The 143,105-nt window shown below is 50.5% G+C and overlaps 2 protein-coding genes, 3 non-coding genes and 1 pseudogene across 5 annotated transcripts; 3 read left to right on the top strand and 3 right to left on the bottom strand.

The window, feature by feature from the left end:
- Positions 1 to 561: 561 nt before the first annotated feature.
- TRNAG-UCC lies at positions 562 to 633 on the bottom strand. Its single transcript has one exon. It is a non-coding gene; the product is annotated as a tRNA-Gly (tRNA).
- Positions 634 to 5,904: 5,271 nt separating this feature from the next.
- LOC120381643 (zinc finger protein 345-like) lies at positions 5,905 to 6,873 on the bottom strand (the record flags this gene model as incomplete). The annotated part of the gene is made up of 1 exon (XM_039499791.1): positions 5,905 to 6,873. A coding segment is annotated over one exon (969 nt), but the record flags the coding sequence as incomplete, so codon positions are not given.
- Positions 6,874 to 32,944: 26,071 nt separating this feature from the next.
- LOC120381552 lies at positions 32,945 to 132,841 on the bottom strand (annotated as a pseudogene).
- Positions 71,733 to 80,146, top strand: LOC120381641 (zinc finger protein 345-like; the record flags this gene model as incomplete). The annotated part of the gene is made up of 3 exons (XM_039499790.1): positions 71,733 to 71,856; positions 78,996 to 79,536; positions 79,621 to 80,146. Coding segments are annotated over 3 exons (1,191 nt in total), but the record flags the coding sequence as incomplete, so codon positions are not given.
- Positions 85,428 to 85,499, top strand: TRNAG-UCC. Its single transcript has one exon. It is a non-coding gene; the product is annotated as a tRNA-Gly (tRNA).
- TRNAT-AGU lies at positions 91,333 to 91,407 on the top strand. Its single transcript has one exon. It is a non-coding gene; the product is annotated as a tRNA-Thr (tRNA).
- Positions 132,842 to 143,105: the final 10,264 nt, after the last annotated feature.

Below are 143,105 nucleotides of genomic sequence, written 5' to 3'. Positions count from 1 at the left end.
CCATTGGCTACAGTTCCTGGCCAATGGGAGCTGCAGAGTTGGTGCTCGGGGCAGGGGCAGCACGTGGAGACACTCCCCCCACCCCAGGGGATGCTGGGACATGCCAGCCACTTCTGGGAGCGGCACGGAGGGGCGGAGGCACATCTCTGCAAACCCGTTGTGGGGGGAGGGGAGCAGAGGGCCTCCATGTGCTGCCTGGGGTAGGGGCAGTGCACAGAGCTGCCTCCCCTCCCGGGTCTATTCCAGGAGTGGGTGGGTGGGGTCTTTTGGCCTGCAAGGTGCAGCAGGTCAGACTAGATGATCACACTGGTCCCTTCTGACCTTAAAGGCTCTGAGTCTAAAAGGGAGAGGGAAGTAAAGGAATTTAAAAAAAAAATAAACCAAGCATTGTAATACCAGGATGACTCCAACTGCTCATTATATAGTCCCACCCCTTTCTTCCTCCACTGGGTGTTTAATGACCTGTTGGGATTTGGGACACTGATTCTCTTATTCCATTGATAAACTGATACAACATGACTGAAATTAAACCAACTCCCAGTGGAGGAATCATCATATCATTGCATTGGCTGGGAATTGAACCCAGGTCAACTGCTTGGAAAGCAACTATGCTCACCACTATACCACCAATGCATCTGGGGAAGCTCTCTGATTTTTCACACTTGGTGATTGGTCACCTTACTTCTCAGCATGAGGCAAATGTCTCTGTGGTCTCTGCCATTCATCGTGGGGAGTTTCCCCACTGATAACAGTTCTTGCTGGGTTGGGGATGGGAGACAGAAGAGGCGTTTATTCTGTTTCATTCCTCTCCATTTTCTGTTCCTCCCCTTCCCTTCCAGGGTCCTCCCTTCCATTTCAGACTGTGCAGTGACACCCTCCCCGCGCCCAGGACTCTCGAGCCTCTGGAGCAGCACGATCCCATGAGATCCTCAGTGACCAAGGGTCTTTTCCAACTTCCAGGAGACCCAGCTTGAATCTAAAGGAAGCTCTGTTCCTTCCTGGGGATCCTCTCTCCCTTCATGGAGATCAAGAGCATGAAGCCTCTCTGCCTTGCCTCCTGGGTCTGAATTAATGTCCCATTTCCCACTATGTGCTCGAAAGAAACAAATGTTTCTAACCCAGGTGAGTGGAGTTAATTCAGCTGGAATCCTTCACCCACATTCCTTAGGAGATACAGACTCTCTGTGACACAGACTGACTGGGGTTCATCTCTGCATGTCCCCAATGGGGAAGGAAAGACACTGAGGGCGAAGGAAGAAGATGGACAGAAGGAGTCAAATGGGGCTAGACCAGAATAGGACATTTTCTGCCTGTTAAAATGTACTAGACTCTAATTGCTTAAAACAAAACAAAACCCCACCAGCTTCTGTTTGAACCATCAGCTTTTCACAGAGCAGCCGAAGTGGTGAAGCACAGACACACATAACCACCTACAGCCCAAGTTTGTCTAAGAAGCACCTATAGTGGCTCATGCAGGGGGAAATATAGCTGTGGGTGTGAGTTCAGGCCTCACCCAGAGTGTTGGTTTTCATTAGCCACGGAGCTTCCCCCACTTTCTTTGCCCAATTCACATGGAAAGTGCCATAGGAGGGTGATGAGAGTAAATTCTAAACTCTGAAATGTGGAGGTTGGCCCAGAGATTGGAATAAGGGGTTTGAAGAGAAAAAGCTCTAAGAGTATAAAACCAGATAGTCTCCAGGGGCAGGTTCGGTACAACACCTCAACAGGGAGCCATTCGGGGGAGGGGGTTTCACTTCCTCTGTTCAATGTCCTGAGAGGTATTTGAAGATGAAGATAACACCATGGCTAACAGGTGACTAGCACGTCCTGGGTTAAAGAAAGGGACCTGGGTTACTAGTCTGAAGATTTGCGTTACCGTCACTGTCTGACCCCCCTTCAGTGCGGAGCAGGTGTGTGCGTTGCTGGGTGGAACGCACAGACTCCTGGAGAGCAGGGGCAGCTGTTTCCATGGCAGAGAGCCTGGCACTTAGGAGACTTTCTACACTTGCTGTTTTGAAGCAATTCAGTAAAATAACAGTGGAGCTACAATGTCTGGTCCAAAATTTCAGCTGCCCCTGGTGCAAAAACGCTATTTTAGGATCTACATCGGAGGCTCCCGGCACTAGGACACCTGACCAGAGAGCTCAGTGGGGGCGTAACAGCTGCTGACTCTGAGGGTCCCGGGCTAAATCCACTTGCAGGGGGAAGTGTTTTGATTTATTTGATGGATAATGAGCACCAGCTACCAGGGGAGAAGCCCTGAGAGTCGCTGCCACTCCAGCTGCTGCTAGGGCAGGGGGGAGCCCCAGGGGGCCAGCTGCTGCTCTGGCCACCCCAGAAGTGCTGCCAGAGGCCACCAAGCTGTGGCTGCTCCTGCTGCCCTCGGGACCACTGGTCAAGTGGTCCCCAGGGCCAGCCGCATTGGCCGCTGCTTGGGCGGTCCCTGGAGCCAGTTGATTGAGTGGCCCTGGAGTCAGCCACTGTGCCCACTGCAGAAGTCACGGAGGTTGCAGGAAATCACAGAATCCGTCACTTCCACCACCTCCGTGATAGACACGGAGACAAACCCCTCCCTGCTGTGACTGCAGTTCCTGGAAGGAAAGAGAAGAACAGAAAGTGACGAGAGAAGGAAAGAGAGAGACTCCCTGTCACCTCTCTCCCCTGCTCCCTCCCCCCTTGTATTCTGTAACCCCATCTCACTGGGTTCCCGGTGCTGGTGCCATGGGGGTGACACTAGAGTTCTGGGGATTTGGGGGGAGGGGAAGGGGGCTCTTCACTTCTCAGCATTTCACACAAATTTGTCTTTGGGCTAAAATTTCTCCTGTTAGGCCTCTGTCAGAGCTGTACCCCACCCTGTTTGCGGGGGGGGGGGGAGAGGGGAGATGTAAATTGCAGAGCAGGCAGAGAAGTCGCCCATAAAGGGTCATATTGATCTGGTGACTGGTTCTGACCGGGGTCACACGTCCTCTGACACAGGCTCATGTGCAGAACATGGGAGCTCTGGCTTGTCCTAAATGCTGTAGAGTGTGAGTTCCTGGAAAGGGCAGGGGAGAGGGAGCAAGAGGAGAAAGGCAGAGACATTGGAGACGAGGAATTGGGGGGAGAAGAAGGAGAGAACAGAGAGACAGTAAATGATTGAAGCAGAACAGGTGTCCCAACTCCATCTTGCTCATCATAGGTGTTCAGAGAGACAGGTAGTTGTGGGTTTTCCAGTGTCAAGTATGAACTTTGATTCTAACAATGTGCGTTGAAATATCAAGGGGATCTCCACATACCTGATCTCTTCCCCTCTCCCCTTTTTTAGTATTAATTTTTATTTTGACGTGTTTGGCTTAACCGTGATCGTCTCTTTCCCCGCCTGTATTGCAATTTGGGGTTTATGTTTATTTTGCCTCCCTTTTGTTCATGTCATTATAATTATAACAGCAAAGGAATCTGCAGGAGCAAAAACTGACTCAAAACTTCATTTCCCCATCATGCCGGAACATCCTACAAACAGCTCACGCAGCTAGAATCATAACACGCAAGGCCAGGGGAGGGGAGATGCAGGTTTCCAAGTGTTCTGTCTTTCTCAGATGATACATTCCAGCCCCTTGTGTGCCTCCATCCTGTATGACCTGCTGGACTTTAACACATTTATTGTTTCATTCTATAGATGATGTGATTGTAACACAATGTGATTGAAATTAAACCACTTCCAGATGAGGAAACAACAGAAGAGAAAAGCCATTATTGCATTGACTGGGAATCAAACCCAGATGAATTACTTAGAAGACACCTCTGCACACCACTAAACCACCAATGCATCTGGCAGGAGTAGCTTTCCTGCAGGTTCTGTGCGCTGGCAAAGGGGGTGACACATGACTATGGAGTTAATGAACAGGGTGGATGGGCTGGAAGCTGCCTGACAGCTGGGGGCAGAGTTACCATCCCAGAGTGACTGAAAGGGGGCAATGGTGAAAACAGATCTCACTGGGAGCTGGCCCCACACCCGCCCCACCCCAGGAGAGGGGAACTGAAGCTCAACTTCAATCACAGAAAAATCTTCCCTGAGAAGGAAGGGGACAGCTTGTTTTAAAGACCAGGTTTGTGTTTGTTCCTGCTACATACGGAGGGGCTGGGTAGTGCTGATTCCAGCCCCCAGACTCTGGGAGCATAAGGAACAAATTCAGGCTGCCAGGGACCTGCAGGAGGGAGATGATCTTTTGACAGTGACGGACGCCTCATCCTAAAGGCCTTTATCTGCCCCCTTCCAGTGACTGTTTGGCACAGAAATGCAGCCCCCACTCCTGGGTCTCTCCTGGGGAAATAATGTTTCTGTGCAAAACACCAAAGCTTTTAACAGAAAGGAAGAAAAGGAAATGGCCACATGATGGGACTAGGACATAAGGAATGAAACACAAGATCTTTCTCCATGTGCATTGACTTTTAACCTTGTTTGTGGTGGTGGTGTATCCATGTTGGTCCCAGGGGTCCTCTGGGGTGCCGGGCATTGGCCACTTTCGGGAGAGTGGGCTAGATGAACTGGTCTGACTCAGTGTGGCTGTTCTTATGTTCTAACTGCTGGTTATGGAAGAGACGAACTTCCAGGCTACACAGAACTGAAGAAGTGTGTGGGGTTAGCTCCACAGCTTGTCTCTTTCACCAACAGAGGTTGGTCCTCTGCAAGCTCTTGCCCTCACCACCTTGTCTCTCTTGGACTCTGAAAAGTGCTTTCCCTCCACTCCCTTTGGAGAGAAGTTAAGTTTCTCTTTGGGCAACTATCAGGCTGAAGCAATTGTATTGACTGTGACACTAGAATTGAAGATTTAATATTATAAATAAATGAGTCTAAACCTGAGGTTCTGGTTTTCACATTGGTTTTTCTAACTCAGTTCCCAATGCTCTTCTAGAAAGGCCTCCAGGACGCCTGCCCAGCCCAGCAAAAGTGGCCAGGAGAAAGCCCACACTGCTGCTCTTTCAGGTACTTGAAGGCTGCTATCAAATCCCCCCTCACTCCGTCAGTCTCCAGTCTGTGGCAGTGCATAGGATTCTTCCGTCCTAAGAGCAGGACTCTGCACTTCTCCTTGTTGAACCTCCTCAGATTTCTTTTGGCCCAATCCTCCAATTTGTCTAGGTCATTCTGGACCCAAACCCTGTCCTCCAGCGCTTGGATTCTTTACATGCTTTCACAGAGCAAAGAGCACATGTTCCATGATTTCATAGGGCAGAGTTTTGTGCTATCGGGAGCTTTCCCTGTGTGAATTTGACAGGTGGATCAACATAGAGACACATTGTGACCCTTCTCAGGGTGCTGAGGACTGTGAGTCTCCTTGTTGCCACCTGCCACAAGGAAGAGGGAGTTTTACATTTGGCAGCTGGATGTTAGTGACCAAACTCACCAGCTTGCTGGAACTCAAGGACCCTCCTCTGAGCTACAGCAGCCACCTTAACCCTTGAGTTCCTTCAATGTGTCCCCCTCTGGGGTCCAGCCCGGATCACCAGATACTTGGTGAAATCCCAGATCCTCTCTTCCCCAAGTATCCCAGGTTACTAGTTTTACTGTGGGCCATTGCTACTGTATCTCACACAGCACCTGAGTACAGTTATCGAACAAGCAAAAAATTTATTTAACAACGGATAGAGATTTAAACAAACAAACGTGAGTGATGGAAACCAACTGTTACCAACTAAACAAAGGCAGAAAATGATAGAATAGAAAGGCCAGCACAAAAAACAGAGAGGAACAATAAGATACTAAAAGGACAATGGTTGGAACTCTCCATTTCTCTCAGTCTTTGGATTGATGGGTACTAGAGCTGTAGCAACAGTTGAGGAACCAGGGTAAATTAAATCTAAGGTTTGAGCTGCTAGTGAAGCATTTCCCACACCCACTGCATTCATAGGGCCTCTCTCCTCGTGGATTGTTTGATGCCTAATAAGGTGCGAACTGCGATTGAAGGTTTTCCCGCACTCAGTGCATTCATAGGGCCTGTCCCCTGTGTGGATTCTCTGATGTCTAGAAAGGACTGATCTTTGAGTGAAGCTTTTCCCACACTCACGGCATTCAAAGGGCCTCTCCCCCGTGTGGATTCTCTGATGTTGAGAAAGGTTTGAGCTGCTAGTGAAGCATTTCCCACACTCACGGCATTCAAAGGTCCTCTCCCCTGTGTGGTTTCTCTGATGTTGAGAAAGGTCTGATCTGCTAGTGAAGTGTTTCCCACACTCACTGCATTCAAAGTGCCTCTCCCCTGTGTGGATTCTCTGATGTTGAGAAAGGTTTGAGCTGCTAGTGAAGCGTTTCCTACACTCACGGCATTCAAAGGGCCTTTCCCCTGTGTGGATTCTCTGATGAACAGAAAGGGCCGAGCTGCTAGTGAAGCATTTCCGACACTCACGGCATTCATAGGGCTTCTCTCCTCTGTGGATTGTTTGATGCCTAATAAGGTGTGAAATGCGATTGAAGGTTTTCCTACACTCACGGCATTCATAGGGCCTTTCCCCTGTGTGGATTCTCTGATGTTTAGAAAGGTCTGAGCTGCTAGTGAAGCTTTTCCCACACTCACTGCATTCAAAGGGCCTCTCCCCTGTGTGGATTCTCTGATGTTGAGAAAGGTTTGAGCTGCTAGTGAAGCGTTTCCCACACTCACGGCATTCAAAGGGCCTCTCCCCTGTGTGGATTCTCTGATGTTGAGAAAGGTTTGAGCTGCTAGTGAAGCATTTCCCACACTCACGGCATTCATAGGGCCTCTCTCCTCTGTGGATTGTTTGATGACTAATAAGGTGCGAACTGCGATTGAAGGTTTTCCCACACTCACGGCATTCATAGGGCCTGTCCCCTGTGTGGATTCTCTGATGTACAGAAAGGGCTGAGCTGTGAGAGAAGGTTTTTCCACACTCCCTGCATGTATTTTTTCTCTTTCGCCTGAGGATATCCTGCTGTGTTGTGGTTTCCATGAGGACCTTCTGAGTTCCCCAACAGGAAATAAATTTATCCACTTTCTTCCCTGGCTGGTTTCCTTGATCTGTTTCTGGTCTGTGCTGAATCTCCCAGGATTTTCCCTGCTCATGACTCCTGGATACATTCCTTTTCGATCTTTGAGATAATGCTCTCTTTTTACCCACTGGCTCAACATTTTCAGGCTGAGAACTCTGCTCCTCTTTCTCACATGCCATTGCATCACCTGCTGTGATAGAGACAGAAACCTCAAACAGGGATGGAAAGGGGAAGACCAAACAAAAACAAGTGCTGAAGACAGGTCAAATAAAAATCAGGAGCTGAACTACCCCAAACTCTTCCCCCAAGTAGGAGAGAGGAGGGGGATGAATTCAGCCTTCACATCCCATCCAAATACGCAGGGGGAAGGGAGGAATCTACTGCCTGGTGTCTGCTAGGAGCTATAGGAAGCCATGAGCTATATTTACCCTGAGGATATGACCCCTGCAAGGGACAATAATGAACTGAGAGACCTCCCCAAGAGCTTTGTAGGGCATCCCAGATGTTTCCTTCAGGCACTTACAGATTCTGAGGTGGTTTAATGTTTCCTCACCTGTGCAGGAAGATCTCAGGATCTCTCTTTCCTCTGAACCCTGGAGGTCTGGGACCCATGGCTCTTCCCCCTGTTCCAGCTGGGAGATCACATCAAGTTGGAAAACTAGAAACCCTGCTCAGATGAAAGAATACAAAGGAGTTCAGTTGATTTCATAAGACTTGGTCATAAAAAAACAAACATTCTATTAATTTAACTTCAGTGCCTAGTGTGACCTGGTGGGCCAGGGGCAGTTCTCACTGAAAATGCCAAAGTTAGGGCAGGCTGAAAAAGGGAGAGCAGATGCTCCCAGAACTGCTGGTTAACACTGAAGTTAAACTCACTGACCAGTCACCAACTGGGTTATCGAAAAGCTGAAAAAAGAAATCACACAGCCCCCTTTATTGCATCCCAGTTCTCTGACTCCTAATCAGCAGCGAGGTCCAGTACAGTGAGAGGTTATTTAAAAACTCTGCTCACATAAACAAAGTGTTCCTCTGACCCCAAAGGCTCAGCCACATCACCAGGTCAGTATAGGTTTGGATATTACCCAAAATTCCATCCTTCCAGACAATCCTTTAGCATCTAAACTAAAGGTTTAAAGGAAAGAAAGACAGAAAGAAGTTATATGGGAACGCAGTCAGATACATTCCAAAATGGATATATCAGGTTCTTAGCAGTATTGGTGAGTTGCTGGCTTGAAAGTCCGTCTGGAACACATCCATAGCTTGGATGGGTCATTCAGTCCTTTGTTCCAGGGTTCAGTTTGTAGAGAAGTTGCTCCAGATGTAGAAAGGGGGATTGAAGACAAATGGAGATGATGCAGATGCCCTTTATATTCCTTTTGCCATGTGGCCTGTACTTCCTGTGTCCCAAACACAAGCTTCACAGCACGTGGCATGGAAAAGCCTTGGAGTTCTCATTACACAGGCATACCCCAGCATGTCTTGCTGACTCAATAGGTGTATCCTCTTGGTCCTTTCCATGGGCTCATTGTACAGATGATGACCCTGAATGGGCCATCAAACAGGCTAGGCAGTGTTGATGCCAATATGTCTGGGGGTGTCACCCAGAAACACTGCACAAGTCTGGAAATACAGATATACCCTACATATCTATAACTCACAATACAAAGGTGATACAAACGTAGAAACAAAATTACCATACTTGGCAAATCATAACATTTTCACTGACACTTGGCATGGCATATTTAGCACGATTCATTGCAAATTTATCAGATTATATTATTATTTTTATTATTAATACCAAAGTGTCTCACAATTCCATACAGTGTCACACTTGGTAAACCAGTGAATTCCCAGGACCAGTTCCCCAGGTCCTTGAAGATGCCGAACACTATGCTTATGAGGGATTGAAATACCCACATATCTGCTGGGAACACACACACAGACACTGTGTCAGTCTACACCCCTATGTTCACTCTTCTAGAAAATTATGATCAATTTTGTACGCAGTATGGCTTGTGAGGTATCATTTCAAAACACATAACCTACTGAATATTATCCTCCTGTTAAAATGTGTAGTAACACTGTATGTAAAGTTATGAGATTTTACAGTATGATATTACTGAAAAAGTCAAAATTCTGAGGAACACCTACAGAGCAGTTCCTCAGAGACAGCAAGGCAAACAGCTGATCAAACAGCCATTCTCCTGCAGGGGGAAGGTGTGAAGACATTTACATTCCATTGCAATCCAGAGCAGTGAGGAGTTGTGTCATCTGTAATCCTGGGTGAGATTCAGTGTTCTGCTGCTGGGGCTCCCCTGTCTGGATATCCCCAGCCAGCATTCAAGGCCGCACCGAGTGTCTGTGTGATAAGTCACCCTGGACCAGCAGCTCTGACTCCAGCCACCTGCTTGTTACATACCAAGCCCATTCTGGTTTGGGTAGAGAAGGCTCAGGGTTTGAGAGAAGGCCAGGGGTAGGAAGCTTCTATTCATTATGCTGGACCTAACCCCCAGTTTTACTTGAGTAAAGAGGAGATATTTGGCACTGTGTGATACTGCTCCTGTGCTCTCTTCCCAAAGTGTTCTGCAGCTTGGGAGGGTCTCTGGTAGTGTGTGTGTGTCACTGGCATATTGGGGTGATGCTAAAACAGGACAGAGTAGAGGTGGCATTGTGGGGATGGCATGAACCGTCACTCTTCATTTCCCCTTCCAAGAACAGAGGGAACAGGAATCCTTACCCAGCGAGGTCACATTCTCATAGTTCTGCTGCATGACATCCCAGTAGAGGGCTCTCTGAGCGGGGTCCAGCAGAGCCCCCTCTTCCCTGGTGAAATACACAGCCACTTCCTTGAAGGTCACCCTCTCCTGAAAGAGCAAGAGTCCAACACTCAGTACCTGCTGCCTCACTCACAACCCCACTATTCACGGAACAGCAGCACCAGGGAAATGGAAGCTCCGGGAGGCCCATGTTAACAGAGTCCCACCCCACCTTGCCTAGAGCAGCCAGGAGGCATCAGAGGGTAGAAAGAGAGAACCTTTGTGTCTCCCAGCGGACAGACGGAGGCAGGATCTTCACATTTATCACATAGCTACTAGCCAGAGCTTGATATAGGAGATGGGGCTGTCTCTGGACCCTACTGGTGTCGCCATGGTAGGAATCCCAACGCTCTCCAAATTAAATATATGGAAGAAAGGGGAAGTCAATAGTAAAGAATAGAAGTTAGAAGGTCAGATTTGTAGAAAACTGGTAAAGAAAGCTATCAGAAATCAATGACCAATGAATGACAATAAGAAGGAAGATTTTAAAAGTATATTAAGTGCAAACTTAATCCTAACAATGGTACTTTACTAATAGAAATGGCAGAATTATCAAAAATAATGCAGAAGAGGTAAAAGTCCTCAATAAATATTTCTCTCCTGGATTTGGAGAAAAACAGACGATGTACTCGTATCATAAGATGTTGATGGCGACACTCTTTCCATTCCAACAAGAAGTCATGAGGACATTAAACAGCAGCTATTAAAGTCAGACACGTTTAAATCAGCGGGTCCAGATAACTTGTATCCAAGACTTTCTAAAAGACCTGAAGTCTGACATCTATACTCATCAAGAGAATGGAGCAGCCAATACTGGATTTCATTCATTAATAAAGAATCAAAGAAGGGTAATATGATTAGTGCCCACTAACAAAGGTTTAGAGAAAATAGAGCCTATCAAACTAACGGGATATCCTTATTGGAGGAGATCAAAAGTTGTAATTTACCTAAACTTCTGTAAGGGATATGACTTGATCAGCACAATATTTTTACTAAAAAACTAGAATGATACAAAATAAACACGGCATACATTAAATAGATTAAAAACGGTGATAGTAAATGGGGAACCGGGTTTTCTTTCTAGCAGATTCCCGCAGGGATTGGTTCTTGGCCCTGTGCTATTTAACATTCTTATCCATGAGCTAGAAGAGAGTATAAAAGCATCACTGATAAAGTTTGCAGTTGCCACAACGATTGGGGTTAGTGGTAACTAATGAAGTGCCAGTAGATTCGCTCCAGCACTGGGAGTCTGGGAAGTTGTCCCAGCCCTGGCTGGAGGGTTATTTCCTGTTCCACAAAGAGGGTAAGTTCCATTCCCAACTCCTGTGCCTTGAAATTAGGCCCTATCTGACACTACACCCCCATATTCATCATAGTGGTACGGTTATAATATGATTAGGACATAATTATGATGTATTTTGTACAAGATGCATCATGTGTGGTGTCACTGGAAAAGTTATGATTTGCTGAATATGATTATCCTATTTGTGTGCACATATCACGTTCGTATCTGAAGTTATGGGTATTGACTCTGTATCTGTATTTCAAATGTGCTTACTCTGGGTAACACCCACAACGAGCCTTTCAGGTACAACAATGAAGAAGCCAGACAGTCCTGATAGCTCATCAACAAAGACAATGGACCGTGGAAGAGCTTAGCCTTCCTCTGAATGTTTCAGCCAGCCTATTAGTCATGGATACTATGGCGCAGCAGGGCCTGTGACCAGACCACATGACACTAAACTCCATTTTAGTACCTGTATTTTTCCACAAACTGGACTGGGAACTGAGTTTGGAACAAAGGGGTCACGCCATATGGAAAAGCTACATAAGGTGGGGTGTGACGTTATCTCTTGGTCTCATTCCCCACACAAGAGAACTCCTGGAAACACCTGAGAAAAAAAAACTGAAGTGGGGGAAGTGCTGCTCCCAGGATAAAGGGATTTCTAGCTTGCGTATGGAAACTTGGTGGACTGCTTGTACCATCAGTCAGGGTGAGAAACTGCTAATTCAAATTCTATCCAGCTAGTATGTTAGGCTTAGTTTGAGTTTTGGTTATTTGCTAAATAATCTGCTTTGATCTGTTTGTTATCACTTATAATCACTTAATCTGTCTTTCTGCAGCTAATAAACTTGTTTTATGCTTTATCTTAACCAGCGTATTTTGAGTGAAGTGTCTGGGGAAAATCTCAGCTTGGTTAGCACAAGCTCGCTGTGCACATCTGTCCCAGATCGAGGGAAGGGGAACTATATTAATGAGCTGACATTAGAGGATCCTGTGCACTATAAGATGGTATAATTCTGAATTTATACTACAGCAAGTGTGCAAGGTTGGGGAGCTGGGAAATTGGCTGTTGTCTCTATCTGTCCTTGAGTGGCTTAGGTAAAGCACTCAGGTAGCTTAGTTGGGTGTATGGCGCCACCTGCTGTCTTGTTGGGTGATAACAGGCCCTGGAGAGACTGGCTGAATCTCCAGCAAAGCAGTGTGAGAAGGGCCAGCCCAGCTTGAGGGTTAGAGGGCACAGCAGTTCCCAGAAGCCCCCCAGACTGCACCCCGGGGTGACAACCCATCACACCCTAAACTGCACTAGTGTCAGCAGGTTTGTCACATCCTGTCCCCTCCCTTTCTCCGCCCGAGATATTTCCTGCCTCCCACCACCTCTAGCAATTCTCACCTTCTTATGCATTTACTGCTCCTCTCCCTCCAAGCAGAACCCACCACCAGCTCCCTGAGAATCCCGTACCTGAGCCAGCTCCACTGCAGCCATTTCCTTCCCCCAGGGAGGACGGGATGCTCTGGAGCAAACCATGGATGTTATTCTGTAGCCTGCTGGGGTGAAAAGGGCAAGGTGTAAGAATTCAGACGGGGCTTTTGTCCATTCCACAAGCTGATTCCCCCCAGGTTTTCCCCTGCTAATGGACATTCTAGGTTCTGCCACACTGTGAAACACAGAGTGACCTTATCCCAGTACAGGCCTAGCCCCCTCCCACCAGAGTGTAACCCTCTGAGACATGATGAAACCCTCCCAGCAGCAGAGTCTCTCTCTTACACTTATCAAGTTTGTGGACAATACCAAGCTGGGAGGGGTTGTAAGTGCTTTGGAGGATTGGATTAAAATTCAAAATGATCTGGACAAACTGGAGAAATGAGCTGAAGGAAAGAGTTTCAGTAGGGACAAGTGCAAAGTACTTTGCTTTGGAAGGAACAATCAGACACCAGAGAAGAGCAGAATCCAAAGAGTCACTTTGGGGGATTCTCTGTCATTGTTCCCAAGGCAGCTGTCTCAGGTTTACAAAGTTGTTTGATGTTCCGGCCTTTATACAGTCTCTCCTGGGAGTGCCCCTTTCATGGGCTGGGCCTAGTTTTAGTTTTCGGTAGTTAACAATCTTGGTTTATTGTTTATCTAACCAGGGTGTTTGGATTAAAGTGTGTTGGAAACTCCATTTGGGATAACAAGCTGGTGCATGCCATTTTCCACTGATGAAATGACAGACTTCATATGAGCTTGCGTTGTTCAGTAGCGTGCTGGACAGTGCAAGATGCACATTTCTGGGGGAAAGTTGGGCACTTGAGAATTTGCTGGTTTTCTCCTGAGGTGTAATTCATGAGTGGCTGTCTAGCAGCACTCAATACTGTGTAGCTGGGAGTGAGTTACATGCTGGAGACTGTGTGTTAATTGGCCAAGAGGGGCTGTTCTCGCGGGAAAACAGCGGAAAAGGCACCCCAGGTTGGAGAACTGAGGGGACACAGCTATTTAACAGTCCAGATTGTACTCTAGGTAATGTCACAGACCCTCATTATGACAGAGCCTCTTACAACACAGAGAAAGTAAATCCATGTCCCAGAAATCGAAGACTCCAGACAGAGGGCAACTGTCCCTGGCACTGCTTCTTGCTGACAGAGAGGTTCAGAGACAGCGAGAGAGTCCTGGGGAAGCTGGGAACAGGAAGCATGGGCTGGTGGGGTTCAGTGGAGAAAGGGAACAGGAAGGGCAGGGATATCACTGAATGCAGGATCTCAGCAGTACTGGATGACAGGATAGCACATAGTGCAGCCCAGTGGAAAACATAATCCCAACTATACATACAAAATGATGGTGTCTAAATTAGCTGTTTCCACTCAAGAGAGAGATCTTGGAGTCACTGTGGATTGTTCTCTGAAAACATCCACTCAATGTGCAGCAGCAGTGAAAAAAAGCGAGCGATGTTGGAAATAATTAAGAAAGGGATAGATACGACAGAATATATCATATATCATAATTGTAAAAACAGCAAATGAATCCATGATACACCCACATCTTGAATACTGCATGAAGATGTTGTTGCCCCATCTCAAAAAAAAGATATATTGGAATTGGAAAAGGTTCAGAAAAGGGCAACAAAAATGATTAGGGGTATGGAACAGTTATGCCAGACCTAACCCCCAGTTTCACTTGAGCAAACAGGAGCTATTTGACACTGTGCGATACGGCTCCTGTGCTCTGTTCCCAAAGTGTTCTGCAGCAGGGGAGGGTCTCTGGTAGTGTGCGTGTGTCACTGGCATATTGGGGTGATGCTGAAACAGGACAGAGTAGAGGTGGCATTGTGGGGCTGGCGTGAACCTTATCTCTTCATTTCCCCTTCCAAGAACCGAGGGGACAGGAACCCTTACCCAGCGAGGTCACAGTCTCATAGTTCTCCTGCATGACATCCCAGTAGAGGGCTCTCTGAGTGGGGTCCAGCAGAGCCCACTCTTCCCTGGTGAAATGCACAGCCACCTCCTCGAAGGTCACCGGCCGCTGAAAGAGCAAGAGTCCAACACTCAGGACCTCTTTCCCCATTCACAGCCCCATTATTTGTGGCAGAGAGGAGCCAATCAAATGGAAGCTCTGGGTGGATCGCAGTCAACAGAGTCCCACCCCCACCCTGCTCAGCGTATCCAGCAAATACCAGGGTGAGGGGACGAAGAGAGAGCCCCTTGTCTCTCCCAGCAGATCCATCACACACCTACTAGCCACCAACTGATACAGGAGATGGAGCCCCTAGCAGGGTTCAGGGAGAGCTCCCTGGTAGGAAGCCGAACAACCTCCTCATTGTGAGGAGCAGGATATGAAGGGAGAGGCAGCTCCAATGAGCCTGACTCATGGGTGCCCCCTTCATATCTCACAGCCGCTGGTTAGTGAGGTCAGGCTCCAGCACTAGGAGTCTGGTCAGTTTGACTAGCCCCATGTAGGTGGGCTATTTTCTTTCTTCACAAATTAGGGCATTTCCACCTCCCAACCTCCTGGGTTATTAAATAACTCCCAGCAGGTTTGCCACACCCTGGCCTCCTCCTTTCCCCACGCTGTGAATTTCCTGCCCTGCACCAACCTCCAAACCAGACTGTGCAAACCTTCCCATCTCCGGTGTATTTGCTCTCCTCTCCAACAGGAACCCACCAGCAACCCCCCGATAATCTCTACCTGAGTTGGCTCCACTGCAGCCATTTCTCTTCCCTGTCCCACGCCAGGCTGGGATGAGCTGGAGCAAGACATGGACGTCATTCTGCAGCCTGTCTGGGGGAGAAGGGCAGTTGTGGGCATCTCAGAACAGGTTTTAGTTCATTTAGCATCAGAATTCCCCCAGACCCTTTCCCTGCAGACAGACACCCTAGATTCTGCCATGCTGGGAAATGCTCAATCTGTTTATTACAATGTCGATCTGGCCCCTCCTGCCAGGCTAAGCCCAGACACATTTTTAACCTCCCTTCTCCTCCCCTCACCCCATAACAAAGTCTCTGAACACAAGGCTAGAAAAGAGCAGAACCAAAGGAGTCACTGAGGGGGATTCCCTCAGACACTGACCCCGCGACAGCCACACCCCAGCAGGGGGAATATGGAGTCAGGAACTGGCTTTTCCTCTGTCTGATCCTTGTTTTATTCACTGGAAAATGGTTCTGCCCAGGGACGCAGCAATACATGTGTCTGGGTGGAAATCTCTCCCCCCTCATTTCTCCCACTGCCCCTTTCAGTCTCTCCTTCCCCTGTCCTCTCTCCCTGCCCCTCTGGCTGGGAAGGTCCCATTCCTGGGGGCTTTGCTCTCCCAGGGCTGGATTTTCTCCTGGCAATTGCTACTGGGAGGAGAAATGAGGAGGGGCTGTTTGTGCAGAGTCATTTCATGCCAGTCCCCAGCACTTTCCCTGAGGTCTTTCAGTTACCTGGAGACTCTGGCTCAGAATTTAGTATTAACAGGGCCCAGGGCTGCCCTAGGGGCTAGGACCAGCTGGAGAAAGTCATCCCCTGGGCCAGGCAGAGAAGCAGCTTTAATTCAGGTCATTTCCCAGCACAGAACCCCGCTGGGGGAGCAGCAGCTGCTAAGCCTGGTCTCCCAGATCACAATGGAGGCTGCAACGTCTCACCCAGGAAGCTGAACCCCAGTATCCTGAGCAGAGAGGGTCAGAGCGTCTGAGCAGCTTCCTCCTTTAGCTCTCTGGGGAGAGCAGCTAATGAGAGCCCCTCCTCACAGGGAGAATTGCTGATCTCATTTGCCCCACTGGCCATCCGAGTCACTCCTTGTCTTTCCATACAGTGACTCTGGATTAACAATGGTCTCAATGAAACCAGAGTTCAGAAAGACTGAGTCCAGAATGCGGTGGAAGAGACCACCCCCTGAAACCTCAAATCTCCAGAACCCACCAACCTAACTAGGGTACCCCCTGCCCCGCCACCCAGAGGCCTCCCCACCACAATCCCCTTCAGCTGCTATCTCCCACACAGCCCCACCCCAACCAGCAACACTGTTACCTCACAGTGCCTGAGAAGTGGATAGCAAGTGACCACCGCCCCCTGCTGGCCAGTCACACAGGCAGAGGGAGCCCTGGGGGATGCTTCTTTAACAGGAGAATGGAAAACCTGGAGGGACAAAATAGGTAAGAAATGTCCATGGCCTGTCACTAGCAAATAATGGCCACCATGGATCCACCCCAGAGGTGGCTGCATCTTAGCACTGCGGGAAGCAACCCCACACAGAGGCCATTTGCCATGGGGTTTAGGATACTTCCGGACCCACACTGCACTCAGAGTGACCTCCTCATCCCGTGCCAGCTGGAGAAAAGAAAAGGGTCCAGCCAACTCTCCCGTTACCAGCTGGGAACCACTGATCCCCAAACAGGGGGAGGCCTCTGGCTTTGATGGGTATTAAATATGTGGCTGGTCTCTTTCATCAGCAAACATTTTAACAGAGGTAAAGGAGGGAACAAATGATTCGCAAAGGAGACGGGAAAGATGAACTCTGGGCAATTTAACCCCCTGCGACCTCCAGGATGGAGAAGAACTCAGGGCAACAGGTTCCCTCAAAGGAAGAAGTTGCTGGGATTTAGAAACACAGGGAACAGCCTCAAACCCCAGAGGATTTTTAACTGACATTTGATAATGACATAGAAAGAGGCAAAACCTGAGCTTTGAGAGCAACGTTCAGAAATGAAAGAGAAAGGGTGGAAATCTGAGAGATTTTGGATCCATTTTGCAAATTATAGAGAGGAAAGTGGAAAATCAGAGGGATTTTATATCAGTTGTTGATAGGAGGTAAAATCTGAGTGTTTCACATCAATATTTGATAAATGAATAAAGAGGAAATGGGCAACATTTGCAAACATTTTATATCCAGGTTCAAGAATCTGAGAAAAGGTGTAAATCTGAGATTTTCTTGGTATTTTATAATTAGAGAGGCAGGGGAAATCTCAGGGCATATTCAATTAGAAACAGACAACTAGAGAGAAGTGGGGCAAATGTTTAGGGTATTTTATATGAACCTTTGAGATTTGCACAGAAAATGTGTCACAAACTGCGTATTTGATAACATGAGAGAAAAACACCAAGATCTGAGGGGATTTTATATTGCTGTTAACGAACTAGTGGAAAAGGGGAACTGTTGGACTGGATTTTATATGACTGTCCAATACATAAACACAAAGTGATGGTTGCCCCCACCCCCACCATTCCCATGGGCAGCAGGGAGCCCTTTGAGGAGCTGATTAAAAGGGAGGGGGAGGGGGAGCTGAAAGGTCCCTGGATAAAGGAAGGGGGCAGCAGTGGGGGATGGGCGGGTGACTGGCAACTGATCGTTAGGGGTAACTGTGTTGGTAGTTAGGGGGCAACAACTGGGATTGGGAAACGGGGTCTGGGCAGTCCCCACGGGGGACACGTGCACCTCCCTTCCAGTGATGAGCTGCTAAAATCTTAACAACCGGTTCCCTATAAAAAGTTCTGATTTAAGGGATGTGCCACAGTATGGATTTTTTGTACCAATAGGGTTACCATACGTCCGTATTTTCCCGGGAGGAATTTTTAAAATTTACCACCCAGACAGCGATTTAAGAACCTAAAAGCCTGACATCTCTGGGAAAATACAGATGTATGTTAACCCGACCTACAGTTCTTTTTTACAAAGATGGGCCTGAACTAGAACTGAGCTCCATTTCACAGGTGTGGGTCCCCGCCACTCCCTGGGGTGTGCTAGGGTGACCAGATGTCCCAACTTTATTGGGACAGTCTCAATTTTGGGGTCTTTTTCTTATCTAGGATCCTATTACCCCTCACCCTCTGTCCTGATTTTTCACACTCGCTGTCTGGTCACCCTCGGGTGTGCCCATGTGTGGGTCCCAGCTGCTCCCTGCCCCCCTCATTGAAGCAGGTGTGCAGGGTTAGTGCCCTGGGAACTGCAGGGCACCAGTGGCCATGGGGCTGGCTGCAGACAGGGGCGTGGGGCAGGGCTAGCTGGAGGCAGGGAGTGTGACACGGGCTGGCTGCAACAGGAGCTGGCTGTGGGCAGGTGGTGCAGACAGGCTGTGGCGGGGAAAGGGGCTGTGTCAGGGGGTGGCCGGGGCGGTGGGCAGGGACTGTGGCAGGAGGCAAGGGGGGTGGCAGGGGCTGTGGCAGGATGGATGGCAGGGGCTGGCTCTGGCCAGGGGGTGCAGACAGGGGCTGGCTGGAGGCGGGGGGCGGCAGAGGCTGCGGGTGGGGAGGGTGGCAGGGGCAGCTGTGGGCAGGAGGAGCGGAGGTGCAGACACTGACACAGGGGAGCAGCTGGGAGCAGGAGGTGGCTGTAGGCAGGGGCTGCGGGCGGGGTGCAATGAGGGGTGGCAGGGCAGGGGTGCAGACAGGGACTGGCTGGGAGCAGGGGTGAAGACAGGGGCTGGGGCAGGGAGGGTGGCGGGTAGGGGTGCAGACGAGCTGGGGGCAGGGCAGGGGTGCAGACAGGGGCTGGGGTGCAATGGGGTGGCGGGGCAGGGGTGCAGACAGGGGCTGGCTGTGGGCCGGGGTGGCAGGGCAGGGGTGCAGACAGGGGCAAGCAGGGGCGCAGACAGGGGCTGACTGCAGGCAGGGGTGCAATGGGGAGTGGCAAGGCAGGGGCAGGGGTGCAGACAGGGGCTGGGGGCAGGGAGGGTGGCAGGGCAGGGGTGCAATGGGGGTGGCAGGGCAGGGGTGCAGACAGGGGCTGGGGGCAGGGCAGGGGTGCAGAAGGGGCTGGCTGCAGGCAGGGGTGCAATGGGGGCAGGACAGGGGTGCAATGGGGGCAGGGCAGGGGTGCAGACAGGGGCTGGGGGCAGGGCAGGGGTGCAATGGGGGCAGGGCAGAGGGTGCGGGCAGGGGCTGGGGCAGGGCTGGGGTGCAATGGGGGCAGGGCAGGGGTGCTGGCAGGGGCTGGGGGCAGGGCAGGGGTGCAATGGGGTGGCAGGGCAGGGGTGCAATGGGGGTGGCAGGGCAGGGGTGCAGACAGGGGCTGGGGCAGGGCAGGGGTGCAATGGGGGTGGCAGGGCAGGGGTGCAGACAGGGGCTGGGGCAGGGGTGCAATGGGGGTGGCAGGGCAGGGGTGCAGACGGGGCTGGGGGCAGGGCAGGGGATGCAATGGGGGCAGGGGTGCAGACAGGGGCTGGGGGCAGGGGTGCAATGGGGGCAGGGCAGGGCAGGGGTGCAGACAGGGGCTGGGGTGGGGGCAGGGGTGCAATGAGGGGCAGGGCAGGGGTTGCAGACGGGGCTGGGGGCAGGGCAGGGGTGCAATGGGGGTGGCAGGGCAGGGGTGCAATGGGGTGGCAGGGCAGGGGTGCAATGGGGGTGGCAGGGCAGGGGTGCAGACGGGGCTGGGGGCAGGGCAGGGGTGCAATGGGGGCAGGGCAGGGGTGCAGACAGGGGCTGGGGCAGGGCAGGGGTGCAATGGGGGTGGCAGGGCAGGGGTGCAGACAGGGGCTGGGGGCAGGGGTGCAATGGGGGCAGGGCAGGGGTGCAATGGGGGTGGCAGGCAGGGGTGCAATGGGGTGGCAGGGCAGGGGTGCAATGGGGCAGGGCAGGGGTGCAGACAGGGGCTGGGGCAGGGCAGGGGTGCAATGGGGGTGGCAGGGCAGGGGATGCACTGGGGTGGCAGGGCAGGGGGTGCAGACAGGGGCTGGGGAGGGTGACAGGGGCTGGCTGCGGCGGGGGGCTGCAGGCGGGGGGCTCTGGGCGGGGGAGGGGCGCAGACACTCACACGGGGGGTGGGGCTGGGAGCAGCAGGAGGCAGCCGGGCACCCACCAGGCAGCAGCAGGAGCCCCAGGGCCAGAGCTCCAAAGAGCAGGAGCAGCAGCAGGGCCAGGGGGCAGCTCACGTGGCTCCCGCAGCGCCGCGCCCCCCGGCGGCCGGGAGGAGGAATTGCACCTTCCCAGCCAGAGCCCATCCAAGCGACCCGGCTCCAGCTCCCCCTGCCCCCTGCCCTGCCCTGGCAGAGACCCGGCACCTCCTAGAATATCAGGGCTGGAAGGGACCTCAGGAGGTGTCTAGCCCAACCCCCTGCTCAAAGCAGGGCCAATCCCCAACTAAATCCCCAAATGGCCCCCTCAAGGAGTCAGCTCCCAGCCCTGGGTTTAGCAGGCCAGTGCTCCAACCACTGAGCCATCCCACCCCCACCCCAGGGGCAGCCATGTGCTGGGGAATGACTCAGGGCAACAATTTCCCACCTAAACAAGGACAAATCGCTGCACATAAAACGGGTGGGAAAATGCCCCTCACGAGAGAAGATTTTAAACTGATGTTTGAGACTCATGGGGAGAACGGGGGAAATCGGGGGGGATGGGAGAGCTGATCATTGGAGGGGATGGGGGGAATCGCCCCAGATTTTACAGCCCGTGTGAGACACTGAGAGAGAAAAGGGGCAGAACTGGAGAGAATTTGTATCGGGGGCGAGAGGCAAGTGGCACAAACAGGGACAGGATCCAATTAACCCCCCTTCCCCCTTCGCCCGCCCGGGAATTTCCGGGCTGCACAGAGACAGTTCAACCCCCCCCCCGCGTCCCACTGACCTTCCCCCCCCTACAACTCCAGCTTCTCCTCCTGCCTGACACCCCCATCCCCACACCACAGGGATCCCCGCCAGGCCCCAGTCTCTGCCCCCCAAATCCCACTGGGGCTGAGGCAGCTCTGAGGCTTCTCCCAGGTTCCCCGGGGCAGAGTCACTTTCCTGCCCAGCCCCAGTGCCCCCCCCCGGGGTCTCTCACTCCCCGGGGGCTCCGTGGGAGGCTGGACACCAGGGATGCAGGACGGCAGGAATGGGGGTGACAGGCCTCCTGCTCCTCAGTCTCACGGCGGGACCCAGGGGGCTCGTCGCTCTCCGGCTCGGGAGCACTGGGAAGACCCGACCGTGGAGGGGCCGTCGCTGGGGGGGGGCGGCCCCGCGCAGGCGCTGAGCACGTCCTTATATCACTTCTGTGGCGGGAAAAGTGCTGAGGAGATGGAACGCTGAGGGCTGGTTTTGGTGGGAAAAACCGGTTTGGACTGGTTTGAGCCTGTGCCCTGATGGTAAACAAGTCCCCTCTCAGAGATGGAGTCCAGGGGTCAATAGTTCATATGCTCCAGATTGGATCTTATTTTAAAGCCAGTGATTTACCTCATAAACATCTTATTAACCAACTAATTGAACCTATTGAACAGTTCATACTACTCACACCTAACAATGAGATACAAAAAAAGAACACAGACAAACCTTGTCAGTAACGGCTAATGTCCTAACTGGGAAGCACATGAGCTTGCTGCAGAGCTGCTGCTCAGGGACGGGAACCTCCTGCCACCCCAGCCTCCAAAATCACTCAGGCTGCACTTTCTGCACAACTAGGTGCTGGCTGAGGGGGGCGTGGGATTTGGTGGCCTCTGCTGCAGGTGATGGGAATCGCAGGTATTTAAAGCCATGGCCTAGAGGAGGGAAGTGCCTAACTCCAGAGTCTGCAGCTGCCTAGGGCCAGGGCTGAGGTTTTAGAGTCCCTAGTGCAGCTGTTGCAAGGTTCAAGTAGGCTCAGCCCTGGCATTGCCACCCCTCCTGCGGCTAGTAGCTGCAGCTGGCTAAGGCTGGCCTCTGGGAACTGGCCCCATGGCTGTAGCCAGAGAAGCTGCAGGTGGCTCTATGACTACTGGGGCCATTAAGCTAGAGCAGCTAAAGACACTGGAGTTCACCTCAAGGAACAGAGGTCACCAGTAGGACAGGAATGTCAGGGGGAGCAGGGAAAGAGGGAGCAGGTCAGGCTGTCAGAGGGAGCTTCCAGCTGGTTGGGAGCATGTCCAAAGTGGAAAGGAAACAAGTATGGGGAGAGGTGGTGGTGACCAGGTAGCAGACTAGCATGTAGATGGGAGCAGAGGGAGAGAGGCTGGTGGCTTCAGATTCCCAACGGCTAAGTCCTGACTTTGGGGAGATGGTGTTTGCAGGTGGCTGGCTCACATGGCAGGATGGGGGCTGAGGGGGGGATCTGTCAGAACTGATCAGGTGTCTGCTGGCTTTAGAACTCTGAGCTGAGACTAGGATCACATGCGGTGACTGGTGACGTGGGGGGTACTGGAGACATGGCTAGAGAAGGTCTGAATGAGGAAGGAGATAAATTTGTGGGAGTTTCCTTGATCACTATGAAAGTTCTGCTCACTGTGGACACTGGTAAACCCACATGGGTGTACAGCTCAATAAAGAAAACCTGGGGGCTGAGGGAGCTGTGTAGGGCAATGCATATAGTCACGGAGAGGTGTGTGATCAAAATGAAAAATGTCTCTGAGGTTCAGTAGCTGGTATGCTAAGGCACCAATGGCACTGCCCCTCCAGGCCCACACTCAGAGCCCACAGTGACTATATAGGGGCCTACAAATATGTTTGGTGCTGAGGCCCACAAAGGTTAATCTGGCCCTGACTGCCTGAGCACTATTTCAGCCCCACATTTTTGGATGGATCTCCCACAGTGGGAGCTGCAGAGCACTCCCGCCACACCCACCCACCCATCCACCCCTGGTGTTGGGAGGAACAGGAGAAAGGACAAAAGAAGCAAGAGACAAAGAGAAAGGAGGGAGGGAGGGAGGAAAAGGTGAAACAAAAAGGACAAACCCTAATGTCTCCAGTGATTCTGAGGGACAAAATCCCAGGTGCACAATAAAATTCTGCTTCCTTAAGCTCATGTTTTCCATGCCTAGAATTCAACTGTCACCACATGGATCAGACTGAACAGGTTTCAAACCTCCAGGAGGCTCTTACCTTCTAAACAGGGACGGCTGTTTTCTAGTAAAATCACTACAAGGGAAGGAGAAAACTTGGAAGAGGTTCCTCCTGGTGCTCACGTCCGTGAACCCGAATACTCTCTCAGTCCTCAAAGAGAGACCTGGAGAAGGAGACTTGCTGAAGCAAAGCCACAGGGGTCTCTGAGGTTTCCCTGGCCCCTCGCCCCTGTCCTGCCTGGCTGATGTCAGCATCTCTCTGTGAGGTCACCACCTCCCCACCACCTCTGACCAATAGTCTGAGGTCCTGCCAAAGGCCTTTGTGATGTCACTGCCACACCCCTCCCTTGCTGTGCCAATGTCCTGCCCCTGGCCAGGCACTTTGCAGGTTTGAGCTACTCCCTGTGGATCACCCCACTCAAGGAGCGTTCGTTCTAGGCAGCAAGCCGGCTAGACAGGGAAACATCAGATGCTGCTCCCAAAGCTACACTCAGATTTTCAGAAATTAGTCGACTTTACAGCCAGAAGAGACCATTAGAGCATCTAATTTGACCCCCTGCATGTCACAGGCCTCCTGTAGGACACAATAGCTACTTTTGGGGCAAACACATTCCAGAAAGGCATCTAGTCTTCATTAAATGACATCAAGAGATGGAGAATCCAACACTTTCCTTGGTAGCTTGTTCCTGTGGTGAATCATCCTCGCTGTTGAATATTTTTGCCTTAGTTGTAATATGAATTTGTCTCTTTTCACCTTCCAGCCACGGGGTCTTGTTATGCCTTTCTCTGCTAGATTAAAGAGCCCTTAATAGCCAATATTTTCTCTCCTGAAGGCACTTCAACACTTCAATGAAGTCACCTTTCAACCTTCTTTTGATAAGCTAAACAGGTTGAGCTCTTTCAATAGCTCACTAGAAGACATTTTTCTCCAGCCCTCAGGACATTTGGTGGCTCTTTGCTGCCCCAGCTCCAGTTTCACAACATGTTTTTCAACTGAGGACACCAAAACTGGAGGCAGTATTCCAGTATCAGTCTCACTGATGCCGTGTCACCTCCTGTGACGTTATTGACATAATCTGTAACTGTATAGATCACCGTTGCGACCGCTGTTCTATATTTGAAGCCAATATTGTAGAAAGGTTGTCGTGTAAGGGGTTTATGGAGAGGTTCTGATTGGCTGATTATAATGATGCCATCTCTAGATGTGTATCATTTTTGTAGTTGATGTTATAAGTATTGGCTCTGTTCTGTCATTATTTCAAACTTGTGCTCTGCTTCCGGGGAACACCCCAGACAAGTTGGTGTCAGTTCTGCCTAGCCTGCTTGATGGCCCATTAAGGACCATCAGCTACACAATCGACCCACTGAGAGAAGGCAGATACCTTGTGACTCAGCAAGGTATGCAGGGACCTGCCTATGGAGAGAACGCTAAGGTTTTTCTATGCCACGTGCTGGATAGAGTGTCCTTGGGACAAAGAAAGCAAAGACCACATGGCAAGAGACTATAAAAGGCTGATACCTCATCTCCATCTTGTCTTCAATCCTGCTTCATACCTCTGGAGGGACTTTGCTACAAACTGAAGCTCTAGACAAAGGACTGAATGGCCCATCCCAGCGGGGGATGTACTCCAAAGACTTGATTTGAACCTGCAGTTTATTCCATCATTGCTACAAGCCTGAACCAAGAACTTTCCCATTACTGTATGTGAACGGTTAAAATCCATATGCATTTTATATAACAACCTGGTCTATGGATTGTGCCAGCTCTTTTCCAGACCCGAAGTCCAGACTATGGTCTAGCCCACTATGACTCTTTTGATGGTTTAAATTACACTCACAGGCACTGATGATAGAGTTACTGAAAGTTTGGGAGTTAGGAGCTGATAGGTCAGTGGTCCAGTCCCCTCACAGATGACCCCGACCCTCTGGGACAGGGGCAGGTCTGAGCTCTCACACCAAATGCCTCATTGTGGCTGCCAGAATCTATGGGCGGCTCATTTAGTTTACACTGAGGGTTGAGTCCTGCTTCGTGCACCATGTGTGAGAATGAAAATCCTAAACCGCCCTTTGAAATAACAAAAGCAGCAGGACGTGTTATTGTCCCTGCCCCAAAGCAGACAGACCGATGGAGAAATGCCATTGAGACCAGGGTAATACTCCACTGCCGTTCTACCTTTTTTACTTGCTAAACTCCCTCCCAGCCTTGTGGGGTCTCAGAGCCCGGTACTGAGCCTGAGCCGAGATGTCTACACTGCAAATTTACCACCCCACAGCCCAAGCCCTGGGAGCCTGAGCTGGTATGGGGCAGCCCTGGGTGTTACATTGCAGTGTGGACATAAGCCTATTGTGTTTCATTTCTTAGGTTCTGCTGCCATCGTGTGGCCATTTCCTTCCCCTCCTTTCTGTCCAAAGCGCAGAGCCCAGTTCCTCCAGAGGGAGAAGGACATCTTTCTTCTTTCCTTCCTCAACAGCCCCCTTCCCTGGAGAGCCCTTTGCTGGGGTCTGTGGGGGGAACAGCCGTTTCTGAGGATTAATTTCATATTAATGGTGTTGATCTATAGATTTTACAGCCAGACTAGATCACTAGGTACCTCTGCTCTGACCTGATTCAGAACAGAGTCCAGAGAATTTTACCCAGTGACTCCTACATCCACCCCAAGATCTTCTGGCTGAACGAGGAGGGTTCATTCAGAAAGTCATCGTGTTTGGGTGTAAAGGTGTGAAATGATGGGGAAATTGGCCCCTCTCTCAAGTTTAAATGTTGTCACTTCTACATCTAGACCGGGGTGGCCAACCTGAGCCTGAGAAGGAGCCAGAATTTCCCAGTGTAACTGCCAAACGTGCACCTTTGTATGCAACTACTGAGTCAATTGTGAACCTTCCCATCATTGTCCTTTGCTCTTAATCCTGAGGCTATTGCCCCATCATGGGGCCATTTCCCGCCTCTCTTTCATACAGAAGCACAATTTTCTTTGCACAGACACAGGAACAGCAAGATCTTTCTCTGTCCCTTGTGCAAAGCAGGGGGGCAAATTCCATGGAAACAATGGACAAGCAGGGGGCTCTGGGCACATCCAGCCCTGGCCGTGAGATGTTCCCTCCCCTCTTTCTTTATGCCCCTGTTGTTATTTCATGGATTGTCTGGGATGGGGAAAAAGCTGAGTTCACTCCAGGTGGAGGGGAAACGAACCCTGAAAATCTCAGGACCCAACCCTGCTACCGGGATCACTGAGGTGCTGGGAATCTGCCTGGGAAAGGGACTGTGTGAATTGTCAAGGTGGGGAACGAATAACAATCTACAACTAGATCCACCTCATTAACCACCGACACAGGCTAATCCTGCTGCCAATAGAAGGGAAACTGGGAGTGATTCTTTGCTGTTCAGCCATGGAAACAGTGACCCAATTGCACCGCAGTGAATGTGCTGGGGAAACCTAGAGTTTGCAGGCAGGTGGAAATAGCAGATCCTAGAAACACCTGGAGCTCCCCACACCACTTCTGCCACTAGGGTGAGGTGTTGAGCTGCTCACAGCATCCCCCACTATGACCTTGCAGCAGGGGATTGCCGCACCCCCAACCCAATGCAGGGGAGATGGCTGAGTGTATCTCTGCACCCTGAGACCAGTGCACCCAATCTCTATGCCCGACCCATAGAATCTGGCCCTGCTGAAAAGTGACCCCTATGAATAAGTCACCTCCAGGAGAGCAGGATTGGTCCTCAGAGAGGGGAATGGGCTTCTCGTGAAGCTTATAGGTCACTGGATGCTCTGGAAACAGGAGGGCTCTGAGTGTAACCCATAGCAAACACAACCTGCTAGGGGATGTAGCTCGGTGGTTGAGCATATACTTTGTATGTATGAGGCCCTGGGTTCAATCCCCAGCATCTTCATGATCATTTTTTCACCCTGCTGCTTTCCTCATGCCCAGAGGGGATGTGGCTCACCAGTCTCCCTGCACCAGTTTCAGTCCTGCTCAGTGAAGGGCAATTGACAATTGCATGGAAGATCTGCGGGGGAGTGTTTCTGCTCCTAAGTCACCTTGGTACGTTTAAGATTCCCACCCGCTGTGCTGCTTGGGACAATGGTAGATGAGAAGAGCGAATCCTCCAGCACTGGAGGGAAAGGTCCCATCTGCACAGACTGAGAGGCAAGGAAACAGAGGGGCAGTTAGTGCTCAGGGAGGAGAGCGGTCAATGATTTACTCCCAGCAGGGGACACTGTCTTTTTGAGTATCAGAGGGGTAGCCGTGTTAGTCTGGATCTGTAAAAGGTGACAGAGTCCTGTGGCACCTTCTAGACTAACAGACGTATTGGAGCATGAGCTTTCGTGGGTGAATCCCCACTTCGTCAGATGAATGGAGTGGGAATTCTATGACTGGCTAGCCAACTACAAAAGCAGTTTCTCCTCCCTTGGTGATCACACCTCAACTGCTAGAAGAGGGTCTCATCCTCCCTGATTGAAGTACCTTGTTATCTCTAGACTGGTTCTTGCCTGCATACTTATACCTGCCCCTGCAAATTTCCACTACATTCACCTGACGAAGTGGGATTCACCCACGGAAGCTTATGCTCCAATACGTCTGTTAGTCTGTAAGGTGCCACTGGACTCTGTCTTTTTGAGGCGAGTGCTGCTGGCTTGAGATGGTGCTGACGATGGAGATAAAAAAGGCTGGAGTCAATGACAGATGGGACCACAGAAGGGGAAGGGGAATGGCAGCCCCACAGAAGGTCCTGGGTGCTCAGATGCCCCCAGTTATTGCACCCCGGCCTGTCCTAGAGAGAGAAAAGACACCGAGGGATCCAGCCCCCCTACAGTGATCCCATGGACAAGAACCTGGTTAGGAGTGGGGTGAAGGTTCCCTCTGAGCAAAGGGGAGCTGAAATCCCTCCGTGTCCTGGAATTTAAGCAATGAAAGCTTCAAACCCTGCACGGGTGTGGGCTGAGGTGCATCAGCAGAAGATTGGGCTGGACAGGGGTGGCAGTCAGAGGGTTGGGGTGCAGGAGTGGGTGTGGGGGCAGGCTCTTGGAGAGTTTGGGTGCTGGTGTGGGGTCTGGGCTGGGGCAGGGGGTGGGGGTTGCAGGAGAGGGTGAGGGGTGCAGCATTTACCTCGGGCATCTCCTGAAAGCAACCCGCAGCCCCTAAGCTGGAAGGCCGGGGGCGTCTCTGCACACTGCTACCCACAGACTCCACCCCCGCAGCTCCCATTGCCACAGTTGGCAGTTGGGGCGGGGGCAGCATGTGGAGACCCTCCACCCCAACAGTTGTTCTTCTCACAGCTGGCTGATGGGGGGAAGCAGGGGATCTCCCAAATCTGGGGGAATCTCTCTGTGCCCCACTGTTAGTTCTCCATCCTGTCTCCCCCTAACCACGCACACCACTCCCCTCCCCATTATCAGTGTTTTAGAGAGACCCCTCCCTCCCTTTATGGGATACAGACTCTCTGTGACAGAGACTGACTGGGGATCCTCTCTGCATGGCCCCAGTGGGGAAGGAAAGCGACTGGGGGAGGGGGAGAAGATGGGCAGAAGGAGTCTAATGGGGCAAAGCCAGAATAGAGGAGATTTTCTTCCTGTTAAAATGTACTGGAGTCTCATCGCTGAAAAGCCGCATCTTGAGTTAAGTTTGAACCAGCAGCCTTTCAATTACCAGGCAAAGGTGTGAACCACAGAGACTGATAACTGCCTGCTTCCCAAATGTTTAAAAAACATCTTCAGGGGTGCAACTGGTTAGTGCAGAGGGGCCATCTGTTGGGGTTATGAGTTCAAGCTTTCTCTCAAGCCCTTGTTTCTCTTACCTGTGTAGTTTGTTTTGCCAGTTCATATAGAAAGTGCTATACTAGAAAAAGGAGAGTAAGTTCTAAAATGTAGAGGTGGGTGCATACTTTAGAAACATCCCCCCTGTGCTGCCATTAGTTCCAGTAGATTGTTCACTGGAAGGGCAAATTGATTTCTTTGCTGCTGAGAAAGATGCCAGGACAGGTCTGTGGGCACCAGATCTCTCTGCTTCTTCCAGCTCCTTCCCTGCTCCAGTCACTGCTGTAGGAGGATCCTATATGCACTGAGCCTAAACATTTTCCTGGGCCTTCTTAGCACAGTTGGCAGCATGTCAGTCTCATACTCAGTAGGTCCTGAGCTTACACCTCAGAAAAGACAATGGTTTTCTGCTCCCTGCTTCAGATTTTCTAAAGGAAATTAGAGAAAAGAAGCTATAGGAGAGTGGTTCCTAGACACTCTAACACACACAGATTTTTCTAAGGCATTAACTTTTCCTTCTCTGTGGAGTTTGTATTCTCCATAGAGCAAAATAAAACAAAAACATGCAAGTCTAAGACTAATACAGTATGAAACTCAATACACATAAAATCTCACCCTCAGAGACTTTCCAATAAGCTTCTTTTGCAGACTAGACTTATTTCTTGTCTGGGCCCAATCTTTTCACCTGGTATAGTCCTTGTTCCAGCTCAGGTGGTAGCTAGGGGATTTCTCATGACTGCAGCCACCTTTCTTCTGTTCCACCCCCTTATACAGCTTTGGTACAAGGCAGGAATCTTTGTCTCTCTCCTGGGAAAAGCCCCAGGTTTAAGATGGATTCCTGTACCAGGTGACATGGTCACATGCCCTGTGAGACCCCAAGCCTTCATTGTTCCTGGCCTGACTCACAGATGGTGCAGGACAGAGCCATCTCCAGTCAATTGTCCTGGTTAATGGGAGCCATCAAGAGTCCAAACCACTATTAATGGCCCACACATTGCGGACCTCAGAGTTATAGTTCATATTTCTAGCTTCAGATACAGGAAAGATCGGTTCATACAAATAGGCTGAACACACACAGTAGATAATAAGCTTTGTAATGATACTGCACAAGAGACCTTTTGCATGAAGCATGTTCCAGTTACATTATATTCACACTCATTAGCATATTTTCATAAAATCATCAAGATCACAGCAGGGAAAGGGTTTTACTGCGGCACCTGGGAGCAGTTGAGTTTCATGTTCAGGCTCTGCTATGAGTTCCTCCAGGTTTCCCATAAGCACACAGGGCCCTTAGCGGGTACTCTCGATACAGGAATGGCCCAGATACAATGAAGTGATGGGAATTGCATTTTCCTTTTTAATTTTTGAATTTCCAATGACATTTCTATTTGTGATTTTGTTTTGCTTCGTATAACTGTGTTTTCTCAGGGACTTGATATTTACCAGGCTAACTAACAGCTAATAACGGAGACTTCCAAGCAGGGCGTGGGCAGCGGAAAAGAACTGTAAGAGACGCTGGTTTTCGACCTTGTGTTAGATAAGAATAGAATGCAGATTGTAGCAGAAATTGCTGAGAGAAGTAAGCTATCAGAAAGGAATATGTACAAACAAAATGCAGTTGTTGCTCCTTACTGTACGTCGCAAAAGGTATAAATGCTTGCCTTAATTGTTTATCTAACCGAGACCTACCTCGGGAGGAAACTCTGCCTGTCTGTACTCTCCCGAATAACTGCAGTTGCTCGAAATAAACGGCATAATATAATAACATTTAACATCACTGTGGTGTGAAGAACATCTCAACAGCCCAACACTGTGGCATTTGATTTCAAAAAGGAGAACTATACAAAAATGAGGGGGGTTAGTTAAACAGAATTTAAAAGGTACAGTGACTAAAGTGAAATTCATGTAAGCTGCATGGACACTTTAATGACACCATAATAGAGGCCCAACTTAAATGTATACCCCAATTTAAGAAACACAGTAAAGAACTAAAAAGAGCCACCGGGCTTAACAACCATGTAAAAGAAGCAGTGAGAGACAAAAGACTTCCTTTAAAAGTGGAAGTCAAATCCTAGAAAGGAGCATAAACATTGCCAAATTGTAGGTGACAAATCTGAGGAACTGTCACAGACTGAAGTGTCACTAGAGGAGGTTTTGGAATTAATTGATAAACTCAACATTAACAAGTCACCAGGACCAGATGGCATTCACCCAAGAGTTCTGAAAGAACTCAAATGTGAAGTTGCGGAACTATTAACTATGGTTTGTAATCTGTCCTTTGAATCGCCGGTACCCAATGACTGGAAGTTAGCTAATGTAACGCCAATATTTTAAAAGGGCTCTAGAGGTGATCCCGGCAATTACAGACCAGTAAGTCTAACATCGGTACCGGGCAAATTAGTTGAAACAATAGTAAAGAATAAAATTGTCAGACACATAGAAGAACATAAATTGTTGGGCAAAAGTCAACACAGTTTCCGTAAAGGAAATCATGTCTTACTAATCTATTAGAGTTCTTTGAGAGGGTCAACAAACATGTGGACAAGGGGGATCCAGTGGACATAGTGTACTTAGATTTCCAGAAAGCCTTTGACAAGGTCCCTCGCCAAAGGCTCTTACATAAATTAAGCTGTCATGGGATAAAAGGGAAGGTCCTTTCAAGGATTGAGAACTGGTTAAAAGACAGGGAACAAAGGGTAGGAATTAATGGTAAATTCTCAGAATGGAGAGGGGTAACTAGTGGTGTTCCCCAAGGGTCAGTCCTAGGACCAATCCTATTCACCTTATTCATAAACGATCTGGAGAAAGGGGTAAAAAGTGAGGTGGCAAAGTTCACAGATGATACTAAACTGCTCAAGATAGTTAAGACCAAAGCAGACTGTGAAGAACTTAATAAAGATCTCACAAAACTAACTGATTGGGCAACAAAATGGCACATGAAATTTAATGTGGATAAATGTAAAGTAATGCATATTGGAAAAAATAACTCCAATTATACATAAAATATGATTGGGACTAATTTAGTTACAACAAATCAGGAAAAAGATCTTGGAGTCATCATGGATAGTTCTCTGAAGATGCCCACGCAGTGCAGAGAGCAGTCAAAAAAGCAAACAGGATGTTAGGAATCATTAAAAAGGGGATAGAGAATAAGACTGACTATATTATTACCCTTATATAATTCCATGGTATGCCCACATCTTGAATACTATGTACAGATGTGGTTGTCTCATCTCAAAAAAGATATACTGGCATTAGAAAAGGTTCAGAGAAGGGCAATTAAAATGATTAGGGGTTTGGAACGGGTCCCATATGAGGAGAGATTAAAGAGGCTAGGGCTTTTCAGCTTGGAAAAGAGGAGACTAAGAGGGAATATGATAGAGGTATATAAAATCATGAGTGATGTGGAGAAAGTAGATAAGGAAACGTTATTTACTTACTCCCATAATATAGGTTCACTCCCTGGGCTGCTTCTGCTCTACAACTATAATTGTCTTTTTACACCAAAATCACTAACTTGAGCACCCAATTCCATGTACAGTCCTAGTGGATATAAGGCACAGGTAACTTTGCCTCAGGGTAGCTTGTTGGCATCAACCTCTCTCCCCACCTGGAGCTGATGAAATTCCTGGCTGGAGGGACACACACTCTTACAAGTCAAAGGGAAGGAGCTGATAGAAAGATCACAGGACTGACCCCAAAGAAGGGTGAGCTGCAAAAGGCAGAAGCAGGCAACTCATCTGGCAGAGCTGAGAGACCACAGTGAAGATGGTGCAAAGATCACTATATTGGAATTAGCAAATCTGATTTTTTTTAAAAACAAATCTTTGGGAAGCCCTAATAAAGGCATTTCTTACAGTTCTCTCGATTTGGATTTTCTGATATCTAATAGGGAATGACATCTGATTGAAGCTTTTCCCAAATGAAGAGCATGTGTAGGGTCTCTCTCCACTGTGGATTCTACGATGTCTGACAAAGTCTGAGTGCTCAATGAAACTTTTCCCGCACTCAGAGCATGTGTAGGGCGTCTCTCATGTGTGGATTCTCTGATGTGTGACAAGGCTTGAGCGCCGACTGAAGCATTTCCTGCACTCAGAGCATGTGCAGCGTCTCTCCTGTGTGGATTCTCTGGTGTGTGATAAGGTTTGAGCGCCGACTGAAGCTTTTCCCGCACTCAGCGCACGTGTAGGGCTGCTCTCCTGTGTGGATTCTCTGATGTGTGATAAGGGCAGAGCGCCGACTGAAGCTTTTCCCGCACTCAGAGCACGTGTAGGCGTCTCCCTGTGTGGATTCTCTGATGTGTGATAAGGATTGAGCGCAGACTGAAGCTTTTCGCGCACTCAGCGCACGTGAAGGGCGTCTCCCCTGTGTGGGTTCTCTGATGTCTGATAAGGGCAGAGCGCCAACTGAAGCTTTTCCCGCACTCAGAGCACGTGTAGGGCGTCTCCCCTGTGTGGATTCTCTGATGTGTGATAAGGTTTGAGCGCCGACTGAAGCTTTTCCCGCACTCAGCGCACGTGTAGGGCGTCTCCCCTGTGTGGATTCTCTGATGTGTGATAAGGTTTGAGCGCCAACTGAAGCTTTTCCCGCACTCAGCGCACATGTAGGGCTGCTCTCCTGTGTGGATTCTCTGATGTGTGATAAGGTGTGAGCGCCGACTGAAGCTTTTCCCGCACTCAGAGCACGTGTAGGGCGTCTCCCCTGTGTGGATTCTCTGATGCGTGGTAAGGATTGAGCGCAGACTGAAGCTTTTCCCACACTCAGCGCAAGTGAAGGGCGTCTCCCCTGTGTGGATTCTCTGATGCGTGATAAGGTTTGAGCGCAGACTGAAGCTTTTCCCACACTGAGAGCACGTGAAGGGCGTCTCCCCTGTGTGGATTCTCTGATGTGTGACAAGGTTTGAGCGCCGACTAAAGCTTTTCCCGCACTCAGAGCACGTGTAGGGCGTCTCCCCTGTGTGGATTCTCTGATGTGTGATAAGGCTTGAGCGCCGACTGAAGCTTTTCCCGCACTCAGCGCATGTGTAGGGCGTCTCCCCTGTGTGGATTCTCTGATGTGTGATAAGGCTTGAGAGCTGACTGAAGCTTTTCCCGCACTCAGCGCACGTGTAGGGCGTCTCCCCTATGTGGATTCTCTGATGTGTGACAAGGTTTGAGCGCCGACTGAAGCTTTTCCCGCACTCAGAGCACGTGTAGGGCATCTCCCCTGTGTGGATTCTCTGATGTGTGATAAGGTGTGAGCGCCAATTGAAGCTTTTCCCGCACTCAGCGCACGTGTAGGGAGTCTCCCCTGTGTGGATTCTCTGATGTGTGATAAGGTGTGAGCGCCAATTGAAGCTTTTCCCGCACTCAGCGCACGTGTAGGGCGTCTCCCCTGTGTGGATTCTCTGATGTGCGATAAGGATTGAGCGCCAACTGAAGCTTTTCCCGCACTCAGCGCACGTGTAGGGCGTCTCCCTTGTGTGGATTCTCTGATGTGTGACAAGGTTTGAGCGCCGACTGAAGCTTTTCCCGCACTCAGAGCACGTGTAGGGCATCTCCCCTGTGTGGATTCTCTGATGTGTGATAAGGTTTGAGCGCTGACTGAAGCTTTTCCCGCACTCAGAGCACGTGTAAGGCGTCTCCCCTGTGTGGATTCTCTGATGTCTGATAAGGCTTGAGCGCCGACTGAAGCTTTCCCCACACTCGTGGCATTTGTAGTGTGTCTCTTCCAAGTTGATTCTCTCATGTGTAATAAGGGCTGAGAGGCTACTGAAGTTCTCCTCTGGCCTCTGCTGAGTCTCAGAGGCTTTTACTGTTTCTCGGAGTGCACAACTCCTGGAAACATTCCCTTTGGGTTTTTCTGATAACGTCCCATGTGGTGCTCCTTGTTCAGCATCTTCCTGCTGGGGTTTCTGCTCCTCATTCTCACGCACCATGCTATCACCTGATGGGCTGCTCGTGGCTCTCTAGGGAGAAAGGGGGCAGGACGGGAGGGGAGGGGGGTCCCCATGGGAGGGGGCAGCGGTAAATCCATGGGGATCTCAGCCCCCCCCCTTTCTCTCCCCGCTCCTCGGGGGTCACCTGCTCCCCCCCAGCCCTGTCCGGGCTGCACAGACATTTCCCACCCGCTCCTCCCCCCCCCAGCCCCACGCAGGGACCGCAGTGGGGCCGGAGCCCTCCCCCCGGCACCCCCCGCGGGGCCCCAGGGCAGAGCCTGACCGGGCCTGGGGGGCGCTGGGCTCCTGCGGGGGCAGCAGCTCCGAGCCCCCCGCGGGCGCGGCCCCCCCCCCCAGGGAGCAGATCCCGGCGCTGCGAGATGCGGGTCTCCTCCCCGGGCACTGGGGCAGAGTCACCGCCCGGCCCCGCCCCACCCGGGGCTTGCTCCGGGACCTGGAGGCTGCAGCTCCGCAGCGGGGCAGGCGGAGCCCGGGGCGGCCCCAGGGCGGCTCCAGCGGGGCAGGGCCCGGGCCGGGCACGGGGGGGTTAATGAAGGGCTCTCCCGCCGCGATCTGCGCATGCCCAGAGCCCCAATGGCACCAACCCTCCAACCGCCGGAGAGGCTCCAACGGCCCACGAGCCAGGCAGAGCCGCAGGGGCCCGCGCACGTTTGCAACTCGGCTCGGTCTCTGCCCCCCACGTCACTTCCCTTCCAGGGAGAGTCAGTAACTACATCTCCCAGCCTGCCCCGGGGCGCTTCCGCCCTCTCCAGCCCAGGTAAGGGAGGTCCCCCGGGCCCGCCTAATCCTCCCACCCCCGCTCATTCATTTCCCCCGGCGCCGCCCCCTCTCCCAGCCGGTGCCTCTCAGACCCCCCACCGCCTTTTCCCGGGGAGCGGCAGAGCTGGGGGGGGGGCTTGTGACCCCCAGGTAATAACCGCACCCCACCCCACCCCAGCCTGACCCCGCCCCGGCAGCGCGTGTCCACCCCACGCGTGTCCCGGCCCTGCCCGCCCGCACTGCCCCGGCCCCATCGCGCTGCCCGCGGCTGCAGGAGCCCCCGTGCTGCGCTTCTGGCCCCAGCCATGGCCCCGCTGCCACACAAGGGGCGGGGGCAGGGCCGGGGGGGCGGGAAGGGGCAGCTCCTCCCCAGGCCTGGCCCCGCCCCCGGGCCCCACGCAGGGGGTGGGACACGTGGGGACCCGCCTCAGCCCGGATGGGGCAGGAGAGGGGCCGGGGCTCCCCAGGAGAAAAGCGGGGGCAGGGGCTAGTGTAGCAGCTCCCCCTCCCAGCCCCTGCATTGGGTGTCAGCTGGATCCCAGCTGCTGCAGCCTGCCCTGGCGAGCGCTGCAGCCCGGGGGGTGGGGGTTGCGGGGCACAGAGAGGGTCTGGAGCGGCTGGGAGCGGGGGTGTGGGGAGGATTGCAGGGCACAGGAAGGCATTAACCCCTCTGTGCCTGGCCGGGGGGGCTTCTCCGGCTGCAGTGGCGCCAGCTCAGGTAGGGGTTATTGGAGGGGTTGCTGGTGGGTTCCTGCTGGAGGGGGAGGTGCAGGAAATACTGAAGAGGTGGCAACTTCTGGGGAGTTAGGGCTGGAGGGGGCAGGGAATACCCTGGGTGAGGAAAGGGAGTGGGACAGTGTGTGACAAACCTGCTGGGACTTGTTTAACGTGGGCCTAGATCCTCAGAACAAACACTTGGGTGTTGGGGGAGAAAATTCCCTAATTTGTGAAACAGGAAATAGAGAAACCAACCCCCTGGGCAGGGCTAGGAAAACTGAAAAGACTTCCAGTGCTGAATCCTCAGCCTGCTAGTCAGAGGCTGGTATGACATAGAAAGGGGGCACCCACCAGGGAGGTGTAGGGAAGATGTCCCAGCCCCTCACATCCAACTGCTGGCAGTGGGGAGGGTGTTGGGTTCCCCACCATGGGGTTGTATCAGCCTCTGGCTAGTAGGGGTGTGATGGATCTGCTGGGAGAGACAAGGGGTCCCTCTTTGTTCTCTCACCGTGATGCCCCCTAGCTGCTCTCAGGACTGGGGGCACAATTTTTCTAAACTGAACCAAAAGTTCCTGCAGTTTTCAAAAGAGGAGAAAAGCAAAATCTGTGATTTTACACTCACAGTGACTGATAAGTGGACAGAAAGTTCTCACAGTGACAGGGCTGGTGACTGGGGAATGCCCGGCAGTGCTTGGAGCCAGGACTCTGGCACGAGTTGATCAGAGAGAAGGATCATGGTTAGTAGAAGTTCCCACAGCCAGGGGCCCACCAGATATTCCCTGGGATGCAGCCCCCAGAGTCCCCGGCCAGGGACCCCAGATACCCCTCAAAGCCCCACCGGCCAGGGAAGCCCCACCAGACCATGACTGTCATGTTGGGAATCCCAAAGGGTTCCCCCCACCAAGAGCCCCCAGCAGCCAGGGACTCGCCTACTGGGAACTCAGTTCCTCACTGCCTGCCTAGGACCCGCCCCGCACACCACCACCAGCAGGATCTGCCCTGCCATTTGTCTGGGACCCCCTCCTACACCCAGCAGGACCCCCTGATGCTTTTCAGTGGGACCCCTCACTCTGCTTCCCTGGCATCCCCTGACCTAGTGCCAGGGATCCCCTCCCCCAGCTCTGCGCACTGGGCACGGCAGCGATGCCAGGAGCCAGCCGGGGAAGCCCAGACGGAGCCCCTGGCACAGCACCAGGCTCCCTCTAACCCCCTGTCCCGCCTCCCCAAGAGACGCCCACCCCGGCTGTTCTGCAGCCAACGGCCCCCAGCAATACCCACCTCCAGGACCCACAGCCTCAGGGCTGGGCACATCACAACCACCCCCTGAAACTCCAAATCTCCAGAACCCACCAACCTCACTAGGGTACCCCCTGCAATCTCCCCCCACAGACACCTCCCCCCACCCCGCACAGCACTGTTACCTCAGAGTGTCTGCTAAGTGGATAGAGAGTTATCACTGCCCCCTGCTGGCCAGTCACACAGGCAGAGGGAGCCCTGGGGGATGTCTCTTGAACAGGAGAATGGAAGCTCTGGAGGGCAAGAAAGGTAAGAAAAGTCCATGCCTGTCACTAGCAAATAACGGCCACCATGGATCCACCCCAGAAGTGGCTGCATCTTAGCACAGGGGGAATCAACCCCTCACAGAGGCCATTTGTCATGGGGTTTGGGATACTTCTGGACCCACACTGCACTCACAGAGACCTCCTCATCCCGTGCCAGGTGGAGAAAAAAAAAAGGGTCCAGCGAACTCTCCCGTTACCAGCTGGGAACCACTGATCCCCAAACAGGGGGAGGCCTCGAGCTTTGATGTGTATTAAAGATGTGGCTGGTGTCTTTCATCAGCAAACATTTTAACACAGATAAAGGGGGGAAGAAATGGTTCTCAAAGGAGAGGGGAAAGATCAACACTGGGAAATTTAACCCCCTGCAACCTCCAGGATGGAGAATGATTCAGGGCAACAGGTTTCCTCCAAGAAAGGAGAAGTTGCTGGGATTGAGAGACATGGGGAACAGCCCCAAACATGAAAGGATTTTTAACTGATATTTGATGATAACGTAGAAGTGAAAGAGAAAGGGGGGAAATCTGAGAGATTTTGGCTCTATTTTTGCAAATAATAGAGAGGAAAGTGGAAAATCAAAGGGATTTTATATCAGTTTATATCTGATGTGCAGTAAAATGTCAGTGTTTCACATCAGTATTTGTTAAATGAATAGAGAGGAAATGGGCAACATTTGCAAACATTTTATATCTATGTTCAAGAAGCCGAGAAAAGGGGTAAATCGGAGATTTTCTTGTTATTTTATAATTAGAGAGGGGGGGAAATCTCAGGACATGTTCAATTAGAAACAAACAACTAGAGAGAAGTGGAGCAAACGTTTAGGGTATTTTATATCAACCTTTGAGATTTGCAGAAAAAACGTGTCACAAACTATGCAACTGGAGGTGGAAAATCAGACTCCTGGAGAGACCAGGGGGAAATGGGGGAGACGGGAGAGCGGCTCATTGGCGGGGAAAGGGGCGAATCTCCCCGGATTTTACAGCCCGGGTGAGACACTGAGCGAGAAAAGGGGCAGAACTGGAGAGAATTTGTATCGGGGGCGCGAGGCAAGTGGCACCAACAGGGACAGGAGCCAATTAACCCCCCTCCCCCCGCCGCCCGCGTCCCACTGACCTTCTCCCCCCCGCCGGACTCCCCATCCCAGCGGCCCCCCCGCACAGACCCGCCCCCCCCGGGGAGCAGCAGCGGCTCAGCCCGGGCCCGGCTCACGCGGAGGCGGCAGCAGCAGCTTTGTTCTCCCGCCCCCAGCGGGGCTCGCACGGAGCATGCGCGATTTTACCTGCTGAAACCCTCCGTTACCTGGGCTGGAGAGAGCGGAAGCGGCCCCGGGGCAGGCTGGGAGATGTAGTTCCTGACTCTCTCTGGAACGGAAGTGACGTTGGGTGGAGAGAACAAGCCGAGTTGCAAACGCGCGCGGGCCCCTGCGGCTCTGCCTGGCTCGCGTGGGACCGTTGGAGCCTCTCTGCCCCCCCAGCCCCGGTGAGTGAGAGACCCCGGGGGGGGCTGCTGGGGGGGGGGTTTCTCCAGCTGGGCCCCGCCCCCCGGGCAGCCCCAGGCTCTGCCCGCCCCAGCCCCGCCCGGAGCCCCCGGTGAGTGAGAGACCCCGGGGGGGGGCGCTGGGGGGGCGGGCACGTGACTCTGCCCCGGGGAACCCGGGAGAAGCCTCAGAGCTGCCTCAGCCCCAGCGGAGCCGCAGCAGGATCCGCCCCGCTGGGATGGGGGGCGGGGCCCGGCAGGGGTCCCTGGGGGAGGAGAAGCCGGAGTTGTGGGAAGGTCGGTGGGACGCGGGGGGGGGTTGAACTGTCTCTGGGCAGCCAGGAAATTCCCGGGGAGGGGAGCGGCGGGCGGGTGGGGGTGGAGATGGGGGGAGACGCTGGAGCTGGGGAGGGGAAGGTCAGTGGGACGCGGGGGGAGGGGGGTTAATTGGCTCCTGTCCCTGTTGGTGCCACTTGCCTCTCGCCCCCGATACAAATTCTCTCCAGTTCTGCCCCTTTTCTCGCTCAGTGTCTCACCCGGGCTGTAAAATCCGGGGAGATTCGCCCCTTTCCCCGCCAACGAGCCGCTCTCCCGTCTCCCCCATTTCCCCCTGGTCTCTCCAGGAGTCTGATTCTCCACGTTTTCTGTGCAAATCTCAAAGGTTGATATAAAATACCCTAAACATTTGCCCCACTTCTCTCTAGTTGTTTGTTTCTAATTGAATATGCCCTGAGATTTCCCCCTGCCTCTCTAATTATAAAATAACAAGAAAATCTCAGATTTACCCCTTTTCTCAGCTTCTTGAACATAGATATTAAATGTTTGCAAATGTTGCCCATTTCCTCTCTATTCATTTAACAAATACTGATGTGAAACACTGACATTTTACTGCACATCAGATATAAACTGATATAAAATCCCTTTGATTTTCCACTTTCCTCTCTATTATTTGCAAAAATAGAGCCAAAATCTCTCAGATTTCCCCCCTTTCTCTTTCACTTCTACGTTATTATCAAATATCAATTAAAATTCCTTTCATGTTTGGGGCTGTTCCCCGTGTCTCTCAATCCCAGCAACTTCTCCTTTCTTGGAGGAAACCTGTTGCCCTGAATCACTGTCTATCCTGGAGGTTGCAGGGGGTTAAATTTCCCAGTGTTGATCTTTCCCCTCTCCTTTGAGAACCATTTCTTCCCCCCCCCCCCCCCTTTATCTGTGTTAAAATGTTTGCGGATGAAAGAGACCAGCCACATCTTTAATACCCATCAAAGCCAGAGGCCTCCCCCTGTTTGGGGATCAGTGGTTCGCAGCTGGTAACGGGAGAGTTCGCTGGACCCTTTTTTTTTTCTCCAGCTGGCACGGGATGAGGAGGTCACTCTGAGTGCAGTGTGGGTCCAGAAGTATCCCAAACCCCATGACAAATGGCCTCTGTGAGGGGTTGATTCCCCCTGTGCTAAGATGCAGCCACTTCTGGGGTGGATCCATGGTGGCCATTATTTGCTAGTGACAGGCCATGGACTTTTCTTACCTTTCTTGCTCTTCAGAGCTTCCATTCTCCTGTTCAAGAGACATCCCCCAGGGCTCCCTCTGCCTGTGTGACTGGCCAGCAGGGGGCAGTGATAACTCTCTATCCACTTAGCAGACACTCTGAGGTAACAGTGTTGTGCGGGGTGGGGGGAGGTGTCTGTGGGGGGAGATTGCAGGGGGTACCCTAGTGAGGTTGGTGGGTTCTGGAGATTTGGGGTTTCAGGGGGTGGTTGTGATGTGCCCAGCCCTGAGGCTGTGGGTCCTGGAGGTGGGTATCGCTGGGGGCCGTTGGCTGCAGAACAGCCGGGGTGGGCGTCTCTTGGGGAGGCGGGACAGGGGGTTAGAGGGAGCCTGGTGCTGTGCCAGGAGCTCCGTCTGGGCTTCCCCGGCTGGCTCCTGGCATCGCTGCCCTGCCCAGTGCACAGAGCTGGGGGAGGGGATCCCTGGCACTAGGTCAGGGGATGCCCGGGAAGCAGAGTGAGGGGTCCCACTGAAAAGCATCAGGGGGTCCCGCTGGGTGGAGGAGGGGGTCCCAGGCAAATGGCAGGGCAGATCCTGCTTGGTGGTGGTGTGTGGGGCGGGTCCTAGGCAGGCAGTGAGGGACTGAGTTCCCAGGAGGCAAGTCTCTGGCTGCTGGGGGCTCTTGGTGGGGGGAACCCTTTGGGATTCCCAACCTGACAGTCATGGTCTGGTGGGGATTCCCTGGCCAGTGGGGCTTTGAGGGGTATCTGGGGTCCCTGGCTGGGGACTCTGGGGGCTGTGTCCCAGGGAATAGCTGTTGGGCCCCTGGCTGTGGGAACTTCTGCTAACCATGATCCTTCTCTCTGATCAACTCGTGTCAGAGTCCTGGCTCCAAGCACTGCCGGGCATTCCCCAGTCACCGGCCCTGTCACTGTGATAACTTTCTGTCCACTTATCAGACACTGTGAGTGTGAAATCACAGATTTTGCTTTTCTCCTCTTTTGAAAACTGCAGGAACTTTTGGTTCAGTTTAGAAAATTTGTGCCCCCAGTCCTGAGAGCAGCTAGGGGGCATCACGGTGAGAGAACAAACAGGGACCCCTTTGTCTCTCCCAGCAGATCCATCACACACCTACTAGCCAGAGGCTGATACAACCCCATGGTGGGGGCAACACCCCCGACTGCCAGCAGCTAGATGTGAGGGGCTGGGACATCTTCCCTACACCTCCCTGCTGGGTGCCCCCTTTCCATGTCATACCAGACTCTGACTAGCAGGCTGAGGATTCAGCCCTGGAAATCTGGTCAGTTTTTCGAGCCCTGCCCAGGGAGTTGCTTTGTCTGTTCCCTGTTTCAGAAATTAGGGAATTTTCTCCCCCAACACCCAAGTGTTTGTTCTGAGGATCTAGGCCCACGTTAAACAAGTCCCAGCAGGTTTGTCACACACTGTCCCCCTCCCTAGCCTCACCCAGGGTATTCCCTGCCCCCCTCCAGACCTAACTCCCCAGAAGTTGCCACCTCTTCAGTATTTCCTGCCCCTCCCCCTCCAGCAGGAACCCACCAGCAACCCCCCCAATAACCCCTACCTGAGCTGGTGGCACTGCAGCCGGAGAAGCCCCGGCCAGGCACAGAGGGTTAATGCCTTCCTGTGCCCTGCAATCCTCCCCACCTCCGCTCCCAGCCGCTCTAGACCCTCTCTGTGCCCCCGCAACCCCGCCCCGGGCTGCAGCGCTCGCCAGGGCGGGCTGCAGCAGCTGGGATCCAGCTGACACCCAATGCAGGGGCTGGGGAGCTGCTACACCAGCCCCTGCCCCGCTTTTCTCCTGGGAGCCCCGGCCCCTCTCCTGCCCCTCCGGGCTGATGCGGGTCCCACGTGTCCCACCCCTGCGTGGGGCCCGGGGCGGCCAGGCCTGGGGAGGAGCCGCCCCCCCCGGCCCTGCCCCTGCCCTTTGTGTGGCAGCGGGGCCATGGCTGGGGCCGGAAGGGCAGCACGGGGGCTCCTGCAGCCCGCGGGGCAGCGCGGTGGGGCCGGGGGCAGCGCGGGGCGGGCAGGGCCGGGGACACACGTGGGATGGACACGCTCCTGCCGGGGGCGGGGTCAGGGCTGGGGGTTGGGCGGGGTGCGGTTATTACCTGGGGGTCACAAGCCCCGCCCCCAGCTCTGCCGCTCCCCGGGAAAAGGCCGGGGGGGGGGTCTGAGAGGCACTGGCTGGGAGAGGGGGCGGGGCCGGGGGAAAGGATGAGCAGTGGGGAGGTCTGGCTGGCCCGGGGACCTCCCTTACCTGGGCTGGAGGCGGGCGCCCGGGGCAGGCTGGGAGATGTAGTTCCTGACTCGCCCTGGACCGGAAGGGACGTTGGGAGAGACCAAGCCGAGTTGCAAACGCGCGCGGGCCGCTGGGGCTCTGCCTGGCTCGCGCGGGGCCGTTAGAGCCTCTCCCGGGCCGGAGAAGGGTTGGTGCCGTTGGGGCTCTGGGCATGCGCAGATCGCGGCGGGAGAGCCCTTCATTAACCCCCCCGTGCCCGGCCCGGGCCCTGCCCCGCTGCAGCCGCCCTGGGGCCGCCCCGGGCTCCGCCCGCCCTGCTGCGGAGCTGCAGCCTCCAGGTCCGGGAGCGAGCCCGGGGGAGGGGCCGGGCGGTGACTCTGCCCCAGTGTCCGGGGGGGACCCGGCATCTCGCAGCGCCGGGATCTGCTCCCTGGGGGGGGGCAGCGCCCGCGGGGGGCTCGGAGCTGCTGCCCCCGCAGGAGCCCAGCGCCCCCCGGGCCCAGCCAGGCTCTGCCCTGGGGTCCCGCGGCGGGTGCCGGGGAGGGCCCGGCCCCACTGGGGTCCCTGTGTGGGGCCGGGCTGGGGGGAAATGTCGGTGCAGCCCGGACATGGCCGGAGGTGGGTGGCAGGTGACCCCCAAGGAGCGGGGAGAGAAAGGGGGGGCTGAGATCCCCTTGGATTTACCGCTGCCCCCTCCCGTGGGGACCCCCCTCCTCTCCCGTCCTGCCCCCTTTCTCCCTAGAGAGCCACGAGCAGCACCCAGGGTGACCCCCCCCAACCCCTGAGAAGTTCCCTGTCCCCGATTGTGCCCCATTTTCTCTCCCCTTCGCCAGTGGCCAGTTCAGGTCTCAGGTTTGGGGGTTTCCCCCATTTCCACCTGCAGGGATTTGTCCTTGTGCGGGTGGGAAATGGTTCCCCCGAGTGATTCCTGAGCTGGGCAGAGGGTGAATGGGCAGAGGCTGGGGGGGCCCTGAGACAGGGACACCTCTGGGCTGGGCTGGGGGGGCCACTCTCTGCTGGCAACGGGGCCTGGGAAGGGCCAGGAAGGGGAGGGAGGAGCAAGTGCCCCCCATGGAGATGGCCCAGCCCCAGGTTTCCCAGTCCAGCTACTCCCCAGCACCTGCTGGCCCTGTGAGTGTGAGGCAAGAAGAATCCATCTCATTCTGTTGTTGATTGAATATCCCTGTATAATCCCCTCCAATTTCCCCTCCTTTCTCTTGAACTGTTAAATGCTGACGTAAAATCTCCCAGATGTTGGTGCTTCTGTCTCACATTAGCAAATATTTAGTTTGTGCCCCATTTTCTCGTCAGTTCTGAAATACTGATATCGAATTCTCAAAAATCTTCCCACTTTTCTCTCCAGGTGTGTGACTGAGATCAGGGCTCTTATCGTACTGCCAGGCGCTGCAGAGACCCCAACTGAGATCTGGTCCCTGTTCTGCCAGGTGCTGAAGAGACCCCAGGTGAGATCAGACCCCACTGTTGTGCCAGGTAAAACTGAGACCTGGACCGAGATCACGGCCCCCCTTGTTGCAGGCAGCGAACAACTGCGACCCAAACCACTGCCTCCATTGTGCTGGGCACATCAGAGACCTCGACTGAGATCCGTGTCCCCGTTGGGCCTGGCCCTGCACTGACCCCGACCCAGATCACGCCCCACCACTGTACTGGGCACTGCACAGACCCTGACAGAGATCCTGCCCCCACATTTTGCCAGATGCTGCAGGGGCCCTAAACAAAATCCGGGATCCTGTAATGCTGGGAGTTGCAGAGTCCCCGACTGAGGTCAGGCCCCTGTTGCGCAGGGCTCTGCACAGACACTGACCAAGATCAGGGTCCCCATTGTGACAGGTGCTGAACAGACACCAAGGGTATCTCTACCCTGCCATAAACCCCCACCCAGCTGGCCCATGCCAGGTGACTCAGGCTCACAGGGCTCAGGCGAGGGGGCTGCTTAATTGCAGTGTAGGTGTCTGGGCTTGGGCTGGGGCCAGGCTGTAGGACCCTGCGAGGTGGGAGGGTGCCAGACCTTGGGCTGCAGCCCCAGCTGGAACATGGACACCACAATTAAACAGCTCCACAGCCTGAGCCGTGTGAGCCCAAGTCAGCGGGCACGGGCCAGCCGCCGGTGTCTGACTGCAGTGTGGACATGCCCACAGGGACAGAGAGACCTTGCCACAAAAAGCTCAAAGGCTAAATAGGCAATTATTCACAGCAATAAGATTTACAGATCCATTTGTGCACCAAAGTCCAGATAGCAGCATGTGTATGTGTGTAGTTTGGTTGGGGCTGGTGTAATTGTGCCCCCAGAAATATGTACATTTCCAGCAAAACCCCTCCTACACAGTACGCCCAATTGTCCACCCCTTGCCATAGGGCATTGATCCTGCTCCTGCATAGTCATAGGAGAGGGGCACGGCCAAACATTTCCTTTGATGTGCACCATTTTTCACACCCCTCCATTGATTCCCAGTGAGCTCCTCCCCTTCTCATTATTCCCATAGGGCTTGTGGGGCCCACCTTAGTTGCCGTTCTATTTCCAGGCACCATAGTAGCCATTACCCAGGTGCTGGCCTCCCAGTTGAGCATTTTGCATTCCCACACACATCTTCCTCTCCCCCCAGGTCAGCCTTTTGGAGCCATCCCCCACCCACCTCATGCTAGCAGCAAGACCAACACCACAGACAAACATCACAAAGATAGATCCATTGTATTCTGGGTTATTCTTCCGCTGGCGCCAGCATGGTTGTAGAGTGTCTGAAAAACAAAAGAAACAATTTCCACCCCCCTGGTGGGGTCAGATTATTTCTTAATAATAATACCAATTCCTTTTACAAATTTCCTTGCTAATTGCAGGAAAAACAGAAGAATTACCTTCAGGCTGGCCTTATTTTGTTCTATAGTCAGGCTAGTGAATTACCCCACTCACTGACCATTTATGAAATTTATGAGGTGGCGTGCCTCAGTTTCCCACAGCTTCAGATTTCTGCTCTGTACACACACGCTCCTTAGGGTTAACCTGTCCCCCTTATTTTCAGGCTTGACTTGTTTTTTCACCTCCCTTTTCTGGAGGGCCATAATCTGAGTCTTCTAGTAGCTTGTTTGCTGACCAGATGCATTCATTATTCTCAGGTTCTTTGTGCTGCAAAGGGCAGTTTCCTCCTTCCCCCATCAGCTGGGTATTGCATCCACACAGAGTCTTTCTTGGCTGGCCTCTGGATTCAAAGCTATCAGCAGCTCAGAGACTGTTTCAAAAGGGACACATTTCACTTCCACCAGGGTTCTTATTACTGTTCACTTTCATCTTCTGCTCCAAAACACTGCTCCAAAGATCTGAAAAAGTAGCACAATCTACTATGGCTCCTTTTGGAGCCCTAACAGGATTTTAATTAAGTACCATGTTTTGTTTGCATTTCTTTTACTCCTTTTCCAATATACACTGCACCCCCCACCACTTGCTAGTCACATTCCCAGACCCCACTGCCAAGCCCTCCCCACTGATAGTGACTTTCTCACTCCAGCCCCACTCCTTTCTCCTGTGAAAAGACATCACCCAGGGCTCCCTGCCGGCCATGTGAGTGTGAGGCAAGAAGAATCCATCCCATTCTCTTATTGATTCAGCATCCTTGTATAATCCCCTCAAATTTCCCATCTTTTCTCTTGAGCCTTTAAACGGTGACACAAAATCTCCCAGATGTTGGTGCTTCTCTCTTATATTGGCAAATATTTAGTTTGTGCCCCAATTTCTTCTCAGTTCTGAAATACTGATATCTAATGCTCGAAAATCTTCCCGCTTTTCTCCCCAGGTGTGTGACTGAGATCAGGGCTCTTATCATACTGAGCGTGGCCCTGTTCTGCCAGGTGCTGCAGAGACCCCAACTGAGATCTGGGCCCTGTTGTGCCAGGCACTGAAGAGACCCCAGGTGAGATCAGACCCCACTGTTGTGCCAGGTAAAACTGAGACCTAGACCGAGATCACGGCCCCCCTTGTCGCAGGCAGCGCACGACTGTGACCCGAACCGCTGCCTCCATTGTGCTGGGCACTTCAGAGACCTCGACTGAGATCTGTGTCCCCGTTGGGTCTGGCCCTGCACTGACCCCGACCCAGATCATGTCGCACCACTGTACTGGCTGAAGGCCTTAGCCTGTCCCAGGAAGAGAAGCCATTCCACAGACAGTGATCTTTGGTTCCTTCTTTTATACCTCTATAACTAGCCAAGTGATGAGAATACACCTACATTCTTAAAGTACAGGCCTTTGCAGACAGGCCTGAATATCTATAGCCTAACACTTGGTTCTGCCTCAACACAGGGGGCTGGAGTAGACACTCTCTCCAGATCCCTTCCAGGCCTACATTGAAATAATTCTCTTTTGTGCTGTGTCCTGTTCTACGCTGAGCTGTTTTGCGTGGTGCCATTTGGAACTGTGATTGCCCCATGTTGTGTTGCATAGTTTTATGGTGCATTGTTTTGCCTCAACTTGTTTGGGGTCTGTGTTGTGTTGATTTGAGTTGACCTATTTTGCGTTGTGTACTTTTGTCCTAAGGTGTGTTAGTTTGCATTGTGTTGCTTTCTTCTCCTTAGTATTGTGTCATTTTATGCTGTGCAATGTAGGTTTTTCTTTTATTGTTGTTGTTTTTTGAATGGCCTGACATCATGTTGTCGTGCGGTTTTTCTCTGTATGTTGTTTTATATGTATATATTGCATCGTATCCTAGACATGTAGGGCTAGATAGGACCTCAAGATGTCATCAAGTCCAGCTCTCTCTGCCGAGGCAGGACCAAGTATATGTAGATTGTCTCTGACAGAGCTTTGTCCTACTTGTTCTTAAAAACTTCCAGGGAAAGAGACTCCCCAGCCCGCCTTGTAAGACTATTCCAGAGCTGACCTGCCTTAGCTCTGGGGACACCCACACAGATTGTAGTGGTGAGCAGCTCTGGAGAGAGAGGAGACCCCAGTGAGTGGTAGCTGGGGAAAGAGACTAAAGTTGGGAGGAGAAACATTGACGTGTCCAAGGTCACCCAGGCTGTCTGTGACCGAGCTAGAAATAGATCCCGGTTCTAGTGCCACCGTACTGCTGTTTTGGGCACTGAAGGTCTCTGCCACCCTGGTGTTTTAGGCACTGGTGCAAACCCTTAGTACAGACAGAATTTACACTAGTGCACTCTGATTGGTACTGGTGCACCATGTCCCTGTTTGAAGGCTTGCAGGGGATAGGGGAGGGGGGGCAGTGACCTCCCTGAGGCCTGGGGCTGGCTGAACAGTGCAGCTGGTAAGGGAGGGGCAGCAGTGAGTGCTGCAGGTATGAGCCAGGAGCACAGCCCCACAGGGCTGGACACTGACTTCTCCTGACCCAGGGGACACCCCCAGCTGTGTGCAGGGACCGCAGCTGAGCTGCCTGCCAAGACAGCCTGTGCATCCATGGACAAACCACCTCTTCCTGCAGCCTAATACAGTGGGGTCTGGGGACCTTTCCAAGCTGCGGGTGACGGGGCTCTGGCATTACCGGGGTCTGTTCCTGGCTCTGTCCCTGACCTGCTTGGTGACCTTGGGGAAGTCACAGCCCCTCTCTGTTTTCCTCCTCCCCATTGTCTGCTTGGATTGTGATCTCTTTGGGGCAAGGACTGTCCCTCTCTGTCTGTGCAGAGCCCAGCAGAATGGGGCTGCTGATCTCAGTCAGGGTCTCTGCCATGTGCTGCACGATGGGGCCCTGATCTCCATCAGTGTCTGTGCAACGCAAGGCACAGTTGATAGACTCACAGACTTGAAGGGCAGAAGGTAGAGGTGTATTTCAGATGAGGTCTCATCAGTGCCTTGTATAACAGTACTAACCCTTTCATGTGTCTGCTGGAAATACCTCACCTGATGTATCCTAGGACTGCATTAACCTATTTCACGGCTGCATCACATTGGCAGCTCATAATTATCCTGTGATCAACCAATACAGCCAGGTCTTTCTCCTCCTCTGTCACTTCCAATTGACAAATCACCGGCCAGGGCCTGCTGTCTGTCAGGAGAGGTATGATGGGTTGTATTTAGGAATCTGAAAATAAAAGGTGAAGACGGCTGGTTCACAATATCCAATGAAATCTTGCAAACAATTATACAAATGGACCCTACTTCTTTTAAAACAACATGGTATTAATATTGATTCAAAACTGACATTAAAATTAGGAGAGAAACACATGGGAAATGAACTGACACCTACTTACCATTTCTTAATGCCTACAATTTTGACACTCCCTCACAGCATCTATTTTCAAAGCGATGAACAGCACACAGTCAAGTTAATGAATGAAAGCACACCCATTATTGACTGCTTTGTGCTGCATGAGCATCTGATTAAGCACCTAATTACAACTGTACCACTGTAAGTGGAAATGCATCAACCCAGCTTAGCTCCAAGGTGTTTAGATGTGAATGAAAAGTTTCCAAGGCTTTGGCTACACTTAGCACTTCAAAGCGCTGCCGTACTCCACCTCCCTGTGGGGATTAATGTACAGCGCTGGGGCTCTGATCACACTGGCGCTTTGTAGCGCCGCAATTTCTGGCGCTGGAGAGGGTGTTTTTTCACACCCTGCTGCAGCGCTGCAAATTTGCAAGTGTAGCCAAAGCCCAAATGGGTCACTTGCTGGAGGATTCTCTGCAGCTTGAGGGCTTCAAACCACAATTTGAAGACTTCAGTAACTCAGACGTAGGTTAGGGGTTTGTTATAGAAGTGGATGGGTAGGATTCTATGGCCTGCTTTGTGCAGGAGGTCAGACTAGATGATCATAATGGTCCCTTCTGACCTTTAAAGTCTGAGTCTACATGGCAGAATGGTTAATGAAGAAAATACACTGAAATGCCTCTCGCAGTCCTGTTGACTTCTTCTCCCAACCCACCCCCTCATGAGTTCTGGCCTCTTGGTCAACTCAGCTCCCAGACCCCCATCAGCTGTGCCCTCTCCCAGCCTAACCCATTTCTACTGCAATTCTTCACCCTCCTCATTCAGGCAGGGGGTTGGCGCTGCAGCCCCTAAGGTACCTGCGTTAATCACTGTCTCTCATACTGGGGCTATTTAGATTTCAGGGAACGATTCAGAATTACTGACTCTGGGAGGTGGGAGAGAGGAGAGGCTGAGAGAGCGTGTGCTCTTACGGCCACGTTCAACTCTGGTAGCCTCCATGTTACCTCATCCTCCCCCATGTGTCTCTGCTCATGTCAGTGTCACCTGATCATAATGCCACTGGCTTCAGCAGAGCTCCTAGACAGGAGCTACATCGCAAGAGGGTTACGGTACTGAGAGTAAAATACATCACAGGGAGGGTGTAATTATCCTGAAGTGAAACATTCCAGTCTGGGAAGTGAAAGAATTCAAGTACTTCATTACTTAAAATTGTGCTTGACAGGATTGGATTTTTATGAATAAATTGCAGTAAATGTTAATTTCACTGTACACACACACAGATGAAAAATATTTATATAGGTAATATACAGAAATGCTTCTGGAGAAAGTGGAGTTTGATTTAAGGATATTTACACTGTATATTTTGGGTGTGACATTGACAATTTCTCTTTGAACAGTTCTATGATTTGGCTTTTGGACTCTCAACAGTTACTGTTATTAAATAATTGTCTGACGACCCCCATAACTTCCCACAGCTCTGAACATTGAAATTGTAAACATTGAAAAAAGGGCTTAAAAATAAATATCACTATCTATTGAAATTAAAAGAAAGAAATAGACACAATCAATTCTGTCAAACCCACTTAGCAGCAATTGCAATATGCTAGGGGATGGAAATTCACAACTAAGGCACCAACCTTAATTCTGCCCTGTAGTGACATCAGGCAATTGCCGTAGGGCTACGAATTAGGCATTTTAGTGTATATCGTTCCAGATTACAAATCGGTATGATCTAAAGACACATGAGACCTTTTCCTCAGGATAGCACCGTCACTGGGTTGTTTCTCTTAGTGGTAATTCCCAGAAGTGAACAGATTAATAAGATTATCAGTTATGAAGTGGCCATTTCAGATTCTTGGGGAGTGTCTTATTTTGCACTAGGGGCCAGGTCCTCGGAGAGACGGAACCTTGGTTTCATTTTAACTTCTCCATGTTCAGCAGCTCCTGGAATTTGGTTCAAAATATTTACATGTTTCCCTGCCCTGTTCTTAAAAGTGCTGCTTTAGAAAGTGGGAAAGGGCAGGAACTGACTGCAGGATCAGTAGCTGAGTCCCTTAGATATTTATAGCTCATCAGAAGGAGGACGGGGATTGGTGGGTGTCTGGGGATTTAATAATAAACACACAAATATCATTGTTCTTAGTGAATTTTCATCTTCTAATTCCCATAACCCACTAATTATCCCTGGCTGCCCCCGGCAGTCTGGGGAGGGAGAACTAGTAAACTCCTGTGGCCAGTGTGGAACTGAAGGCACAAGGATCTTTCAGTGGCTGGCTCAAAGTCACCCAGAGTGAAATTCACTTCACTGGATAAAGCCCTAGTTGCTGAGCTCTGCAGAGGGGTTGGGAGGTGAATTCTACCCCCATTCTTGGGCATAGACCCCCCACTCCAATTCTCACCCTGATCTCAGACACGACCCCAACCTTCCCCTGCAGCGATGGACCCACTTGATGCTGCCAGAGCCATCTGCCATGGGAGCTAGAGAGGACAGAGGCCCAGCTCCAGAACTGCTCCCACAGCCCCCAAGCTGTGCTAGAGTTGCCCTGACTTTCCAATCTGCAGATCAGTCCAGGTGTCCCCAGCCCGTGCACCCACCACACACAAACTTTGTCACAACAAACATCCCAGGATTGGGAAAGACCATCTGGGGCTGGCTGCAGTCTCCCGTTGCTGCTGTGAGGGGAATGGGGTGGTCCCTCATAGAGGATACAAACAGACCCAGGGGCAGAAGGGAAATGTAGTTTCTTCCAGGGGTTTGAAATGTTTGGTTTAGAGTCCTGAGCTCTGTCTTCCTGTTTGTCTCCTCCTGCCACTTTCAGATCTCTTGGAGAGACAAGGTGGGTGAGGTAATTGTTTTAGAACCAATTCAAAATACCTCTTTGCTATCCTGGGACCAACATGGGTACAACAACTTTCCCCGTTGTACCCCCTCCCCATCTCACCTCCCCCTCAGCTGAGACTGTCCCATGTGATAGGAAAATAAGGGTTCAGTCCTGTCGCTGGATTGGGTCTTGCCAGCACTAACGGGAGTGAAAGCCTGTGTGCATTAATGACAGCAGCAGCTCTGGGACTCGACACATAGGGAGAAGAGATGGGAGTGAGCAGGCTGTGTTTGTGCCAGGTGTGAGTTACTCATGTGGGAATTCTGCACCGCTGCGTATGCACAGAATTCACGTCAGCGCAGAATTTCTTTTTTTTTTTGGCTTGAAGAAGATACGTTCTGCCTGAGAAGTGCTACAGTTCTGCCTTTCACCCACCAGAGGCCTCTGTGGCACCAGAACAGGCAGCATCCAGCTGGGTTCATCTTGGTGGGAATTTGTTGCCCCGAGCTATACCCCAAATGGGAGGAGAGTTAGTGGGTGCAACTGGGGAGAGTCCTGAGACACTGCTGCCGCTAGGGGTGGGGACAGGGTGGTCATTCTCGCCTCGCAAGAGGATGTGGAAAGGGCACAGGAGGAGCAAGTGTCCCCTACGGAGACTGCCCTGCCCCAGGTTATCAGTCCCAGATTCTTCTTCCCCAACATGCCCCAAACCTCTTCACCCCTCCAGCCATCAGTTACCAGGCTTCCTCGCTGCAGCCCTTCCTGACTGCAGAGACCCTCTGAGCCAGTCGTGTGTCAGGGCTCAGCCCTCTGGCTGCGTCCTCAGGGCACTTTCTTCCTCTCTCGGGGCACCATGCCACAGGGGCCCCACAAATTTACATTGCTCAGGCTTTGGCTTCAGCCCCGGGTGGTGGGGCTCAGGGCCCTGGACTTCAGCCTCATGCGCTGGGACTGGAGCTTTCTGCCCTGGGCCTCAGTGAGTCTAATGCTGCCCTTGCTTGGCCCCTGCCCTGAAACCTGCTAGAGGCCCCAGGGCCAGGACCCCTAGTTGAGAACCACTGCCTTACCCCACGAATCACAGCCATGTTCAGGTTACTGCCAGTCATAGAATCTTAGGGCTGGAAGGAACCTCAGGAGGTATCTAGTCCAACCACCTGCTCAAAGCAGGACCAATCCTCAACTAAATCATCCCAGCCAGGGCTTAGTCAAGTCTGACCTCATGCCAAAGGACCAGTCACTTACTGAGGTCAATTGAATCTTAGATCTCACAACAAAGACAATAGTTGTAGCCAGTCCTGTAATAACCTGTATTAAGACTTATTTAAAAGGAAAGGAGAGTTGTTTACAAAGTCAAAGCAGGTAATCCTATAGATGCAGATGAGTTACAGTCTTAAATTTCAAAAGGTAATAGAAGCTTCTATAATAAGCAAGCTCTGCATATTCTTTAGGACTAACCCGGCTAATCAGCTGGGGATCTCGTGCTTATGCCTAGGAACTTTGCCCCAGAGTCCAAGCAGCATACAGATAATCAGTTCCTTCTGTATGGGGCTTTTATCCCCTTCCTGCCATGTGCTCTGAGCTGCAAAGTCAGCTAATGGGAAGTGAAGAGCACAACAACAGTCTTTTGTCGTCTTTCACATCGCATAATAGTCTATCTGGTGTTGATGAACCTTTCCTGCCAGGCAGGGTGTAATGCATTCAGCTGTCAATCAGCACGTCATCTAGGTAAAGTCTTTCTCCTGTCTGGTGATTTACAGAGCCACGGAGGCTCACAATGCAACTAGTCAGATATTAACCCAGGCAGCAACTCACAAGCATTCAATAAAGTGTAAGCGCATTCTTATAATCCTAATACTAACACAGGTGAGTCAGACTGATTCCAGCGATGCGTTTGTCCCTGTTCAATGAAGACATGGGGGCTTTTGCAAGAGCTAACACCTCATCTGCCAGTGTCACAGGCAGGCTGGGCAGGGATGGTGTCTCTAGCCTCTGTTTGCCAGAAGCTGGGAATGGGTGATGGGGTGGATCATTTGAGGATTCCCTGTTCTGGTCATTCCCTCTGAAGCACCTGGCATTGGCCACTGAGCTAGACGGACCATTGGTCTGATGCAGTGGGCAGCTCTTATGTTCTTATGTCCACAGTCTGTATGAGGAGTATCTACTCATTGGGACTCACTGGGGAGCCACAGAAAGAAACAAGATGTGCTGAGGCAAGAAGGCCCAGTCTCAGAGCCCCCGGGGTCACGCTTGTCAAAAGCTAAAACTAGGCCCAGCCCATGAAAGGGGCACTCCCAGGAGAGACTCTACAAAGGCTAAAGCATCAAACAACTTAGTTAACCTGATACCTTGGGGACAGTGACAGGGAGAATCCCCAGAGTGACTCCTTTGATTTTGCTCTTCACTGGCCTTTGGTTCATAGAATCATAGAACTGGAAGTGACTTTGGAAGGTCATCTAGTCCAGTCCCCTGCACTCAAGGCAGGACTCAGTATTATCTAGACCATCCCTGAGGTGTTTGTCCAGTCTCCTCTTAAAAATCCCCAATGATGGAGATTCCACAACTTCCCTACGCTATTTGTTCTGGAGTTTAACCACTCTGACAGTTAGGAAGTGTTTTCCTAATCTCCATCCTAAATTGCCCTTGCTGCAATTTAAGGCCATTACTTCTTGTCCTATCCTCAGAGGTTAAGAACAATTTTTTCTTCCACATCCCTGTAACAACCTTTTATGTACTTGAAAACTATTATCATGACCTCTCTACTCCAGACTAAACTAACCCAATTTTTTCAATCTTCCCCCATAGGTCATGTTTTCTAGACCTTTAATCATTTTTGTTGCTCTTCTCTGAACTTTCTCCAATTTGTCCACATCTTTCCTCATATGTGGCACCCACAAATGGACACAGTACTCCAGTTATGGCCTAATCCACACAGGGTGGAGTGGAAGAATTACTGCTTGTGTCTTGCTTACAGTACTCCCTCAAATACATCCCAGAATGATGTTTGCCTTTTGCACTGTTGACTTATACTTAGCTTGTGATCCACTATGGCCCCCAGCTCCCTTTCCGCAGTGCTCTTTCCTGGGCAGGAATTTCCCATTTTGTACATGTGCACCTGATTGTTCCTTCCTAAATGAAGCACTTTGCATTTATCCTAATTGAATTTCATCCTATTTACTTCAGGCCTTTTCTCCAGATCATTTTGAATTTTAATCATAGAATATGAGGGTTGGAAGGGACCACAGGAGGTATCTAGTCCAACCCCCTGTTCAAAGCAGGACTAATCCCCAGACAGATTTTTGCCCCAAATCCCTAAATGGCCCCCTCAAGGATTGAACTCTCAGCCTTGGGTTTAGCAGGCCGATGCTCAAACCACTGAGCTCTCCCTGCCTGGCCTATCCTCTAAAGCACTTGCAACCCCTCCCAGCTTGGTATTGTCTGCAAACTTGGTAAGTATGACAGAGGATGTTACTGGGAGGGTTTCACCGTGTCTCAGAGGGTCACACCCTGGTGGGAGGAGCCTAGGCCTGTACTGGGATAAGGTCACTCTGTGCTTCACAGTGTGGCAGAACCTAGAGTGTCCATTAGCAGGGAAAAATCAGGGGGGAATCTGCATGTGGAATGGACAAAAGCCCCCTCTGCATTCTCTCACATTGCCCTTCTCGTCCTGGCAGGCTACAGATTAACGTCCACGTTTTGCTCCAGATCATTTCATCCTCCCAAAGGGAAGGAAATGGCTGCAATGGAGCTGGCTCAGGTAAGGTATCAGGGAGCTGGTGGTGGGTTCTGCTTGGAGGGAGAGAAGCAGTACATGCATAGGAGGGTAGGAGCTGCTGGGGGTGGTGGGAGGCAGGAAATATCTCAGGTGGAGAAAGGGAAGGGACAGGATGTGACAAACCTGCTGAGAGTTGTGTACTCTAGGGTGTGATGGGTTGTCACCCCGGGGTGCAGTCTGGGGGGCTCCTGGGAACCACTGTGCCCTCTAACCCTCAAGCTGGGCTGGCCCTTCTCTCACGGCTTTGCTGGAGATTCAGCCAGCCTCTCCAGGGCCTGTTATCACCCAACATGACAGTAGGTGGCGCCATACACCCAACTAAGCTACCTGAGTGCTTTACCTGAGCTGCTCAAGGACAGATAGAGACAACAGCCAGTTTCCCAGCTCCCCAGCCTTGCACACCTGCTGTAGTATAAATTCAGAATTATCCCATCTTATAGTGCACAGGGATCTCTGTAATGTCAGCTCATTCCTATAGTTCCCCTTCCCCTCGATATGGGAGAGATATTCACAACAAGCCTGTGCTAACCAAGCTCAGCTTTTCCCCAAACACTCACTCAAAATGCACTGATTAAAATAAAGCATAAAACAAGTTTATTAATGGCAGAAAGGTAGATCTGAAGTAATTATTGTTAGAACAAAAAAGGAGCCGGTTGATCCAGAGGCGGATATGAATACAGGCTTCTCTATTGCGTTACTTGTTCCCCTGGACAGCTATCGAGTAAGCACTGGATTAGTTACATCACTCGCCTTTTATCCAAGTTTGTATGTAAACACCCACATCCGTTACAACACCCCAAAACCCCTTATTAAGTAGTAGAAACGCTCATACAATTAGTATACCCACCCCTATCCACTGTCACAGTATCATAGAGGCATTTTTACCTTGAAAATACCGTTCTTTGCAATAACGTGTTGCCACAAATTTCCCTAAACAGCAGTTCTCAGGGTATGGAGGAAGGGTCAATGAGCAGTTCTCGGGGAGGGAGGAAGAGGCCATAAGCCAGGGCTTGTTTATGTAGCTGGGAAAGGAAGGGAGGGGGAGGTAACATTTCTTTTACCTTCTTTCACACAAAGGACATTCATTCCAACAACTACATTTCTCATACAGCTACATCAATGTCAATTCTTACAAGCAACAGAGAGGAAAAATATGGCAACTTATTTGTTAAGCAAAGAATTCCTGCCTGCTTATGCCTTTGTCCCTAATGCATGTCAGCACATTAGCAGCTTCCCAGCTCTTTTACTGAACCCTAACGTATCCCAACAATTCTAAGTGATAGCAAACAGATCAAAGCCGATTACTTAGCAGATAACCAAAAGCTCAAACTAAGCCTAACATACTATCTGGATAGAATTTGAATTAGCAATTTCTCCCCCTGACTGATGGTACAAGCAGTCCCCCAAGTTTCCATATACAAGCTAGAAATCCCTTTACCCTGGGAGCAGCACTTCCCCCAGTTCAGTCTTTGTTCCTCAGGTGTTTCCAGGAGTTCTCTTGTCTGGGGAATGAGGCCAAGAGATGATGTCACACCCACCTTATGTAGCTTTTACATTAGGCGGGAACCATTTGTTCCAAACTCAGTTCCCAGTCCAGTTTGTGGAAAAATACAGGTACCAAAATGGAGTTCGTTGTCATGTGGTCTAATCACATGTCCTAGCATGTCCTGCTGAGTCATAGTAGCCATGACTCATTGGCTGGCTGAAACAATCACAGGAAGGCTAAGCTTTTCCATGGTCCATTGTCTTTGTTGATAAGCCATCAGCTCTGTCTGGCTTCTTCATTGTTGTACCTGAAAGGCTCGTTGTGGGTGTTACCCAGAGTAAGCACATTTGAAATACAGATACAGAGTCAATATCCATAACTTCAAATACAAACATGATCCATGCACACAAATAGGATAATCATATTCAGCACATGACGCATCTTGCACAAAATGCATCATAATTATGTCCTAATCATATTATAACGATACCACTATGCTGAATATGGGGTGTAGTGTCAGATAGGGCCTAATTTCAAGGCACGGGATTTGGGAATGGAACTTCTCCTCTTTGTGGAACAGGAAATAACCCTCCAGCCAGGGCTGGGAAAACTTCCCAGACTCCCAGTGCTGGAGCCTAAATCTACTGCCACTTCATTAGTTACCACCACCCGCAATCTTTGTGATACTGCAAACTTTATCCGTGATGATTTTATATTCTGTTCTAGGTCATTGATAAGAATGTTAAATAGCACACGGGCAAAAAGCAATCCTTGTGGGAACCTGCTAGAAATAAATCCACTCGACCATGGTTCCCCATTTACCATTCCAGTTTTTAATCTATTTAATGTATGCTGTGTTTATTTTGTATCATTCTAGTTTTTTAGTCAAAATAATGTGCTGAATCAAGTCATATGCCTTACAGAAGTCTAGATATATTACATCAATAATATTAGCTGCAACCAAACTTTTGATCTCATCTAATAAGGATATCCAGTTAGTTTGATAGGATCTATTTTCTCTAAAACTTTGTTAATACGTACTAATTATATTACCTTCCTTTAATTCTTTATTAACGAAATCCAGTATCGACTGCTCCATTATTTTGCTCAGTATTGATATCAGACTGACACTCTTGTAATTATCTGGGTCATCTCTTTTACACTTTTTAGTATTGGCACAGCATTAGCTTAATTCCAGTCTTCTGGAATTTCCCAGTGTTCAAGTCCTAATTACAATCAACATTAATAGTCCACCACGCTCCTCCACCAGGTCTTTAAAAACTCTTGGATACAAGTTATCCAGACCTGCTGATTTAAACATGTCTAACTGTAATAGCTGCTGTTTAATGTCCTTGTGAGTTCTTGTTGGAATGGAAAGAGTGTCATCGTCAACATCTTATGATACGCGTACAGCATCTGTTTTTCTCCAAATCCAGGAGAGATTGAACACTTATTGAACACTTTTACCTCTTCTGCATTATTTTTGATAATTCTGCCATTTCCGTCTAGTAATTTATCACTACCATTGTTAGGATTAATATACTTTTCAAACCTTCCTTCTTATTTTCATTGATTGGTCATTGATTTCTGATAGCTTCCCTTACCAATTTTCTACAATTCTGACCTTCTAACTCAGGGGTGAGCAACCTTTCAGAAGTCTTCATTTATTCACTCTAATTTAAGGTTTTGAGTGCGCCAGTAATACATTTTAACATTTGTAGAAGATCTTTCTCTGTCTATAATATATAACTAAACTATTGTTGTATGTAAAGTAAATAAGGCTTTTAAAATGTTTAAGAAACTTAATTTAAAATTAAATTAAAATGCAGAGCCCCCCGGACTGGTGGCCAGGACCCTGGCATTGTGAGTGCCACTGAAAATCAGCTTGCGTGCTGCCTTCAGCACCCGTGCCATAGGTTGCCTACCCCTGTGTGCCTACCCTGTGTGACGTTATTGATATAAACTGGGACCATATAGAACATGGTTTGCAACCAAGGTCCTGTAGTGGCACCAAATCTTAGGTAAAGGGGTCTTCTAAGGTGTCTAAGACCAGGTTATGGGTTGCTGGTTATGATTATGCTGTCTGTGTGCATGTATCATTTTGTAGTTGAAGTTATAAGTATTGGCTTTATACTGTCTGTATTTTGTATTTGTGCTCTGCTTCTGGGTGACATCCCAGACAAGTTGGTGTTAGCTCTGCCTAGCCTGCTTGATGGCCCATTAAGGACCATCAGCTACACAATTGACCCATGGAGAGAAGGCAGACACGCCTTGTGACTCAGCAAAGTGCAGGGACTTGTCCATGTGACCCCAGACTCCATTTTTCTGTAATGTTCCACAGTAAGGACAAAGAGGTTCTTACACCTGTAAAAGCCTATATAAGGCTGATGCCTCATCTCCATCTGGTCTTCAATCCTGCTTCTTACCTCTGGAGGGACTTTGCTACAAACTGAAGCTCTGCACAAAGGACTGACTGACCCATCCCTGAGGAGGATGTACTCCAGAGACTTGATTTGAACCTGCAGTTTATGCCATCACTGCTACAAGCCTGAACTAAGAACTTTGCCATTACTGTATGTAATTGATTCCATCTAACCGATTCTAGCTCTCATCTCTACCTTTTTCCCTTTATGAATAAACCTTTAGATTTTAGATTCTAAAGGATTGGCAGCAGCGTGATTTGTGGGTAAGATCTGATGTGTATATTGACCTGGGTCTGGGGCTTGATTCTTTGGGATCGAGAGAACCTTTTTCTTTTACTGGGGTGTTGGTTTTTATAACCATTCATCCCCAGGACGAGTGGCACTGGTGGTGATACTGGGAGACTGGAGTGTCTAAGGAAATTGCTTGTGTTACTTGTGGTTAGCCAGTGGGGTGAAACCGAAGTCCTTCTTGTCTGGCTGGTTTGGTTTGCCTTAGAGGTGGAAAAACCCCAGCCTAGGGCTGTAACTGCCCTGTTTGAGCAATTGGTCCTGAATTGGCACTCTCAGTTGGGTCCCGCCAGAACTGCCTCGTCACAGTGGCGTAGTCATGCTTGGATCCACAGAACCAGGGCGATTAAGCTTTGGGCCAGAACCCCACGCTATCCAAATTCAAAATTTGGGATTGAGTGTTTGGTTGGTTAAAGATCAGTGACCATGAGACAGAAAGTATCAGCAAAAGCAATGAAACTGCAAGCCCTGATGGACAGCCTGCAGTTTGAACATGAGCAAAAACTGGCAGAAATTCGAATGGAAGAGAAGCAGGCCTTGGCCCAGCTGGAGAAAGAGGCTGCTGAGAGAAAGCAAGAGGCTGCTGAGAGAGAAGAAAAAGCACGTAAGGAGCTGCTGGCTACTGAGGAGAAAACTCGACAGATGCAACAAGAAACTGCTAGACCCTAGCTTCAAGTCAAAAAAGCAAGGGAAGAACAGCAGAAATTGTATCCCCTTGAAAGTCCAGTTTGTAACAATGTTGGTATGTTGTATAACTCTGAGCAGTTGTCTGGGCATAACCAAATGTACCCCAGCAATGCCACCTTTTATGTCAATGCTGTTACTGTGTGTTCAGTAGAGGGTGGCCCCATAAATTGTGCCAGTGCTATGTATGGGACTGGTAATGGAAAATTCATAGAGAGTGTAAAAGTCAATGGTAAAAGCTGTTTAGGGCAAATTATGGCTTCTAACATCACTCTTGTTAAAGCAGATCTGGTCAAAGAGGAAGATTATTTACCAAATCAGAGTGTGAAAGTTGTGATCCTCTGAGTTTACTGTGCGTGTGCCTTTAGGCAGAATCCACCTTGAATGGAATGGGGCTCAGCATGAAGTGATAGCTGGCGTCAGGAAGTTATTGCCTAAAGATCTTTTAATTGGGGAAAACGTTAAAGCTTTGTTCAGTCCAGGTAGCCAGTCACAGGAGAGGAGTGATCTTAAACCTGTGTCTGTTGTGGGCAATGATGTTGCTCCAAAGGTTTGTCTGTGCCAAAAAGCAGTGTGTCTGTGAGTGGAGTTTCTGAGGCTGTTGCTACACTTGCATTTCAAAGCGCTACGCGGCAGCGCTTTGAAGCGCTAAGTGTAGACAAAGCACCAGCGCTGGGAGAGAGTTCTCCCAGCGCTGTCCGTACTCCACCTCCCTGTGGGGAATAACGGACAGCTCCCAGCGCTGGGGCTTTGACTACACTGGCGCTATGCAGCGCTGCAGAGGGTGTGTTTTCACACCCTGCTGCAGCGCTGCAAATTTCCAAGTGTAGCCAAGCCCTGAATGTCTGTCTGATGTCTCAGAAGGAAGTCTGAAGTTAGATCAAGTGCAGAAAGATCTCATTGGTGAGGAAAATGTTTTTCAGGAGCAGGTTAAAGTAGATGGTCAGGTTAAAGCCCTAACTGAGGAAGGAGAGGGTAGATCTGTAATGGGTAATGGATTGGTGGCTAGTACAGCTTGTAAAAGTGAACCTGAAATGGGTAACTGTGATTTGCTGGAAGTAGCTCAGTGTAGTGAAAAAAGCAGCAGCTTATCTGTTGGGAGTGGCAATGTGCCTGGTAGGAAAAGTCTGGATGAGCCTAGGCAGCCTTGTGAGCTGATGGCTTTGTCTAGTCAGCAGTGTGGGAAGACAGGGATAGTGGAAGATGAGTGGCCCTGTGCCTTACCTGTGTCCTGTGTGGAGAAATATGACAGTGGAGGGAATGTGCCTTTGTCTGTCAGAGGTATTGACTTGCCTATGGAGGAAGTTACCCCAGTCTCCAAGCAGTTGTCTGTGAACAGCCCTGTGTGCTGGGACAAGGGAAATGAGATCCCAGGCTGTGTGTCTGGGGAAGGAGAATGTGTCTCTGGCTCTTCTGTGTCTGTGGAGCAGACAGAAGGTGCCTTTCAGCCTGGGATGGTTGAGGATGATTCAGTTGTCTCAGGTTGGTTGTAAATACAGCTAAAGCCCAGGAAGGGAATGGTCCTGAGTTTGTGTCTGCTGGGGAGAATGGCACTGTAACTAGGTTGCATCCAGTTAGTGTCCTAGCAAAATCCCAGAGACCAGACAATTTTGGTGCTTGTAGTTTGCCAGTTGCTAATGTGTGGTTGGAAAAGGGTGCAGCAACTCTGTCTGATCAGGGTGATACCCTAGCCAGGGCACAAGGGGAGCATGAAGGTGATTTAATTGTTACCTACTGACAGTTTGACAACTTGTAGCAAGAAGAAAAGATTCCTAAACCTGTTCATGGCCAAGGGAAGGAGATTGCTTCTAACCTGTTATCAAGAAAGTCTATGAGTTTGCCTGAACGGGGATTGTGTAGGAATCTGCCTGTTGGGCCTGAGGTGATTCTGAATGTAAGTAAGACCCAGCAAGAGTCTGTGGTTGCTCAGGGAAGTGTTCCTTTAGAGCAAGCCCTAGGTGAAGAGGATGAGAGCAGAATTTCTGAGAGGGATGAATTGCTGCTTAGAAAAGCTCATAGGGAAGGGAATCCTCATGGTAATCTGTGCAAGCAGTTTACTGCAACTGAAGGGTGTGAAAGTGATTTAATCAAGAAGGTTTTAGTTCCTAACAGCCAGAAATGTTCTGTTGTGAATGGATCCACTGACTTTCCTTTTGAGAGATCCAGTGTGGGCAGCTTTGAAAAGGTCTGAGATGGAGGAAAAGCTGTTAAAGTTGAGCAGCCCTATAACCACGTGGCTGTGTGTGGCCAGCGTGTTGGGAAGACAATGGTGTTGGAACAGGAACGTCTCCATGCTGAATCTGTGAGTGAGCAGTCTGTGCTTCAGGGTCTGAGGACAGATTCAGTTACTGGTGTTTCAGAGCAGAACAGTTTTATGACTGAATGCTAAAGGATGCAGGGGAGAGCAAGCCAGCTCTCACCCTCAGACCCTTTGGATTTGTGTGGTATCTGTGTAAGACAGAGTCCAGCCTTGGAATTGGTAGCAGCTAAGAAGTGAAAAGCTGGTGTTTGTGTTGATGCAAATTACCTGGCTGGCAGGGAGAAGAAAGACTTGCTAATAGCTGCTGGCACAGAGAGCCCACCCCATCAGCCAGTGACTTCTGTTAGGAAAAAGCAGATCCAATCCACTGTTGTTCAAACCAAGTTTTACCTTGAGTTTTAAAGGAGATTCAATCATGTTATTGAACATGACTTTGATAAACCATTTCTGTTATACACTGGTACGGCCTGTAGCCCAACACTAGCTGTAGTGAGACAGACCCAAGGATGGGGGGCTCTTGGGATGCAGTCGGTGATGTTTTGTCATCCCTTCCTGCATCAATTTTGCGTTGGGGGTGTGACGTTATTGATATAATCTGGGACCATATAGAACATGGTTTGCAACCAAGGTCCTGTAGTGGCACCAAATCTTATATAAAGGGGGTCATCTAAGGTGTCTAAGACCAGGTTATGGGTTACTGGTTATAATTATGGTGTCTATATGTATGTATCATTTTGTAGTTGAAGTTATAAGTATTGGCTTTATACTGTCTGTATTTTGTATTTGTGCTCTGCTTCTGGGTGACATCCCAGACAAGTTGGTGTTAGCTCTGCCTAGCCTGCTTGATGGCCCATTAAGGACCATCAGCTACACAATTGACCCATGGAGAGAAGGCAGACACGCCTTGTAACTCAGCAAAGTGCAGGGACTTGTCCATATGACTCCAGACTCCATTTTGCTGTAATTTTCCACAGTAAGGACAAAGAGGTTCTTACACCTGGAAAAGCCTATATTAGGCTGATGCCTCATCTCCATCTGGTCTTCAATCCTGCTTCTTACCTCTGGAGGGACTTTGCTACAAGCTGAAGCTCTGCACAAAGGACTAATGACCCATCCCAGCTGGGGATGTACTCCAGAGACTTGATTTGAACCTGCAGTTTATGCCATCACTGCTACAAGCCTGAACTAAGAACTTTGCCATTATTGTATGTAATTGATTCCATCTAACCAATTCTAGCTCTCATCTCTACCTTTTTCCCTTTATGAATAAACCTTTAGATTTTAGATTCTAAAGGATTGGCAACAGCGTGATTTGTGGGTAAGATCTGATGTGTATATTGACCTGGGTCTGGGGCTTGATTCTTTGGGATCGAGAGAACCTTTTTCTTTTACTGGGGTGTTGGTTTTTATAACCATTCATCCCCAGGACGAGTGCACTGGTGGCGATACTGGGAGACTGGAGTGTCTAAGGAAATTGCTTGTGTGACTTGTGTTAGCCAGTGGGGTGAAACCAAAGTCCTTCTTGTCTGGCTTGTTTGGTTTGTCTTAGAGGTGGAAAAACCCCAGGCTTGGGCTGTGACTGCCCTGTTTGAGCAATTGGTCCTGAATTGGCACTCTCAGTTGGGTCCTGCCAGGACCGCCTCGTCACACCCTGTTCTAACTAATATTCTTTACTACTGACTTCCCTTTTCTTCCTTATATTTTATTTGGAGAGTGTTTCCTACCAGGGAGCCATTAGTAGGGTCCAGAGCCAGCCCCATCTCCTATATCAAACTGTGGCTAGTAGGTATGTGATAAATGTGACGACCCTGCCTGCGTCTGTCAGCTGGGAGACACAAAGACTCTCTCTTTCTACCCTCTGATGCTGCCTGGCTGCTCTAAGCTAGGTGGAGTGGGGACTCTGTTAACATGTGCCTCCCGGAGCTTCCATTTACCTGGTGCTGCTGTTCCGTGAATAGGGGATTGTGACTGGGGCACCAGGTACTGAGTGTTGGACTCTTGCTCTTTCAGGGGCCGGTGACCTTCGAGGAGGTGGCTGTGTATTTCACCAGGGAGGAATGGGCTCTGCTGGACCCCGCTCAGAGAGCCCTCTACAGGGATGTCATGCAGGAGAACTATGAGACGGTGACCTCGCTGGGTAAGGAGTCCTGTCTCCTGGGTTATTAGAACCTGTGGGGTCTCTGAAGAACCTGAGTAGTAATAACTTTATACCTTTATTCGTCATACAAGTTTTGACAAGTTTCCTTGCCCCCTTTTTTTTGCCTTATCTCTCACCCACTAGAATCATTTTTGGACATGTGCCTTTTTGGTGCTGTCACACATTTTAAAATTGCATTGAATGTATCCTTATTGGCTACATTAGTAACTATATTAATAACTGTAGCTTTCATGCCTTTTCCTCATTTTAAGAGGAAAATATGCTACTTGTAGAATTCTAAATTGAGTAAATAGGTGTGTGACTCATGCATGGCTTGTGTGACAGTCAGATGAGCTCCTCTTTCGATAGGAGAGCGTATAATGTTTCCATTCAGGACCCCACGGGTGAAGGGAGAACAGAGCTGTGGGAGGGGAGGAGAAGGGGGGAGTAGATAATTCTGGGGTGCCAGGACATGGGGAGGGTGTGTGCAGGGTTAGAGCTAAGAAGCAGCAGGGAGGGATGAGGTTGTGAGAGACGAGGAGGGAACACAAGACTCTCCCAAGGTGCTGGCAGGTGGTGCTGGCTGAGAGTAATGGGAAGAAGTTGAGAGGAGTGTGCAGGAAGGGCACCGAGGAAGTGGCTCAGTCTCAGGTGTTGAAGCTAAGTGGCCTGTCCTTGTGGAAGAGTGGGAGCCCTTGGGGGTCTAGTGCACTCAAGGGGCACCTCCCAAGGACTGTTTAAAAGCCAGGGCATTGCAGCCTTATGGGGAAAAGATATAAAACAAGAAAAGGATCTAAATGCGTGTTTACCATCACTCCCTCTCAGTCCTCATGGGAATCCCTGATCCGTTCCAAAGTGTATTAAAACCTTCCTTAAAGGCTTACCTCTTGGTTATCAGGTCATGTCCATTTGTTAGAGGGTTTTCCCTTCACCCTCCCACTTCCCTGGTTCTTCTCACGCAGACAGCAAGCAGCAAAAGACCAGAAGTCTGAAGCACAGATAATGCGATGTTTATTGGGGTTATTTCCAAGCAAGCATATTCCACTGCCCTAATGAACTTACACGTAGAAAAATTAATTATGCAGCAGACAGAAACAATTAGAGAACCAGACTGATTAACAAGGTAAAAGTGGTGGCCATAAAGATAAAACAATACAGAAATGAGGGTTTCACAACCACAACAATTGATAAGGGATTTCTTGCCAGTCCGGATGCTATCAGACTAAGTTTTCATTAACCATCTTAAGATTCAGAGAGGTAGCCATGTTAGTCTGGTTCTGTAAAGGCAGCAAAGAATCCTGTGGCACCTTATAGACTAACAGACGTTTTGCAGCATGAGCTTTCGTGGGTGAATACCCACTTCGTCGGATGCAAGTAGTGGAAATTTCCAGGGGCAGGTAGATATATGCAAGCAAGAAGCAGGCTAGAGATAACGAGGTTAGATCAATCAGGGAGGATGAGGCCCTGTTCTAGCAGTAGAGGTGTGAAAACCAAGAGAGGAGAAACTGGTTCTGTAGTTGGCAAGCCATTCACAGTCTTTGTTTAATCCTGAGCTGATGGTGTCAAATTTGCAGATGAACTGAAGCTCAGCAGTTTCTCTTTGAAGTCTGGTCCTAAAGTTTTTTTGCTGCAGGATGGCCACCTTAAAATCTGCTATTGTGTGGCCAGGGAGGTTGAAGTGTTCTCCTACAGGTTTTTGTATATTGCCATTCCTAATATCTGATTTGTGTCCATTTATCCTTTTCCTTAGAGACTGTCCATTTTGGCCGATGTACATAGCAGAGGGGCATTGCTGGCATATGATGGCATATATTACATTGGTGGATGTGCAGGTGAATGAACCGGTGATGGTGTGGCTGATCTGATTAGGTCCTGTGATGGTGTTGCTGGTGTAGATATGTGGGCAGAGTTGGCATCGAGGTTTGTTGCATGGATTGGTTCCTGAGCTTGAGTTACTATGGTGCGGTGTGCAGTTACTAGTGAGAATATGCTTCAGGTTGGCAGGTTGTCTGTGGGCGAGGACTGGCCTGCCATCTTAAGATCTGTTTCTTTATCTGGTGGCGATGGGCACTATCAGGACAGGATCATCTTCCTAACAGCCCAGTAGCATCTTATTTCAGTGTGACTGGTTTGGGATGTGAGGATGTGACCCTTCGCTTCCCAGCTTATGGCTGCCCCTGCTGCTTAGCCAAAGGCCTTAGCCTAAGAACAAGGCCTCAGACTGTCACAGTGAGAGAAGGCCCAGACACAGGCGGACTGAGATTTTGATTCTTAGCTAGTTACAGGGGTATAAAGACAAAGTGATAAAAATACCCCTAAGTTCTTAAACTATAGGCTTTACAGGCAGGCCTGAATGTCTATTCTAACAGTGGGTTCTAGCCCTTTCTACCCCATTCTGTCTCTGTCTTGTCTATTTAGATCAGGGGTCAGCAACCTTTCAGCAGTGCTGTGCCGAGTCTTCATTTATTCACTCTAATTTAAGGTTCCGTGTGCCAGTAACACATTTTAACGTTTTTAGAAGGTCTCTTTCTATAAGTCTATAATATAGAAATAAACTATTGTTGTATGTAAAATAAATAAGGTTTTTAAAATGTTTAAGAAGCTTAATCTAAAATTAAATTAAAATGCAGAGCCCCCCCTCGGACCAGGGGCCAGGACCCAGGCAGTGTGAGTGCCACTGAAAATCAGCTCGCTGCCGCGGGTTGCCTACCCCTGATTTAGATTGTAAATTCTTCAGGGCATGGGCCATCTACTATTCTCTGTTTGCACTTTGAGCCAAGGAAGATGGCCTTGGGATGCGTAGCCTTATTTGGGGTGTGTTCATAGAATCATAGAATCTCAGGGTTGGAAGGGACCTCAGGAGGTCATCTAGTCCAACCCCCTGCTCAAAGCAGGACCAAACCAACTAAATCATCTCAGCCAGGGCTTTGTCAAGCCTGACTTTAAAAACCTCTAAGGAAGGCGATTCCATCACCTCCCTAGGTAACCCATTCCAGTTCTTCACCACCCTACTAGTGAAAAAGTTTTTCCTAATGTCGAACCTAAACCACCCCCTCTGCAACTTGAGACCATTACTCCTTGTTCTGTCATCTTCTACCACTGAGAACAGTCTAGATCCATCCTCTTTGGAACCCCCTTTCAGGTAGTTGAAAGCAGCTATCAAATCCCTCCTCATTCTTCTCTTCTGCAGACTAAACAATCCCAGTTCCCTCAGCCTCTCCTCATAAGTCATGTGCTCCAGCCCCCTAATCATTTTTGTTGCCCTCCGCTGGACTCTCTCCAATTTATCCACATCCTTCTTGTAGTGTGGGGCCCAAAACTGGACACAGTACTCCAAATGAGGCCTCACCAGTGCTGAATAGAGGGGAATGATCACATCCCTCGATCTGCTGGAAATGCCCCTACTTATACAACCCAAAATGCCATTAGCCTTCTTGGCAACAAGGGCACCCTGCTGACTCATATCCAGCTTTTCGTCCACCGTAACCCCTAGGTCCTTTTCTGCAGAACTGCTGCCCAGCCATTCGGTCCCTAGTCTGTAGCAGTGAATGGGATTCTTCCGTCCTAAGTGCAGGACTCTGCACTTGTCCTTGTTGAACCTCATCAGGTTTCTTTTGGCCCAATCCTCTAATTTGTCTAGGTCCCTCTGTATCCTATCCCTACCCTCCAGCGTATCAACCACTCCTCCCAGTTTAGTGTCATCTGCAAACTTGCTAAGGGTGCAGTCCACACCATCCTCCAGATCGTTAATGAAGATATTGAACAAGTATCAGAGGGGTAGCCGTGTTAGTCTGGTTCTGTAGAAGCAGCAAAGAGTCCTGTGGCACCTTATAGACTAACAGACGTTTTGCAGCATGAGCTTTCGTGGGTGAATACTTGCATCTGAAGAAGTGGGTATTCACCCACGAAAGCTCATGCTGCAAAACGTCTGTTAGTCTATAAGGTGCCACAGGACTCTTTGCTGCTGATATTGAACAAAACCAGCCCCAGCACCGACCCTTGGGGCGCTCCACTTGATACCAGCTGCCAACTAGACATGGAACCATTGATCACTACCCGTTGAGCCCGACCATCTAGCCAGTTTTCTATCCACCTTACCGTCCATTCATACAGCCCATATTTCTTTAACTTGCTGGCAAGAATACTGTGGGAGACTGTATCAAAAGCTTTGCTAAAGTCCAGAAATAGCACATCCACTGCTTTCCCCTCATCAACAGAGCCGGTTATCTCATCATAGAAGGCAATTAGGTTAGTCAGGCATGACTTGCCCTTTGTGAATCCATGCTGACTGTTCCTGATCAGTTTCACCTCCTTTAAGTGGTTCAGAATTGATTCCTTGAGGACCTGTTCCATGATTTTTCCAGGGACTGAGGTGAGACTGACTGGCCTGTAGTTAGTAATGTTGATTTGATTTATCAACTTAATGTAATGTGTATTGTAATTATTTTAATTAATTAATAATAATACTTAATCATTTATATTAATTAATATGAGTTTAGGCTCGCCAATTTGTTTGATCAGAAGATAAAAGTTTGTGTTTCGAATCGGGTTCCACAGAATTGATAAAGGGACCTTTGGGGGTATGACAGGAAGCTCACAGTGAGACAGATATAGTCATAAAGACTTATTTCTTTTTATAGAAATAAATGCCGGAAATCCTTCCTCTTATGCCCAAATTTCAGTCTTCCCCCATAGAAATGTTAGGGTACGCTTACTCCATAGGCTAGTATGTGTATGCGTATGGATGGCAGGTATCTGCGCACTTGTGGGGTACTTGTTAAGTCTGTGAGTACAACAAAATCCCATTTACTATTCTTCATTGTCTGTTGGTCTCGGTAAAGGGTCTTAGACCTAAGTGTAGGCACTTTATTTGAGCATAGGAAAAACAGTTCCTTTTCTGGGTAAAAGGGCACAGGATATAGCTATGCTAACTTTGCTTTAGCTTAAAATGCAGGTTTTTGGCTTGTAGGTTTCTTGCATTACAGCCAAACTTATTTTTAATAAGAATTAATAAACCTATCACAGTACTGTACTTATTAGAAAAGAGATATTGATGCAGGCAAGCAGATGAATCCTGAGGGCTACAGATGTTACTGCCTAAAAATGAGATGGGGTTAAAACTATGGAATATTCTTTGTGACAAGTATCCCACAAATTCCACTGACCTCCCTTGTTTTCTTTGCCTGCAGTAGGGTTTCCAATTTCCAAACCTGATATGATCTCGCAGCTGGAACGAGGGGAAGAGCCGTGGGTCCCAGACCTCCAGGGCTCTGAGAAAGAAGTGGTCCCGAGAGCTGCCTTCACAGGTGAGGACTTGGTTAAACAACTCAACAACTGCTTAGGAATGCAGGAAACATTTGGGATGCCCTACAAAGACCCTGTGAGCTCTCCAAGTTCAGGATTGTTTCCTGCAGATGTGGAATCATTATGGCAGATGTCACTCATGGCTTCCCTCCTATTCTGACTGACAACTGGCAGCAGGTCCCTCCCTGATCTCACTTTCCCCTGAGAGTTATGGTGCAATGAGGACCCAGAACTGATGCCTTCCTCTCTTCTCTGTGGAAGGGTTTGGGGAAAATCAGCACCTGATAGGCTTGATCTCTCCCACATATATTTTGTATCAGAGGGGTAGCTGTGTTAGTCTGGTTCTTTGCTGCTTTTACATATATTTTGGTTTGTTCATCCCTTTTTCCATTCCTCTCTCTGACATTTCCTTTTTCTCAGGCACAGGGAGTGACCTATGTCTGGATTCTCTCTGTCTCCCATCCGGCGATGGGCTGGTGAGTGAGAACGAGGAGGAGAAACCCCAGCAGGAAGACACTGTGCAAGTAGATCCACATTGGATGTTATCAGGAAGATCCAAAGGGAATGTTTCCAGGAGTTGTGCACTCCCAGAAAACACAAAAGCCTGTGAGACTCAGCAGAGGCCAGAGGAAAACTACAGTAGCCACTCAGACCTTATTCCACGCAACAGAATCAACTTGGAAGAGAGACGCTACATGTGCCATGAGTGCGGGAAAAGCTTCAATCAGCGCTCAAACCTTATCACACATCGGAGAATCCACACGGGGGAGACGCCCTACATGTGCTCTATGTGCGGGAAAAGCTTCGGGCAGAGCTCTGACCTTATCAGACATGAGAGAATCCATACTGGGGAGACGCCCTACACATGCTCTGAGTGCGGGAAAAGCTTTGGGCGGAGGTCTCACCTTATCAGACATGAGACAATCCACACAGGGGAGACGCCCTACACGTGCTCTGAGTGCGGGAAAAGTTTCGGGCGGAGCTCTCACCTTATCACACATCAGAGAATCCACACAGGGGAGATGCCCTACACGTGCTCTGAGTGTGGGAAAAGCTTCAGTTACAGCTCAGCCCTTATCAGATATCGGAGAATCCACACAGGGGAGATGCCCTACACGTGCTCTGAGTGCGGGAAAAGCTTCAGTCAGAGCTCAAACCTTATTACACATCAGAGAATCCACACTGGTGAGACGCCCTACACGTGCTCTGAATGCGGGAAAAGCTTCGGGCGGAGCTCTGACCTTATCAGACATGAGAGAATCCACACAGGGGAGACGCCCTACACATGCTCTGAGTGCGGGAAAAGCTTCAATCAGTGCACAAGCCTTATTAGACATCAGAAAATCCACATGAGAGAGAATTGTTATAAATCCCTTGACTAGGGCTGGCCAAAGTTTTTTTTTTTTTAATTACATTTGCTAATTCCCACATAGTGATTTTTGTACCATCTTCACCGTGGTGTCTCAGCTCCACCAGATCAGTTGCCTGCTTCTGCCTTTTGCAGCTCACCCTTCTTTGTGATCAGTCCTGTTATCTTTTCTATCAGCTCCTTTCCTTTAGAGTCGAAGGAGTGTGTGTCCCTCCTGCCAGGAATGTTCATCAGCTCCAGGTGGGGGGAGAGAGGTTTGATCCCAACAAGCTACACTGAGGCAAAAACTACCTGAGCCTGACATCCACTAGGGCTGTACATGGCCTTGGCTGCTCAAGTTAGTGATCTTGGGGTAAAAAGGAAATTTTAGTTGTAGAGCAGATGTGCCCAGGTGCAGTGGTTGGCATTAGCTTCCCCCTTTACCTAACCTAAACGCCATCACTTTCCCTAGTCTAAACAAACCCTGAGCATCACGGTTATACTATTCCCCCATTTCACAGCAATTGTTAGTCATCGAGTTCCCCTATTAGGAACCAATTGTTTCATTCCCAGTTGTTCTGATGTTGCTTCAGGTTGTGCTGCAGAGCACATACTTTTACTACCATTTTCCTCACTTAAAATATATTGAACTATAACAAAGTGCAGGAACAAGGCAGGGATAGGGGAAAATGTCATTTCTCCTCTATAACAACAGAAGAAGATAGGGAATCCCTCTGATTTACTCTGATTCCTCATCACCATCCCAATCCTCCTTTTGTTCAGCTTTTTAGGTCAATATTTTTTCTAAAGGGCTGGGAAGAGGATTCCCTCGTAAATAACTTGTAACTAAACAAAGTACCCATGCATTGGGCTCCCAAAGCAGTTGTGGCCCAGGCCCTGCACAAAGTGGCTCCTGAAGAGATCTCCTTCCTCATTAGCTGCATGTTGCCTATTATTTGGGAAATACAATCCCTAGCTAGTTAGAGATGGGAAAAATGGAAGTGACATTTCTCTTCAGCTCACCCCTGGGAGATTCTACAAATGTCGTGGGTGTTTCATTGCACTGGAGACGTAGCCTAATGTTATGTCTACACTGTGATTAAAACACCCAGGGCACCTGTCGCAAAGCCCGGGTCAGCTGACTCAGGGTTATGGGGCTTGGGCTAAAAGACTATAAAATTACAGTGCAGACATATGGGCTTGAGCCCAGTCTCTGAGACCCCACGAGGGGTGAGGGTTTCCGAACCCAGGCTTCAGTGTGAACACAAATATCTGCACCACAGTTTTTAGCCTCTCAGCTTTAGCTTCATGAGCCCACGTCAGATGGTCCAGGCCAGCCGTGTTGCCATCTTTATCCCAGGAGAGATGGACTCTAAGGGTACGTCTCCATTGCAATGTCAGCCCAGGGGTGGCACACTGTGCTCAAAGCAGCACCCTGGAAGCCCCATATTCACCAGTCTCATATAATGATGATACGGTTTGTACAAAGTCTGCCTGGTGAGGTATCATTTCAAAAGTCTTGGTCTGTTGAACATTAGTATTGTGTTGGATTGTGTGTGTAGCATTGGCTGGGAAGTTGTGCTCTGTGTGTGTTACTGAGATGAGGTTGGGAACTGCCCACCACCAGCCTTTCAGGTGTGACAATGGAGCAGCCAGACTCTCTGCTGGCCCATTAAAGGGATCCACACTCCCAAGGACTATCCCAGGAACCGTGTACAATGCAGACTTCTCCGAGATAGCACAGCGACAATGGACACTGCTTGGCTCACATCGTAGCAAAGGTACTTCCGAGCCAGTTGGAAGAAACTATGAAAGGGGGGGTAGAGACATGAATTGGCCTCTCTCCCCCACAACTCAACACCTGTAAACACATCTGGAGGACAAACACTGTTAGGTGTAAGAAGTATAAATTGTTTAATAGGTTCCATTAGTAGGTTAATAAGATGTTTATGAGGTAAATCACTGGCTTTAAAATAAGATCCAATCTGGAGCATATGAACTATGGACCCCTGGACTCCATCTCTGAGAGGGGACTTGTTTACCATCAGGGGACAGGCTCAAACCAGTCCAAACCGGTTTTTCCCGCCAAAACCAGCCCTCAGCGTTCCATCTCCTCAGCCCCCTTTTTTTTGCCTTATCTCTCACCCAGCCGTGAGACTGAGGAACAGGAGGCCTGTCACCCCCATTCCTGCTGTCCTGCATCCCTGATGTCCAGCCGCCCACAGAGCCCCCGGGAGTGAGAGACCCGGGGCACTGGGGCTGGGCAGGAAAGTGACTCTGCCCTGGGGAACCTGGGAGAAGCCTCAGAGCTGCCTCAGCCCCAGTGGGATTTGGGGGGCAGAGACTGGGGCCTGGCGGGGGGATCCCCTGTGGTGTGGGGGGAGATGGGGGGTGTCAGGCAGGAGGAGAAGCTGGAGTTGTGGGGAAGGTCAGTGGGACGCAGGGGGTGTTGAACTGTCTCTGGGCAGCCAGGAAATTCCCGGGGGGGGGGGGGGGGGCGGGCGGGCGAGGGGGGGCGGGGAGTTAATTGGATCCTGTCCCTGTTTGTGCCACTTGCCTCTCGCTCCGATACAAATTCTCTCTAGTTCTGCCCCTTTTCTCTCTCAGTGTCTCACACGGGGCTATAAAATCTGGGGCGATTCCCCCCCAACCCCTCCAATGATCAGCTCTCCCATCTCCCCCGATTTCCCCCATTCTCCCCATGAGTCTCAAACGTCAGTTTAAAATCTTCTCTAGTGAGGGGCATTTTCCCACCCATTTTATCTGCAGTGATTTGTCCTTGTTTAGGTGGGAAATTGTTGCCATGAGTCATTCCCCAGCACATGGCTGCCCCTGGAGTGGGGGTGGGATGGCTCAGTGGTTGGAGCACTGGCCTGCTAAACCCAGGGCTGGGAGCTGACTCCTTGCGGGGGCCATTTGGGGATTTAGTTGGGGATTGGTCCTGTTTTGAGCAAGGGGTTGGACTTGACACCTCCTGAGGTCCCTTCCAGCCCTGATATTCTATGAGATGCCGGGTCTCTGCCAGGGCAGGGAAGGGAGGCGCCCGTGTCCCCCATGGGGACTGCCCAGACCCCCGTTTCCCACTCCCAGTTGCTGCCCCCTAACTACCAACACAGTTACCCCCAACCATCAGTTGCCAGTCACCCGCCCATCCCCCACTGCTGCCCCCTTCCCTCATCCAGGGACCTTTCAGCTCCCCCTCCCTTGCCCTTTTAATCAGCTCCTCAAAGGGCTCCCTGCTGCCCATGGGAATGGTGGGGGTGGGGGAACCATCACTTTGTGTTTATGTATTGGACAGTTGTATAAAATCCAGTCCAACAGTCCCCCTTTTCCACTAGTTCGTTAACAACAATATAAAATCCCCTCAGATCTTGGTGTTTTTCTCTCATGTTATCAAATACGCAGTTTGTGACACATTTTCTTTGCAAATCTCAAAGATTCATATAAAATACCCTAAATGTTTGCCCCACTGCGCTCTAGTTGTCTATTTCTAATTGAATATGCCCTGAGATTTCCCCCCGTCTCTCTAATTATAAAATACCAAGAAAATCTCAGATTTACACCTTTTTTCAGATTCTTGAACCTGGATATAAAATGTTTGCAAATGTTGCCCATTTTCTCTTTATTCATTTATCAAATATTGATGTGAAACACTCAGATTTTGCCTCCTATCGACAACTGATATAAAATCCCTCTGATTTTCCACTTTCCTCTCTATAATTTGCAAAATGGATCCAAAATCTCTCAAATTGGGAACTCTTTCATTTCTGAACGTTGCTCTCAAAGCTCAGGTTTTGCCTCTTTCTATCTCATTATCAAATGTCAGTTAAAAATCTTCTCAGGTTTGCGGCTGTTCCCCGTGTTTCTAAATCCCAGCAACTTCTTCCTTCGAGGGAACCTGTTGCCCTGAGTCCTTCTCCATCCTGGAGGTTGCAGGGGGTTAAATTGCCCAGAGATCATCTTTCCCGTCTCCTTTGAGAATCATTTGTTCCCTCCTTTACCTCTGTTAAAATGTTTGCCGAAGAAAGAGACCAGCCAGATATTTAATACTCATCAAAGCCAGAGGCCTCCCCCTGTTTGGGGATCAGTGGTTCCCAGCCGGTAACGGGAGAGTTGGCTGGACCCTTTTCTTTTCTCCAGCTGGCACGGGATGAGGAGGTCACTCTGAGTGCAGTGTGAGTTGAGAAGTATCCCAAACCCCATGGCAAATGGCCTCTGTGAGGGGTTGCTTCCCTCAGTGTTAAGATGCAGCCACCTCTGGGGTGGATCTAGGGTGGCCATTATTTGCTAGTGACAGGCATGGACATTTCTTACCTATTTTGTCCCTCCAGGCCTTCCATACTCCAGTTCAAGAGACTTCCCCTAGGGCTCCCTCTGCCTGTGTGACTGGCCAGCAGGGGGCGGTGGTCACTTTCTATCCACTTCTCAGGCACTGTGAGGTAACAGTGTTGCTGGGTGGGGTGGGGCTGTGTGGGAGATAGCAGCTGAAGGGGATTGTGGTGGGGAGGCCTCTGGGTGGCTGGGCAGGGGGGACCCTAGTGAGGTGGGTGGGTTCTGGAGAGTTGGAGTTTCAGGGGGTGGCGGTGATGTGCCCAGCCCTGAGGCTGTGGGTCCTGGAGGTGGGTATCGCTGGGGGCCTGGTGGCTGCAGAACAGCCGGGGTGGGCGTCTCTTGGGGAGGCGGGACAGGGGGTTAGAGGGAGCCTGGTGCTGTGCCAGGGGCTCTGTCTGGGCTTCCCCCGCAGACTCCTGGGATCGCTGCCCTGCCGCGTGCACGGAGCTGGGGGACGGGATCCCTGGCCCGAGGTCAGGGGATGCCAGGGACGCAGAGTGAGGGGTCCCTCTGAAAAGCATCAGGATCCCGCTGGGTGGAGGAGGGTCCCAGGCAAATGGCAGGGCAGATCCTGCTGGGGGGGGATCCTAGGCAGGCAGTGAGGGACTGAGTTCCCAGTGGGGTCCCTTTTGGGGGGTCTCTGGCTGTTGGGGTCTCTTGGTGGGGGGAACCCTTTGGGATTCCCAACCTGTCAATGAAGATCTGGTGGGGGTTGTCTGGCCGGTGGGGCTCTGAGGGGTATCTGAGGTCCCTGGCCAGGGACTCTGGGGGCTGGGTCCCAGGGAATATCTGGGTGGGGGCTGGGTGGGGTTCTGGGGTCTGCGCCTCGCTTCTTCTCCCTGATTAGCTTATGCCAGAATCCTGGCTCCAAGCACTGCCCGACATTCCCCGGCCAGGCCCAGTCACTGTGATAACTTTCTAGCCACTTATCAAACACTGTGAGGTGAAATCACAGATTTTTGCTCTTCTCCCTTCTTGAAAACTGCAGGAACTTCCAGTTCCATTGTCCTAGATTGTCCAGTCCATTGTCCAGTCCTTGTCCTGGATCTGGGGGTGAGGGAGGTGGGAGGGGGATCAGCACTGCCGCACAATGGTCCCTTCCCCAGCGTTCTGGACTCATTGTTTCTGAACTCTGGTTTCATTGAGACCATTGTTAATCCAGAGTCACTGTATGGAAAGACAAGGAGTGACTCCAGATGGACAGTGGGGCAAATGAGATCAGCAATTCTCCCTGTGAGGAGGGGCTCTCATTAGCTGCTGTCCCCAGAGAGCTAAAGGAGGGAAGCTGCTCAAACGCTCTGTCCCTCTCTGCTCAGGATACTGGGGTTCAGCTTCCTGGGTCAGACGCTGCAGCCTCCATTGTGATCTGGGAGACCAGGCTTAGCTGCTGCTGCTCCCCCAGCGGGTTTCTGTGCTGGGAAGTGACCTGAATTCAAGCTGCTTCTCTGCCTGGCCCAGGGGATGACTTTCTCCAGCTGGTCCTAGCCCCCTAGGGCAGCCCTGGGCCCTGTTAATACTAAATTCTGAGCCAGAGTCTCCAGGTAACTGACAGACCTCAGGGAAAGTGCTGGGGACTGGAAAGAAAGTGACTCTGCACAAACAGCCCCTCCTCATTTCTCCTCCCAGTAGCAATTGCCAGGAGAAAATCCAGCCCTGGGAGAGCAAAGCCCCCAGGAATGGGACTTTCCCAGCCAGAGGGGCAGGGAGAGAGGACAGGGGAAGGAGAGACTGAAAGGGGCAGTGGTAGAAATGACACATGTATTGCTGCATCCTTGGGCAGAACCACTTTCCAGTGAACAAAACAAGGATCAGACAGAGGAAAAGCCAGTTCCTGACTCCATATTCCCCCTGCTGGGGTGTGGCTGCCGTGGGGTCACACTAAGTACACTAAGCACACTAAGCACTGAAGTTAAATTAATAGAATGTTTTTTTATGACCAAGTCTTATGAAATCAACTGAAGTCCTTTGTTTTCTTTCATCTGAGCAGGGTTTCTAGTTTTCCAACTTGATGTGATCTCCCAGCTGGAACAAGGGGAAGAGCCATGGGTCCCAGACCTCCAGGGTTCAGAGGAAAGAGAGATCCTGAGATCTTCCTGCACAGGTGAGGAAACATTAAACCACCTCAGAATCTGTAAGTGCCTGAAGGAAACATCTGGAATGCCCAACAAAGCCCTTGGGGAGGTCTCTCAGTTCATTATTGTCCGTAGCAGGAGTCGTATCCTCAGGGTAAATATAGTTCATGGCTTCCTATAGATCCTAGCAGACACCGGGCAGTAGCTTCCTCCCTTCCCCCTGCGTATTTGGATGGGATGTGAAGGCTGAATTCATCCCCCTCCTCTCTCCTATTTGGGGGAAGAGTTTGGGGGAGTTCAGCTCCTGATTTTTATTTGACCTGTCTTCAGCACTTGTTTTTGTTTGGTCTTCCCCTTTCCATCCCTGTTTGATGTTTCTGTCTCTATCACAGCAGGTGATGCAATGGCATGTGAGAAAGAGGAGCAGAATTCTCAGCCTGAAAATGTTGAGCCAGTGGGTAAAAACAGAGCATTATCTCAAAGATCGAAAAGGAATGTGTCCAGGAGTCATGAGCAGGGAAAATCCTGGGAGATTCAGCACAGACCAAAAACAGATCAAGGAAACCAGCCAGGGAAGAAAGTGGATAAATTTATTTCTTCTTGGGGAACTCACAAGGTCCTCATGGAAACCACAACACAGCAGGATATCCTCAGGCGAAAGAGAAAAAATACATGCAGGGAAAGTGGAAAAACCTTCTCTCACAGCTCAGCCCTTTCTGTATATCAGAGAATCCACACAGGGGACAGGCCCTATGAATGCACTGAGTGTGGGAAAACCTTCAATCGCAGTTCGCACCTTATTAGGCATCAAACAATCCACAGAGGAGAGAGGCCCTATGAATGCCGTGAGTGTGGGAAATGCTTCACTAGCAGCTCAAACCTTTCTCAACATCAGAGAATCCACACAGGGGAGAGGCCCTTTGAATGCAGTGAGTGTAGGAAAACCTTCAATTGCATTTCACACCTTATTAGGCATCAAACAATCCACAGAGGAGAGAGGCCCTATGAATGCCGTGAGTGTCGGAAATGCTTCACTAGCAGCTCGGCCCTTTCTGTTCATCAGAGAATCCACACAGGGGAAAGGCCCTTTGAATGCCGTGAGTGTGGGAAACGCTTCACTAGCAGCTCAAACCTTTCTCAACATCAGAGAATCCACATGGGGGAGAGGCCCTTTGAATGCCGTGAGTGTGGGAAAAGCTTCACTCAAAGATCAGTCCTTTCTAGACATCAGAGAATCCACACAGGGGACAGGCCCTATGAATGCCGTGAGTGGGGGAAAACCTTCAATCGCAGTTCGCACCTTATTAGGCATCAAACAATCCACAGAGGAGAGAGGCCCTATGAATGCCGTGAGTGTCGGAAATGCTTCACTAGCAGCTCGGCCCTTTCTGTTCATCAGAGAAACCACACAGGGGAGAGGACCTTTGAATGCCGTGAGTGTGGGAAATGCTTCACTAGCAGCTCAAACCTTTCTCAACATCAGAGAATCTACACAGGGGAGAGGCCCTTTGAATGCAGTGAGTGTAGGAAAACCTTCAATTGCATTTCACACCTTATTAGGCATCAAACAATCCACAGAGGAGAGAGGCCCTATGAATGCCGTGAGTGTCGGAAATGCTTCACTAGCAGCTCGGCCCTTTCTGTTCATCAGAGAATCCACACAGGGGAAAGGCCCTTTGAATGCCGTGAGTGTGGGAAACGCTTCACTAGCAGCTCAAACCTTTCTCAACATCAGAGAATCCACACGGGGGAGAGGCCCTTTGAATGCCGTGAGTGTGGGAAAAGCTTCACTCAAAGATCAGTCCTTTCTAGACATCAGAGAATCCACACAGGGGACAGGCCCTATGAATGCATTGAGTGCGGGAAAACCTTCAATCGCAGTTCGCACCTTATTAGGCATCAAACAATCCACGAGGAGAGAGGCCCTATGAATGCAGTGAGTGTGGGAAATGCTTCACTAGCAGCTCAAACCTTAGATTTAATTTACCCTGGTTCCTCAACTGTTGCTACAGCTCTAGTACCCATCAATCCAAAGACTGAGAGAAATGGAGAGTTCCAACCATTGTCCTTTTAGTATCTTATTGTTCCTCTCTCTGTTTTTTGTGCTGGCCTTTCTATTCTATCATTTTCTGCCTTTGTTTAGTTGGTAACAGTTGGTTTCCATCACTCACGTTTGTTTGTTTAAATCTCTATCCGTTGTTAAATAAATTTTTGCTTGTTCGATAACTGTACTCAGGTGCTGTGTGAGATACAGTAGCAATGGCCCACAGTAAAACTAGTAACCTGGGATACTTGGGGAAGAGAGGATCTGGGATTTCACCGAGTATCTGGTGATCCGGGCTGGACCCCAGAGGGGGACACATTGAAGGAACTCAAGGGTTAAGGTGGCTGCTGTAGCTCAGAGGAGGGTCCTTGAGTTCCAGCAAGCTGGTGAGTTTGGTCACTAACATCCAGCTGCCAAATGCAAAACTCCCTCTTCCTTGTGGCAGGTGGCAACAAGGAGACTCACAGTCCTCAGCACCCTGAGAAGGGTCACAATGTGTCTCTATGTTGATCGACCTGTCAAATTCACACAGGGAAAGCTCCCGATAGCAGAAAACTCTGCCCTATGAAATCATGGAACATGTGCTCTTTGCTCTGTGAAAGCATGTAAAGAATCCAAGCGCTGGAGGACAGGGTTTGGGTCCAGAGCGACCTAGACAAATTGGAGGGTTGGGCCAAAAGAAATCTGAGGAGGTTCAACAAGGAGAAGTGCAGAGTCCTGCTCTTAGGATGGAAGAATCCCAGGCACTGCCACAGACTGGAGACTGACGGAGTGAGGGGGGATTTGATAGCAGCCTTCAAGTACCTGAAAGAGCAGCAGTGTGGGCTTTCTCCTGGCCACTTTTGCTGGGCTGGGCAGGCGTCCTGGAGGCCTTTCTAGAAGAGAACTGGGAACGGAGTTAGAAAAACCAATGTGAAAACCAGAACCTCAGGTTTAGACTCATTTATTTATAATATTAAATCTTCAATTCTAGTGTCACAATCAATACAATTGCTTCAGCCTGATAGTTGCCCAAAGGGAAACTTAACTTCTCTCCAAAGGGAGTGGAGAGAAAACACTTTTCAGAGTCCAAGAGAGACAAGGTGGTGAGGGTAAGAGCTTTCAGAGGACCAACCTCTGTTGGTGAAAGAGACAAGCTGTGGAGCTAACCCCACACACTTCTTCAGTTCTGTGTAGCCTGGAAGGTCATCTCCTCCATAACCAGCAGTTAGAACATAAGAACAGCCACACTGAGTCAGACCAGTTCATCTAGCCCACTCTCCTGAAAGTGGCCAATGCCCAGCACCCCAGAGGACCCCTGGGGCCAACATGGATACAAAACCACCACCAACAAGGTTAAAATCAATGCACATGGGAGAAGGATCTTGTGTTTCATTCCTTATGTCCTAATCCCATCGTGTGGCCATTTCCTTTTCTTTTCTGTTAAAAGCTTTGGTGTTTTGCACAGAAACATTATTTCCCCAGGAGAGACCCAGGAGTGGGGGCTGCATTCCTGTGCCAAACAGTCACTGGAAGGGGGCAGACAAAGGCCTTTAGGACGAGGCGTCCGTCACTGTCAAAAGATCATCTCCCTCCTGCAGGTCACTGGCAGCCTGAATTTGTTCCTTATCCTCCCAGAGTCTGGGGGCTGGAATCAGCACTACCCAGCCCCTCCGTATGTAGCAGGAACAAACACAAACCTGGTCTTTAAAACAAACTGTCCCCTTCCTTCTCAGGGAAGATTTTTCTGTGATTGAAGTTGAGCTTCAGTTCCCCTCTCCTAGGGGCGGGGCAGGTGTGGGGCCAGCTCCCAGTGAGATCTGTTTTCACCTTTGCCCCCTTTCAGTCACTCTGGGATCCTAACTCTGCTCCCAGCTGTCAGGCAGCTTCCAGCCCATCCACCCTGTTCATTAACTCCATGGTCATGTGTCACCCCCTTTGCCAGCGCACAGAGCCTGCAGGAAAGCTACTCTTGCGAGATGCATTGGTGGTATAGTGGTGTGCGTAGGTGTCTTCCAAGCAATTCATCTGGGTTTGATTCCCAGCCAATACAATAATGGCTTTTCTCTTCTGTTGTTTCCTCATTGGGAAGTGGTTTAATTTCAGTCACATTGTGTTACAATCACATTATCAATAGAATGAGACAATAAATGTGTCAAAGTCCAGCAGGTCATACAGGATGGAGGCACACAAGGGGCTGGAATGTGTCATCTGAGAAAGACAGAACCCTTGGAAACCTGCATCTCCCATCCACTGGCCTTGCGTGTTATGATTCCAGCTGCGTGAGCTGTTTGTAGGATGTTCCGGCATGATGGGGAAATGAAGTTTTGAGTCAGTTTTTGCTCCTGCAGATTCCTTTGCTGTTACAATTATAATGACATGAACAAAAGGGAGGCAAAATAAACATAAACCCCAAGTTGCAATACAGGTGGGGAAAGAGACGATCACGGTTAAGCCAAACACGTCAAAATAAAAATTAATACTAAAAAAGGGGCGGGGGGAAGAGATCAGGTATGTGGAGATCCCCTTGATATTTCAATGCACATTGTTAGAATCAAAGTTCATACTTGACACTGGAAAACTACCTGTCTCTCTGAACACCTGTGTTGAGCAAGATGGAGTTGGGACACCTGTTCTGCTTCAATCATTTATTGTCTCTCTGTTCTCTCCTTCTTCTCCCCCCAATTCCTCATCTCCAATGTCTCTGCCTTTCTCCTCTTGCTCCCTCTCCCCTGCCCTTTCCAGGAACTCACACTCTACAGCATTTAGGACAAGCCAGAGCTCCCATGTTCTGCACATGAGCCTGTGTCAGAGGACGTGTGACCCCGGTCAGAACCAGTCACCAGATCAATATGACCCTTTATGGGCGACTTCTCTGCCTGCTCTGCAATTTACATCTCCCCCCCCCCCGCAAACAGGGTGGGGTACAGCTCTGACTGAGAGGCCTCACAGGAGAAATTTCAGCCAAAAGACAAATTAGTGTGAAATGTTGAGAAATGAAGAGCCTCCCAAATCCCCAGAACTCTAGTGTCACACCCATGGCACCAGCACAGGGAACCCAGTGAAATGGGGTTACAGAATACAAGGGGGGAGGCAGCAGGGAGAGAGTTGACAGGGAATCTCTCTTTTTCCTTCTCTCTTCACTTTCTGTTCTTCTCTTTCCTTCCAGGAACTGCAGTCACAGCAGGGAAGGGTTTGTCTCCGTGTCTGTCACGGAGGTGGTGGAAGTGACGGATTCTGTGACTTCCTGCAACCTCCGTGACTTCTGCAGTGGGCACAGTGGCTGACTCCAGGGCCACTCAATCAACTGGCTCCAGGGACCGCCCAAGCAGCGGCCAATGCAGCTGCCCCGGGGACCACTTTACCAGTGGTCCCGAGGGCAGCAGGAGCAGCCACAGCTTGGTGGCCTCTGGCAGCACTTCTGGGGTGGCCAGAGCAGCAGCTGGCCCCCTGGGGCTCCCCCCTGCCCTAGCAGCAGCTGGAGTGGCAGCGACTCTCAGGGCTTCTCCCCTGGTAGCTGGTGCTCATTATCCATCAATTAAATCAAAACACTTCCCCCTGCAAGTGGATTTAGCCCGGGACCCTCAGAATCAGCAGTTGTTACGCCCCCACTGAGCTCTCTGGTCAGGTGTCCTAGTGCCGGGAGCCTCCGATGTAGATCCTAAAATAGCGTTTTTGCACCAGGGGGGCTGAAATTTTGGACCAGACGTTGTAGCTCCACTGTTATTTTACTGAATTGCTTCAAAACAGCAAGTGTAGAAAGTCTCCTAAGTGCCAGGCTCTCTGCCATGGAAACAGCTGCCCCTGCTCTCCAGGAGTCTGTGCGTTCCACCCAGCAACGCACACACCTGCTCCGCACTGAAGGGGGGTCAGACAGTGACGGTAACGCAAATCTTCCGACTAGTAACCCAGGTCCCTTTCTTTAACCCAGGACATGCCAGTCACCTGTTAGCCATGGTGTTATCTTCACCTTCAAATACCTCTCAGGACATTGAACAGAGGAAGTGAAACCCCCCTCCCCCGAATGGCTCCCTGTTGAGGCGTTGTACCGGACCTGCCCCTGGAGACTGTCTGGTTTTATACTCTTAGAGCTTTTTCTCTTCAAACCCCTTATCCCAATCTCTGGGCCAACCTCCGCATTTCAGAGTTTAGAATTTACTCTCATCACCCTCCTATGGCACTTTCCATGTGAATTGAGCAAAGCAAGTGGGGGAAGCTCCGTGGCTAATGAAAACCAACGCTCTGGGTGAGGCCTGACCTCACACCCACAGCTGTATTTCCCCCTGCATGAGCCACTATAGGTGCTTCTTAGACAAAATTGGGCTGGAGGTGGTTACGTGTGTCTATGGTTCACCACTTTGGCTGCTCTGTAAAAAGCTGGTGGTTCAAACAGAAGCTGGTGGGTTTTTGTTTTGTTTTAAGTAATTAGAGTCTAGTATATTTTAACAGGCAGAAAATGTCCTATTCTGGTCTAGCCCCATGTGACTCCTTCTGTCCATCTTCTTCCTTCACCCTCAGTGTCTTTCCTTCCCCATTGGGGACATGCAGAGATGAACCCCAGTCAGTCCGTGTCACAGAGAGTCTGTATCTCCTAAGGAATGTGGGTGAAGGATTCCAGCTGAATTAACGCCGCTCACCTGGGTTAGAAACATTTGTTTCTTTCAAGCAGATCATGGGAAATGGGATGTTAATTCAGACCCAGGAGGCAAGGCAGAGGCTTCATGACCTTGATCTCCAGGAAGGGAGAGAGGATCCCCAGGAAAGAACAGAGCTTCCTTTAGACTCAAGCTGGGGCCTCCTGGAAGTTGGAAAAGACCCTTGGTCACTGAGGATCTCATGGGATCGTGCTGCTCCAGAGGCTCGAGAGTCCTGGGTGCGGGGAGGGTGTCACTGCACAGTCTGAAATGGAAGGGAGGACCCTGGAAGGGAAGGGGGGGAACAGAAAATGGAGAGGAATGAAACAGAATAAACGCCTCTTCTCTCTCGCATCCCCAACCCAGCAAGAACTGTTATCAGTGGGGAAACTCCCCACGATGAATGGCAGAGACCACAGAGACATTTGCCTCACCAGTAGGGTGACCAGACACCAAGTGTGAAGAATCAGAGACTTTCCCCAGATGCATTGGTGGTATAGTGGTGAGCATAGCTGCCTTCCAAGCAGTTGACCTGTGTTCAATTCCTAGCTAATGCAGGGATGTGCCCTTTTCTTGGCCAGGAATTGGTTTAGTTTCAGTCCCGTTGTATCAGTTTATCAATGGAATGAGAGAATCAATGTCCCACATCCTACCAGATCATTAAACACACAGGGGACAAAGAAAGGGGCAAGACCGTAAAATGAGCAGTTGGAGTCATCCAGGTATTATGATGTTTGGTTTATATTTTAAAAAAAATCCTTTACTTCCCTCTCCCTTTTAGACTCAGAACCTTTAAGGTCAGAAGGGACCAGTGTGATCATCTTGTCTGACCTGCTGCACCTTGCAGGCCAAAAGACCCCACCCACCCACTCCTGGAATAGACCCGGGAGGGGAGGCAGCTCCGTGCTCTGCCCCTACCCCAGGCAGCACATGGAGGCCCTCTGCTCCCCTCCCGCAATGGGTGTGCAGAGATGTGCCAGCAGCACTAAGGTGGCTCCCTGCCCACTCTACCTCCGTCCCTCTGTGCTGCTCCCAGAAGTGGCCGGCATGTACCAGCATCCCCTGGGGTGGGGGGAGTGTCTCCACGTGCTGCTCCTGCCCCAAGTACCAACTCCGCAGCTCCCATTGGCCAGGAACTGCAGCCGATGGGAACTCAGGGGTCAGCACCTGAAGGCAGCGGCACACGGAGACCCCCTGGCCCTGCCCACCTAGGAGCTGCTGCCAGAGGGTTGTGTGTACCGGTCACTTTGGGAGTTGCAGTGCCCGGGGTAAGCACCACCCCTCCTGCACCCCAACCCCCTCCCCCAGCACAGAGCCCGCACCCCACACCCAAATCTCCTCCCAGAGCTTTGCTTGTCGTCCTTTCACCAGAGCCCCCCTTCCTCTCCTGGGCTGCAAGTAGCCACCCCTGGGAAGCCAAGAGGCAGGCACAGGATTCTGCCTCCCAGCAGCCAACCGCACCTCCCCCGGCTTTGCAGAACGAATGGTGACGCTCTACTAACCCCACTTAGCCGCACTGAGGCGCTTAGCTTCTGCCCTGCCTTCCTCAGCTCGACTTTCCTCTTTTGCCCCATTCCTGCCTCACTTCCTCCTTTGGCAAGTCACGCAGAGGAGGCCAGCAGGAAGAGCCGGCCTCCACCGGCCAACCTCCCAGGGCAGAGGAGACCAAGCCACAAGGCTCCAAAAGGTGACTGGCCCAGATCCTCTAGCTTTCCCCTGCTGAGGCCAAGGCTCTTTCTCAGCTCATGTCACCACCCTCTGTCCTGCAGGGGTTGGGGTTATCGCAGGTGTTACCCGAAATAGGGCCAGCTAGTCAGCGTAGGGAGGACTAATGACCCACCAGAGTTTGGCAGAAAGCAGCACGTTTGTTATACTGACAGCTAAACTCAAAAGAAGGCGGGTGTTACACTCACACACACATACTCACACTCCCAGGACTGGCTCGGCACTGGAGATGTCAGGATTCTGCCAGGTAAGTGTCCCCCAGCGCCGCGATGGACGGTGCGATGAGGGTAAGTCTTCCCGAGGCACAATGAAATGTAACGCAGCGAACCACTGGCCAGGCGGTCGGGGCGAAGGGCATTCACTGGAGGTACAAGCTTGTGAGTGACTCCTGAGCACAGGGCCCCTTCCCCTTTTAAGGACCTGCTCCTCATGGCCTGCGACTAGAGATGACTTGGCTGCATCTGGTGGGTCACACTCCACCTTAGGCAATGTCCATGCTCTGGGTGTGTGATCGCTGCCTAATTAGAGTCCCAGACACCTTGTCTATCTAGGAGCTCTTCTGATCTTCCAGCTGTTCAACCAGCCCCTTCATCCCACAAGCATTGCAGGAGGGAGTGGGAGGGGAGGAAAGCCACTTCACAGGTATTCAGAGAGGGAGAGGAGACAAAAGTGGGAGCAGGGGAAGTATAACAGACCTACTTAGCATAGAAATCACTGCTGTTCCTACAGGAGCAGGGACAGGCCACTAAGAGCTGAGAAAAGGAAGCCATCAGGTTTCTGCCTGGTTTCAAACCAAGGACCTTTTGCGTGTTAGGGAAATGTGATAATCACTACACTACAGAAACTCTGCCACAGGGCTCTGCCTCTCCCTTCATAAGAACATAAGAATGGCCATACTGGGTCAGACCAAAGGTCCATCCAACCCCATATCCTATCTGCCAACAGTGGCCAATGCCAGGTGCCCCAGAGGGAGTGAACCTAACAGGTAATGATCAAGTGATCTCTCTCCTGCCAGCCATCTCCACCCTCTGACAAACAGAGGCTAGGGACACCATTCCTTACCCATCCTGGCTAATATCCATTAATGGACATAACTTCCATTAATTTATCTGCAAAAAGAACAAGGAGAACATGTGGCACCTTAGAGACTAACAAATTTATTTGAGCATAAGCTTTTGTGGGCTACAGCCCACTTCATCGGATGCATGCAGTTAAAAATACAGTAGGAAGATATATATACACACAGAGAACATGAAAAAAATGGGTGTTGCCATACACACTATAACGAGAGTGATCAGTTAACGTGAGCTGTTATCAGCAGGAGAAAAACCCCTGATGTTGGGAGGGGAACAGGAGAAAGGACAAAAGAAGCAAGAGACGAAGAGAAAGGAGGGAGGGAGGGAGGGAGGAAACAAAAAGGACAAACCCCAATGTCCCCAGTGATTCTAAGGGACAAAATCCCAAGTGTGCAATAAAATTCTGCCTCCTTAAGCTTGTGTCTTTCATCTCTAGAATTCAACTCTCACCAGATGGATCAGACTGAACAGGTTTCAAACCTCCAGGAGGCTCTTACCTTCTAAACAGGGACGGCTGTTTTCCAGTAAAATCACTAAAAGGGAAGGAGAAAACTCGAAAGAGGTTCCTCCTGGCACTCACGTCCGTGAACCCGAATACTCCCTCAGTCCTCAAAGAGAGACCTGGAGAAGGAGACTTGCTGCAGCAAAGCCACAGGGGTCTCTGAGGTTTCCCTGGCCCCTCGCCCCTGTCCTGCCTGGCTGATGTCAGCATCTCTCTGTGAGGTCACCACCTCCCCACCACCTTGGACCAATAGGCTGAGGTCCTGCCAAAGGCCTTTGTGATGTCACTGCCACACCCCTCCCTCGCTGTGCTAATGTCCTGCTCCTGGCCAGGCACTTTGCAGGTTTGAGCTACTCCCTGTGGATCACCCCACTCAAGGAGCGTTCGTTCTAGGCAGCAAGCCGGCTAGACAGGGAAACATCAGACGCTGCTCCCAATGCTACACTCAGTTTTTCAGAAATTAGTCGACTTTATGGCCAGAAGAGACCATTAGAGCATCTAATCTGACCCCCTGCATATCAAAGGCCTCCTGTATGACATAATAGCTACTTTTGGGGCAAACACATTCCAGAAAGGCATCTAGTGTTCATGAAATGACATCAGGAGATGGAGAATCCATCGCTTTCCTTGCTAGCTTGTTCCTGTGATGAATCATCCTCACTGTTGAACATTTGTAATATGAATTTGTCTCTTTTCACCTTCCAGCCATTGGGTCTTGTTATGCCTTTCTCTGCTCGATTCAAGAGCCCTTTAATACCCAATCTTTTCTCTCCATTAAGACACTTCAACACTTCAATGAAGTCACCTTTCAATCTTCTTTTGATAAGCTAAACAGGTTGAGCTCTTTCAATAGCTCACTAGAAGGCATTTTTCTCCAGCCCTCAGAACATTTGGTGGCTCTTTGCTGCCCCAGCTCCAATTTCACAACATCTTTTTCAAATGAGGACACCAAAATTGGAGGCAGTATTCAAGTATCAGTCTCACTGATGCCGTGTCAGCTCCTGTGAGGTTACTGACATAATCTGTAACTGTATAGATCACCATTGCGACCACTGTTCTATATTTGCAGCCAATATTGTAGAAAGGTTGTCGTGTAAGGGATCTATGGAGAGGTTCTGATTGGCTGATTATAATGATGCTATCTCTAGATGTGTATCATTTTTGAAGTTGACGTTATTAATATTGGCTCTATGCTGCCTGTATTTCAAACTTGTGCTCTGCTTCCGGGGAACACCCCGGACAAGTTGGTGTCAGTTCTGCCTAGCCTGCTTGATGGCCCATTAAGGACCATCAGCTATACAATCGACCCATTGAGAGAAGGCAGCTACGCCTTGTGACTCAGCAAGCTATGCAGGGACCTGCCTATGGAGAGAACTCTAAGGTTTTTCTGTCCCACGTGCTGGATAGAGTGTCCTTGGGACAAAGAAAGCAAAGACCACATGGCAAGAGACTATAGAAGGCTGATGCCTCGTCTCCATCTTGTCTTTAATCCTGCTTCTTACCTCTGGAGGGACTTTGCTACAAACTGAAGCTCTGTACAAAGGACTGACTGACCCATCCTAATGGGGGATGTACTCCAGAGACTTGATTTGAACCTGCAGTTTATTCCATCACTGCTACAAGCCTGAACCAAGAACTTTGCCATTACTGGATGTGAAAGGTTAAAATCCATGTGCATTTTATATAACAACCTGGTCTATCGATTGTGCCACCTCTTTTCCATACCCGAAGTCCAGAGTATGGTCAAGGAACCAGAAGCCTAGCAAATAGTGATCAGCTAAGAGAAAGCTGGATAAACAGAAAGCCTTGCTTGCTAAGATAGGCCTGGTCAGCAAATTGCCAGGTGTTGGAGCTAAGAACTAAATCATTGTGTCTTATTCAGAGTTGCAGATTGAGCAAAAAATCCCTGTTCCTATTGTGTTAGTCTCTTGTGTAGGGAGATGTTTTTCCCACAGAGCGAACCTTGAGTTTATGAAAAGTTGGCACGTCAGTATAAGATATGGCATCCTTCCACCTCCCTTCCCAGGGACCAATCCTGCTGTTAGACACCCAAAAACAATCTTTATTGCCATATACTTTCACTGTTTCTTTGCTTTAACCCCTAGGAATGTACCTGTTGGACAATCAAAGGAGTTGCTCCATTCCTATGGACCTCAAATCAGAATTCAACATATATATTTTATACTAATAACATTTTATCAAAGTATTAATGAAATGTTAACTTGCTAACTTGAGACCATGGCTGGAGACATTATGTGACCTGTTAACCATTGGCTACTGTGCTATCTTGTCTTGCTGCAAAACCTGTCCTGGGGTGTGGAACTGCCTAGCCTGTCACTTTCCCCCGCCCGTGGAAAATCTATATGTTCTATTGTAATTAATTAATTAACAGTGTCTCTGAGCCTAATAAGCCCACTCCACCAGCACTGTGTGTAATAAAGTCCTATTCTTGACCTCTACATGGTGTAGATTTATGTCCTTCACAGACACCTGCTGAATAAAGAGAAGATTCAGCATCCAGCTTGGCTGAATGCGTCTCCTCTCCCCACAGCTTGGTGATCTTTTGAGGAAATGGAGAAGACTGCCTTTGCCTGGCTGTACATCGCTTGCAAAAGAAACAGGTCTTTTTGGTGACAAGTGTTGAAAGGAGCCATTAGACAAACGTGGAGACAGGAAAAATGTCCCCTAACTGAACTGGCATCTCTGGATGCTGAAGTCACAACACAAAGTGCTAAACACTATATGAGAACGGGTGGTGTCAGAAGAGTCTCTACCAAAACCTTTCCCACCAGCAGGGGCATCTCTGTGCACAGAACTCCTGGTAGCGTGATGGCTGCAGGCAGTGGAGAACTCCATTTTGGCATCTCTTTGTCAGTGAACATCTGCAGTGGCTGCTTAAAGGTCTCTGGATAGTGATCTTTGGGAAGAGCTGGCTGAAGTGTCTTCCTAGTAACCAGGAGATCCTGGCTTGGCCTGACAGTTCTTCCTTGCAAGTCTTGAGGGAAATGGGGAATGTCTGTAGTTTGGAATTTGCAGGTGTTGTCCTGGACCATCAAATGGAACAGTTGCAAGTATTTTCTTGAGGCAGGCACCATAGCTTAGCTGGCTTAAAGCACCTGTCTAGTAAACAGGAGATCCTGGGTTCAACTCCTAGTGGTGCCTTGTTGTATGGCTTTGTCTCCTCTGCTCACATTTTCCTGTGTCTTTCCGGGAAACAGAAGAGACCTCCCTTGTTATCCAAGTAATTGCTTGCTAAGGAAAAGGTTTCTTTGGAGAGAAACATTGGAAAGAATCAAATCACAAGCCTGGAGTTGATGAAAAGGTTGCTGTGACTGACATTAGCGTGGTGGTTGCTTCAACTACAATTGCTGCAACACAAGAGCCTGCGCCACACGTCCTTGTGATTCACTGGGGATGTCTGCACACAGATGTCATGTCATCTTCCTTTTGATTGTCACTGATGAAAAATGGAGCAGCTGGGAGAAAAGTCCCAGAAGCACCTGCCAGGTAAAGTGGAGGTTAGAGATGCAGCACCCAGTAGTGCCTTGCCAAATGTGTCCACTCCTCCCACCTTTTGGTCAATCTTTTGAGGAAACAGAGAAGACTGCCTCTGCCTTGCAATGCAAATGCTTCCAAAAGAAACGGGTCATTGGAAGGAGGCACCTAAGAGACGTGGAGACAAGGAAAAGGTCACCGTAACTCAACTTGCATCCATGGCTCTTGAGGCCACAACGCAGAGCACTAAGCACTGTACGACCACAGCTGGGGACAGAAGGGTCTTTTCCAAAGGCATTTTCCACTTGCAGGGTCCTCTCTGTGCGCAGAATTCCTGATAGTTTGATGTCTGCAGGCCCTGGAGATCACTATTTTGGCATCTCTTTCACTGTTCCAGTGAACATCTGCTGTGGTTGCTGAAAGTCTGTGATGGGATCTATGGGATGCAACCTGAACAGTGGGACCCCTGAGCCCTGTGTACCACTGCCTGGGCTCCCTCTCACACTGTGATGCTGTGAGGAGCTGTGAATCTCTGGCAGATATTGCACTTACACAGACATCCACAGGTAGGGACACATCCAACTATTACATGAATGCTTCTCCCAGCCACTCATAACACTAATGATAGAGAGCGTCCCGCCAATTCCCCCAGGTCCGCAGCCTTGCGCCCCTGGATCATACCATCTTTCCTTAATCAGAAGCCTGATCAGTGTGAGTTTATTACGCAGGGTCCACCCTTCCCTCACTGTAAATAGTACATGAACCAGCCTTGTAATGGAGCTGCGATTTCCCAAGAACTTCAAGCAAAATACACCAGTTTCATAAAACAGATTTATTAACTACAGAAAGATGGAGTTTTAAGGATTATAAGTGGTAGGCATAAAAGAGCAAAGTAAGTTACCATGGAAATTAAAGATAAATTCACAATCTAAACTTTACACCTGATTACACTAGGCCGTAGTTAGGTTATGCACACAGGACGGCTTAATGCTCAAGCTGCAGTGCATGCTGGGCAGGCTTAAGGCCGGGCTCCCCATGGCAGGAGAGAAGAAGACTCGGCCCCTGGAGGGGCAGGCTGGGGCTTCCTTGATCCCATTTGCTCACAGCCAGCGCCCTGCCCCCACTCCCAAGTCATTAATGGCTCCCCCAGGTCAGCCAGAATGGAGCAGCGGTTTTCACTGCACCAAGTCCACTTATGGCTTACAGGCAACTCCCAAACCCACCACAGCCCACCATCTCGGCCAGAAAGGAGCCCACTCAGCCTCGCCATTGCTGCTTTTCCGTCCCCCCAGGACCCCGCTTCTCCTGGGCTGCAAGTAGCCATCCCTGGGATGCCAACAGGCAGGCACAGGATTCTGCCTCCCAGCAGCCAACCGCACCTCCCCCGGCTTTGCAGAACGAATGGTGATGCTCTACTAACCCCACGTAGCCGCACTGAGGCGCTTAACTTCTGCCCTGCCTTCCTCAGCTCGACTTTCCTCTTTTGCCCCATTCCTGCCTCACTTCCTCCTTTGGCAAGTCACGCAGAGGAGGCCAGCAGGAAGAGCCGGCCTCCACCGGCCAACCTCCAACAGCAGAGGAGGCCAAGCCACAAGCCTCCAAAAGGTGACACGCCGCACTCCTCTAGGTTCTCCAGCCTGACACCAAGGTGCTTTCTCCACTGCTGTCAGCACCCTCTGTCATGCAGGGGTTGGAGTTATCCCAGGGACAGGCCAATAGGAGAAGGAGGAAGCCTTCCTGAACAGCAAGGGGATCTGGGAAAAAGAAGCCAGCATGTTTCTGCCTGGTTTTGAACCAGGGACCATTCACGTGTTAAGCAAACGTGATAACCACTACACTACAGAAACTCCACCTGCTTGGCTGTTGCTCACCCTGGCACAGACCGATGGACAAACCTGGAGAAAGTGGTGGCAGCCCTTCAATGGGTCAGCTGGCAGAGCAGAGGACTGGAGCCGGCACTCAGGAAGTCGTCCTTACGTCGCCCTTGTGACTCCAACTTGAGGGAGAGTTTCTTTTTCTTCCCCTTGCTGACAAAGAGCAAGAGAAGAATAAAAGGTCAGGTGGGCCAACTCGGTGCAGAAGCCCATGCTGCCTTTTCCTGCTGCATAGCCTGAAATGAGGGACTTGTGGCAGTTAAAGGAACTGCTGCACTTTCAGAAAACATCCCACCCGTGCACAAAGGGGGACAGAAGAGCCTGTTAGTCTAGCACGCTCCCAACTGAACTACTTCAGCAGCTGCTCGGTTTCTTTTTGGCCACCTGCTTTTCTGTCTGGGATGTTGTTGTCAGGTGTGGCACAGAAAAAGGACGTCATTGCGAGCGGCCCATGAAGACAAGATTCACTTTTGCCTTCCTTGCTCGGCTTTACTTGCTTCCTCGCCCTATTCCTGCCTTAGTTCCTGGGTTACCTGAAGGCAACGGGGGGCCAGCAGTACCAGGAGGAAGTTGGGCAGCTAGACCTTGGTGGCAAAAGTCCTGCCGCCACTTGCCACCCCACTCTCTTCTCCCAGCGTCACATATTGGCCACCAGGGACTTGGGGCCCAGCAGCGCAATGGAAGGCAGTGGACAGAGCCACCCTCGCCTTGAAGCACCATCTCATTAAACCACATCTTCAGTCGCTGATGGCCAATGAGAGACCGACATCGCTTGCTATTTTAGTACTTGGAAATGCCATTGGTCAGTCATTGGATCTCTGTAATGCTGTTACAGAACAAATGAACATAGAATCTCAGTGTGACATTCTATACCTTTCGGGGAGCGGCTGTAACCCCCATAATCATCGTGATCTTACATATAGAGCATGACTTGTAAGGTATCAGGGAAAGGATATGATCGGCTGAAAGTCACTTCTTTACCCATAGATGTAGACCACTCATGCATATGAAGTCATGAGAATTGTGCAGTGTGGTTGTCACTGTGCTGCAAGGTGGGGGAGTCAGCCAAATATTAGCTCCCTAGTGCAACAGCAAGGAAAATAACCAACACCCGGACAGGGTGTCAAACAACCCATCAACAGCCATTGTTCAGCAAGGGAGCTACAATGCAATGACTCACCTGCATGAGGACACCCCAGGGGAATTGCTCAGACTTGCTTGGAGAGACGCAGTGATGCTCACCTGACTCTGAAGGGGGAAGGGGGGCAAAGCCATGAGGGAGGAAAGGACATGATAAAAGGAGAGACATTTGCTAGGCTTTATCTCTCTCTGTCACCTACATCTACAGACACCCCCACACCAAGCAACTGAAGCGCTGATGAAAGGGGAGAGCCTGGCTGAAAAGCCACCAGCCAGCCTGTGGTGAGAAGCATCTGAGTTTGCAAGGGTACTGAAAGGGTTAAGATCAGCTTAGTATTAAAAGGAATGAGGAGTCCGGTGGCACCTTAAGGACTAACAGATTTATTTCGGCATAAGCGTTCGTGGGTAAAAAGCCCACTTCTTCAGATGCATGGAGTGAAAATTGCAGATAGAGGCATAAATATAGATTGGAACATGAAGTGACGGGAGTTACCGTACAAGGGGAGAACCAGTGTTGAAGGCTAATTCAGTCAGGGTGGATGTGGTCCTCTCTGTTGAATATTTGGGACACATCATTGATTCTGCAGGTCTTCATAAGGCCCCTGCAAAAGTTAAAGCTATTGTAATGTAAGCCAGCTGTGCTCGTTTCTAGGACTCCTGAACTATTATGGAAAGTTCATCTCACAGTTAGCCACACTGCTAAAACCACTTCATGAGCTCCTTGGGCAGAACAAGGCCTGGAAGTGGACTCAAGCCTGTGATGTTGCGTTTAACAAAGCTAAGGATGCATTGTTAAATTCTGAAGTTCTAACGCACTTTGATCCATCCTTACCACTGCAATTGGCCTGCGATGCCTCCCCTTATGGAGTGGGAGCAGTCGTGTCACACATTATGCCTTCAGGAGAAGAGAGACCTATTGCTTTTGCTTCACGCACTCTAAGCAAAGCAGAAACTAACTACGCCCAAATCGAACGTGAGGCATTAGGAATTGTTTTTGGAATTCGGAAGTTTCATCAGTACCTGTTTGGGCGAAAATTTACTCTTCTCACAGACCATCGACCTCTGACATCAATTTTGGACCTTACACAGGCATTCCCCATTAGCTGCTAGTCGTATGCAACGTTGGGCATTGTTACTTTCAGCACACACATATGAAATCAAATATCGGAAATCCACTCTACGGCAATGCAGATGGCCTCTCAAGGTTGCCTTTGCGGTCAAACACCACGATAGTGCTCACAAGGAAATCTTCTACTTTGAACAGGTAGAGAATACACCCATCACTGCTACTCAGATAAAGAAGGCAACTCGCGTTGACCCAGTATTGTCCCACGTTATGGACCTGGTGATGCATGGAACATCTCGACAAACCTCTCCGGTCTCATCCGACCTTGTTCCCTACATGTCCAAGCGGACGGAGTTATCGGTCCAATCTGGTTGTTTGTTGTGGGGGAGACGTGTCATTATTCCACCACCACTGAGATCACAGATGTTAGAACAGCTACATTCCGGTCACTGTGGAATAGTGCGCATGAAGGAAATTGCACGAAGCTATTTTTGGTGGCCTGGACTGGACAGCGCTATTGAAGAGAAGGCAAAAGCTTGTATGTCATGTCAGGGTGTGAGGAATGCACCCCAGTGGGCACCCCTACACCCATGGGACTGGCCTGAAAACCCGTGGCAACGTATTCACGTTGACTTTGCTGGCCCCCTTGAAGGAAGCATGTTCTTGGTGGCAATAGATGCCCATTCTAAATGGCCAGAAGTCTCTATAATGCAGTCCACTTCTGCAGAGAGTACTATCCAAAAACTACGAGGACTCTTTAGTCGTTTTGGTCTGCCAGAACAACTTGTGAGCGACAACGGACCGCAGTTCGTTTCTCAGGAGTTTCAAAATTTTATGAAAGCAAATGGGATACACCACATCACGTCAGCACCATATCATCCGTCCACCAACGGATTAGCTGAAAGATTTGTGCAGACAATGAAAAACGCTTTGAAATCAGCAAGGGGACATCACTCCATTCAAAAGCGTCTGGATACCTTTTTACTTTCCTACAGAAACACACCTCATGCTACGACCCACGCATCTCCGGCCTTTCTAATGATGGGACGACAGCTGTGCACTTGCTTTGATCTGCTGAAACCTTCTGAACCCCGACAAATTGTGCAACATCAACAGCAATATCAAGTCATCAGACGGGCACCCAGAGCAAAAGACCGAACCTTTAGCCCGGGACAGCCAGTTTTGGCTCGGAATTATACTTCCAGAGCTAAATGGGTTCCGGCCACAGTCATCACTCAAACAGGACCTGTTTCCTACACAGTCCGGACTGCAGAGAATCTTACCTGGCGACATGTAGATCAGCTGTTGCCAGGTCATGCCAGTCCTCAGGACCCATCTGCAGTTGAGGGTCTGACTTCACCTCTTCTGGTGAGGATCAAATCACGAGTCACCTGTTTCTGACTGTTCTCCTCCATTACTGCCGGCGGCTGAGATACCTTGGCCCAGCACGAGCTGATACCCCCTCCTCACCTGTTCGTGCTGCGGACCCTGAGCCCCTAGTGCTTTCGGGTGCAACAACACCAGTAGTTCGCCGTAATCCACCTAGAGACAGAAGACCTCCTCATCGGCTGGATCTTTAGCTAGGGCGAACCCACGGTTATGGGGCAAAATAATCCCCAGGGTTTAGCCGGGAATGGAGGCAGTCTACCCTCCTTCTCTAGTCTAGTGTGTGTTTTATTTAGGGGATGTTCTTATTAGGGGGGGAGGAATATGTTGTGTATTTGGTTGTCATGGTTTTGTTGCTATGGCAACTGAGTTAGATTATTATGGGTTAGCTCAACCGGTTTCAACCGGTTGAGGAGCTCTCTGTATATATGTAAATAAAATGGAGGTTTTGGTTAGCTGCCTGCTCTCTGGCCTCAAGTGATTGCTTCCTACACCGGCTGCCCCAAGGATATAACACTCTCCCCATAATTGATGGGGAGGTTTCAATACCAAGAGAGGGAAAATTGCTTTTGTCGTGAGCCAGCTACTCCCAGTCCTTATTCAAGCTCAAATTAATGGTGTTAAGTTTGCAAATCAATTGTAACTCCGCAATTTCTCTTTGAAGTCTGTTTTTGAAGGTTTTTTGAATGGCTACTTTGAATTATTAGGTGTGAATGTGTAAATGTGCTATTGATTATACAAGTCCCGTATGATCTCATGATTTGGATTCCTGTTTTTTCACCCAGGCGGCATGGGTTCAATTCCCAGTGTGGGAACAATGCAGAGCTTTCGCTCAGAGGGGAGGCAGGAAATGAAAGGAATGGGAAGGGATCCTGCCAGCAGGGGAGTTGGACAGTGTTGGAAGGGGACCCCAGAAGTGGGGGTGGGGCAGTGGTCCTGGGGGGAGATGAGGGAAGGATCCCAGCTCTATGGGAAGTTGACATTCTGGAGAGCACAGGCCTGGCATGGTGGGTGGGAGGAGTGAGTGTGTCCCTCTAAACTCACCACCAGCAGCCTTGGAAGAATTACGTATTTGTTGGTAAATGTCAATTTCTGTGTAAAAACACAACCCAATGGCAAAATCTTTCCATCGATAATCATCAAAACTAACAGATGGGCAAAGTAAGAAACATGTTGCTTGAGAACTTATCCTGTTCTAATCCTCTAGGGTTCCCTTTTGCCTTAGGCACCACCACATGGGCATTTCATATCCCTCCTCATTTTCACACAGACACACAATTTCCTTTGCACAGATCCATGAACAGCAAAACCTCCCTGTGTCTATTGTCTGAGCCAGGGCATTCGATTCCACTGAAACCTTCTCTCCTGCAATGGCAATGGTCAGACAGAGGGAATGCGTCCACCTTCCCCCTGGCAGTGAGATATTCACTCTCCTCTTCATGCTACTGCTGTTATTCCATGAGTCATCAAGGATGGAATAAAAAGCTGAGTTTACTCCAGGGTGAGGAAAGAAAGGAGCCACCAATGCTCTCAAAAATCTCAGTGCCCAGAGAAAACCTGCCTCTGTTATTGGACTCACAGAGGTGCTGGCAATACAACGGGAAAAGGGACTGTCTGAATTTCCAGGGCAGGAATGAACAATCTACAGCAACATCATTAACCACAAACACACCTCATCATGCTCCAGCCAGTAGGAAATGGGCAGGAATTCTTGCTGTTCAGCCATGGCCACACGTACAGAGCTGCACAGCAGTGAGTGTGCTGGGAAGCTGGTCTGAGCAAACAATTTGTAATGACCCTTCAGTGAGAAGAGAACCAGAGTGTAGAAAGGCCCTGTGTTAAGTGGTTGTGGCTGAGCCTTGGGAGCTGAACTAGAAAACCATGGGTGTCTTTCTGTAAAGGTTTGATCCTTGCCAGCTAGGCAAGGCTGGTGTGTGGTGTCTCCATGGCTGTACTTCCAGGGTCCGATCACCCACGGTGCCATAGGGAGCCAAGCCTAGACATATTCAGAGACTAAGGCCAGGTCAATATTTCAAACAGTGAGTCTATGCTGCTGCAGCTCAGTAATGGAGATGCTCTGTGCCAGGGTTTCTCAAACGTCCTTTCACTGCAACCTCCTTCTGCCAAAATAACTTAATACATAGCCCTGGAAAGAGAGACCAAGCCCCTCCACTCGGGGGGGCAGGGGGGGTGCCAAAGACTGAGCCCCAGTGGGGGGAGGGCAAAACCAAAGCCTGAGGGATTCAGCCCTGGGTTGGGGGGCTCAGACTTTTGGCTTCAGCCCCAGGACCCAACAAGTCTAATGCCAGCCCTGGTGACCCCATTAAAACAGGATCACAACCCACTTTGTGGTCCTGACCCACAGCTTGAGAACCACTGCTCCATGCTGAGGGGGGAGAGTTTTCCTGTTGGTGTAGTCAATCCACTTCCCCAGGAGGTGGCAGCTCTGTCATGGGGAGAAGCTATATCGGTGGGTGTGCAAGCTGTGGTGTTTACCACATTTAAGAAGTTTAATCAAACCCCATTTTTAAAACCGCCTGTGGTCTGGGAATGGCAAAGGAGCTCGATGAAGCAGGATCTGTCCTTCAAAGTCCTGGAGATCACGATTCCATACGCCTGTTGTAATGGGGGTATAGCTCAGTGGTAGAGTGTTTGATTGCAGATCAAGTGGTCCTTTGTTCAAACCCAGGTGCCCTCTTAAAGAAAAGAAAAACATTTCCATTCTCCATTATGTTCAGGAGCTCCACCATATGAGGATGCTTGAAATGAATATGAACACTCAACATTTTGCTGTCCAAATGCATAAAAACCTAGCAAAGCTGTCCATCTGCTGAAATCAGTTCCAATCCTCTAAGTGTTTAGTTTATGTTTTCATCAATTAAACAAAGGTATCATTCCCTGAAGCAGAGCACAAGTTTGAAATACAGGCAGCATAGAGCTAATATTCATAATGTCAACTACAAAAAAACGATACACATCTAGAGATAGCATCATTATAATCAGCCAATCAGAACCTCTCCATAGACCCCTTACACGACCACTTCTCTGTAATATTGGCTGCAAATATAGAACAGTGGTCGCAACGGTGAGCTATACAGTTACAGATTATGTCAATAACGTCACAGGAGGTGACACGGCATCAGTGAGACTGATACTGGAATACTGCCTCCAGTTTTGGTGTCCTCATTTGAAAAAGATGTTGTGAAATTGGAGCTGGGGCAGCAAAGAGCCACCTAATGTTCTGAGAACTGGAAAAAATACCTTCTAGGGAGCTATTGAAAGAGCTCAACCTGTTTAGATTATCAAAAGAAGATTGAAAGGTGACTTCACTGAAGTGTTGAAATGCCTTAATGGAAAGATAAGATTGGGTATTAAAGGGCTCTTGAATCGAGCAGAGAAAGGCCTAACAAGAGCCAATGGCTGGAAGGTGAAAAGAGACAAATTCATATTACAACTAAGGCACAAAAATTCAACAGCGAGGATGATTCACCACAGGAACAAGCTACCAAGGAAAGTGGTGGATTCTCCATCTCCTGATGTCATTTCATGAAGACTAGATGCCTTTCTGGAATGTGTTTGCCTCAAAAGTAGCTATGGTGTCCTACAGGAGGCCTGTGATATGCAGGGGGTCAGATTAGATGCTCTAATGGTCTCTTCTGGCCATAAAGTCGACTAATTTCTGAAAAACTGAGTGTAGCATTGGGAGCAGCGTCTGATGTTTCCCTGTCTAGCCGGCTTGCTGCCTAGAACGAACGCTCCTTGAGTGGGGTGATCCCCAGGTAGCAGCTCAAACCTGCAAATTGCCTGGCCAGGGGCAGGACATTAGCCCAGCAAGGGAGGGGTGCGTCAGTGACATCACAAAGGCCTTTGGCAGGACCTCAGCCTATTGGTCCAAGGTGGTGGGGAGGTGGTGACCTCACAGAGAGATGGTGACATCAGCCAGGCAGGACAGGGATGAGGGGCCAGGGAAACCTCAGAGACCCCCTGTGGCTTTGCTTCAGCAAGTCTCCTTCTCCAGGTCTCTCTTTGAGGACTGAGGGAGTATTCGGGTTCACGGACGTGAGCGCCAGGAGGAACCTCTTTCGAGTTTTCTCTTTCCCTTTCAGTGATTTTACTAGAAAACAGCTGTCCCTGTTTAGAAGGTAAGAGCCTCCTGGAGGTTTGAAACCTGTTCAGTCTGATCCATGTGGTGACAGTTGAATTCTAGGCATGGAAAACATGAGCTTAAGGAGGCAGAATTTTATTCTGCACCTGGGATTTTGTCCCTTAGAATTACTGGAGACATTGGGGTTTGTCCTTTTTGTTTCACCTTTTGTCCTTTCTCCTGTTCCCCTCTCAACACCAGGAGAGGGGTGTGTGTTGCGGGAGAGTGCTCAAAATGTGGGGCTGAACTAGTGCTCGGGCAGTGATCCCCACCAGTGACCTGGGCCATCCTTTGGGCTCTCTGGTGAGAACCCTCAGCCTCCCGTCCTCAGTCTCTACCCTGATTGGCTGAGCAGGGAGTTATTGACAGGGAGGAGACTCAGGTCCTTGTTGTTCTCTTTTAAGACCAAGGAAATAAGTCAGAACCAGTTCTATGTTTGATGAATTTTGCTGCTTCTGGGCCAAAGCCGCCTACTCCTTGGGCACATTTGTTCCCCATTCACAGTGCCACCCCCCTCTCCATTCACAGCGAGGTGCAGCATGAGGTTTCGGCTACCATACTCCCTCCCCCTCCCTTTCCTGTTGATAGCAGCCAAGGGAATGCTGGGAAATTTGGTTCTTTCCCTGCTCCAGGGCTGGCTCTATAGACAGGGAGCTAACCAAGGAACTACAGCTCTCAGGGCTCCCGGTTGGTTCTCCGCTCCCAGGCTGGATCCCTGCCGGCTGCCGCCCCTGCAAATGGGCTGCTCCAGGCACCTGCTTGCTTTACTGGTGCCTAGAGCCACCCCCACCCTGTGCCCCTGCCCGGAGCCTGCATCCAGCACCCAAACTCCATTCTAGAGCCTGCACCTGACTCCATCCCAGAGCACAACCTCTCAACCATCCTACACCCCAATCCCCTGCCCCAATCCAGGGCCTGCACCCCAGACCTCCTCCCCCAGCCCAAACTCACTTGCAGAGCCTTAGGCAAGTGTGGGGAAGAGTTCGGGGGGGGGGGGGGGGCTCTGAGGGGTCTGGGCACCCCCAAAACTTCTACAAACCTGCGTCCACTGATACTTGGGGTGGGGTGAGGAGGCGAGTCGGTGGATGGAGGGGGGCGCCATTTTCTGTATTTTAATGTTTGGTACTGCAGTGATTGACTGCTGTGTGCAGTAATATAGTGACCCCTGGGGGGGTCCATACTCCCCCTGGGGGCGGTGAGGAGGTCAGCCGCGAGTCGGCGGATGGAGAGGGGCAAATCTCCCAGATTCAAAATCTGGGACAGTGTCTGTTGGTCCTTTTTGCTGCTTTTCTCTGGGCTGGGGGTTGTCCCAGTGCTGCACAGAGGGGGTTCCCACAGGAAGGTGCTTGCTCCTAACCCCCGAGGCCGTCAGTGTGTCGGCTCTTCTCTAGCCAGCCCACTTGCCAAGTCTGATTGGCCTTGGTCTGGCTCCCAGCCCTCTCCAAGGGTGCAGCTGTCTGGAGGTGCTGCCTTCCTCAGTCCCACCTCATTCACTCAACAGGGCGACGGATTACCAAGGTGGGGGGGAAGATCTTATTCTACTTCTAGCAAAAAGACATTTTTCTATTACCTTAATTACACTACCTTAGGGACCCCCTATAACATATTACCAAGGTTCAATACAAAGTCATAGGCAAGTTATACAAAAATGCATAATGCAGAGATTTATCTACAACTGCACTGAGTGACTGCTGGGTGCAGTAATATGGTGACCCCTGGGTCTTTGAATGAGGCTTTATACTGGGGGGCGGGCGAGTCGGAGGCGAGCGGGTTGGCAAGTGGCAGGTGGGCACAGAGGTGAGCAGTGAGCCAGCAGGGGCTCACGGGGCTGGGATGGGGGTTTCTGGCCGGGGAGGGAGGAGGTGAAAGGAGGCGAGTGGTGGGTGGGGGACTGACTAGGAGGAACGCAGCAGGCCAGCGGGGAGCTAGGGGTTGAAGAGGGTGTGATGATGGGGACGAGCGGGGAGGGCAGGTCCTATTTTACTGCTGTGATCTGGTCACCCTATGGGGCCATTTCTTCCCCCTCCCCAACCTTCCTTTTGGCCCACACCTGTTTCAGTGGGGCGGCGCTGGGAAGGAGGGTTTGTTTCTTTGGGGCGGCGGTGCTGGGAGGTGTTTCAAGGGGCTGGGTGGCACAGGGGGGGGAGGCACTTTTATATTCTTGCTTTGAGTGCAAAAATAGCTAGTTACAGCTCTGGGACCCCATATTGCGCTAGGTGCTGTACAATCCCTGGCCAACACTGGAACACCCAGGGGGTTCCCCTCAATCTCCTGAGCCTCTGCAGCCCAACTTCTTCTAACTCCATCTGGATCACACACACACACACCCGGCAAAAACAAACCAAACTGGGCAGGGCAGCTCCTGGGGCAGGGCTTTGGCACAGATCGGGGCAGGGCAGCTCCTGGGGTGGGGCTCTGGCACAGCCTGGGGCGGGCAGCTCCTGGGGGCAGGGCTCTGGCACAGAGCAGGGGCGGGGCACTAGCACAGAGCAGGGGCGGGGCAGCTCCTGGGGGCGGGGCTCTGGCACAGCCTAGAGGCAGGGCAGCTCCTGGGGGCGGGGCTTTGGCAGAGATGGGGCTAGTTCCCACCTCAGAAAGTCCTTGGCCCGGTGAGTGTGGCAGCTGCAGCCTGGGTTGGGCTTGAAGGAGCCAGGAAGGGGCTGGAGCAGTGGCCAGAGGCTGCAGGCACCAGGGGCCAGAGGGATCCCAGGGGCAGCCCTGGGTGGGCAGAAGAGAGACTCCACACACAGGTCCCAGAAGCTGAGGGTCTCGCAGCCCCTGGGGATCTGCTCTTGGGTGGGGTCTGGACAGCGATGGAGCCCCTGCCTCATGCTGCCTCAGGTGTAGTGTGAGAAACTGCTGCGTGTAGGAATTTGCTACTTATGGTGCACTGAGCATGCTCAGTAAATCTGCTGAAGCCACTTCCCTTCACCCTGCCCTTTCTCAGAATCAGATTCTGCAGATTGCTATTTACAGGGTGTCATAAATGTATAGCTACGGGCAGTGATGAGCTGCCAAAATGCTAACAATCGGTTCCCTCCTCCTCACCCCATGAGGTCATGCCCCCAGGACTCCTGCCCCATCCAACCCCCATGTTCCTTGACAGCCCCCACCCCAGGACCCATGCCCTATCCCCCCCCTTCCCTGTCCCGCCTGCCCCGTGCCACCCCCGCCCACCCCGTCTCTGGTTCGGGATGGCCCCCCGGTACCCCGACCCCATCCAACCACCCCTTCTCTCTGTCCCCTGACTGTCCCTGGAATCCCTACCCCTACCTGCCCCATTCAACCACTACTCCTTTCTGACTGCCTCCCCCCCGCTTGCCCCAGTCAATCCCCCTGTTCCCTGCCCTCTGACCGCTCTGACACTAATCCATTCCCCCCCACAACTCCCCTGCCCTCTATCCAACACACCCTCCCTGTTCCCTTACCGTCCTACCTGGACCCGGGGCCAGCCCCAGGGGCCGGGCAGGCAGGAGCTGCATCGCCCGGCTGGACCCGGACCCAGGGGCCAGGCAGGCAGGAGCCGCCCCGCTGGACCCGGGCAGGCAGGGCCGCCCCCGCTGGACCCGGACCCGGGGCCGGGCAGGCAGGAGCCGCCCCGCTGGACCCAGACCCGGGGCCGGGCAGGCAGGAGCCGCGCCCCCCCCGGCTGGACCTGACTCGGGCAGGCAGGAGCCGCCCATCCCCGGCTGGACCCGACCTGGGCAGGCCGGAGCCGCCCCAGCTGGACCCGGACCCGGGCAGGCAGGAGCCGCGCCCCCGCTGGACCTGGACCGGGCAGGCAGGGCCGCGCCCCCGCTGGACCCGACCCGGCAGGCAGGAGCTGCGCCGCCCGGCTGGACCTGGGGGCCGGGCAGGAGCCACTCCGTGCTGCCCGGCGAGGTCACAGCTGGACCCGGGAATCAGGAGCCGCGCCGCCCATCCCCAGGGTCCGGCTGCGACCTCGCCGGGCGGCGGCGCAGCGCCTGGAGACCTCCTCCCGCTGGCATCCCGCTCCCGCCCCAGCTCAAGCTCACCTGCAGGAAGCCGCTGCTTTCTTCTCAGCCCTCCCAGGCTTCCCACGCGAACAGCTGATTCGGGTGAGGTGAGCTGGGGCTGGGGAAGGGCAGGAGCTGCTACAGCTTTTCTTAAATTTAAAAGCCCTTTTGGAACTAGTTGTCCCTCCGGGAACAACCGGTTCTAAAGGGGCTTCTGAATTTAACAACCGGTTCAGCGCGATCGGTGCGAACCGGCTGCAGCTCACCACTGGCTACGGGTAGCATAAAATACCCTGTAAAGGGTTAAAAAGCTCAGATAACCTGGTTGGCACATGACCCAAAGGACCAATAAGGGAAGAAAATACTTTCAAATCTGTGGGGGAAGGTTTTTGTTTTCGTGTTCCTTTGTTCTCTCTGGGTCAGCGAGGAACCAGGGCATGGAAAATACATCTCCCTAAGCACATGGCATAGAAAAACCTTAGAGTTCTGTCCATAGGCAGGTCCTTGCATAGCTTGCTGAGTCACAAGGTGTATCTGCCTTTTCTCAGTGGGTCTATTGTAGAGCTGATGGTCTGTAATGGGCCATCAAGCAGGCTAGGCAGAACTGACACCAACTTGTCTGGGGTGTTCCCTGGAAGCAGAGCACAAGTTTGAAATACAGGCAGCATAGAGCCAATATTCATAACGTCAACTACAAAAATGATACACAGTTAGAGATAGCATCATTATAATCAGCCAATCATAACCTCTCCATAGACCTCTTACATGACAACCTTTCTACAATATTGGCTGCGAATATAGAACAGTGGTCGCAACGGTGATCTATACAGTTACAGATTATGTCAATAATGTCATAGGAGGTGACACGGCATCAATGAAATTGGAGCTGGGGCAGCAAAGAGCCACCAGATGTTCTGAGGGCTGGAGAAAAATGCCTTCTAGGGAGCTATTGAAAGAGCTCAACCTATTTAGCTTATCAAAAGAAGATTGAAAGGTGACTTCATTGAAGTGCTGAAGTGCCTTAATGGAGAGAAAGGATTGGGTATTAAAGGGCTCTTTAATCGAGCAGAGAAAGGCACAACAAGACCCAATGGCTGGAAGGTGAAAAGAGACAAATTCATATTACAACAAAGGCACAAATATTCAACAGTGAGGATGATTCACCACAGCAACAAGTTACCAAGGAAAGTGATGGATTCTCCATCTCTTGATGTCATTTCATGAAGACTAGATGCCTTTCTGGAATGCGTTTGCCCCAAAAGTAGCTATGGTGTCCTACAGGAGGCCTGTGATACGCAGGGGGTCAGATTAGATGCTCTAATGGTCTCTTCTGGCCATGAAGTCGACTAATTTCTGAAAAACTGAGTGTAGCATTGGGAGCAGCGTCTGATGTTTCCCTGTCTAGCCGGCTTGCTGCCTAGAACGAACGCTCCTGGAGTGGGGTGATCCACAGGGAGCAGCTCAAACCTGCAAAGTGCCTGGCCAGGGCAGGACATTAGCACAGCAAGGGAGGGGTGTGGCAGTGACATCACAAAGGCCTTTGGCAGGACCTCAGCCTATTGGTCGAAGGTGGTGGGGAGGTGGTGACCTCACAGAGAGATGCTGACATCAGCCAGGCAGGACAGGGGCGAGGGACCAGGGAAACCTCAGAGACCCCTGCGGCTTTGCTTCAGCAAGTCTCCTTCTCCAGGTCTCTCTTTGAGGACTGAGAGAGTATTCGGGTTCACGGACGTGAGCGCCAGGAGGAACCTCTTTCGAGTTTTCTCCTTCCCTTTTAGTGATTTTACTAGAAAACAGCCGTCCCTGTTTAGAAGGTAAGAGCCTCCTGGAGGTTTGAAACCTGTTCAGTCTGATCCATCTGGTGGGAGTTGAATTCTAGGCATGGAAAACACGAGCTTAAGGAGGCAGAATTTTATTGCACATCTGGGATTTTGTCCCTTAGAATCAATGGGGTCATTGGGGTTTGTCCTTTTTGTTTCCTCCATCCCTCCCTCCCTCCTTTCTCTTCGTCTCTTGCTTGTTTTGTCCTTTCTCCTGTTCACCTCCCAACACCAGGAGGAGTGTGTGTGTGTGTGTGGGTGGGTGTGTGTTGCGGTCGAGTGCTCTGCAGCTCCCACTGTGGGCGGTCCACACCAAAATGTGGGGCTGAACTAGTGCTCGGGCAGTGATCCCCACCAGTGACCTGGGCCATCCTTTGGGCTCTCTGGTGAGAACCCTCAGCCTCCCGTCCTCAGTCTCTACCCTGATTGGCTGAGCAGGGGGTTATTGACAGGGAGGAGACTCAGGTCCTTGTTCTCTTTAAGAACAAGTAAATAAGTCAGAACCAGTTCTATGTTTGATGAATTTTGCTGCTTCTCTGCATTAATGGTCTCTGAGCAGTTCACGATTCTCTCTAACATTGCAGTTCTCCTCAAATACTTGCTGAATAATTACTGTCACTGTTGTTGGTCTGGAGCTCATCAGAGCACTTTATTCAGGTCATTCAATGTCTGAAATTCAAGATCCGATGGTTAGTTTGAAAATCAGGGCTCTTGGGTCCTATTCCCAACTCAGCCACTGACTGGCTGTGTGACCTCAGACAAGTCAATTCTCCTTTCTCAGCCTTAGCTTCTCCCTCTTTCGAGTAGGGATAATAATGATCCGCTCCTACCTACCTCACAGTGGGTGGAGGCAGGGCTGGCTATAGATTTTTTTGCCATCCAAAGGAAAAAAAAATTTAGCTGCTCCCACCCACACACCCTCTGCTGCCCCAGCCCTGGGCTCCCCCCCACCACCTGTACCCTATGGGGGGCGCAATTTTATATTTTTGCGTTGGGTGCAAAAACAGCTAGTTACGGCTCTGGGACCCCATATTGCGCTAGGTGCTGTACAATCCCTGGCCAACACTGGGACACCCAGGGGGTTCCCCTCAATTTTCCTGAGCCTCTGCTGCCCAACTTCTTCTGAGTCCATCTGGATCACACCCCCCCCCCCCCCCGCAAAAACCCACCATTCCAAACCGGCCTTCTTTCCCTGCCCCTAATTCCGCTTTCACACCCTGGGCCCATCTCCTCTGTTTGTTCTCCCTGGGTGATCAGAGATGGAGGCAACTTCAGCCACTGGAGCCAGCCCCAGCAGCGCTGCAGCCCGCCCGGGGGGTGTTTGCAGACACAGGAAGGGAGCAGCTGGGAGCAGGGGGTTCTGGGAAGGAGACAGGAGAACAAATCACAGAGACCTAACGTGGGGCAGCTCCAGGGGGTGGGGCTTTAGCACAGGCCGGGGGTGGGACAGCTCCTGGGGGCGGGGCTCTGGCACAGCCCAGGGTGGGGCAGCTCTTGGGGGCAGGGCTCTGGCACAGGCCGGGGCAGGGCAGCTCCAGAGGGTGGGGCTCTGGCACAGCCCGGGGTGGGGAGCTCCTGGGGCAGGGCTCTGGCACAGCCCGGGGCAGGGCAGCTCCAGGGGCAGGGCTCTGGCACAGCCCGGAGGCAGGGCAGCTCCTGGGGCGGGGCTCTGGCACAGCCTGGGGCAGGGCAGCTCCTGGGGCAGGGCTCTGGCACAGCCCGGGGTGGGGCAGCTCCTGGGGCGGGGCTCTGGCACAGCCCGGGGCAGGGCAGCTCCTGGGGCGGGGCTCTGGCACAGCCAGGGGCAGGAGCAGCTCCTGGGGCGGGGCTCTGGCACATTGTGACGCAGGAGCCCGGGCTCAGCAGCTGCTCCCTGGTGGCCACGTGCTGCCAGCAGCGCTGGAGCCGCCCGGGCCAGGAGCCGCTGTTCTCAGCTGCAGCAGGAGCTGCCCCCGGCCCGGCTGGGCTCCTGGTGGGGACCGAGCCTGGGGCCCGGGGCTCCCCTGGGTGCGGCTGGCAGGGCGGGAGGGGAGAGGCCGGAGCTGCAGGCGGGGGGCAGGCGGGGGGTTGATCGGTCTCTGGGCACCAGGGGAGCCCCGGGGCAGAGTGTGTGTGTGAGTGTCCCGGGCCCAGGCGTGCGCATGGGGGGAGCCCCGGCACCCCAGTGCCCTGAGCCCCGGCTGGGGGGGCTGCTCCCCCCCTCCCGTGGGGGCTCGGGGGGGGGGGAGGCTGCGGCGGCTGCAGGCGGGTGCTCGGCCCCCCCGGGAATGACCCGCTGCCGGCAGCTTGTGGCGCCTCCTCCGCGGAGCTTTTCCCCGGGGGCGGCCTGGGCGCAGCTGCGATCAGCTGTTTGCTGGGCAGGCTCCGCTCAGCTGCTCCCCCCCGCTCCTGGGGGGCTGAGTGAGCCCCCCCCAAACAGCCCCAGGGGTCGGTGTGGGGCGGGGCCAGCAGCAGCAGAGCCCCCCCGCTCCCCTGGGGCTGCCCCGCCCCGCTCGGGCTGGGGGTCTGCCAGGGCCCCCGCGTGAATCGCTGCTCCCTGCCCGCCAGGCTCGGCTCCGGCCACAGCAGCGGCGGGTGCCCCGGTGAGCCCAGCTGGGCTGGGGCTGGGGCAGGTTGGGGGGCGGAGAAGCTCCAGATACCGGCAGGGGGTGGGGGAGAGGAGCCGAGCTGGGGGGGCGGGAGGAGAAGCCCCGGGCCCCAGCAGGAGCTGCACTGCGGGGAGGAGGGGGAGAGGAGCCCCCCTGGGGCAGGGAGGAGAACCCCGGACCCTGGCAGAAGATGTGGGGCTGAAGTCCCCGGCTCGGGAGCCCCAGCCACCTTAGTGGCAAAAGTTGCAGGGCCGAAGCCCTGACCCCCCCTCTGTGTGGAGCTGGCCTGAGCCCCTCTCGCTCCCATCCCCCCTGTGGAGCTGGCTCCCACTCTCCGGCTGTGGAGAAATTCAGCCCAAATCTCCCCATGTTGGTATCTCCATTTCCTGCCCCCCCCATCACCCAGCCATGGATGGATTTAGCCCAGGAGGCAGGGTCAGTGTTGGCCCCATTGTGCAGGTGGGATCTAGGGCTCAAAGAGGAGAAGTGACTTTCCCAAGGCTAAGCAGGAGTCTGTGGCAGAGCAGAGCCTCAAACCCAGAACACATGAGCCTGAGTCTTGTGCCTTAACCACTAGGCAACCTTCCCCCGAAGGAGAGGAACCTCCTCCGCCACTTTGAGTGGGTGGGAGCAGCCACTAGACAGAGCTGCCAGGAGGTGGGGAGGGGTTGGATAGTTGGGGGTGATTAGTGGGTGGGGGTCTCTGGAGGGTGCGGTCACGGGACAAGGAGCAGGAGGGTTGGGTGGGTTGAGGGTTCGGGGGGTGCCTGTCAGGCGGTGGAGCGGGATTGGAGCAGGCAGGGAGCAGAGGGGGTTGGATGGGTCAGGATTTCTGGGGCTGTCGGGGTGGGAGTGGTTGGATGGGGTGTGGGAGTCCCGGGGTCTGTCTGGGGGCAGGGGTGTGGATAAGGGTCAGGGGACAGGTAGGGGTAGGGTCTTAGGAGTCAGTTACAGTGGGGAGTCCCAGGAGGGGGCAGTCAGGGGACAAGGAGCAGGGGTTGGGGTTCTGAGGGGGCAGCCAGGGGGCAGGAAGTGGGAGGCAGTGGATGGGATGGGGCTAGGGTGGGGCTCCCTGGGTGCACACCCTAATGAAATGTGCTGCGCACGCCTATGGTCACGGGGGTGAGCCACTCGCATCCTTTTCCTGTTTGTGCCATTTCTTTCCGTCTCAAAACCTGAGAACAATTCTCTCTAGTTCTTCCCCTTCTCTCTCCCCTCCCCACACGTGGCTAGAAAATCCAAGGAGTTTCCCTCGTTTTCCCTAAAATTACTGACTCTCTAGTCTCTTATTTTCCCTATTTTCTCTGTAATTCTTAAATGCTCCTCAGCTTTGGGATGTGAACCCAGCCCGTTTATCTGCAGCAATTTGTCCTTGGGTAGGTGGAATTTGCTGTCCTGTGTCACTCCCCCAGCGTGGGTGGTGGTTAGTAGGTGCTGGCTGGGGGAACCTGCAGACACGGCTGCCTCTGGGGAGATGGGGGCGATCTCTGCCAGCGACAGGACATGGCTGCACAGGAGGAAGGGAGGAGCCAGTGTCCCTATGGAGCCTGCCCAGCCCCTTTGGTTCTGCTCCTTTCCAGCATTTTGTTCAGAGACTTTATTACTGGGAAGGCTGAAAAATCTCCCTGTGGGCTTAGCCTGGCAGGAGGGACCAGGTCTCCCCTGCAATAAAGAGCTGGAGCATGTTCCCAGCATGGCAGAGCCTAGGCTGTGTCTCTGCAGGGAAAGATCCTGGGGGAATCGTGATGTGACGTGAACTAAAGCCTGTTCTGAAACCTCCAGAACTGCCCTTCTCGCCCTGCCAGGCTGCAGGATGTCGTCCAGGTTTTGCTCCAGCTCATCCCATCCTCCCATGGGACAGGGAAGGGAAATGGCTGCAGAGGATCCCGTCCAGGTAGGGGTTATTGGGGAGTTGCTGGTGGGTTCCTGCTGGAGGGAGAGGGACAGCAAATGCACCGGAGGAGGGAGGCTTGGGCAGTCTGGCTTGGGGGTTGGAGTTTGCCAAAAAATTCCCAGGAGGGAGAATGGGAGGAGGCCAGGGTGTAGCAAACCTGTTGGGACTTGTTCAATATGCGGCTTCCATTCTAGGAACAGACCCACGAAGTAAGAGGGTGGAAATGCTCTAATTTGTGGGACAGGAAACAACCCCCCCTAGGTGGGGCTAGGAAAATGGGCCAGACTCCCAGGGCTGGAGCCCGACCTGATTAACCAGCGGCTGCTGTGAGATGTGAGGGGCACCCACCAGGGAGGCTGGGGGGGGGGAGGTTCTTAACCTTTTTCTTTCTAAGGCCCCCCAACGTGCTATAAAAACTCCACGGCCCTGCATGTGCCTGGTTCTCTGCATATCACTATCATGTATGTGACTCAGTAAGATTTGACTCCATCATTGCTATTAGTATCATATTTGGAGCTGCGTTTATTTTCATAGAAATTTTAAGCTACTTTACAGACAGATTTAAAAATACAGTTTGAAGATAAATGATCTTCATCTGCACAGTGTCTAAAGTTTTGAGTTTAGCTTTTTTTTTTTTTTTCAAACGAGCCCTGCTAAGGTAAGTACAAGCAAAATGTACCGTCTGTTATTTGATTGTACCATTGTAAATAACGAATGACAAAGCACAATGCGGCAATAACAGTAATAATGATAATTACTCCAGCCAGGCCACGTGAGTTCTTTTAGAACTCAGTTACTCAAAGAACTGAATTTAAGCATAAGACAGAAATAAAATGATGAAATGCGCAGACCCATAAAAAGCTAAACTACCAGCACTGTCATCCTGACCGAATGTGAAAGAATAAAATTATGGAGACTATATGTACTTTGCACATTTTGACAGGAAGTAACAACAGTAACTGAAGTGTGTGTGGTGGGGTGTGTGTGTGTGTGGGGGGAGTGTGAGACACACCCGCTGTCACTTCCAGCCCAGCGGCACTCACTAGTCCGAAGGCTCGTTCACACGGCAGCAGGGGCCAGCAGCTCCCACTCCTGACCCAGAGGCAGCAGCACAGAATCTTGTCCCCCCACCTCAGCTCAGCAGAGACTGGGCACAGAGGCAGGAGGGTGGGGCCACCCCGACATCAGCCACCTCCCCCCCCCCCCCCCGCACAGCACAGGAGGCTCCTGGGAGCAGCTTGGTCGGGGCAGCTCCAAGCGGGGGGGGGGGGCAGGGCTGCAGGAACAGTTGCAGGGGAGGCAGCTGAAGAGAAGTGGGGGGAGGAGAGACAGGACACCCCTGCTGGAGGAACCCCCTCAGCACGGCCCCCCTGAACCATCTTGTCGTCTGCCCCCCACTAAGTCTGGCCCCGTCCAGCTCTTCACAATGAGAACAGCGCTGGGCTCCCTGCCAGCGAGCTCTCCCTGCACCTGCCAGGGCCTCCATCTCCTGTGTCCGTCTGTGGCTAGTGGGGGGGGGATGGATCTGCTGGGAGAGACAAGGGGCTCTCGCTTCGTCCCTCCCCCTGGCGTTTCCTGGCTGCTCTGTGTGGGGGGGGGGTGGGACTCTGTTGAGTATCATCCACCAGAGCTTCCATTTGATTGAAAGTGTGAGTGATGCGGTAGGTACTGAGTGTTGGACTCTTGCTCTTTCAGGGGCCGGTGACCTTCGAGGAGGTGGCTGTGTATTTCACCAGGGGAGAGGGGGCTCTGCTGGACCCCACTCAGAGAGCCCTCTACTGGGATGTCATGCAGCAGAACTATGAGACGGTGACCTCGCTGGGTAAGGAGTCCTGTCCCCTGGGTTATTAGAAGCTGTGGGGTCTCTAAAGAACCTGAGTAGTAATAACTTTATACCTTCATTTGTCATACAAGTTTTGACAAGTTTCCTTGCCCCCCCTTTTTTGCCTCATCTCCCACCCACTAGAATAATTTTTAGACATTTGTCATCAGTCATTTTGAAATTGCATTTGATGTATCCTTATTGGCTATATTAGTAACTACATTAATAAATGTTTTTTTAAATTAATTAATAAAATTATAAATAAATAAAAAAATAAAAATATTTTTAAAATTATTAAAAAATAATTTAATAAAAATAGGGGTGTGACTGATGCATGGCTTGTGTGACAGTCAGATGAGCTGATCTTTTGATAGAAGAGAGTATAACATTGACATTCAGGACCCCACGGGTGAAGGGAGAACAGAGCTGTGGGAGGGGCAGAGAAGGGGGGGTAGATAATCCTGGGGTGCCAGGACATGGGGCGGGTGTGTGCAGGGTTAGAGCTAAGAAGCAGCAGGGAGGGAGGAGGTTGTGAGAGATGAGGAGGGAACACAAGAAGCTCCCAAGGTGCCGGGAGGTGGTGCTGGCTGAGAGTAATGGGAAGAAGGGGAGGGGAGTGTGGGGGAAGGGCACCCAGGAAGTGGGCTGGGTGGGTCAGTGGGAGGGAGGAGAGGTTTGGGGATCCAGAGCTGTGGGGGTGTTGCGTCGCATGGCGGACGTGGACAAAGCTCAGCAGTCAATGTGATTGGAAGCAGAGTCATTTTATTTCTCTCCAGCATACATCTTTATACTCTTGAAGCAGGCAAGCAAGCAGTTGCTAATTGGTTAACAAAATACACACAAGCACTGCTATAACTTCATAGGGTAACATCATCCTAGACAACTTCTAATTTATTATCCTATTATGCCTGCTAGAGAGAAGTTAGCCAAGGCCAACTTCTCATAACAAAACTCACAACTTAATTAACTCAACCTAAAAACCTAAACATCTTAGGCTTCCCACACTATCTCCTAAAAACCTAAACATCTTAGCTTCCCACACTACCAGCTGCCAAGCTAGCAAAATATTCAACACCTCCCCCTTCACTCAAAATCAAAACCAAAAAAGCAAAACAAATCCAGCTCATAATATCAAAACTACAATCATACAAGCCAAAGCAAAGGCAAATTAAAAACACCAGCTGTCTAACTAAACCGTAACAACATCTTCCGCAGTGCCCTGCTCTTACCTATCACATTCTCCCTCCAGGTAATGCAAGTGGCCCAAGGGGCCAGGAGGGCCTGCCAAGGTGCGTGCCACACAACAACAGCGGCGGGCACACCCATAGCAAAATATAAAAGGCAGGCAGCAAAAATACACAGCATTCCTAACATTAACCCCTGTAATAAATGTGCAGCCCAGCCACGTAGCGACGACAGCCATGACCACAACCAGAAATCACCCTGGTGCTGGCGAATGCCCTCCGCTAGATGGCGCAAACGATCCAAATCAGCTTCGATAGCCGCACTCGCATCTGTAATATTGAAGCAGCACATACCCACAAAATCAGAACAGGGATGACCATGTCGCAGCAACAAATAATCAATGGCTAAGCGATTTTGCAAAACTCCTTGGCGAACTTCTCCCATCTCTTGAGTTAACAAGGCAAGAACAGTGGAAGTCAAATTCAAGGCCTTTGCCACAGTACAGGCAAGGTGTGCGACGGCATGGTAATTATGCACTACCAAACCAGGGAGGCCCACCAGGGTAAAGGCAAGGGCTGCTGCCTCTCGTTCTGAAAACAATGTAACATCTGCCTTACAGGTAGGGCTCAAGGGAATACTCTCCCGCCGTTGGCGAGGCCCTCTCACAATGGGATGGGGAAACAACAAAGGGGCCACATGGCCAATAGCACAGGGGCCACCTGAACTATTAGCTGGAACATAAGTAAAGGCTGTGCGGCCGCATAGCAAAAACCACCCCAGGGGTAACTTCATGTGTCCGTAGGCAAAGGATACATCCCTCTTATGGCGACAAACAAGCTCCACATTATCAAAATTAACAGCTACATGCTTAGCATTAACAAAATTCATACACGTAATAGCAGCTGTCACATTAGCCAAACGAAACGAATACATACTGGCATCTAACTTATCAAAAGTAGCTCCAGGGCCAAGGCATACAACTCTGCATAAGGTATATCCCTGGGGATACGAAACAACCAAGTATGCTGCTGCAGCGCCTCCAATTCAGTACACACACCCACAAAGCAGGTTTCCATAAGTGCTCCCACTGCAGGAACATGGGGCAGGCAGAAGGCCGTTGTATTTATGGCACTCTGCGCCAAAGTCAGCCAGGCATTCACTGGGGGTATAAGATCATACGTGGCGCCTCCCCTCACAAGGAGCGCCAAAACAAGCAACAGAGCAAAACCAGGCGAGGCTGACTCTCCGCATCCAGCAGAATAGGAGCCCAGGCCAGGATCACGAAGGCTTGTGGGACGCATTGACAGACGGGCCATGCTGCACTGCCCGGAGCGCACATCTCCAAACCTATGGGCAACAAAAGGGTACACAACAATTAATATGCAATCACACAGAATCAAAAAGGGCGGGCAAAAGTCCTGGCATGGCCAGCGAGCAATTATTCTCCAGGGGCTCTGGCTCCTCAGCGTCTGGGCGCGTCTCGTGTGGCTCTTCCGAATCTGTCTGTTGTTGCGCCCGAGGATGCAGCCAAGGTCGGACCCATTTCGCCGGTATCCACCTAGGACCTGCGTCAGTGGCAACACAAGCATAACCCCTCCCCCACGTTAGCAAGTCAACTGGTCCTTTCCAAACTTGCTGCTGATAATCGAACCATTTGACCGAGGGTCGTGGGCTTGTACCCTGCTCGTCCCCGGTTATCCCACCAACATGTTTAATCGCGGGGGGTACTTGGCTGTCTTTCCCAAGCTGTAGCCAATTGAGCACATAAAGAGCTTTCAGCAAACGAGCGGCAGGCGTCTTGTCCAAAGCGTCTGCCCTTTCACTCCGAATGTCCCCCTTCTGTCTCAAAAGAAGTGCCTTTAAGGACGCATGGGCACGCTCAATAATAGCTTGTCCAGTAGAATTGCCAGAAACACCGGTAGAATGCTGCACACCCCATTGTAAAAGAAACTGGGCAGTGCGATGCGAAACATAACCTCCGCCATTATCAGTCTTAATGAGCGCAGGAACCCCCATAACAGCAAAACAGGCTTGCCAATGCTTAATCACATCGCGGGAGCTGGTAGAGGTTAATGCTGTTGCCCAAATAAAGCCAGAAAAGGTATCAATGGTAACATGAAGATTGCGCAAGGTGCCAAACTCAGCAAACGTGGTAACATCAGACTGCCAAATTTGAAGGGACAAAAGGCCACGGGGATTAACACCGGATACAAGGGGCAACACATGTTGTTGACAATCAGGGCAGGAGGCCACAATAGCGCGAGCATCGGTAATAGAAATCGCAAACTGGCGTGCCAAAGCACGAGCAGACTGGTGAAAAAATTCATGAGAGACCCGTGCCTGAGCAAAGGAATTTGGAACTTGGGCAGCACCAACCAAATGATCAATCAGGGCATTGCCTTCGGCAAGACCATCCTGCAGTCCAGAATGGCTCCTAATGTGCATAACAAAATAAGGGCACCGGCGAGCATTCAGCAAATGCCACAGCTGAAAAAGAGCAGTCCACAAAACGGAATTCGTGACTCGGCCCAACAGGGATCGTTCCAAACGACGAAGCACACCCACAGCATACAAGGAGTCACTAACAATGTTCAATGGAGTATCGGGCCACTTTTCAAAGGTTCGAACAATAGCACGAAGCTCCAGAACCTGTAAGGAGCCATCAGCAAGGACAAATTCGTGGTGCCAGCGATTATCAGCAAACCAAAGAAGTCCTGCACGCTGAGCACTACCGCTGGCGTCTGTAAAAACGGTGAGGCCAGCAACAGGACTGGAGCGGAACATCAGAGCTTTCTCCAAGGGCAGCATAGTAGCAAAAAACCGATGTGGGGGAAAATGGCTGCTAAACTGACCGGCATAATCCAAGGTGGCAAGTACAAAGGAAAGGTGAGTAACAAGCAACTGAGTCACGGTAGCATCATCAAAGGGCAAATAAATCATGTGCGGATCCATGCCCGCAATGGCTAACAAACGCTGTCGGGCCACTCGAATAAGATGAGCGACTGCATCAAGTCGCGTGGTCACGGTGGTGGCATAATGCGAGGGCGGAAAAATCCACTCAATGCCCACAAGTGGATCTAAAAGGGCTTCATGCCACTGAAAAAGCAGGGCCGTCAGGGAAATATCCGTGGACAAAATGGCCAAAAAAACAGGTAAATCCGGATAAATGCGTCCGGAGTACCACGTGGCTAACTTATTTGCAATGGTTTGCAGGGCAACATGATGTTCAGCTTGAAGAGAGCGAGGCTCATCCGGGGCACGACCACCCTTAAGCAAGGAAAGAAAGGGTGCAAGATCCTCATTTGTAATACCACAGAGACCGCGAATCCACTGCAGGTCACCCACAAAACATTGCACATCATGTAAATTATGAATATCCAGTTGAAGGGTTAAGTTCTGTGGCCGCACAATCGAATCGGTTATCTCCATACCAAGATACCGATACGGGGCTTGCTGTTGAATCTTTTCTGGGGCAATGACCAAACCAGCCTTTAGTAACACAGAGTCAATCTCAACAATGGCTGCTTCCATTGAAAGGTGGGCGCTGGTAAACAAAAGATCATCCATGTAATGATAAATAATCCAGTCAGGATGTGCCGCTCGCAGGGGCGCTATGGCCCAAGCAACATACAACTGACAAATGGTAGGAGAATTTTTCATACCTTGTGGCAGAACAGTCCATTGATACCGCTTGACAGGTTCAGCCTTATTAACAGAAGGCACGGAAAAGGCAAACTTCTCTCGGTCCACAGGATGCAAAGCAATGGTAAAAAAGCAATCCTTGAGATCAATAACAAGCAAGGGCCATCCATGCGGAAGCATAGTAGGTGTGGGCAGCCCAGGTTGGAGGGCGCCCATGTCCTTCATCACAGCATTAACAGCTCGCAGATCTTGTAACAAACGCCAGCGCCCAGGTTTTTTGGGTATGGTAAAAATAGGAGTATTCCAGGGGCTAAGGGAAGGTTCAAGATGACCCTTAGCCAGTTGTTCCTGCACAAGTTCATGTACTCGGGCGAGCTTGTCTTTGTGCAGCGGCCACTGAGCGACCCAGACCAGTGTGGTGGTTGTCCATTCCAGCTGTAGGATCGGCCGCCCCTCAATGGCCGCTAGGCAAAAGGTGAATTCTGCAACACAACGCCCCAATGACTTAAGCAATCTCGACCTAATAACCAGATCGGAGCCTGCATCACGTCGGGGTCACCATTTGTTGCATCACAGACGGACCTGGACAAACTCAACAGTCAATTTGATTGGAAGCAGAGTCATTTATTTCTCTCCAGCATACATCTTTATACTCTTGAAGCAGGCAAGCAAGCAATTGCTAATTGGTTAACAAAATACACACAAGCACTGCTATAACTTCATAGGGTAACATCATCCTAGACAGCTTCTAATTTATTATCCTATTATGCCTGCTAGAGAGAAGTTAGCCAAGGCCAACTTCTCATAACAAAACTCACAACCTAATTAACCCAACCTGAAAACCTAAACATCTCAGGCTTCCCACACTATCTCCTAAAAACCTAAACATCTTAGCTTCCCACACTACCAGCTGCCAAGCTAGCAAAATATTCCCAACATAGGTGCTTCACTACACAATGATTCTGTTCTCACTGAATTGTCACTTCCAATTGCTCAGACCAGCTCCCCCAGCACACTCCTGGCTGTGCATTAGTGTAAGTGTGTCCATGGCTGAACAACAAGAGTTCCTGCCCATTTCCCTTCCGGCTGGAGCATGATTAGAGTGTGTTTGTGGTTAACGACATTGCTATAGATTGTTGTTCAGTCCCCACACTGACAATTCAGACCGTCCCGTTCCTATTCGAATCTGCACCAGATCATGCCAATAGCCGAGTCAGGATTTCTCTGGGGCACTGAAATGTTTCAGGGGGTTGGTGCATGAACTCAGCCTTGCATCCATCCCTGATGTTTCATGGACTAACAACAGCAGCGTAACGAAAGAGCTGATCCAATATCTCACTGTCAGAGGTGAAGGTGGCCTCGTCCCGTCTGCATGACCATTGCCATTGCAGGAGAGAAGGTTTCAGTGGAATCGAATGCCCTGGCTCAAACAAGAGACACAGGGAGGTTTTGCTATTCATGGATCTGTGAACAGGAAATTGTGTCTGTGTGTGAAATTGAGGAGGGAAATGAAACGTCCCCATGGTGGCCCAATGCCCTAAGGAATGTGGGCGATGGACTCCGGCTGGGAAATGATTTTACAGGATCAATGTATTGCCCTGATTAAAAGCTATGGCTAAAAGGCAGCCACTGTTGTTAGTACCTGAACCTGTGTAGGGACACCCGAGTGGGTATCAAGTCCATTGCCTTAACCAGGGGTAGTCAATTATTTTATCAAAATTCAAATTTCTTGGTCAAGGCATAGTCAATGTATAGACGCCAGAGAAAATAATACACTGATAATAAGAAGAAGAATATAGAAATATTTTGCAGTCACTATGGGCATAACTATGATAATTGTTTTGTGTTTCACTCTTTATATATGGCACCTCCTTCCTTCCCTTTAGACTTCTAGTTTACCAAGGGTAAAACTAAACATCTCTTCAGATACCAGATACCATTCCTGCTAGCTACATGGGGATTTGATGTAGCTGCTTTCAATCCTCTGGCTCTGCCAGGATAAGTAACATTTCAGGCGGTCACTGAACTGAAGGAGGGAGATCATTTTTTGACATGTTACGCCTCCTCTTAAAGGTGTTTGTCGGGCTGCCTCGGTTCCCAGGTCTCTTCTGAGGGAAGAAAGTTTATTTGCATAATACCAAATCTTTTAACAGAGCGGAGGGAAAGGCAACGGCCACATGATGAGGCCAATATGTACCACAACATGATTTTTATATGGGATGACTCTGAACACTGACTGATCTGCACTCTCTTGTGTTTGAAGAGATGTTGAGTTTTGCATTTGGGAACCTATAAGGCTGAAGCAATGTTATGGATAGTGACACTGCGATTGAAGGGTTATTTAAGGTTGTAAAATTGTTAAAAACACTGAGCTTAAACTTGAACGGCCTGTTATTAAAGGCTGGTTTCCCACGTTGGTTCCATAAGCTCTGCTAGAAAGGCCCTGGGTTCTCTCCTGCCTCGCTGGGAACTAGAGGGAATCGTCCCCTGCTGCCCTTGGCTCCAGGCTGATTTTTCTGGGGAGGGGGCGTGGAATTGATTTGTTTGCTGTTGAGAAGGGAGCCAGGCCAGTTCTCAGGGAACAAGAACTCCCAGCATCTGCCCAGCCCAGCCCAGGCTGCTGCCCTGTCCCAGCCTCTGTTCCCCTGGGGGCCCTGCGTGTTTGACTCTAGAGCAGGCCGGGAGCAGCAGCTGAGGCAGAGGACACCTGGGCTGGGCAGATAGGAGGGAGTTTAGCAAGTGGAAATGGTAAAACCGCAGTGAAGTATTACCTTGGACTCGACGGGATTTCTCCATTGGTCTGTCTGCTTTGGGGCAGGGACAATGACACGTCCTGCTGCATTCATCATTTCAAAGGGGGGTTTAGGATTTTCATTCTCAGACACGGTGCACAAAGCAGGACTCAACCCAGGGTGCAAACGAAATGAGCCACTCACAGGTTCTGGCAGCCACAATGAGCCTTTGGTGCAAGAGCTCAGACCTGCCCCTGTCCCAGAGGGAGGGGGGTGTCTACAAGGGGCTTGGACCACTGATCTATCAGCACCTAACTCCCAAACTTTCAGTAACTCTATCATCAGTGCCCGTAAGTGTAATTTAAACCATGAGAAAAACCACCCAAGGCTAGACCAAAGGCCCATCTAGCTCTGAATCTTGTCCTCTGATAGTAGCCAATACCAGGTGCCCCCAAAGCCACCACTGGGAGTTGAACCCAGGATCACCTGTTTACAAGGGGGGTGCTTTAGCCAACTAAGCCATGGTGCCTGCCTGAGTGTAAGACCTAGTGTCTGCCCACACCTGACTCCCTGCCATCTCCACCAGGCCCTGACAAGCTTTCCTTGTGTTTGGATTCTGCAAAGCAGAGGAGCAGGTGACGTTTTCCTTGCAAGCTGTGTGTGTGAGTGAATCTTTGGCCAGGTCTGCTCTACAAAGTTGTTTCAGCAGAAATATATTGCTCAGGTGTGTGAAGAACACACAACGCTCCCTCGGTCGGCAGCTTGGTGTGGCTGGTGTACACACTGCAATGCCATGTCTGGCAACAAAACTGCCCTGTTTTGGTGACAAAATAAAACCACTTTGATGAGAGGCCTAGAGCTTTTTGCAGCAAACTTACAGTGACAGAGTGCCAGTGTAAATGCTGCTGGTCATTAAATCACCATAACTGGCCTCCGCCAGTATCCCACAATGCCCGCCGTGAACTCACCTGCCCTGCATTCCTGCTAAAGAGGCTGGGCCCCTCCCCTTTCCTAGCTCCAGGAAGTTCTGGTAGCTGAGCCTGCTGCTCTGCTCCGGCAGCCAGGAGCAAATCACGGCCGTGGAATGCTGCTCTCCGGCCCTGCGAACACAGAGCAGGGGGCGGGAACTTCCATACATGGGGGGGCCACCAGCATCTGAACTGTGACACCCCATGACACCCCTTCCCTTGAGGAGGCTCTTACCTTCTAAACAGGGACGGCTGTTTTCTAGTAAAATCACTAAAAGGGAAGGAGAAAACTGGAAAGAGGTTCCTCCTGGCGCTCACGTCCGTGAACCGAATACTCTCTCAGTCCTCAAAGAGAGACCTGGAGAAGGAGACTTGCTGGAGCAAAGCCACAGGGGTCTCTGAGGTTTCCCTGGCCCCTCGCCCCTGTCCTGCCTGGCTGATGTCAGCATCTCTCTGTGAGGTCACCACCTCCCCACCACCTTGGACCAATAGTCTGAGGTCCTGCAAAAGGCCTTTGTGATGTCACTGCCGCACCCCTCCCTTGCTGTGCCAATGTCCTGCCCCTGGCCAGGTACTTTGGAGGTTTGAGCTACTCCCTGTGGATCACCCCACTCAAGGAGCGTTCGTTCTAGGCAGCAAGCCGGCTAGACAGGGAAACATCAGATGCTGCTCCCAGTGCTACACTCAGTTTTTCAGAAATTAGTCGACTTTATGGCCAGAAGAGACCATTAGAGCATCTAATCTGACCCCCTGCATATCACAGGCCTCCTGTAGGACACAAGAGGTACTTTGGGGGCAAAGACATTCCAGAAAGGCATCTAGTCTTCATGAAATGACATCAAGAGATGGAGAATCCACCACTTTCCTTGGTAGCTTGTTCCTGTGGTGAATCATCCTCGCTGTTGACTATGTTGTAATATGAATTTGTCTCTTTTCACCTTCCAGCCATTGGGTCTTGTTATGCCTTTCTCTGCTAGATTAAAGAGCCCTTTAATACCCAATCTTTTCTCTCCATTAAAGCACTTCAACACTTCAATGAAGTCACCTTTCTATCTTTTGATAAGCTAAACAGATTGAGCTCTTTCAATAGCTCACTAGAAGGCATTTTTCTCCAGCCCTCAGAACATTTGGTGGCTTTTTGCTGCCTCAGCTCCAATTTCACAACATCTTTTTCAAACGAGGACACCAAAACTGGAGGCAGTATTCCAATATCTGTTCTGTCCCTATTTCAAACTTGTGCTCTGCTTCCAGGGAACACCCCAGCCAGACAAGTTGGTGTCAGATCTGCCTCGCCTGCTTGATGGCCCACTAAGGACCATCAGCTATACAATCGACCCATTGAGAGAAGGCAGAAACGCCTTGTGACTCAGCAAGGTCTGCAGGGACCTGCCTATGGACAGTACTATAAGGTTTTTCTTTGCCACTTGCTGGACAGAGTGTCCTTGGGACAAAGAAAGCAAAGACCACATGGCAAGAGACTATAAAGGCTGATTCCTCATCTCCATCTTGTCTCCATTACTGCTTCATACCTCTGGAGAGACTTTGCTACAAACTGAAGCTCTGTACAAAGGACTGAATGACCCATCCCAGCTGTGGATGGACTCCAGAGACTTGATTTGAACCTGCAGTTTATTCCATCACTGCTACAAGCCTGAACCAAGAACTTTGCCATTACTGGATGTAACTGATGCCTTTAACAATTTTAACTCTCATCCATATTTCTTACTTTTTATGAATAAACCTTTAGATTTTAGATGCTAAAGGATTTGCAAGAGCGTGATTTGTGGGTAAAATCTGACTCGTCTATTGACCTGCATCTGCGGCTTGGTCCTTTGGGGTCCGTTGAGAGAACGTTTTTTCTTTTACTGGGGTATAGGTTTTCATAACCATTCATCCCCATAAGGAGTGGTGCTAGTGGTCATACAAGGGAACTGGAATAGCTGACGGAATTGGTTCTATGATGTCCGATTGGCCAGTGGGGTAAAACCAAAGTCCTCTCTGCATGGCTGGTGTGACGTGCTTTAATAGTAAAGGGCACCCAGCCTCGGGCTGTGACTGCCCTGCTCCAAGCAATTTGTCCTGAATTGATACTCTCAGCAGTGTCCGCCAGTGGTCGCACTGTTACAGGGGTCATCCGGGATTACAGCTGGGAACTCTCGAAGCTCAGGATGCGCTTCCTCAGCTAGGGAAGTACGTAACCCACACACCCCAGGGTGTGGTGGGGTGTCCCAGCTAGTGGCACCGAGATCACTTAGAGGGAGCAATAAAACATGTCTTCTATACAGCCCTCGCTAACAGCCAGGTGGCTTTTAGTTCATGCTGTAGAGGCCCCCACACTAAGCTCCAGAGGTCCCGGTTCAATCCCGCCCACCACCGCGACACCACCCTGGATCTGTCAGAATAACAGAGGCAGCTGCCACCCCAAGGAGAGAGCTGCCATGCCACATCCGGCTGAGAAGAGGTACCAAGCAGCGAGTTGACACCCTTCAGAGCTTCCTGTGATAAACTGTGAGCTTAGGACAATAGTGGGATGGTGAGAACTGTTGCCCTCAGAGTGGCCTGGGTCAGAGCCCATGGGAGGTCTTGGGCTCCCCCCCACGCCATCTGCTGCATCCTTCCCCCCAAAAGGGCCAAAACCCTGACCAAGAGGCAACATTCCCATGAGCAAAGGCCATCACGAGGCATCTGTCTTTGAAAGTTTGCAGAGGATGCGGGAGCAGAAAGGGGAGAGAGGATGAGGTTGGCTCTTGGGAAGAGGGAGCCTTATGGGAATATCATGTTTACCATCAACCCAATGATCAGATCATTGATGCCTAGAATCTTCCCTGACATGTTGTAATTGATTGGATCTAGGTTTTAAAATGGGTACCACATTTGCAGATGGAGAAATGTCAGCGAGTTGAGTGGAAGGCCATTGCAAGCTCAGCTAATTAGGCAATGTGGCTTATGCCCCATCTAACAAGGTCCTTAAACAATAGCTCCCAGTTTTCATTCACATTGTTCTGTTTAGTGTTTTTCTCCAAAACACTTTTACTAAACCTTTGGGTCAGCTTTGGAAAGTTGGCCCTTTCAGCGCACCAAATATAAGTATTGCTGGTGGGGACTGCCCTCTATTGGTCACAAGAACGGCCATACTGGATCAGACCAATGGTCCAGCCAGCTCAGAATCCTGTCCTCCCACAGTGGCCAATGCAAGGTGCCCGCGAGGGAATCGACAGAACAAGGAATCATCAAGCGATCCATCCCCATTCCCAGATTCTGGCAAACAGAGGCTGAGGACACTTCAAGGGCATGTTTCTTTATCCCTGCCCATCCTGGGTAATAGCCAATGATGGACCCATCCTCCATCAACTTATCTAGTTCTTTGGTGGACCCTGTTATAGTCTTGGCCCTCACAACATCCTCTGGCAAAGTTTCCCCAAGTTGACTGTGTGTTGGGTGAAGAAATACTTCCTTTGGTTTGTTTTAAACCTGATGCCTATTCATTTCATCGGGTGGCCCTAGTTCTTGTGTTATGAGGAGTAAATAGCACTTCCTTACAGATCCAGACTAACACAGCTACCCCTCTGATACTTCCTTATTTACTTTCTCCAAACCCATCATCATTTTATAGACCTCTATCCTAGCCCCCCCCTTCGTCATCTCTTTTCCAAGCTGAAAACTCCCCTCAGTCTTATTAATCTCACCTCACATGGAAGCTGTTCCATACCCCAATCATTTTGGTTGCCCTTTTCTGTGCCTTTCCCAATTCAGATATATCTTTTTGAGACGAGGACCAGCTCCAGTATTCAAGATGTGGGCATAACACAGATTTATAGACAGGCAATATTATATTTCTGTCTCACTAGCCATCCCTTTCCTAAGGACTTCCCAACATTTTGTTCACTTTTTTGACTGCCAATGCACATTGAGTAGATGCTTTCAGAGAAGTATCCACAGTGACTCCAAGACCGCTTTCTTAAGTTGTAAGAGCTAATTTATACCCCATCAGTTTAGCTGTAGAATTGGGATCATGTTTTCCCATGTGCATTACTTTGCATTGATCCACATTGAATTTCATCTGCCTTTTTGCTGCCCAGTCACTCAGTTTGGTGAGATCCCTTTGTCACATTTTGCACTCTCTTTTGGACGTAACTAAATTGAGTTGGTTTGTATCATCTGCAAATGTTGCCACCTCACTGTTTACCCCTTTTTCCAGATCACTGAGGAGTATGTTGAGCAGTGCTGGTCCCAGTACAGACCCCAGGGGGACACCACTATTTACCTCCCTCCATTCTGAAAATCAGACCCTTTCTTTCTTGCCTTTGAACCAGTTACCTATCCCAGAGAGGACCTTCCATCTTATCCCATTTTGCTTCAGAGCCTTTGGGGAGAGACCTTCTCAAAGGTTTTCTGAAAATCTAAGTATACTATATCCACGGGATCACCTTTATCCACATGCTTGTTGACTCCCTCAAAGAATTATAGTTGATTTGTGAGGCATGATTTTCCTTTACAAAAACCATGTTCATTCTTCCCCAATGTAAGCGGGGGCAGACTCACCCAACGGCGCCTCCTGCTGGTCATCTTGGGAATTAGCTCTCCAGGCATCAGAGCACCCTCTGCAGGCCGGTGATCTGCCTTACCTCAGCTGGCCCCCGTCCCTCCCAGGACCCCAGTGCCCCTTTTACCCTGGCAGTACCCCCTGGCAGTAGCCCCACAGTTCTGGGTCTCCCCCTCCCAGGGGAACCCCCACCCACTATCCCCACTTCACCTCAGTCTTGGCTACTGCCCAGTCTCCATCCAGCCCCCGTTCACTGGGGCAGACTGCAGTGTGAGCCACTCACCACAGGCAAAGGGGTTTGGACCTGCCGCCTCTGCTTCCCCCTGGGCTGCCCCATTGCAGCCCTGCACCTATTCAGCCTATAGTGAGGCCTGCAGCCTGGGGCTTTCCAGGCCAGAGCTCCCAGCTCCTCTGGCCCTTCCCCAGCCCTGCTCCCACTCTAGGTGTCTTGCTTGGGTCCCTGCAGCCAGGCCCTTCTCTCACTACAAGCAGAGGGAGACTGACTGGGCTCCTGGCTCACAGCCTCTTCTAGGGGCCAGCTGGGCCTGACTGGGGCATGGCCACAGCTGAGCCTGCTTCCCCCAGTCAGCCCAGGCTCCTTGCCCCAGCCCTCTCCTGGGCGCTTCAAGCCCCGCAGGGCAGGAGCAGGGGACCACCCGCTACACCCAGCAAATTCTGTTCACCGATGGGTCTAATCATTGGGCTCTACAATTCCACCCAATTTGCCCTAGTACTGACGTTAGACTTAGTGGCCTGTAATTGCCAACTGCGTCTCTGGAGCCTTTTTCATACACTGCTCCAGCCAGGGACTAAAGGCCGCCCCAGACTTTCCCTTTCTCCCTTCTGGGAAATCAAGTTCAAGTTCTACAAGGAGCTAAAGAAGCCTCAAACCTGCATCTGAATTAATGTCGCTTTTCTCACTGCCTGACACAAACAAATGTCATTTCAATCCCAGGTGAGTCCACTTCAGTCATTCCTCAGCCCCATTCCCTCACCCTCCTGCCTTAGCTTAGGGCATTGCGCCACCCTGTGAGCATTTCATGTCCCTCCTCAGTTTCACATACAGACACAATTTCCTTTGCCGTTCAACGAACAGCAAAACCTTTCTGTGTCTCTAGTCTGAGCCAGGGCATTCAATTCCATTGAAACCTTTGCTCCTGCAATGGCAACGGTCAGACAGAGGACGTGACCCCCTTCGGCCCTGAGAGTGAAATACTCACTCTCCTTTTTCTTCAAGCTGCTGTTGTTAGTCCATAAAACATGTATCATGGAATAAAAAGCTGCATTTACTCCAGGGTGAGGAAAGAAAGGAGCCACCAACTCCCCGAAAAATCTCTGTGCCCCAGAGAGAACCTGCCCCTGCTATTGGAATCACTGATGTGCTTCAGCTACAATGGGGAGAGCATCTGCTCTCAAGGGGTTATAGCTCAGTGGTAGAGTGTTTGACTGCAGATCAAGTGGTCCCTGCTTCAAATCCAAGTGCCCTCTAATAAGCCTCTTATTTTTTTTTTATTTTTGAAAAAAGGGAAAATATTTTGATTTCCATTCTCCATTATGTTCAGAAGCTCCACTATATGGGGATGCTTGAAATGAATGTAACACTCAACATTTCACTGTCCAAATGCATAAAAATCTAGCAAACCTGTCCATCAGCTGAAATCAGTTCCAATCCTCTAAGTGTCTAGTTTATGTTTTCATCAATTAAACAAAGGGATCAAATGAATGTACATTTGCAGATCCCTCTTCTCCAGGCTGTGCTGTGCAGAAGAACAAGAACCACATCCAGTTGGGGTTCAGGAGTCTGACGAGCAAAGGCAACTTGGTGCGGGCTAAAGTCACCAGCACTTTGGCTCCTTCCCATTCAACCAGCAGTTGGGCCCCCAGGACAAGGCATGAGAAGAAGACAGTGGCTGTGAGCAGGAAAATAGCCACCAAGAAGCTGGCTAAAGCTGTCAAGATCCCCAGGTAGGTCACCATGCCCATGTCTAGAATGTACTGACTGCAGCAGGGACCAAAAAGGCAGAGAAAAGCCCTCAAAAGTTCTAAGTTGTCAAGCCCCAGAAGGTGATCAAAATCCTACCTAAAATCAAGACAGGATAAGGCTAATGTCACCTCCAAAGCCAGGGCTAAGAAGGTAACACTGAGAAAGAAGTGGCGAGATTTCCATTGGGATGACTCCTGCTCCCCAATGGCTCTGTTATGAATCACCATGGACCACCCCGAGAGATCAAAGTCCTGCAGGACAAACAGCCCCATGGCCAGTATAATGAAGTGGTGGCAGTGGGGGGAAGTGCTGTGTTTTGTGTAACACCTGCCAGGTGGGTGATGCACTGACAGGGCAGCTGCCCATGAGCTCATTCTCTTCCATCTGCTTCTGCTGTTATTTCAGAGCCGGCACTAGCGGGAGTGTGTCCCTGTCACTTCACCAGCTGTAGAACAGGCTCTGTCTGCAGCCCAGCTCTGATTAATCCCACTTTTTAATGTATTCCTACCGCGATACTTTCCCATTTCTCTGCCTCATTCTAACATTCCGGTCAGAGACTGAATATGGGGAGGGATGGACTAATTTGTGTGACATTCGGTAAGTTGCCATCGTATGTGACTGAAACCTCTGCTGGAGGTGGGCAGGAGCCTGTTACACACACAAAATAGCTAAGCTTGACTAAACTACCTGCTACACATTCAAACCCTCCTGTACACACAAAACAGAAGTTGGGGCTCTGAGAAATGGCAACTTTCCTTTAACACAGATCATTGTTTTCTGTACTTCCAGAGGCACTGAAATAGCAGCTGTTTAAAGGTAATGTGCTTCTACTTCATGATCAGCAGCAGAGCCTCTGTAAATTTACCACCCGTAGAGTTGATTGTTTCTAACTGCAGGGTTAGCCAGACCATTCAGTAACATTATCGCTCTGTCTACAAAGCCTTTGGTTAGTGATGAATCATGAGACTTATCCCTCCCTGCTCTAATTCCACTGTGTCATAGGTTTGTTCCCCACTTTGAACTTTAGCGTCCACAAGATGGGGACCTGCATGGACTCCTCTAAACTAAAATCCTAGTTTAGATCTGGTAAAGCTGCCACCAGCCAAGTTTTTAGCGTCTGGCACACTTCCTGTTCCCCAAACTTTCCTGGGGAACACAGATCCAAACTCCTTGAATCTTAACACAAAGAGGATTCCCTATCCCCCTTCCCTTCCCCTCCCCTAGTCCTTGGGAGAGATACCTTGATTCAAGCTTATTGAATCAAAGAAAGAGGGATTCACTTTTTTCCCCCTCCTCTTCCCCTGAAAATCCAAACAAGGGGAAAAAATCAATCAAGTTCTAAAAAGAAAAGATTTTATTAAAAGAGAGAAAGTAAGTACACTATCTCTGTAACACCAGGATGAAAAATATACAGGGTCTAGCTTATCAACCTGGAGAGGCTTTCCCCCTCCCCTTCTTTCTCAGAATAATCAAAGTAACAGCAAACAGAAATAAAGATATTTCTTCAGCAAACATACAATTGCAAATGTAGAAATTAATTATAAGACTAAACCGCCTTTCTAATACTTCAGGAAAACTTGGAGAACTTGGAGATATGTCTGGCCTCTCTTAGATCCAAAAAGAGAACGGCAACCCCAACAAAGAACACAAAGACTTCCCTCCCCAGAGATTTGAAATTCTCTTATCCCTTGATTGGTCCTCTGGTCAGGTGTTCATCAGGTTACTGAGCTTGTTAACCCTTTACAGGTAAAAGAGACCTTAACCCTTAACTATCTGTTTATGACACACTGACTCCAGTGCTCTTTTCCCAGTTCTGGTTCCAAGAAAATAAACAAATTAAAACAACCTTCAGAACATGCTGTGGGAAAGTGGAAATAATTCAGTTTCTTCTGTGTCTTGTGTGTGTCTATTTGCTTTGTGTGTGTGACCGGTGGGGCTTTTTGTTTGCTCCTGGCAGGTTCAACCCTGTCAGATTTCTCTGTGGGGAGGGGCCAGAGAAAACAGACACCCTGGCCTTCCAGGTTGGGATTAGGCAAAGGAATAACAACCCTGTCCCAGAAAAAACAAAAAATGTTACAGAAAAAGTGGTAGGAACAGTGCTAGAGAAACTGGTAAATAATCACAATGCCCAGGCTTGAAGTAATCGGAAACACAGAATTCAAAAAGCAAAGCTCAGGGGTTATTGGGGGTTTATTCTCTGAGCTTAGCCATGTGCTATAGCACAGGGAGCACTTTGGGACGTCTCCCATCCCACAACAGGGGAAAGGAAAAAGATTCTTAGGCTCTAGCACGGATTGAAGGAGGATGGTGATGGGGAATAAGGGAATCCCTCTGTCTTACCCTAACTACGTCTGTTGTTACAATGGGTGAAATGACATTTTTCCCTATCCCTGCCCTGTTCCCAGGGGCGGCTCTAGAAATCAGGCTGCCCCAAGCAGCGCGGTGCGCTGCGCCGCCCTTCCCCGGTCCCGCGGCAGGTCCCCTCTTCCCGCGGCTCCGGTTGAGCTCCCGCAGGGATGCCTGCGGCAGATCAACCGGAGCCCGGGAGGAGCGGACCTGCCGCAGGCATGAGTGCGGCGGGTGCCGTGGTCCCGCGGCTCCGGTTGAGCTGCCGCAGGCAGCCCAGCGGGAGCTCAACCGAGCCGCTGAAGAGGGGACCCGCCGCAGTCATGCCTGCGGCAGGTCCACCGAGCCAAATGCCGCCCCGAAAGGAGCCCACGCGCCTGCTTGGCGCGCTGGTATCTAGAGCCGCCCCTGCCTGTTCCTGCTCTTTGTTATAGTTCAATATATTTTAAGTGTGGAAAACGATAATAAAAATATCTGCTCCCCAGCACAACCTGGAGCAACATCAGAGCAACTGGGAATGAAACAATTTGTTCCCCAAGGGAGAACTCGATGACTAACAGTTGCTGTGAAATGGGGGAACAGTATAACCGTGATGCTCAGGGTTTGTTTAGACTAGGGAAAGTGATGGAGTTTAGGTCAGGTCAAGGGGAAAGCTAATGCCAACCCCTGCACCTGGGCTGCATCTGCACTACAAATGTTTACATTAAGATCACTAACTTGAGCAGCCAACGCCATGTACAGCCCTAGTGGATGTCAGGCTCAGGTAGTTTTTGCCTCAGTGTAGCTTGTTGGGATCAAACCTCTCCCCCACCTGGAGCTGATGAACATTCCTGGCCGGAGGGACACACACTCCTTCGACTCAAAGGAAAGGAGTTGATAGAAAAGATCACAGGACTGACCCCAAAGAAGGGTGAGCTGCAAAAGGCAGAAGAAGGCAACTGATCTGGTGGAGCTGAGAGACCTTGGTGAAGATGGTGCAAAAATCACTATGTGGGAATTAGCAAATGTAATTAAAAAAACAAAACTTTGGCCAGCCCTAGTCAAGGGATTTATTACAGTTCTCTCTCATGTGGATTTTGTGATGTCTAATAAGGTGTGAGCTCTGAATGAAGCTTTTCCCACACTCAGAGCACGTGTAGGGCATCTCCCCAGTGTGGATTCTCTGATGTGTAATAAGGTTTGAGCGCCGATTGAAGCTTTTCCCGCACTCAGAGCACGTGTAGAGCGTCTCCCCTGTGTGGATTCTCTGATGTGTGATAAGGTGAGAGCTCAGCCTGAAGCTTTTCCCGCACTCAGAGCACGTGTAGGGCGTCTCCCCTGTGTGGATTATCTGATGTCTGATAAGGTGAGAGCTCAGCCTGAAGCTTTTCCTGCACTCAGAGCATGTGTAGGGCTTCTCCCCAGTGTGGATTCTCTGATGTGTAATAAGGTTTGAGCGCTGATTGAAGCTTTTCCCGCACTCCGAGCATGTGTAGGGCATCTCCCTTGTGTGGATTCTCTGATGTGTGATAAGGTTTGAGCTCTGCTTGAAGCTTTTCCCGCACTCAGAGCACGTGTAGGGCATCTCCCCTGTGTGGATTCTCTCATGGCTGATAAGGTCAGAGCTCAGCCTGAAGCTTTTCCTGCACTCAGAGCATGTGTAGGGCTTCTCCCCAGTGTGGATTCTCTGATGTGTAATAAGGTTTGAGCGCCGATTGAAGCTTTTCCCACAGTCAGAGCATGTATAGGTGTCTCCCAGTGTGGATTCTCTGATGTGTGATAAGGGCAGAGCGCCGATTGAAGCTTTTCCCACACTCAGAGCATGTGTAGGTGTCTCCCCAGTGTGGATTCTCTCATGTCTGATAAGGTGTGAGCTCCGCCCGAAGCTTTTCCCGCACTCAGAGCAGGTGTAGGACGTCTCCCCAGTGTGGATTCTCTGATGTGCAATAAGGTTTGAGCGCCGATTGAAGCTTCTCCCGCACTCGTGGCACATGTAGCGTCTCTCTTCCATGTTGATTCTGTTGCGTGGAATAAGGGCTGAGTGGCTACTGTAGTTTTCCTCTGGCCTCTGCTGAGTCTCACAGGCTTTTGTGTTTTCTGGGAGTGCACAACTCCTGGAAACATTCCCTTTGGATCTTCCTGATAACAGCCAATGTGGATCTACTTGCACAGTGTCTTCCTGCTGGGGTTTCTCCTCCTCGTTTTCACTCACCAGCCCATCGCCGGATGGGAGACAGAGAGAATCCAGACATAGGTCACTCCCTGTGCCTGAGAAAAAGGAAATGTCAGAGAGAGGAATGAAAAAAGGGATGAACAAACCAAAATATATGTGGGAGAGATCAAACCTATCAGGTGCTGATTTTCCCCAAAGCCTTCCACAGAGAAGAGAGGAAGGCATCAGTTCTGGGTCCTCATTGCACCATAATTCTCAGGGGAAAGTGAGATCGGGGAGGGACCCGCTGCCAGTTGTCAGTCAGAATAGGAGGGAAGCCATGAGTGACATCTGCCATAATGATTCCACATCTGCAGGGAACAATCCTGAACTTGAAGAGCTCACAGGGTCTTTGTAGGGCATCCCAAATGTTTCCTGCATTCCTAAGCAGTTGTTGAGTTGTTTAACCAAGTCCTCACCTGTGACGGCAGCTCTCGGGACCACTTCTTTTCAGAGCCCTGGAGGTCCGGGACCCACGGTTCTTCCTCGTTCCAGCTGCGAGATCACAGCAGGTTTGGAAATTGGAAACCCTACTGCAGGCAAAGAAAACAAGGGAGGTCAGTGGAATTTGTGGGATACTTGTCACAAAGAATATTCCATAGTTTTAACCCCATCTCATTTTTAGGCAGTAACATCTGTAGCCCTCAGGATTCATCTGCTTGCCTGCATCAATATCTCTTTTCTTATAAGTACAGTATTGTGATAGGTTTATTAATTCATATTAAAAATATATTTGGCTGTAATGCAAGAAACCTACAGGCCAAAACCTGCATTTTAAGTTAAAGCAAAGTTAGCATAGCTATATCCTGTGCCCTTTCATCCAGAAAAGGAACTGTTTTTCCTATACCCAAATAAAGTGCCTACGCTTAGGTCTAAGACTCTTTACCTAGACCAACAGACAATGAAGAATAGCAAAGGGGATTTTTCAAAGTTGTACTCACAGGCTTAACAAGTACCCCACAAGTGCGCAGATACCTGCCATCCATACACACATACATACTAGCCTATGGAATAAGCGTACCCTATCATTTCTATGGGGGAAGACTGAAATTTGGGCATAAAAGGAAGGATTTCCGGCATTTATTTCCAAAAAAAGAGGTAACCTACCTCGCTATAAAAAGAGGTAACATATCTCTTTTTACCCGCACCTTGACCTCCTCCTCCTTCTCTAAGCTTCACCATCTTCAACTACGTATTCATGCTATCCATCTACGACAGCTATTAACCAGTAATAGGCCACACTTATTTTCTTTTCAAACTTTAAGTTCAAAACTTTATTTTAATTTGTGTATTAGATTATTTAGTTGAGCTAAAAAGTAAATTCCAAAGTAGCTTTGAGAGCTCTTTACATTAGTTTCCCTTGCAAGAGCTGTGAAACCACAACCGCCAGAGGTGAGGCCAACACCAGTTTATCAAAACAGGGTGTGAATATTAACCAAAAGTTTGCAGCACATAATATTGTATCATCATATGCATCTCCTGAATAACAGTAATACAATTGTAACTCTGTAATTCTACCTGTTTTACAATTTACTTACTATTTCATTGAGTATAATAAAAAGTCGTTACGACTATATCTGTCTCACTGTGAGCTTCCTGTCATACCCCCGAAGGTCCCTTTATCAATTCTGTGGAACCTGATTCGAAACACGAACTTTTATCTTCTGATCAAACAAATTGGTGAGCCTAAACCCATATTAATTAATATAAATGATTAATTATTATTATTAATTAATTAAAATAATTACAATACACATTAAATTAAGTTGATAAATCAAATCAACATTACTCACACCCCAAATAAGGCTACGCATCCCAAGGCCATCTTCCTTGGCTCAAAGTGGCAGGAGAGTTACTATTATAACAAATCATATTCACTACCTTAGTGCCTAAGGACCAACTAACAGTGGGCCCCCATTGTGCTAGGCAAAGTGCAAACAGAGAACAGTAGATGGCCCGTGCCCTGAAGAATTTATAATCTAAATCAGGGATAGGAAACCTGCGGCAGCGAGCTGATTTTCAGTGGCACTCACACTGCCTGGGTCCGAGGGGGGACTCTGCATTTTAATTTAATTGTAATTTAAAATTAAGCTTCTTAAACATTTTAAAAACCTTATTTACTTTACATACAACAATAGTTTAGTTCTATATTATAGACTTATAGAAAGAGACCTTCTAAAAACGTTAAAATGTGTTACTGGCACACGGAACCTTAAATTAGAGTGAATAAATGAAGACTCGGCACAGCACTGCTGAAAGGTTGCTGACCCCTGATCTAAATAGACAAGACAGACACAGAACGGGGGAAGGGCTAGAACCCACTGTTAGAATAGAGATATTCAGGCCTGCCTGTAAAGCCTATAGTTTAAGAACTTAGGGGTATTTTTATCACTTTGTCTTTATACCCCTGTCACTAGCTAAGAATCAAAATCTCAGTCTACCTGTGTATGGGCCTTCTCTCACTAGGATAGGCTGAGGCCTTGTTCTTAGGCTAAGGCCTTTGGCTAAACAGCAGGGGCTGCCATAAGCTGGGAAACATAGCGTCACATCCTCACATTTCAGTGTGACTGGTTTGGGATAAGGTGCTATTAGGCTGTTAGGAAGTCAATCCTGTCCTGACAGTGCCCATCACCAGCAGATAAAGAAACAGATCTTAAGATGGTTAAAGAAAACTTACTTTGACAGCAGCTGGTCTGGCAATAAATCCCTTATCAATGGTTGTGGTTATGAAACCCTCATTTCTGTATTGTTTTATCTTTATCGCCACCACTTTTACCTTGTTAATCAGTCTGGTTCTCTAATTGTTTCTGTCTGCTGCATCATTAATTTTTCTAGGTGTAAGTTCATTAGGGTAGTGGAACATGCTTGCTTGGAAATAACCCCAATAAACATCGCATTATCTGTGCTTCAGATTTCTGGTCTTTTGCTGCTTGCTGTCTGCGTGACAAGAACCAGGGAAGTGGGAGGGTGAAGGGAAAACCCTCTAACAAACGGACATGACCTGATACCCAAGAGGTAAGCCTTTAAGGAAGGTTTTAATACACTTTGGAACGGATCAGGGATTCCCATGAGGACTGAGAGGGAGCGATGGTAAACACGCATTTAGATCCTTTTCTTGTTTTATATCTTTTCCCCATAAGGCTGAACCTTTGGCACTGTCATGGATCCATAGGATCTGTGCAATGCCCTGGCTTTTAAACCGTCCTTGGGAGGTGCCTCTTGAGTGCACTACACCCCCAAGGGGTCCCACTCTTCCTCAAGGACAGGCCATTTAGCTTCAGCACCTGAGAATGAGCCACTTCCTCGGTGTCCTTCCTCCACACTCCTCCACTTCTTCCCATTACTCTCAGCCAGCACCACCTCCCGGCACCTTGGGAGCTTCTTGTGTTCCCTCCTCATCTCTCACAACCTCATCCCTCCCTGCTGCTTCTTAGCTCTAACCCTGCACACACCCTCCCCATATCTGGGCACCCCAGAATTACCTCGTCCCCCTACTCCGCCCCCCCCACAGCTCTGTTCTCCCGTCATTCGGGGGGTCCTGAAGGACACCATGATACGCTCTCCTATCAAAGAGGAGCTCATTTGACTGTCACACAAGCCAGGCAAGAGTCACACACCTATTTACTCAATTTAGAATTCTACAGGAGGTATATTTTCCTCTTAAAATGAGGAATACGCATGAAAGCTACAGTTATGAATGTAGCCAATAAGGATACATTAAGTGCAATTTTTAAATGACTGACGGCACAAAAAAGGCACATGTCCAAAAATGATACTAGTGGGTGGGAGATAAGGCAAAAAACAGGGGGGCAAGGAAACTTGTCAAAACTTGTATGACAAATAAAGGTATAAAGTTATTACTACTCAGGTTCTTTAGAGACCTCACAGCTTCTAATAACCCAGGGGACAGGACTCCTTACCCAGCGAGGTCACCGTCTCATAGTTCTCCTGCATGACATCCCTGTAGAGGGCTCTCTGAGCGGGGTCCAGCAGAGCCCCCTCTTCCCTGGTGAAATACACAGCCACTTCCTCGAAGGTCACCGGCCCCTGAAAGAGCAAGAGTCCAACACTCAGTACCTGCTGCCCCACTCACAACCCCACTATTCACAGAACAGCAGCACCAGGGAAATGGAAGCTCCAGGAGGCACATGTTAACAGAGTCCCACCCCACCTTGCCTAGAACAGCCAGGAGGCATCAGAGGGCAGAAAGAGAGAACCTTTGTGTCTCCCAGCTGACAGACGGAGGCAGGGTCATCACATTTATCACATACCCACTAGCCAGAGCTTAATATAGGAGATGGGGCTGTCTCTGGACCCTGCTGGTGGCTCCCTGGTAGGAATCCCAACACTCTCCAAATAAAATATATGGAAGAAAGGGGAAGTCAATAGTAAAGAATAGAAGTTAGAAAGTCAGAATTGTAGAAAGTTGGCAAGGGAAGCTATCAGAAATCAATGACCAATTAATGAAAATAAGAAGGTAGTTTTTAAAAAGTATATTAAGTACAAACTTAATCCCTAACAATGGTAGTGGTAAATTACTAGATGGAAATGGCAGAATTATGAAAATAATGCAGAAGAGGTAAAAGTGTTCAATAAATATTTCTCTCCTGGATTTGGAGATGTAAGTCATATAAGACATTGACGCTGACAGTCTTTCCAGCCCAACAATAACTCACGAGGATGTTGAACAGCAGCTATTACAATTAGACATGTTTAAATAAGCAGGTCCAGATAACTTGTATCCAAGAGTTTTGAAAGACCTGGTGGAGGAGTGTGGAGGACTGTTAATGGTGATTTCAATTAGGACTTGGAACACTGGGGAAATTCCAGAAGACTGGACTAAAGCTAATGCTGTGCCAATATTTTAAAAGGATAAAAGAAATGACCCAGCTAATTACAAGAGTGTTAGTCTGATACTGGGCAAGATAATGGAGCAGCGAATATGGATTTAATTAATAAAGAATTAAAGGAGGGTAATATAATTAATACCAATTAACAAAGGTTCAGAGACAACAGATCCAATCAAACTAACGGGATATCCTTATTGCATGAGATAAAAAAGTTTGGTTGCAACTAACAGTATTGATGTAATACACCTAGACTTCTGTAAGGCATATGACTTGGTTCAGCACAACATTTTGACTAGAAAACTAGAAAGATACAAAATAAACACAACATACATTAAATAGATTAAAAACTATGATTGTAAATGGGGAACCATGGTGGAGTAGATTTCTTTCTAGGGGAGTCCCACAAGGATTGGTTCTTGACCCTGTGTTATTTAACATTCTTATCAATGACCTGGAAGAGAATATAAAATCATCACCGATAACGTTTGCAGTTGCCACAAAGATCGGGGTTGGTGGTAACTAATGAAGTGTCAGTAGGTTCAGGGTTCAGCACTGGGAGTCTGGGAAGTTTTCCCAGCCATGGCTAGAGGGTTATTTCCTGTTCCACAAAGAGGGGAAGTTCCATTCCCAACACCTTTGCCTTGAAATTAGGCCCTGACACTGCACCCCACATTCAGCATAGTGGTATGATTATCAAATGATTAGGACATAATTATGATGCATTTTGTGCAAGATGCATCATGTTCAGTGTCATTGGAAAAGTTATGATTTGCTGAATATGATTGTCCTATTTGTGTGCATGTATCATGTTTGTATCTGAAGTTATGGATATTGACTCTGTATCTGTATTTCAAATGTACTTACTCTGGGTAACAGCCACAACGAGCCTTTCAGGTACAACAAAGAAGCCAGACAGTGTTCATGGCTCATCAACAAAGACAATGGACCATGGAAGAGCTTAGCCTTCTTGTGAATGTTTCAGCCAGCCTATGAGTCATGGCTACTATGACTCAGCAGGACATGCTAGTGCATGTGACCAGACCATATGACACTAAACTCCATTTTGGTACCTGTATTTTTCCACAAACTGGACTGGGAACTGAGTTTGGAACAAAGGGTTCCTGCCATATGGAAAAGCTACATAAGGTGGGTGTGACATCATCTCTTGGCTTCATTCCCCACACAAGAGAACTCCTGGAAACACCTGAGGAACAAAGACTGAACTGGGGGAAGTGCTGGTCCCAGGGTAAAGGGATTTCTAGCTTGTGTATGGAAACTTGGTGGACTGCTTCCATCATCAGTCAGGGTGAGAAATTGCTAATTCAAATTCTATCCATCTAGTATGTCAGGCTTTTTTGAGCTTTTGGTTATTTGCCAAGTCATCTGCTTTGATCTGTTTGCTAACACTTATCGCTGGGAAATTGGCTGTTGTCTTCTCTCTCTCCTTGAGTGGCTCAGGTAAAGCACTCAGGTGGCTTAGTTGGGTGTATGGCGCCACCTGCTGTCGTGTTGGGTGATAACAGGGCCTGAAGAGGCTGGCTGAATCTCCAGCAAAGCAGTGCAAGAAGGTGTGATGGAGTAGGGGCTGTCTGTGTGGGAGATGGGAGAGCCGGGGATTACTTTAGGTGAGAGACAAGTGCTCAGCCTGTAAGCTGAGCCAGGGAGCAGGGAGGGGTGTCAGCACCTTTGCCCAGGAAGGTGGACAAAGGAAGGGGCCGGCTGGAGGGAGGGGAGTTTAGTTTTGGTTTTGGGCTGGGTGGTTGGAATTTAGGGGATTAAGCTTCCTGGACCCCAGAGGGGCTTGATTGAGGGGTCCTGGCTGTGCCTCCAAGCTCTGCTGTAACCTGCATTCCTGTTTTCCAATAAACCTTCTGTTTTACTGGCTGGCTGAGAGTCACTGTGAGTCCCAGGAAGAGGGGTACAGGACCAGACCTCCCCACACTCCATGACAACTGGTGGTAGCGGTGGGATTTACTGCACCCCGTGGACGGTGCTTCCTGCAATAAGTGACTGGGGAGCAGTAAAAGAAAGGGACAATTTTAGGGGTAATTAACCCTTGGGAGTGTGTGACCAGAGAGAAGGAATTTGCAGTAACAGGGTCCCCCGGGGGATTGCAGCGAGCGGTCCCAGGGGCGGAGGAGTCTGCGGATCGACCCTGGCAGAAAGGTGGTGACCTTAAGAAGGGCTGGTGCACTAGGGGTCTCCCTGGAAACCGTGGGGAGCGGTGAGCACCCCGGCCTGCGAGTGGCCAGCAGGAAGATGTATGCCAAGCGGCTTAAGTGTGACCTGGTGGAGCTGTGGAAGCAGAGGGGGCTGCGCAGAGGGAGGCTCACCAAGGACCAGCTGATTGCCCAGCTGGAGGAGGGAGACCGCTTGAATGAACTGATCCCTGTGTCTGAGGGAAGCAGCCTGGCAGATGCAGCGCAGGCCCCAGTGTCTGTCCCAGCTGGGTGTGGTCAGCCGGCAGCTGAGGGCTTCCCGAGACCCCCCCCTTCCTATGCCTAGGGGAAGGGCGGGGAGGAGCCTAGTGAATACCGAGGGCACTGTGACCCCTCCGGCCAGCAGGGGATCCTCCCGGCGAAGCTCACCCCCCAGCAGGGGATCGTCCCAGAGACGCTCGGCATCCGTGGAGCGGAAGCGGCTGGAATGGGAGAAGGAGCTAAAACTGAGAGAGCTGGAGGATCGTGAGAAACAGAGAGAACATGACCGGGAGGAGAAAGCGAGACAGAGAGACCATGAGGAGAGACAGAGAGACCATGACCGGGAGGAGAAAGAGAGACAGAGAGACCATGAGGAGAGACAGAGAGAACATGACCGGGAGGAGAAAGCGAGACAGCATCATCATGAGCTGGAACTGGTGAGGCTGAGGGGCAGTGAGCCCCCGGCTGTGGTGAGTGAGGGGGGGCCCAGGACTGCGCAGAGCTTTGATAAATGCATCCTGCCCCAGCGTAAGGAGGGGGAGGACATGGATGACTTCCTGGATGCCTTTGAGATGGCCTGCGAGCTGCACCAGGTAGATCCTGCGGACAGGCTCCGAGTTCTCACCCCCTTACTGGACCCCAAGGCCGTGGCATTGTACGGCCAGCTGGGAGAGGAGGAGAAAGGGAACTACGAACTATTCAAGCAGGCCCTGCTGTGCGAGTTTGGGCTGACTCCTGAGATGTACTGGGAGAGGTTCCGGAGTCAGTATAAAACCCCTAAGGTCTCCTATCTGCAACTAGCCGTCCGCATGGAGGGGTACACCAGCAAGTGGGCAGATGGGGCCCAGACGAAGGGGGACGTGATTAAACTGCTGGTACTGGAGCAACTGTATGAGCGGTGCCCATCCGACCTGGGGCTGTGGTTGAGGAACCAAAAGCCGGAGAACCCGCAACATGCAGGGCGGCTGGCCGATGACTTTGTGAAGAGCCGGTCGGGGGGTGGCAGGGAGGAGTCCCAAAGGAACAGGCCCGCTGCGATGCAGAGAGAGAGTCATCCTGGGACCTCCCAAAGGGGGAATCGGGAGAACCCCCTCCCAAGGGGAACGCCCAGCGTTAGGGACAACCAACCAGTTCGAGGGGACCAACGGGACATGAGCTGCTATCAATGTGGCCAGAGGGGCCACATACGATCCCAGTGCCCCAGGCTCAAGGACAGACTGAGCAGACAGACCTCACACCGGATTAACTTGGTAGAGACCCAGCTGGACGAGGGGCAGCGTTCCCAGGAATGGGGGGCTGGCCGCGTACCACTGGCGAAGGAGGGAGGAGGGTCCCAGGTCAGCTCCTCTGGGGGGCTGGATGCTCCAGGCTCTGAGTTTTTGGTTTACAGGGTGGGGGCAGGGCTGTCCCTGCGGAGCGAGTGCCTTGTTTCCCTGGAGGCAGATGGGAGAAAGGTCACTGGGTACTGGGACACGGGCGCAGAGGTGACGCTGGCCCGGCCCGAGGTGGTGGCCTCAGATCGGATGGTGCCCGACACCTACCTGACCCTGATGGGCGTGGGCGGGACCCCATTCAAGGTGCCCGTGGCGAGGGTACACCTGAAGTGGGGGGCCAAGTGGGTACACCCATATTTGCCCACGGAGGGGTTAATGGTGGGGGACCTGGAGGTCTGGCCCAGCAACGCCCTGGGTGCCCTGGTCATGACCCAGCCAGCGAGAGAGAGCAGGTCCCCATCCCTGTCCCAGCGGCTGAGTTCCAGGCCGAGTTGCAGAAGGATCCCTCCTTGCGGAAGCCCAGGGAACGGGCTAACCTCAGTGCGGTACAAACCATGAGGAGAGGTTGCAAGGAGAGGTTCCTGTGGGAGAAGGGGTTCCTGTACCGAGAATGGGCTCCCCCAGGGGAAGTAGAGTCATGGGGGATCAGGAGGCAGCTGGTGGTTCCCCAGAAGTTTCGCCACAAGCTGCTGTACCTGGACCATGACATCCCCCTCGCAGGGCACCAGGGAATTCAACGCACCAGGCAGAAGCTGCGACAGAACTTTTACTGGCCTGGGGTCTTTACCCATGTCCGACAGTACTGCCGATCCTGTGACCCCTGCCAGCAGGTGGGGAAGGCCCGAGACAAGGGGAAAGCAGCTTTGAGGCCTTTACCCTTCATAGAAGAACCTTTCCAGAAGGTGGCCATGCACATAGTGGGACCTCTCAGCAAGGCGACCCGGTCGGGGAAGAAATACATTCTGGTGGTAGTAGACTTCGCCACTCGCTATCCTGAGGCGGTGGCCTTGTCCTGTATCAAAGCCGACACCGTGGCAGATGCGCTGCTGACCATTTTCAGCCGGGTGGGGTTCCCCAAGGAAATCTTAACGGACCGGGGTCCAACTTCATGTCGGCCCTGCTCCGGTGCTTGTGGGAGAAATGTGGGGTCCGGCACAACTGGGCCTCAGCGTATCACCCCCAGACCAACGGGCTGGTGGAAAGGTTCAATGGGACGCTAAAGATGATGCTAAAAACCTTTATGCACCAGCACCCACAGGACTGAGACAAGTACTTACCTCACCTGCTGTTCGCGTACAGGGAGGTACCCCAGGAATCTACTGGGTTCTCGCCTTTCAAACTGTTATATGGAAGGCGGGTGAGGGGGCCCCTGGACCTGATGAGAGACGAATGGGAGGGGAAGGCCGCTCCCGATGGAGAGTCAGTGGTGGAGTATGTCCCGACCTTCCGGGAAAGACTGGCCGAGCTCATGGGCCTGGCCAGGGAGAATCTGGCCAGAGCCCAGAGGAAGCAGAAGGTC

Source organism: Mauremys reevesii, linkage group 14, assembly GCF_016161935.1.
Source record: "Mauremys reevesii isolate NIE-2019 linkage group 14, ASM1616193v1, whole genome shotgun sequence".
NCBI lineage: Eukaryota > Metazoa > Chordata > Testudines > Geoemydidae > Mauremys > Mauremys reevesii.
The sequence above is the reverse complement of the archived record's forward strand: the minus strand, read 5'-3'. Positions and strand labels throughout refer to the sequence as shown.